Source organism: Solea senegalensis, linkage group LG4 (assembly GCF_019176455.1).
Source record: "Solea senegalensis isolate Sse05_10M linkage group LG4, IFAPA_SoseM_1, whole genome shotgun sequence".
NCBI classification, from domain to species: domain Eukaryota; kingdom Metazoa; phylum Chordata; class Actinopteri; order Pleuronectiformes; family Soleidae; genus Solea; species Solea senegalensis.
In genome coordinates, this window is record NC_058024.1 from 21,754,250 (window position 1) to 21,875,482 (window position 121,233).

The following is a 121,233-nucleotide window of genomic DNA, read 5'->3' on the forward strand; positions in this document are numbered from 1 at the left end:
ACCTTTCCTTTCTTGCATGGGTAAGCTAATTGCAGCTAATTTGAGACTATTGAAGCTTCTCTTTAAGCTGGTTAAAATGTAAAGAATATAAATGGAAAAGAGTTAATCATTAAACCAGGAACCCGGGAAGTTAAAAAAAAACAAAAAAACATTAAAACACATTACAAATTCAATAAATATAGTACCGTCCACATACTTCAATTAACATAATATAATCAATAATCAATGTTATAATTGATGTGTTGGGCATAACATGTAATAAACCATTCAGATTGCCATATCCTTGGCAAATTGTAAAAGTGCATTTGTCAAATTTCTTTATTGATAGTTTACCTTTGCAACAGTAAAATCCTGCAGCATTGACTTCATACCATGTTTTTTGTTGATTCATTGTTACTTTTCACTATACATGCTTACAATGACTACTCTTTAAGACTAACACAACCACAGGCACTCAGTTGCTATTAAAGGGCCATGTCACCCAATTATGTTTACAAACTACCAAGATAAATGTGTTATTCGATCATCAGACAGTGGATCTGAGACACAAGACTCATTAACAACAAGAAGTTGGGATTGGAAAAAAAATAAAGAAAATAAAAGCCCTACGCTGCTCTTTAGTGTGTTTCTGTCAAGGTTCATGAGTAAAATATTTGAAATAATCAAAACTGGTCAAATTGAATCTGACTCTAATAGAATATAAATTAAACGAACAGCAGCATCATAATGATTTTAAGTTTATTTTTCATTTGACCAGGTGGGGGGGCAATGAAACAACATTGTCATTGGGTGGTCAAATAACTCATTTGTGTCACTGAATGTATCATAGGTATCTGTCACTGATCATATATAACATAGTCACAATACAAGGTCAGTCAGCCAGTTATTTTCTGTCGCTGCTCTGTTGATGGTTGGGGGGGGAGATGTTGTTTATCCCAACTGATCCAATAGTACAACATGAACAGGTCGCCAGTCCATCTCAGGGCCAAGATACAGAGACAAACTTCCATTCACACTCATATGCTCACCTACATTTAGAATCTCCAGTTATCCTAAACACCAATGTGCATTTCTTGGACGAGGACATTAGAACTTGAATGGGTGTAGGCCAATGCAATGAACAAATTTACCCATGGATATTTTATAGCGAAAGAACACATCTGAAGCCTGGTAAACCCCCCTAGGTGAAGCACTTATATACTAGATATATAAGGTACTTATATATGGTGTCTCATTTGCAACTCCTGGACAAAGCAATTTATATGTCGATAAATGTTGGTGTTGCCACGTTTACTGGAATCACCTCCCCCTCCCTGCCTTACACTTCTTTTGCCGCGTATACGACCATTGGTGAGGAAAGGAGTCATGTCGCGGGTCATTGGTTATTATTTTCTCTGTCATGGACAGGTGAATTTTACTTTCCTTCGCTCAAATTTGAACTGAGTTACATTAAACTGAACACATACAGTATCACATTACCACATGCTTCACATACAAATTCCAATAAGATGAACTTGACCTTGTCAGTCAAACAAAAATAAGAACAACAACCTCCCCTTGTAGCACTGCATTAACATCTCAAAAGACATGTCCTGTATGTGTCTCCAAACAGGTGACATCAAACTTAATGTCACACTGAAGCATGACTTGATTTTCCGGAGCAACCAATTTCACAGCGTAACCGTAACATTACTGTCTGTCTCTGTGGTCTTTCATTTGTGAAGGAAAAACAAATGCTTCACAGTCATGGATTGTGCTCGTGTGTGTGTGTGTATGTGTGTGTGGTTGCCCTCCGGTAATCCGAGGAGCTCGTCGTGGTCTTTCTTGCATTTCTGAGGACCAGTTTGTGATTGTGCCCCAGTAAATTACCAGAGATCATTGTCGGTTCAAGGTCAGTCAAAGCCTTGAGTGGGGTGAAATGAAAGGGATTCACCCCCTTCTCCACCTTGCCCAGCCCCCTCTGTAGTAGCAGCCACTTTGATTGCAGATAATTACCTCAGCAATGTGTGAGGTGCCTCTGCACCATGAGCCCTGGATTATGTTTTTCACCAGTGCTTCCTGTACTTTCAACAAGCAGCTCATGTGTCACTAGTTAAAATACCAGTATTTGTCTGAAATATAAGACCTATTCTGATCATTTTTGCCACTTCAAGAAAATATGTTCATGTGCAGCATCCGCTGTAGTCTTTTGTCGAAATAGCTGTGTTGTTTTAGGCCAATGCAGATATATGTGACTTGCTATATCAAGTGTTTTGCACAACAAACATCTTCAGCACAGAAAAGCATATTTTATAATTTGTGTCACTGTGTCAGGGTTTGTCAGGCTCTCAGGGATTTCTGTGAGCTGAGGCATAACACAAGAAGAGCTGAAGGCAATGGGTATTTGAAAAGAAAGCTCTGATAGTATCCAGTCTTTTAGCATTTAGGGCAATTTATAGTGCACTGGGCAATGTGGGGTTGGAGGGGGGTGGTTGTAGCTGGAGGAATTAATCCATGGCCCCTTTCATAAAGTTAGTGAATGCCCTGAGTGGTGCAGGGAGAAAAAGAAAAGGCCCAGCAGCTTTGGAAACTGATGATCCATGATGCCTTTATGCTGCGCTGGTCTGCATTACTATGACTTTTTCCCCCTCATCTTCTACTCTAGCTTTATCTGCTGATGGAGAGAGCCAGACTACAGTCCGTGAATACAGAGTTATTAGTTATTATCACAAAGTATGTGCTCAAATACTCTCACAGCTCGTCTTCACACTGACGGATGCATATGGCCTTATGGCATATATGCCTTCAAAGCTTTTCAATTTTCTCTGGATTTCTTGTCATGTCTGATTGCTTCTGCCCTATCCTTTCACATGTTTCTCTATTTCTCTCTTACTCGTGTATGTATCAACACCAGTTTTAATATTTGTATTTAAAAAATGGCTTCAATGTGAAGTAACTCAATGTGCTCATCTAAACAAAGGCATGTTCACCATTTTTAGATCCACTGACCCACTACTGGTGGATTCAGTAAATAATCCAAGGACAGTAACCGTTCCAATGCTGAAAGGCTTGCAGTCACAGGATGACAAGTTGTCTTACACAACAGTACTCTGGCAGTTGTAGCCTCCCTCCAAAAATACACAACAACAAAATGCTTATTTTAACCTTTTAAACCGATGAACTGAATCAAAATGAAAACGGCACTGTGCAGCAAAAGTCAACGGTGGTTCACTCAAGTAAGACAGTCCTCTTTCTAATCTGCAGAACATGGTTTGAGCATGGTGGAATTGTCAGCTGTCATGAGCCATCCCCTTCATTTCAAAGTTCCTCAAATGTCCTGTGCTGTATGTGGGAATGGGGAGAAATGTTCCCAGTTGTTCAAATGAGATCTTGACACAAATGGAAACATTTACCATCGTGTCTGACAACCTTGCATGCTAATGGACGGAGGCGCTGTGATGAATTACAGATACTGCGATAAAAACAAGAGGTCTTACTCAACAATGGCGTGAGCGAAGGCAGCTCCCCTGAAAATGAATTTTCTTTTGCCATCAAGCAAATCAATTAAAAACCTGTTATATTCAATCAACACACATCAGTAAACCCTAGTGATACTAAATAGTTTGGGCCCATGAGGGTTAAATGCAAACAATGATAATTTCATTTTTCCATTTTCACAAAGCACTTTCAAAACTGCCATTTATTTATTTATTTATTTATTTATTTCCAATATGCAATGCAGAGGCATAATCATGAAATCAGTAAATGGGACCTCCCATTGCCTGAGGCTCAGCAAGTCAGATAGCAACACTCTTCATGCTGCAGTTAACTCATTACACTTGTTATTATCTGCAGGCTGTTGTGTGTTCCAGGCTCACAGGACATTTGCTCTAAGTCAGTGTGTAGAAACTAAACTAGTTGGATGCCGAACACATGACGCAAAGTCGATTTGGCACATATTGTAAAATACATATTTTGTCGTTACCCTTTGCTGGTCGGAGCGGATATTATCACACACGATAATGGTAAAAAAAAAAAATGTGAGTCACCAGAGAACTGCAGGACGTCTCTCTTATGGAATGACTTAGGGTCAGACATGTAGTCAGGGGACTAGAGTGTCTCATCAGTTCTGACTCAACAGCATCAACAGCAGACCACACTCTTTTTTCTGCCAGTAAATATATGAGGAGAAGTCCTGGAGTCTTAGTAATATGTAAGTCATGCATACTATGCCGAGATGTCACCTCAGCCTTGAAAGGTACATCATGTAAGGCAAGGCGACCATTCCAGTGAGTACCACGCCTTTCACCCTGCGTCAGCTACGATTGGCTCCAGTGACCTATGACCCTCATGTGACCAATTAAAGGTCCAGTGTCTAAGAATGAGTGAAATCTATTTCTAATAGTGAGGCGACAGTTTTTTAATGAACTGAGGATGTTAATTTCATGGTGACATGGGCTGACACAACATATAATGCAAGAGGTAACAATGTGGAGCAAGTGGGGCAAATAAAAAAAAACAATTAAGCTGTATTGTGTCTTTTTCCATTATAAATGCTATCCTCAAGATTGAACCACATGCCGTATCAATTAAGGGGTCTTTGGCTCCCCCATATTTCCATAAAACAAAGTCTACTTGAAAAAGGGTGGTGCAGAACGTGAACAGTGTTCAAAAGAAAATCAGGAAGTGAGCCCACACTCAGTGAACCAAAAGGGATCATGAAATATAAAAAAAAATGACAGTTCTTGTTTTGCCCTGGGCATCTTCTCAAGACTCAGACTCTGTCTGCGTAGTCACTTCCTGTTTGCTTAGTTTTACCTTTGATTATTCACATGATTAGCTCTCTTGGTTCAGTACTTGGAGTTCCATTTGCTTTCAGATAAAGGACCTACTGATTAGAATACAAACAGTAATTATAAAGATTTTTCTAGAATCAGTGGTTTGAGTCACGTGTAGAATTCAGTGAAATGACGATTGACGATTCAACAGAATGTAAGTGTTGTATGCTTTTTGAAGTTCTAAATATTTGCTGAACCAAGCAGACACAATTTGTTTATGAGAGGAGGAGAGGTGATGAAGAGTGTCGTTCCAGTAAAGCTGCGATGGGGGGAAAAGAGGATTGGATTGGATGAAAATGAAAAACAGAAGATTAAGTCACAAGGGAGGGGTGGCTATGGTGAGTCAGGCTGTAGTGTCACACATATTCCTCTATTTACATAAATTACCCTTATCAGAAGCTGTATAGAGCTGAGCGGATGATGATTATGCATGTTTGTGTGTGCCATAGAATGAAGTAACTAACATTAATAGTGTGTGTAATATGTATGTGTTGTAACTGTAATATTGAAAATACAAATAACTACTTTGGTCGTACTCGGGTCATTTGTTTCAATATCTAACTGATACCAGTTATGGTGTGGCACATTAAACAGGGTCCATAACACTACTTTGACCTTTGCCCTTGACATACCCACTCCAACCCCTTCACCAGCTCACACCCATACTACCCATACTCATCCAGACCCTTAACCCAAGTAATATAGATAAATTATTGCAAACATGTATGGTTTTTTTTGTCATGTATATCTACTGTGTAGAGGTAAGCTTACAGATTTAGATGCCCTTTAACTATGCAGATGACTCTACTATCTGTGAACTGTATTTCTCAAATGAGTCTAAAGGATCTGATTCATTCTCCAGTGGAAGAGAGGATCTGGATTAGCCTGACTGCCTCTGACACAAAGAGAGGGAGAGAGAGAGGGAGAGAGAGAGAGAGAGAGAGAGAGAGAGAGAGCATGACCTCAAGTCTCCCCGCTGCCCATCTCTCACCATTCATCCATCCATTCTTAATGGGACAGGCCTCCTCTAACCTGGCTGTTTAATACACATTAATGTCAGAGCTTCCCTCAGCTGGAAGTTGGGCTTTGGAGGCTTTGGGCAAGCATAGCTTGTTTAGAGAGCATGAAAAATATGTTTGTAAAGTCATTTTGATGATCAGTCACACATGTTAAATATAATGGGCAAATGTGAAATGTTCAGATTTGAAATCAGAGATTTTTCTACTTGCACTCTGTGGCACTTACAGCCTTAAATCTGTGTGCAACAGTATTTATGGCGAAACAAAAGACGTGACTTTTCAAATACAGGTTTAGCAATAAAATGAACAAAGACTGTATACATTTTTGAGTCAACCATGATAAGGGCTCCATGCCAGCTTTGCTATTCAAACAAGCAGGAAGATAAAGCTGAAGACTGCTTCATCACACCAATTGACAACCTTTTCAGTCTGGAAACTGATGAAAATGATGGAAAAAATAAAAGATAATAAGCAATCATTCTATGTGAAATATCTACATTTACAGAATATTCTTTATAAAATGTGTTTCATAAAAGTACATAAAGTTTAATTTTTGTGGTTTGAGAAAATTCCATGTTGGCATCACAGTGAAGAGCTATGATTCAATTACAAAACACTATATAACCCAGAGCAAGCAGTTAAGACAAGTTCCCATGTTTGTTTATCTATTAATGATGAATATCCATTTACTGAGAGCAAAATGAAATGAAGTGGTGCTTGACACTAAAGTTCATTAATCTGAAACGAGAAACAGTAGGAGAGGGTTTATAGAGAACGCGGCTCCCTGCTGGTAAGCAGTTCTGGTTGACAGGCATGATGATGTTAGTTTTACATTAACTCGGTAATATTCTACCCCAGCGGTGCTACGAAATATGCCTCCATCAGAGAGGACTGTGATGAAACAAATTCTTAATGATGTTGACAGAGTGCTCATTAGTAGTAGCATTTCTTTATTTTCTTTCTGCTTTTTTATGGTTTTGATTTAGGATACTTGGTTTGCTGGCTCAAATACAGAACAGCTTGGCCTGAGTGCAACATTACAACCATATAATGGTTGTTCAGCAGCATTGTTAAATATAGAACAAAATTATACTTTCTTTAGAACCTGAATGGTTAGTGAAACAAATTTGTTCAAGCTTATTGTAGACCTTTTCAGTACAGGTGAGGCTAAAATAAGCCATCTACTCTACAACCTTATTATTATGCTTAATATCGCAGGTGCTGCAGTCGTTGTCCATGATCTCTATCTTAGTTTAGCATTTTAGCATGCTACTGCTTGCTGAGCTAGTCATGAGATGTAGCACCATTGTGGTCACTATTTGAAAATCTGAATCTTTCTGAGTAATAGTACATACTGCCACTACGGCAAAAATAAAATCAAATGTATTATGACGATGTGGAAATTGTCGGAAACAAGAGCCGACAATTTCTCATGTTGACCATGAAAGTGCGCGTGTCGTTTATTCCAGCAGCAGAAAATAACTGACACTGAGGAAGCCTTGGGGGGTGGGGTCATTGTTAGCGGTTGACCCCATTGCCACATCTAAGGAAGCTGGCTTGAAATGGTCTACCGAAGCTTGTTGTGATTTTCTGGCAATGTCCACAACCAAATGTTTGTCCCCTCTCTCCAAAACACGGAAAGGGCCCTCATGGGGTGGTCGCAGGGGTACACTGTGGGTAATGTGATGGATGCAATGTAGTCAGTCAACTGAAGCTCAGCGGGTAAGTGAGATTGAGTGCAGGCCATGACTGGAAGTGGGAACAGGTGCAAAAAGCATGGACCACTGATGGGTTGCAGACCAAGGAACCGTGGCGCTGGGGACGAAATCCCGTGGTGTCCGCAGTGGCTGGCCATATACCAGGACAAGGAATTGAGGTCTTCCTTCGTTGCTGTTCTAAAGCCCAGCATAACCCATTGGAGTCTGTCGACCCAGTTGCCGTCGTTGAGGCTGGCATGCAGAGCAGCTTTCATTGACCAATATGGAAACACTTGCAAGTGTTCATTAGCCTGTGGATGATGGGTGGTAGTGCGGTGTAGCTTCACCCCCATGTTCTCTTCAACAACATTCCAGATGTAAACTGTATTCCCCAGTCAGAGGATATATCTGAAGGGGTAGTGAAATGGGCAATAAATGCCCGCATCAACTCCACATATGCCGCCAATGTCAGTGGTAGGGCCTAAGACCAACATGTGGACCTGTTCACCATGGTCCACAGGTACGTGAAGCCGTAAGAGGAGGTCAAAACATCTTTTTGGGACCTGGCACTGCTCCAATGGGGCCTTGGTGTGGTGGTGCACCGTAGCCCATTGGCACGCACCACTCAAAGTATCACAAGGTTGCTTGTTCAAATCACATCAGGGTCAAGAGCAGACAATTTCCCACGTTTACCACGCAAGTGCAGGTCTTGTTTATTCCAGCAATAGAAAACAACTGAGAATCCAGATGGCTCTGTCCATCACAACAAGAAAGCAATGCTGTTACGTTATTTAACATTCTAGTCAATTAAAGGGACTGTGATCACTCGACAACCATATTTGCATCACGACTGTGAGTACGGAACATTAAATCCTTTGAATACAAAACTGATTATAATTCGACCACGCTACCAATTGCTGTATTTATACTCACTTAAACAACACATTCATTATATATACAACGGTCACTTCAAAGAGTCTGTTTGGACATAATTATTTGGCTGTTTATTACAATGAAAGGCAAACGTGTTCACATGAAAATGGAACTGTATCCATGCACCCTGCTCTATGCACTGCTCAGACTTATCTTTCACCTTTAGATTTTGCAGTTTTTGTTTGCATTTCTCAGCTCATGTTTGATTCATTTTTTCAAACTTTGACTTCCACCACCCAGGCATTGGTGCAGATACTCTGGTGTATTCGGGGGTTGAGGAGAAACCAGCCATTAATCTATCACTTTCAAGACGTGTCCTTTGTGTATCAGAGGGGCCAGCGTGTTGCCACAACACACACACTCACTGCAAGCACACACACGTCTACACGTACACACACAAATCCCTGTGGTACTTTAGAGAGGTAACCTTCCATGAGCCCAGCAGTTAGTAATGTGTGTTATTGTTCCAGAGAGAGACAGGGGCTCCCCTGGTACCCCGTCTGAATAGCCTCCTTAGGTTTGCAGCAGGTTGCCGCTCTCCTCTGAGCCTGTATGATTAATGGTTTACCACCATAAATCTAGGTCACCAATGACAGCATTATTATAACATTATGGGAAAAGATTGTCGTCATTTATTCTAAGTAAATGAGCTGTCTGTCAGGGAATATTGAGCATAGAAGTGAATAGTAGTAGACCAATCATGCATTGTCAGGTTATTACAATAGCTCTTTAAGTAATGCTCAATTACGCCATGTGATAAGGTAAAAAAAACAACAACTGAGTACCCTATTTGTCTGTCGGATTATTCAGCTGAGTCTTTCTGTGTTGTCTCACTTTTAGTTAAATATTTTCTTCCACTATAATTCTGCTGCAGTGCTGAGCTTGGAAATATGCTTCTTAATATTGAGATAGCTAACCAATATACATAAACCTTTCCAGTCACCTAAGCTAAACCATTTAAGTACAAAAATAGGCATATGGGCTGATGTCAGTGGTTTGCAAATGCAATCATGAGCCACTGAGACTCTGGATTCTGCTGGTTTCCATTCTTGCCAACATCTAACACTATAGGAGCTGATTTCAAAATGAGTCATGAAGAAAAATAGCTTTCAGTGCAATTTGTGTACATTTTCTGTCCATAAAAATAACTTAAAAATTCCCAGTAGAGAGGATTTAGGGAGGTCTTTTGGTAGAGATGCCATATACATCCACAATTATGTTTTTATCCACATATGAACATCTCAATCTAAGAATTGCTGTTTTCATTGTCTTATGAGCCCCTTATATTTGCATCAGGTGTTGGTCTTCTACCAGAGTTTGCCACGAATGATTTCATGTTTCTACAGCAGGCCAAAAGAGAAACTAACAGTGTATCTACAGGGCCTTTTAGATCTTTATGTTATCCAAAGACTAGCATAAAGGTTCTCCTACACAACAAAAAGCAGAGGCAGGATGTGGCAAGAGGTATTAAGTTGGTTGCATTTATTTGTTCACATGAGAGTCCCAGCTGACATAGGGCAAAAGACGGGGTACACTCTGGACAGGTGACCAGTCCATTGCAGGACAAACACACAGAGACAAATAACCATTCAATGTCATATTCACATCTATGATCAAATCCATTTAACCTAATCTGCATGTTTTTGGACCATGGGATGAAGCCAGAGTACCTGGAGAGAACTCATGCACACACAGAACATGCAAACTACACTCAGAAAGACCCTCCGGCTGTGAGGCAAATAACACTATCCGTTGCTCCACTGTGTATCTCCCATGGGATCTTCATCTTATTTAATATCTTGAACATCTCAGAGAATCAGCCACTGTCAAGCAGTGGAAAATATTAGGGGGTAAGTGAAACTTCAATTCTTGTGTTGGAAGTAAGAAAATAGGGAATTGTAAGGATCTTAGCAACTTTGACAAAGACCAAACTGTGATAATTGAACTGGTGAACCTATAGCTCCTACAAGAGCTACTGACAAATTCCTGAAAAAGTAAACTCTGACTCTGATAGGAAACTGTCACATGCCACAGCTTACACAGCAGCTGCTGATCTATTGATACATGCTCATACGCTTCAGTGCAAGTTTTCAAGACTGTCAAGGCTGACTGTGAGGAACAGGTTCCTACAGATGGGCCAGAAATGGAATATGTAATGCATATAGCCTTCTCATTTTCATATTAATGGAGCCCTGCAGCAGTTACAGCAGCAACAGGCCTATGAAAGTCCCAAGGTGATGTTTAACCCTCCCACAATCCAAAGGGTTCAGGTTGATCATGCGCTGGATAAAGATGTGTGACTTTGTGCATCTGTCTGCCCGTTACAGATAAACAGGCTGGTGCATGAACTATTTTATTCCCTTTTAATGAATGTGGCAAGATACAGCATTGGAATGGATGAAGGTGTGTTGTATTGCTAAGGACAGATGCTTTCAATGAACCATCCATGCTGAATTCCACACACTCACATTTTAGGGTGCTATAACTCACTTTCATCTTGACAGAAAGAACTGTCTCAGAACATAAAGGTCCCTTTATTCCTTATTATTTTTACAACATCACCTCTCTTGCCCCTCCTGCAGTGAAAGATTCATGTGGTCTCTGACCTCAGGCCACACTGACCAACACATTATTTTGGAAGTTAAAAGGTCAGGACATATTTTACCCCTCCTCTCTCTGATCTGCAGGGTGTCTGTCACTTCTGCTCATGTCCTTTTTGAAGGAAATCTGCCCGCAGAAAGCATGTCTCATTGTCCTCTGTTTAAAAATAAAAGCCAGTGACCCAAACGGCCACATTATAAACATGGTTATGTTAAGTTTGAACCAAGGCAGTGGCTCATCACCTGTACATTAATGGGGGAATCCATACGTCTAGTTGTATCAGTATGGACATGCTATTCCAAATGAAGGTCTAGATTCACACTAATTTGAGTGGATCACTAATGTAGGATGTAATGTAATGTATGTTCAAAATCACTTATTAATAATCTCAAATCCATCACCCGCCCCATTGTCATGAGAAACAGTCCACATGGTTAATGTTCAAGCGCTGAGCCAAATAACACTTGGGGGCCGTTTCTGGATGACAGCCACATTGTTCAGGTGAAATAAAGCCATAAATGGTGATAATTTATCTGGGCCACACAACAAAACATTATAAATCAAACTGTCACTCTGTGAAACAAAGACGAATTTGACTGCACAGTCTGGCTCACTGACTCGGAGGAGGTAACAGGAAGAGTGTGTTATGTGTTTGGACAAACATGTCTATTCAGATTTAGAAGCTGAAATATTTTTCCATATGTTGTAAAATGTGTATTTACAACATTTCTTATGTAGGCTGTAAAGATTTTCAGTTCTAATTAGCTTCATCTACAAGCTTCTGAAGATTTTGATGACCGAACATTATCTGATCTGAGGGAGAAGATGAGGTGGATGTTCCTCACCACGAAGCTACTGGGAAAACATACGAACAAATATCATATATATATGGTAAATTCACTCACACATGCATCTATGCGTAAAGCATCCTCCAGCATCTCGATACACAATCATACTCTGCTGGCACAGCCATCAGGGGTAAAGTGTCTTGTCCAGGGCATGTTGACTGGTGGACCCAGGGCTGGAACCTACGACCTACCATTGAGCCACTGCTGCCCCGAATCTGTACAAAGAATGCTGCAAACTGAGCTAAGCAGATTGTGCATAAGCATTTTATACACTTGGTAATTAAAATTCATTCTCATTATCTATAAATTATTGTTAACCATCAGAAGAAAGAGGTTTTTATGAGAGACAATTATAAGACTACCCTCCAAAACGAATGCGTTCACAAAAAAAACGCATGTAAAAGAAAAACAAAGACGGACCATTCGTCTCTCCTCTCTTTGGCAAGTCTTCAAATGTCAATAACATCATTGTGACAATTATCTGCCAATTTACAGCATTTGTCACAGTGCTCTGACAAAATGCCTTCTTTCTTTTTTTTTTGCAAAGAAAAGCAGACACGGAAAATCTAGTTTTCTCCCCTCCCCCTCCCCTTCCTCTCCTTTCCAAACGCCACTGTAATAAATTGGCATGAATGACAAGAAGACAGTGTAGAGAGAAGCCTTTTTCTTGTCTCCATTAGCAGGTCCTGTGTTTCCAGAGAGCATCAAAGAGAGAGGAGCAGAAGAACGGGTTTGGGGGAGCAGGGCTGTAAGCTTCAAGCTGCACACAGAGATAAAGACCAGACATATCTGTGCTAGTGTGTGTGTGTGTGTGTGAGAGGGGGGACTGGCTCTGCTCCATTGTGACAGCAGCTCCTAAGAAGCTGCACACTGCCACATGATGGACAGGGGTAGGAATTGCACAGATAACATCTGCGACACCTACCCCCCTTCTCCCTCTCCCTCTCACTCTCTCTCTCTCTCTCTCTCTCTCTCTCTCTCTCTCTCTATCCCCCTCTCTCTTTCTGTCTCAGAGCATAGTGTCTGTGTGATAATGCATTTTAGCCCCAGGACGCACATGCTTTGCAAATTTGTGTGACTTGAAAACATGCAGTATGTACACTGAAGGTCGCTGGCCCTTAAAATTGTGCAATTATATACATTTGATGCATTCTCTGTGTGGGGGGAGGGTGGAGGGTGTAAAGTTAAACTGTGTGTTGTGGAAAAAATGGAGGACAAAATACAATGCAAAGGGACAAATGGCACAATACAGTGTGAGGAATAATGAAATGACTGGTTGAAGAGGAACAGACATCCATCTTCTACTGCTTTATACTCTACATGAGGGTCGCGGGGGGGCATGACACAAACAACTAGCCACTTAATTCAATTTAGAGTGTCCAATTTTCCTGATCCTCGATCCTGCACGTTTTTGGACTGTGAAAGGAAACCGGAGAACCGGGAGAAAACCCACACACACACGGGGAGTACATGCATCCCCATAATCATCGAAATATAGTTTTCTTAGTGTAGTAGGTTGAAAGTATTTCATTTTATTTATTTATTTATTCATTTATTTATTTAAATGGTAACAGTCAACACTTTCGGCATCTGGAGAACAGTTATCAAAAGTACTGCTGTTGGGTTCCATGGTCGACAGAGGCATATTTAGGAATAACCTTCAATTATTATACCTTGATTGATAATTAAAGACCTGATTGCTAATGTATTACACACCTACCAAAATAAAAAGTCAGTAAAGTATTCCTGGACGATAAGGTTAATGCTGCATGATTACTTTCCCAAATTACAACTATATCTACTAATATCATGCAAGTCAAAAATCATTAACGCCACTATCTCCCAGTGTCATTTCACTGTGCCATCACGCCTGCCCTCATTATGGCTTACACTGCAGAATAACACTGAGCTCAGAACTGCTGACCCTTTGGCTTGAAAACACATTACAGGCTTTCTGCAATCGTGTGCCAGTGACATGCGACCGCTAATATCATCACCAAATCAGGACTTTTTGATTTGATGTTATCATGCACAACAGCACAAAAACATTATTAAATGTATTATTTGAATTGTCTATTGAAAAATAAACTGAATTGTTGATAAAGTAAATATCACTATTTGTTGCTTGAAGTGAGGACAATTTGACTGGTCCTCACTTCTTTAAAGCGCTTTTTCAGGGTTAAGACCTGGTTTTAGGGTGAGGGTTAGAATTGGGTTTAGGTTAGGGTTAGGGTTATGTATTTAGTTGTGATAGTTAAGGTGAGGGTAAGGGGCTAGGAAATGCATTATGTCTCTGAGGGTCCTCACAAACCTGCATGTGTGTGTGTGTAATGGGGCCTGTGGGTTCCTACTGTGTGCATTCATTGGCATGTGTTGGATGAGCAATGTGTGTGAAATGCATGGCTGTGTGAAGTAATTTGTATGCACGCCTGTCCGTGTTTGTGTGTCTTTGTGTGTTCATATGTGTCTGCAAGGGCCAGGCTTTTGTCTGTGTGCAGTGCATTATTCTTCATTAGAAACAGATGAGTGACTCTGTCTATTCCAGGACTGCCCCTGGGTTCAAGTCAATCCACCACCCAGGCACCTTCACCTAGACACACACACACACACACACACACGCACACACACACAGCTCACATAAACACATTCAAATTGTGCCGTGTATGCAGATGACAAACACAAAGTATTGATATTTTGGAGTTGCATCTCAGCGTAACCTGGTGGTTTCATTTCAGAATAATAATAAGGTACATGAATGTTTCACTGATCACTTTCACATAATTCTATCACGTGTCTAATGAATATCGGAATGAACACTTGATGAAATGGCCAAGAAATAGTGTGCATAATAAAATCTATATGAGTAATTAAAGTTTGGCCATTATCTTGGGTTTTGGTCATATTTTAATCTAATCTCCATCACGTGTGGTCTTTTAATTATAGCTTTACTAAAGCAGTGAGATAGGCTATAGAGACGAATTAAATGTAAATACAATACCCTCTCTTTATCTATATACATAAATAAGAATAACATAAATAACCATAAATCCTTGTTTTAATGTTATATACCACAACATTCCAAAACATTAAGTCAGCCACCTTTCATGCAGACAAGATTTTTCAGAGGTGTAATTAGAGGAATATGAACAATGCTTCAGGATGAATAGACTTGCATGATGAGCTTTCCTGGTCTTTAAGGATTTGACTGAATATAGCCTGCCTCCACTTTGCTGGCTATTTGCTGGCATGGAATAATCCAGTATGTTAACACCTCTCTATTTCTGCTTAGTAAGGGAGGATAAAGCTTTTGGTTTGTGTGGGATTTTTTTTTTCCTAGTAAACATTTTTATCGGTAAAAACTATTTTTTTTTTTTACAAATGTTCACCATCACATATCATAAACAAGGATAGTCGTATGTGTCTATAACACAGTCTTTTCAAAACAACAACAGGCCTACTTAACAGAATACAGCTGTGCGCATATAGAAGTCAAGATATGTGTGTATTTTTAAATGGATTTCTACACATGAAGACAACAGTTTCATTTGACTTGTGTAGCCTCCACTCTCTCGTCATATAAGCAGCACTGTGGGTTGAAAGGCAGACAAAGAGTGTACAGCGATAGCAGATTACATAAGTCCTTCACCTCACATGCCTGACTATGTGACTGCAAAAAGCCCAAGAGACTGAGAGATGGAGGAAGGCAGTATGGGAGGAAGGGAGGTGGGGGAACCGAAGGAAATTGGAGAAAATTAAGTGGAAGAGGGGAGAGGAGAGGGATTTGAGAGAGAGAGAGAGAGAGAGAGAGAGGGAGGGAGGATGAGCGAGTGATGAGAGGTTTATAAAAAGGAAAGTGAAGATGATGTAGAGGGCGTATGAAGTGGGCCTGTCATTCTAGTTAATGCCAGTCACCTCGCCTCAATGATGGCAAAAAGACTGCCGCTGGAGAGGACTCTGATATGCGGTCTGACAAAAACTCTTATCAGATGCAGCACATCTTAAAAAACGCTGACAGGCCGACAAAATGTTGAAATCAAGTCCACAGAAAAGAGTGTGTGTTGATACAATGGGGCTTCTACTCCTTTTCAAAACTGCTGCATTCATCCTGAACACTTTAATTAAAAAAACACAATTAAGCAATGTGATGAAATATAGTTTCCACAATACATTTTTATAAATATACTTACTAAGTGCTTCAATGACACGTAAAGGTCCAGTGTGTAAAATCTCAGTGCAATTATTTCTTATTAGTTTGGCAAAAATGTTATATAAAAATTTATTATTTTTACAAGTGTGCAATGTATGACTTGTTTTTCAGCCCTTTTCACATTGACATCAGGAGTGGGTCTTCTCTGTGAAGGTCACTATGTTGGACCAACATGTTTTTTTATATATACTTTCTTTTTATTGTTTTTTTGGCAACATGTAAACAACATAGAAAAGGATAACTTCAGAAAAAGAACACGCTTGATTGTCACGTCTCTATACTTTGTTGCAGAGTTGGTATCTTATGAGTCAACTGTTCCATAATTTATACTTCATTCATGTTGTTCAATCTTGTGTTGGTGGATCAAGATTTTCTGTAAATATCTGTCCTGGTTTAATACAGCATCCCCAGTCATATTTCCAAATTGTAGTAATATATATGACTTAGATATATAATAGTATATATATATAATAACTATAGGTGAAAATCTTCCTGAGATTTTGTGATTTTAGGAAATACCAAAAGAAAAACAAAGATTTATATCCCCACATACTGTGATACAGATGCAAATGTTGTTCCTAATTGTGTGTGTGACAAAGAATCTAATTAAATTCTTGCAACAATATAATCTCCATGCATGTGATGATGTAGTCAACTGTTGTGTTGTGAACAAACTAAACTAAACACATTTTGAGTTTAAATTATAAATGAAAGCTACCATGTTCTCCTACATCCAGAAGCCTATTCAATGATCTCACCGGAAACAATGAGAAAAACTAGACAAACACTTCAAAAACTGTCCCTAAAATATTACTACATACTTTCCTACAGTAGCACTGTAACATGTGTGACAAATATTTATCTTAATTCAGAGAAACTAATGCTGTTGCTAATATTGTGCACCATTTCGACTTTATGCACTTTGAGTTGCACCTGGATTAAATATGACAACTAATATATCTTAAATTGTAAAGAGAAACAACTGTGACGGCTATACAGTGCACATTCTTTTCACAGTTTGTATGCACTTTGAGGTATACAAAGGAAAGAATGAGCAAAATATTTGTATTGCTGCAACTGACGATTATTTTCATAATCGATTAATTTGTCGATTATTAGTTTTTGTCATCTGGAGCAAAGAAACTAGAAAATATTCACATTTAAGAAGCTAAAACAATCAGAATTCTTGTTTTGATCATGAAAAAAGCTTCAAACCGATTAATCGTTATCAAAATAGTTGACGATTAATTTAGTAACCGATTAATCGAGTATGTGTTTCAGCTCTAGCTGCTACTACTTCAGATTCTGTTCAGGGACAGATTTTTTTTATTATCTTTATGCAATATTTTATAGGCCTTTCATACATTTTCGCTGGTTTTGAATGTTAAATTCAGGTTGAAAATGTGGCCCAGCTGAGTTTTCAATTGAATAGCCCACATGCTTGGAAGGAAAGGTGGTGAAAGATATGATTTTTCTTTTTATTTGTTTGTTTTATTTTGATTTGTTTCATTTCTGTGTATTCTTGTTAAAAGATGGCCTCTCTGTATATATCACCCAAGCCGTGGAATATAAATGCAAATGCTGTAGCTAAATATATTACTCTTACATGGTTGTTTAACATAAGCTTGTGAAAAAATAAATCATGAATTAGTTTTACATATAAACAGTTTGGATGATTTGTACTTTGAATTATGACGTGCATGTCACCATGTTCAGATGTTTGAAGAGCCAACCAATTAGTTTAACTTGAATAATCAACTTGTGTTTAAAAAAAAATATACTACAATAACAAAGTCATCAGTTTTTTACGTTACTGTGTGAGCGATGATTGTCTTACAACGATAACATAACATTTAGATATTTATTTTGTAACACGTTTTGTTGTTAATGTATTCAGTAACATTTTCAGTTCTACAATTTTACTTGTGGCAGAGTAGTTTTAAAGTGTGATAACAGTATTCTTCATTGAAGTAAAGAGCTTCCTATCAAGGAGATTAAATATCTCAGAAATATATATTATATGCACTTATATCTCAAATAAAGTGAAAGCCCTTGATAGATGAAGAGCAGCTGTGGTGAAGAAGTGACTACATTTGCAAGTAAAAGAGAGAGTGAGGGAGGAATATAAGTGAAGGACAGAGTGGGAACAGGGAGAACAAGCAGGGATGGGAGGATTGAAGAGGTCAACCACACTTCTCTCAGTAAATATTGTATAATGTAGAGGGCATTCCGTCGTCTGAATGTAATGACTGGCATCCTTCAGTCTCCTTTATCATTACCGTTTGTTTACAGAGGCTGAATGAAAGGTGGCAAAGTCAACTCTGAGCGCTAACAGCAGAGTTAATCCCACATGAGAAGCGAGATAAGCCAGAGATTTTCTCCTCGTCTTATCTTCACAAACACTGATCTACTGGTGAGTGGTGGCCTTCACTTTTTAAAAGGCTTTAGAGAAGGTTGTTCACATTCCAAACACTGAAAGGAGCTGTGATCCTATAAGTAAGACCGTAAATGTCTCACGTACTGCTGCAGGTTTTATTTAATATAGCTCTGTATATTTCAGCATTTACAAACCTGACCAGCAGATGTCACTGTTGACCAGCAAAAGAGAGACATGGCTTTCCATGTGTTGGTTTGGCAAGGAACCACGAAAGAATAATGTAATTCTCTCTAATAGAAAACAATCAGTAGTCGAGCTAATAATATTGATTGATTAATATATAACAACTAACTGTGGCAAAAGAAGGACAAATTGTAAGTGGTTTGTCTCTTTCCCTACAATCTCTAATTTCCGGTAAGTACAGATTGACATTAATTACAGTTACATTACATACAAATCAGAATATATTTAATTTCATTTCACGTGCATATATATATATATATATATATATATATATATATATGTATATATGTACATATATATATAGAGAGAGAGAGAGAGAGATATATGTGGCCCAACTTTTGGCCACAGAGCAGCTTCTCACTCACTTTGATGGTATTTGTTGAAAGCTGGGATTTTCCCAGAGGGATCCAGGTGTCCGATATAAGGACATCTCCTTCTGCTCTTCAAGATAGATTACCATTTCCTCCACATTCTGACCTCTCTGAAACACAGACTTGTGGTCCTTTTCTCCAAACCTTCCTTCAACCTTTTCATCTCATCTTATTATATGTATTCCTTACTGCTATACCTTGCTTCCTCTCTCTATTCCTGTAAAAGGTGTTAGGGCTTTCGCCAGGAAGTGTGTTTTTATATGCCCACGCCATAGGAAATGTCTGATCAGCCTGAAATAACTGAGAACACCTGCGAGGATCACATGTCAAAAAAAAGAAGACGGTGCCAAAGCCATATTATCTTGTTTTCACAGCTAATGCCCATTAATAACCATCACTCTAAATGGGCAGAAGGATAATATTCAAATGATGTCCCTTGGCAAGATTTTAATTTAGTCATGAAAATATCGACAAAAAAAACATGTTCAATTAGCATCAGAGAAAGAAAGCAAAATCACACAAAAAGCTGAGATGGGAGATGGGAAATGCAAATTAGGACATGAAAAGTGAAACCAGTGAAACACTGACGATGTTAAGACACATGTTTGTGGATGTTAGCCCTCAGGACACAGCCAGGTTGTCCAATCAGTCTTTAAATGTATGTCCACTGTCATTATATAATAATTAGGGTGTTCCCTTTAGAACTTGGGTGCAGGGAGTAGAAGGGAGCTTGGGCTTTCAGAAAAGGCCACAAGAGAAGTTCTAGCATTTGACAACACGGGAAGGAAAAATCAGGGCGTCGGGGAGATCTGCAGACCCTGACTAAGGTAAGGACATTGTTGAGGGACACTGTCTTTTGAAGACGTTTGGGGACACTTCCCTGGCAATGGCTGCTGAGGTGGTCCAGAGGGTCCTTGGTGGCAGGAAGCACTGACTGTTGTCATACATGTCTAACAATAATATGAAACAAGTATTGAATCAGTTGCAATAAAGCAGGGGTGTCAAAGTCAGTTTAGTTCAGGGGCCACATTTGATCTCAAGTGAGCCAGACCATAATAGCATAATAACCTTTAAACAACAAGGACTCCAAATCTTTCCATCACTGCACGGCTGCATGAAACTGCCGTGACTTCATTTTACACGCGACACACACAAAGGAGTGACTAGTGACTTGTAAACGGTTGTTTTCAGTGTATCTGAATCACTAGAATCAGTTAATTAAAACCTCAACTTGCAAATTTAGCACAGACTCTGTCTGACACTGAAGGGTTAGTGATGCCACTCGCGATCAGCAGTGCTGTCGCTAAATACATCAGACAGCTCTGTGAAACATTGAGATTATAGACATCTCCCTAGTAATTGTTGGAGATTAATGCACCCCTCTTAGGATTGTTAAGTCTTTTTAACTGATCTGAACTGACGTCTCTGACCAATCAGTGGCCGGCAGTCTGGCGACATTGCGCATAGTATCAAGTGGAAACGCAACCTAACCGTGCCGTGGCGAGACGAGACGGTGGAAACACGCCATAAGTTTACTATGAACACATGTGCATTACAACTTAGATCATAGTGCGTTTGACACCCCTGCAATGAAGCTTTAAAACAAGTGTGATTTTGTATTGTAAAGAGGTTTCCCTACACTTTCAGTGTCTCTGTGCTACTTTAGTGTTGCTATATTATATACTCCAAGTCCACTGGTGATATTTAGTGTATCTTTATTGTGCACAGCATGCAGTGTGATGTAGGTGGGTGTAGCAATAAAGTTCATGAAGACAACCACCGTTTACATACACAATCGGTGAGTCACTGCAAGTCTTCTTCAATACAACTTTTTTTTCCCCACAATAATATTCACATACTATCGGGAGGATACAGGAATCCCACCTACCCGCTCACAATGTGCGTGTGTTCTCGACAGTGAAAACCCACGCACTGAATCACGGCACTGCGAATCATACCGTGTCACTTTAGCGAGGTGAAAATCCATTTTTATGACTGTACTTGTTCACGTGAACTCCAAAGTCTGTGTGCAGCCTGAGGAGGAGGAGGAGGAGGAGGGGAGTGAAGTGGGGAGGCTGGAGGAAGGAAGACCTACAGACCTTTTTCATTCTCATACAAGCTCATGTCCGTGTCTCCCGATTTCTGATTTCTGATTTCCACTCAGGAGACAATTAAGCTGGAATACAATCGGTCTCTCTTGGGAATTCGAGAATTGATGTTCAGTGGTAAGTCAATGTATTTATTTTAAATTGAAGAGACATTTACTTACATTTTTGATCTGATAAAGTATTTACAAAATGCCTTTTAATGTTGATTTACGTAATTATTTGTTTCAAATATGAAATGTGAGGAGCGTGCATAAGCGCTGACAAGATTGTTGTTTCATTTTTATGAGCGAACCTGTCGCAGTACAACAGGTTGCTGACCTGCGCTCACCGCTGCGACGTGACGTTAATACACAGACTCCGTCAGGTTTCAATGGACAGACAGTGGTCGTTAGAGATAATCACATTGACCTATTAGTGTCCTATAAATAAAGATTTCCTGCCCTGGATGTGATAAGAAACCTCATGTGCTTCTCTCACGCATAGAACACGCAACAGGTTAGAGTTTTCTTTTCTCCATTATTCATCATCACCTGGTGATTTGTAACTTTTTGTGAATTTGATGAGTAATAAGGTTCCTAAATATTTATATTAGCACTATAGGCTGTATATAAGGAGAGCGACATCAATATTTGCATCTGCACAAGGCTTCTTTTCATATATGTATATAAATCCCCTAAATGGATGGAAGTGCAACAGCCATACATTATCCACACTATATTTTGTGTTTCCAGACTCCCTTGTTATTGGATTGGTGGAGCCAAGGAGGTGTAAAAATATAGGCTTTCAAGAGCAAAGAAATATTGAATCTTTCATGCAGCATTGATCCATTTTCACATCTAAACCAGGATGACAGTTCAGAGTGAGTCACTTTCTGACTGAACAAAAAAAGAAGCCTTTCAGTCCACTGACTATTTGGCTTTTTTGTTCCTCCTGGGTATTTCATGTGTGAGTAAGCAGACATAGATAGAGCAATAGAGAGATAGATAGAAGTACAGCCTTGTTTTTTGCAATAACACAGTCAGATTTGCCACCTTCCCCTTGTGTGAGTGTTAAAGGAAGCCAGCTGGACAGTGAAAGAGAAAGAGCAGGAGCGATTTAATTAAACATGTCAATTACCCAATGAATGCTGAGCATTATGAACCATCTTTCATGTTAAAAGTTCTCCCTGTTGTAATTAAGGCACTGGTTTGTATTGTTCTTTCTGTTGTCCAGGTGTTTGGCTTTAAATACCAAATGGATGGCAGATCAACACCAAACACGTTACATTTTCAAAGGATTACTTTTTGCCCACCGGCCGTTACGCCACAAGTGGTACGACCTCATCGGCCCAAAAGATTTACGTGATGTGACTGAATTTATGGGCGTCCATCTCAACTATGATGGAATCTGGTCCGTCAGCTACCACAGAGCGTCCTCAGCTCAACACCAGGAGCTACGTCAATAACAGCAACAACAGCTGGAATGGGCTTCTTGATGGCGACACACTGAGGCTCAATGACACCCTGACCCTCCATGACCGTTTTCATACTGCCCTGCTGGGGGTCTCTCTGGGTCTTCTCTCTCTGCTCACCATTTTTATGAACCTGCTCGTCCTCTACGCTGTGAAGAAAGAGAAAAGCCTTCACACTGTGGGAAACCTCTACATTGTCAGCCTGTCTGTGGCAGATCTGATTGTAGGGACCACCGTGATGCCTCTGAACTTGGTGTATTTATTGGACGATGAATGGAAGCTGGGTCGGGCTGTGTGCCAGTTTTGGCTGATTATGGACTACGTGGCAAGCACAGCCTCAATTTTCAGCTTGTTTATACTGTGTTTGGACCGGTATCGCTCTGTCAGGCAGCCGCTGAAGTACCTCAAGTATCGAACGAGAGGAAAAGCCAGTGTGATGATTTCCATAGCTTGGCTGTTGTCAATGATGTGGATAATTCCGATTTTAGGATGGAGGTCCTTCACGCATGTAGACCTCAAACCTGAGGAGGAGAACAAGTGTGACACCGATTTCCGCTTTGTCACGTGGTTTAAGGTTATTACTGCCATCTTCAACTTCTACGTACCCTCAATTTTGATGCTTTGGTTTTACACGCACATCTTTTTGGCTGTGAGACAACATCTGAGAGACAGGGAGAGAATCATCCATCCTACTGATTCATTTGGGGAAAACGAGAATGAACAAAATGTGAACACACCTGAGAATAACGACTCCATATCACCCAAGAGGGAGACTCCACTCAAACACTCCAAAAAACAACACTTGTTAGACCAGAACACTCTTGATCAGACATATTCCCTTGAAGATCCTGATAAAACCAGAACTGCTCCATCTACCTCGCACAGAAAAATTGTTGTAACATGCCAGCAGACAACATTGCTTACCATGTCAACACAACGACTCAGAATGACACGAAAGGCACAAAAATGTGCTCTGATTCCTAAGGACAAGCAACCAGATGCTGCTATTCCTCTGACACAACAACCGGGGCTGCAGGACACAAATTGTACGGAGCGGAATTGTGAGCACAGACTTCAAACGTCTTTAAATGAATGTCACGTGACAAACTCAGTTAGCGGTGTCTGTGATATCAGTCAGGTTTCAGACGTGCAAAGATACACGTCTGTGCTCTATAGCCACTATGACCCCAGTCAGGCTCTGCCCTGGACTGATCAAGAGGTCGACGATGCCAAACTGGACCCAGATAGCGCAGCAACTCTGAGACGGAGTTGGCAAAAGTTTATTGACCAATCACGCCAGCGCATCCAAAGCCTGAGAATCCATAAGGAGCACAAAGCAGCCAAGCAGCTGGGCTTTATAATCGCTGCTTTCTTGTTGTGTTGGATACCGTACTTCATAGCTTTCATGGTAATGGCATTCTGCAGAGAATGTGTGCACCATGACCTTCACATGTTCACCATATGGCTGGGTTACATCAACTCTACCCTCAACCCTTTCATATACCCACTCTGCAATGGGAACTTCAAACGGGTCTTCAAAAACATTCTGAACATTCGTTTGTAATTTGAGCTATGTATTTATGTTAGATTTATACATTGTTTGTTTTTTTCACTTGTTCATGTTGTTTTCTCGTCATAAAACAGGATATGAGATGTTAATAAGTCAGAAAAAAACAAAAATCTTGGCTATTGTCTACTGTGCTTAAAAACTGTATGTCGTAATCAAATGTTCTGTCATTTTACTTGTGGAGGGAAGGTTTTTTTTTTTAACTCATTAAAGCTATGTATCCCATATCTTCTGGTCTGCTTTTTCTTGTTGAATCAGTGAGTGAATCAGCAAATCTAATATGTAAAGAAAAAAGATCTTATAGGCATATAAACAGCAAATCTTATTTCATAATGTTGTGAAAAAGCACTCAAATTTGAGATGCCGGTATTGATTGGTATTGATAACACTGGGGGAAACAAATGCTTTTACAATTTTACCTTTATGACTATCTCTATCTCAATGTCTCCTTTTATGATTTTATGTAGGTGAGCCCAAGGCAAATTTCCATAACAACATTACAGAAGAACACTCAATGTATTCTTATTTATTACATTAGTACAAACGTTATCCTAATCCAATTGTTAAAAACTAATATTGTCCACAACTGGATTTCAGATCTTTAACATTTGAAATAATGTCTGACATGGGGTTGTCATCATTTTAATTGTCAAATGTGGATCAAGAAACCTAATGTTTCCTGTGTATAATGAGCACACGCAGCCTGGTTGTGAGTTACTCGTCAAATAAACAAATCACTGCTGGTGGAACTGAGCTGGAAGAGGTGCTGTGAAGAAGTGTGTGTGTGTGTGTGTGTCTGTGTGATTGCACTGAATACATCTGACAACAACATGGAGCCAGAATCAGAATGGTGTAATGTTTTCAGTACCACAAATCAAAGCTCTGAATACCTGCTAGTATGTGCAACTAACTGCACACTCATTGTAAATTCTGTTCCACTGAGACTGTGCTCATTTCATGTTGGTACTTGCTACATAAAGGTTTAGGGTTTAAGGTTTAACATAAAGGTTTAATGTGCATATAAACTGTTTGGACATTTCTGCACATACGGTTTTTCAATTTCGACAGATTTGCCAATAAATTCCCACTGTAGTCTTGGCCTCCATTAATTCCCCCTGAGTTATTAAAGGTACATGAGAATAAATGCCAGTCTTATTTGGCATTTGAAATCATCTTATTATTATATATTGTGTTCAAATTATGCTCCTTGTAATGACAACCAGGGGGGTTTGCAAAGTCTTACCTGAAATAATGCTGCCAGAGACTTGCAAGCTCCAGTATCCCCAGAGGAGGTTGAAGGTAGAGATGAGCCAGTATGATACTAAGTATCTGTCCGATACTGGGTCACTCGATATATTACATGCTTCGGTGTGACTGTAAAACATTTAAATACAAATCAGCAACAGCATTTTGTCATATTGTGGGCTGCGTTTTGCTTCTTACTGGGAGAAGACATGTAGATATGGGAGAACACAGTTGTAGAATTACAATACTGTGTAACACAATACTTAGCAATGCCATAAGGAGCACACAGTATAATTATTTCTAAATAATTTTATTGGAACAAATGCAGAAAATACCAAACAAACAAACAATGAAACAAGCTGACATTGTATGCAGCAGTTTTGTAACTATATGAGAACGCCAATAAATAAATAGTAGAATGTTTTGATGTGAATCTTGAATGTTTATAGGACATTTTAACCTAATCCACTCTATAAAGAAGGAAGATTTAGATTTTTATAAGTAGTTTTTTTGTTTAAACGTATGACATGTTTTATTCTGGTGTGAAGAAGGCTTTCAGAAAAACAATGCTAGACGCTGGGAATTTAAATAACAGAAAGTGTAAATGTATATATTAAAAAACTATAATTATAATTTACATATACATTGTTTATTTAACTTGGAAAACATACACAATTAATTAAAAGTCAATTAATTCAACTGTTTAATTTTGGTAGCAGAGGATTGTGCTTTTATCCCTCTGCAGTGTAATTTTGAGACGTGCCCTAACTCAACGTAGTAAAACACCATACAGGTGGAGCCAATTTCTCATTTCCCTGTAAACTTCAAACGAAAACGAGCTCGTAATTGCTTTATATCGATCTCATTACGTGGATAAATGAATGTTTGTATATTATATATTGTACATTTGGCCGTAACTTGTCCTGCTGAAGGCGGTGGCATTAACTGATCCCTGACACAGAGTGACTTTACACGCGACAGCTTCACATCCTGGTTCAGCTCGACATGAAAAGAAACGGCGCGTACAGGTTCCTGTCAGTTTTCTCCTGCTTTATCGTCGTCCTTTTCTTATTTTTGTTTTGGTCCTTCATTATCTACTCGATGGTGCTTGCACCTTAAGCCCAGAGAGAGAGATTTCTACCGTGGTTAGCCAGTCGAGGCTAGTTTGACGGGCTACTTACCCACAGTGCATTGCTTTGTTGACAGCGTGTCACATGATCAGCTTCCCCAGGAAGTAAGGATTTGTGGTAAGTCAGTTCGTCTTCATATCATTTTGATAAAGAAAAGCGTGTCTGGTTTCTTTATCATTAACCTGGACAACCTCAGACTTCATCCAGTTTGCCGTATTGATGTGTTTTAGTGTGTGTGTGTGATGTCGATCGCGTGTAAAAACTGTTAGATGATGCATTTTCTTTAACGTGAGTCTGTGTTGACTCACTCCTCACTAACTTAAAGCCTTAAAGTATCAAAGCCTAGACACATTAAATAGGGAACTGGAGCATGCGTTAACGTTTCCCATAAAGCCCCACAATGTTCCTGGCTTAAAGCAGGTCTATACATTGAAAATAAAGAGAGGTCTAGATACAGACAATGTCCAGAACATCAACATATTCAGTTGTAATTAGAGCTACAACTAACAATTATTTTCATAATCGATGAATCTGTCTCTTAATGAAAATGAAAATGTTGATCGATGTTCGTCAAACCTGGAAATGATGATGTTCTCAAATGTCTTGTTTTGTCCACAAACCAAAATGATTCACTTTTGATGAGTTCTTTGTTATCCAGAGCAAAGGATTGAAGAAAATATTCACATTTAAGAAGCTTAAACAATTGGAAATGTTGTTTTAATCATGAAAAAAGCTTCAAATTGATTAATTGATTATCAAAATAGCTGTCGATTAATTTTAGTAATCGATTAATTGTTTCAGCTCTTCTTGTAATCTTAAAGATCTACATTTAAATATGAAATGCTGTGAAAATGGTTTTGCCAGTTTTCAACATTTGGCCAATTCAGGTGTTTATACTAAACATAATTAAATGGTTAATGTTTTCTGTATTTTTTCCTAGGAATTAATTGAGAGGGCAGAAAGGGTGGTAGAAGATGGATGGATGAATAGATTTTTGTTATGTGGAGCAAAGGAACCAGTAAATATCCACATTCAGCTGAAAAATCAAAACGCCAATTAATTGTATTAAAAAAACACCCAAACCATTTAACTGATTATTTGTTGGCAATTAATTTGGTAATGAATTAATTTATTAATCGGTGGAGCCTTACATATCAAAGGCAACAACTCATTTCTGCGTCTGAGTCCTTCTTTCCTTCAGGTTTCTTCTCTTTAAGCTCCAAGATCTTTCACCACAATTTACTGCTAATCTTGTAACATAATCTGTCCTGTTTTACACAATGTACATTTTTTAGCTTTCAGACAGGGTACACAGATGTCAGTCTCTTCCTCAAAGATTCCCATGTTAGATCATGTTGATTTTTTATAGTGGGTACACAAAAAAACAAAAGCCTTGTGGGTCTTGCGATAACACAACTTAAATAGTCACATAGGTTGGTTTTGGTTGAATGCAAATTGTTTGAGGGGCATGTTCCTGGATTTTTCTCTTTCTCAGTGCATTGTGGCAGTGAATTAACAGACATGGAACATTAATTGGACTTGTATTGTTTGTGTAGGAACTTAGAGATGTTTTGTATTGGTTTTGTATTTTAGAACAAATTCAAAAGCCAGGTTTCTTATTTATTTCTTTATTGTGTTTAACGGAAAACAAAGCTAAAGGAACAAAGGCATAAGAGGCAGCCTTGTTTTGTACTTAAAAGGGACTAATTGCTAGAAGCTAATTTCTAATACAAGAAAAAGACAAGAAAGCTATGTGGTCATTGAGTGGAAAGCAGTTCTCCACTTCTCCAAGTGGACTGGTCAGTTAATCAAAGACGGTTTATAATAGTTTTTTCTACATGTTTGTTATGTTTATGGCACATAAACAGAAATTATACAAAGACTTAACAGTCTATAAAATATGTGTTGCAGTGGCCTATTAGTGAAGGTGCGATGGCCTCTGACCCCAGCGGAGCAGCGTCGTCGCCTGCAGAGCTCAAGCTGCAGTTCGCTCCCTTCAGCAGCGCTCTGGAGGCAGGTTTCTGGCACCAGCTTACTCAGAAGAAACTCAATGACTATAGGCTGGACGAGAGCCCCAAATTTATCAAGGGATACTACTACAATGGTGAGCAATGTGGTCAGATGCTATCATAAATAATATAACGACGACAAGGTTTTTCAGTTGATGTTTTTCATGACATGCATTGTTGTGTAGCATGAAACATTAATACAGGCTGTATTTTGAAGGATCAGAACGTTTTAATTAGTTATTAAACTTTTTCATTTTTATCCTACAGGTGACACAGTTGGTTTTCCCACACGTCTGACTTTGGAGTTCAGTGCATTTGATGTGTGAGTATGATGCAACACATTGCCCATTGTCTACATAAACATTAATATTACATCCTGTGTAGATTGGGATTGAACCAAGTTTATGTCAGCCCTCACATTAGACAACAACATGTAACATATACAGTGCATTTATTTAGTTTAGTATAAATGTTTAATTTTCTGTTTTGTTGCTAGGGATGGTCCAACTCCAGCTCATTGTTGTCCAGCTGTTGGAACACTGTATAACACCAACACGCTCGATGCCTTCAAGACCACAGATAAGAAGGCTTTGCTGGAGAAGGAAGCCAAAGAGGTAAAACATGTGCAGTGGACATTTTTTTATAGATGTGAAAATTATACCTTAAAAAAACACATCAGAAAATGTCAAATTGGTGTGCAAAGGAAAATTAGACGATTCAATGTATGTACATTTTCATCTGCTGCTGTCCTCTGTAGATATGGGATGCCATACAATCTGGGGCTGCACTGAAGGACCCATCCATCCTCTGCAGATTCATTCTGCTGACCTTTGCAGTGCGTACGAACTATATATAATAAATGTGCATTTCGTATATTAATGACGTGGTCATTGGTTCTTTTCCTGTTTTTATATCACATTTTGTAAATCCTATTTCATGACCATCTTTTTCTTTTATTTTGCAGGATCTGAAGAAGTACCATTTCTATTACTGGTTCTGCTTCCCTGCACTCTGTTTTCCCGAGGGTATTAAGATTGTCCAGCCACCCTCTGTCCTTGATCAAGTTTTCTCAGCAAAACAGGTGAACTATTATTCAACTATTATAATAAATACAGTTCGCTGTTTCTTTATGGTTTATACGGAATGTTAGATATTTAATATAATCCCTGTTTCCATTTTAATTCCCTCCTGCTTGTGGCCTATTCCTAACCTCTTTCCTATGAAAGAATGTACAGGTTATAAATCAGTATAATGAAGTAATATGGATGCTACTAATAGCATGAGCCCTCCTCCCATTTGTCTCTTAGACACGACCTACATGAATAAACAACATTTGCAATTTTGACCAGGACATAGCTTTTAAACAAATTTTATTTGTATGTAGACAATTCTCATTTAGAGCTAATTCTGTCTTGGATGATGTTTTTATCTGAGGTCCCTCTTCATTTGTATGTGTTTGAAGGGGATCTACACAGAATTGTATTTTTATTAAGGACATATCAGCCAAATGGCATTGATTCTACAATTGCTAAGTAGAAACTGTAAACAAGTGTTGTACCATTTTCAGTTGTTAGTTCAAGTTACAATAAAATATATCTGAATTGCGGATACTATGCCTCAAAGAACCTCATGTGTCTGACACTACCACAAGTTACCATGAAATATATATATATATGTATATATATATATTTCATATACTGTATATGACTGACCTATTCAACACTCTGAGATATACATGATTGATGTGCAGAGCTGTATACACCCACTGAGGCCTCATTCTGTTGCAGATCACAGCCTTACAGGAGGCATATGACGACCTGTGGATCAAAAGAGGAGCAGGTCCTTACTTTCTCATGAAGTACACGGACACAACTGTTCAGCTGGCTCCCCTCGGAGACTGGGATACGTTCTTCACAGATACTAAAAAGGTAGTCATCATCAAAAGCATGACTTTGCTCACAGTTATTTTGTATTATGCATTGTTATTAATACAATAACTATAAAAAAAAATGTTCACAGAATTAGATTGGTTTGAGACATAAGAAGTGAGATCAATATATTTGGATTTAAACATTTGTACTTAAAGTTATCAACTGTTAAATAAATAACTGTGTTTGTCCAACTTATTTTAGAAGAGATCTAGATTTATCTTTGATATGTGAAAGATCTTTGCCATGTTTCATAGATAAACTGTAATAGATGTGGCTCATCTCATCCAGTGCATTGAGTCTGTTGTTTTACACACACACACACAGCCATGTAAAAACACCTTGTTTGGTTTTTCCAGGTTACCGTGGGTTTCTATGATCCGTGCACGCTGGCTCAGCATCCAGGCTGGCCTTTGAGAAATCTACTGATTCTCATAGCTACCCGATGGTAAACCCCAGTTGTGTGTATTGTTGTCCTTGCCACATTATCTTCTGAGCAAAAGCATTAAGCAGAATTTAGGAATGTGTTCCCGTATGTACACAATATATATTCATTTTCAACCGCTGCATCATGCATACATTTCTTTTTTATGACAGTTTACTTTCACTTTATATTGGTATTTAAATAAATTTGAAGCATGCTGTATTTATTATCAATATGTCATTTTCCCATTATAGGTAAAAGAAATGAAAAATGGTTTAGAATACTTTGCAGACTCATACATCAACTCATACATACTCATACATAAACAACATAAACACACATACCAAGAACAGGAGGGGGAACATACAGGCTAAAATGTGTTTTGAGTTTATGTTTAAAAACAGATAGCTAGCTCATGTAAACATCTCTTCAGAAGGATAAACACTCAATACTCTGTTGCCACATTTGGAGTCCGTGAATCATGAGAAGTTAAGGGCAAAGTTGAAAGACACCGCACCTGGAAGTTCACTTTCATTTGCCAGAGAACACATACCTCATTTTATCTAAAAGAAAATTTACACATATGATGACAAGAACTCACGATTACTACAGTAATCTGTGAATGAATGAAAACATTTTCATAGTGCATCATCAGCCAAGAATGTTAATAATTATCTCTGCCTCTGGTGCTGAACACTTCACTTTAATTTTATATATGTATGTATGTATATATATATATATATATATATATATATATATATATATATATATATATATATATATATATACACATACATATGTGTTACAGTTTTTTTCCATAGAGAACTTCTTTTCCTGGCATTTGTGCGGATATTTAAAAGATATTTTATTGCTAATTTTACTGGGTTAGCTCCCATCCCACCTTAATTTAATAGCAGTGTTTTGTGTGATGCCAGTGGCTTGTTTTCAGCAAATGTTGTAAATGTGCTTTTGTAAGTGGCAAACTTTTGTCCAACACAACCAATCAGTCCCTCTGATTTTCAGGGTTAGGGTCGTTTGTGCGCTATTGTCATTGTTTAACTCTCTTGTGTGTGTATGTGTGCCATGTCAGGGGGTCTAAGCTGGACACAGTGGAGGTGCTGTGTTTCCGGGACAGAACTCTGCAGGGCAGCCGCTCCATTCAGCACAGTGTTATGATCCAGGTCAAACTACCTGAACTTTCCAACAACTTGGGTAATCTGGTGTCCTTAATGTGTGTGTGGTTGTGTTTGTGCACATGACATTATGATGTAACATGTACTGTATGTGTTAGTATGCCATCTGTCTTTGTCTGTACATCCGTCTGTACTTGTGTGAATTTATTGTAACCGATATGGAGCTCCAGTCCTGCTTTCCTGAGGCCGGCGTCTTCCTTTTCAAGCCACGACAATCTTGCACAGCTTCGCCATTATTTTGTATCTGTTGAAAATGGGATGAAGGCAATTTAAATGGTAATGGCAGAGTGGATAAGGGGGCTAGATCTGTGATCTGTGAAGGTTTTGTGGAGTTTAGAGTAGGTGTCTCTATTTACCTCAGTCTACCCCTTCAGCACACTGTGGGTTTTAATTAAGTCAGCGACAATGTATTCATGCATTCTGCTTGGATTTACATAAATGTGGTGTTGGTGTTGTTTTGAAAGCAATAAACCAATTCTGATTCAGCTCTGCCACCAATTAAAGGTAAAATAACATAGACTTAAGGTAAAAAAGGAGAGATTTGTGTGTGTTAATATTCAATTTAACCTCCAAATGGAAATGTAATTGTTTTTTAATTTGAAATTTAATTTGACCATTTCAGCTGAATATATCCAACATTTTCCACTCTTTACTGTGTGATGCATTACAAGCTGACTGGTATAAGAAGCTATAGCCCTACAGTGCAGCAGTATACAGCGACTTGTGAGCAATAACCATTGGTATACCTGTGCCAAATACTGAATTTAAAATGTTGCTGTTATTTGACTCATCTGGGTCAGCTGGGTCACCTCACTTTTTCTGGGGCATTTTGAATTCCTAAATTAGACAGATATTGCAATTTATTTCCATTTATTTCAATCCGATCCTAAATGAGTGAGTTTTCTTGTTGCACTGAACCTGTTTTACTGTGGAGTCTCACACAGTAATGCATCATGTTCATTGTACCCCATTAATGTGTGTTTTTCAGCGTGTCCAAAGAGTGTTGGGTGGGAGAAAAACCCAAAGGGTGCCATGGGACCCAGGATGGTGAACCTTAGTGAATGCATGGACCCAAAGAGGTAAAATAAATAAATCATGTTTGTGGATGTGTGACAGTATTCCTGACATTGAACATTGAAGGACAAAACAGTGCAGTTCTCTTAGTTCTTTTGGCTGACCGTTTTCAGGCTTGCAGAGTCCTCAGTGGATCTTAACCTGAAGCTGATGAGATGGAGGTTAGTTCCTTCCTTGGATCTGGACAAGGTTGTCAACACAAAGTGTCTTCTCCTGGGAGCTGGGACTCTGGGCTGCAATGTAGCCAGGACTCTTATGGTAAGGTTGGGAAAAGACAAAGAGATGGTGGACAGAGAGATGAAGGCATACATGAATTTGGCATATCGTTCAAATTGTGTCATGTTTACATGTTTTGACTACTCGTTAAGCAGGAAGCAGAGATTGTCTTTGCACAGAGCTGAGCATCAGCAAATGTAATAAAGGCCATGAAAATAGCACTGGTCTAAGTGAAATGGTCTCAGTGTGTGAAACTCCTCCAGTGTCTCCAGAACCAGCTCATCATACTTAAAATAGACACTTAAGACCACTTATTTCCCCCAGACTCTTACAACTTGAACAAGAGACGTCTCCTAATTTAAGTGGGACTTCATCTCGATTAATAGAATAATTAGTCCTGGAGAGGAGACAAAGATAAGATATACAATTAAATAAATGTCTGCTATGAACACCTGGTGGAGAGCTAAATAAAACAGATAGATAAACAGATCTTTGTTTGCAGAGATGATTACATGTGGCCAACAGGTTCTAAAACAATTAAACACCTGAGAACTTCAACTTGAAACTGTCCATTCTTCATCAAATAAACAAGTGTGATGACTTTTGAAATGCTACCGTCTTAAACATCTATATTTAAAACATTTCTAACAACAATTTCTAACAATTATCTGTATTTGTTGTTGTTATTTTACATGTGGCTACCGTTGATATTCACAGAGTGTTTAGAATTTTAAGCCTATTATTATTGAGCGGCCTGTAAAAGTAAAAGTATGGCTGATTATCACTGAACCTCTGCCAAGTGTCAATTCATTACCGATTGTGGCTCTGCTTGCCTCTCGAGTGGAGGTGCAGTCACAGAAGTTTCTGGCTGATTGATAAATAATAATCAGCTAATGTGTCATTATCCTTATCTGCAGTTTGCTTTGAATTCACAGAGACATCTTAACAGCATTAGAACTGCACTGCAAGTACATTTCGACATACACTGAGGCCACTCACTGAATCTTCTCACACATGCTGCACAAGAAAACACATTGAATTCAAAAATATTAACATGTTTTTCTCTGATTTGTGTCTCCAGGGATGGGGAGTGAGACACATCACATTTGTAGACAATGCCAAGATCTCGTACTCCAATCCAGTTCGGCAGCCTCTTTATGAGTTTGAGGACTGTCTCGACGGGGGGAAGTCAAAAGCGATGGCTGCTGTTGACCGACTCACCAAAATCTTTCCAGGCGTGGTGAGTGCTTAACGTTTAAGTCTATTAAAACTGTAAAGCTGGCGGTGTTTGAAATGTAATTGGCAAAGCATACAGGGAAAAAAGAGTCATGATACTTGCATGTTAATAATAGTAGTGTTTTCTTTAAAAAGAGCGGTCACCAAAGTGTTTGGTCAAATGGTCAAAAGGTGTTTATTAGATGTGACTTTCTGTCAGATGATTCTAAATGAGGAAGAGATTCTAGTGGATTAATTAGTCGAGCATAGGAATTAGTCACCTTGGACACTGGGTTTAGAATCTCATGTGAGATTACAAAATGATGTAGTTTTTTTTTACACATTATTTACATTTTTATGTAATCAAAATAGGATAAAAATGAATGTGTGACTTTTTTGGCCATAGCCTAATAACTCATCAGTCCCGCGTCATTAAGGCGAAGCGTAGTGTGACATGAAACGTTTACCTCCTGTGGTCGTCTAGTCAACATTTGATTTCTGATGAAAATGACCAAGAACAGCACACATCACACACACACATACACACAGCTCTCTTTCACACACACTTTACTTGTCTCCTCGTTGGTTACACAAACTGAGTCACTCCCTGTGTGATCTGCTCGGGCCTTAAATACAGTTTTAATGTTACTGACCTTGCAAAGCCTCCAATCACAACTTGACATGGAAGTTATCGTGTCAGAGACGAGAAGACCTGTGATTTACCCTCTAACACACACACACACACTTGCATAAAATAGAAACAACTCGTCGTGAACTTGATATCCAAAGCTTTGTGTCTGCAAACTTGATGGATGCCCCTGTGGTGGCAAACTGTGTCTGGACACTTTGTCTCTACATTAGCTGCACCCAGACCCTTTATTTTCACCAGTGTGTGTTGAGTGTCTGCTTCTCTTTCCCTCCAGTGCTTGGTGTTTCACTCCGGGGCATCAGGTGTGAAAAGAGAAAAATAAAATTGTGGACAGTGTGAGCAGAGAGCACATAAATGCATTAAGTTGTGAGGACCTGGTACAAACTAGGTCACTGTCTTATTTCGTCTGTGGTCCGAAATGGTTTCACATATCAACAGGGCCACAACCACGTTGTCATGTTAGGACTTTTTGTGTGAGTGTGATTAGTGTGATTACCATCGCTGCAGCCTGAAATCACTCTGAAAGCTTAGCAACGCTTACATCATCGTGAAATGTAAATTCAAGAGTTTAACAACTCCCCCTCTTGAGATGTGGCGAGTGAAGGCAAAAGGTCCACTGATTCAGTAAAAGTGACATTTCTTCTCACACCCTTCGTTTGACTACAAAATTGCTCTTGACATTTGCTTTTGCCTCACAGTCGAGTCGGCTCCACTGGTGATGATTACACTTGTACATTGATGTGATAAAAGGACAGTTTTTGACTTTGCAAAAGCCCAATCACATTTGTCATTTAACCTCACAATGTTTCATTGATCAAGGTTTTTGTTTCTTTTTTTTAAACTGACGTGGTGATTTGAGATCATACTGTCTGAAGTATGAGAACCAGCTGTGGTAATTTCACAGTATACTGAGGCAGTATTTGATTTCATAATACAACGCTGTCACAATGCTCTAGACTTGTGAGTTCCTCAAATGTGCTGCAAGGTTTGGCCTCCATACCGCAGTAGGGCTTCATATTCGGTCACTTTCAAATCAAAATCACAAATTGTAACGATGCATTTTAGCGGTCTTCTTTGCAAATTGAAAAAATTATTCCAAATAGTAGGAATAAAACTAGAAATAAGTACAATCAGAGTTAGCTTCTACCCAGTTCCCATCTGTACTCCGTGGGCAGGTGAAATGCTATCAAGTTGTAATTGGTTTGTTATGTTGAAAGCAAATGATCACATTTTTCTTTCTGCAAAGTCTCAAATACTGCACTGAGTGAAAATGAAAAGAATAAATACAATGTGACGCATTTAGGCTCAAATGCAGTCGATTGCTAATTTAGACACATTTTTGATTTTATAGGACAAAACAAGACACAACAACACTTTTGTGGCAATTTGTTTTCGACACGGTTAATAAGAACTGTCTTTCTTTTTATTTTTTCCATCCTCCTCCAGAATTCCAAAGGATACAATATGAGCATCCCGATGCCGGGTCACCCGGTGAATTTCTCCCAAACAACTCTCTCCCAGGCCCAGAGGGACGTCGAGCAGCTGGAGAAGCTCATTTCAGAGCACGACGTGGTTTTCTTACTCATGGACACAAGAGAGAGCCGCTGGCTGCCTACAGTGATAGCCGCTAGCAAAAGGAAGGTAGGGAAGGAGCCTTGTGCTGTACAATATGTACAGATATTATATGAGGTTACAGGTGTCGGTCGTTAAAACGTCTACTTATCAGAGGTTCTATGTAAACAATGAGTCAGATGATGTGTAAAGTGGAAGTGGGTGCTTCTGGTGATGAACACTCATATGATAATTATATATATATATTATATATATTATAATTAGATTTACTCTTCTCATTTGGTAAAGTGTTAACGCGGTAAAACTTGCCAATAGGCAGAGAGTACACAAAACGAACGACTTGCACAAAAAATGTAAATGTATGCTCATGGTATTTTATATCTTCTAGACATTAAAAGTGGCCATTGTTTTATAACACCAGCCAAAATAGGGACCCAAGAAAATTTGTGGCAAGAAATCGGTCGGACATAAAGTGCTCTTCTCCATTTACCAGCATTTAACCAAGTTTAAGAAACGCTATCAGACATTTTCGTCCACTTGGTGGAATCAAGGATTTACCTGCTAAATTCTCACTACATCATATAGAATTAGCAAGAATAATTATATAAGAATAATAATAACAAGAAGCAAAAATAGCAGGAGTTATATTAAAAAAGAGGTGACTCTGGTCAAAGGATGGACACAGTGCAGCTCAGTGGCAGTGATGCATCTATGACATCCGTCAATTTTACTACTTTGAGCCAAATCATGATATTTAGCTGTTTAATTTCTCTTCCAGGAAATTAAAACGTTATCTCATGGAATCAAATCAGTTGCCGGGTGATCTTAGATTTATTTAGAATATCTTGTCTGGCTGCAGCTTTTACGATGTCTTATTTAGGTAGATAAGTGTTTTTTTAGGCTGCATTATGTTTTCTAATTTGCTTCCTCAGTTGGGCGTGTGTTTGTTGTATACTTTTAGACACAAATGTATGTCCTGTATTGTTTGTTTAATGTTTGTTAGTTTTTGCTTTTGTTTAGTTTCATAATGTCCATCACCATGATTAACCATATTTGTGGTTCTCTTACAGCTCGTGGTGAACGCCGCTTTAGGCTTCGACACTTTTGTCGTGATGCGCCACGGGCTGAAGAAGCCCCCCGTCAGTCAGAATGTTTCTGCAGGAGGAGACTCTTCCTCTTCCGGTTCCTCTGCCTCGTCTTCGTCCTCCACACCAGCCGGCTCTGCATCCTCTTTGCCAGGAGCCTCTCTGTTCTCCAACATCCCAGGGCATAAGCTGGGCTGCTACTTTTGTAATGATGTTGTGGCACCAGGAGATGTAAGCATACAATTCACCCATTCACTAGGTGTGATAAACACATATCAGGTAGAGCCTTTGGACGTTTTCCTCAACGGTCGCAGTCATCAACAGGTTTTATATAATAATTTATTTAATGCACGAGTGGGTGTACTGTAGTACATCCTGTTATGACAGTCTTCCACAGGATTGTCACCCGAATTCCCCTTAACTCTGTGCACCTTTTAATGTTTTGGACGATTGCTTTGGTTTTCTCTCGGCAGCACTGCCCACATAACAACCAACATACAACATTAGCAACTGCTGGTAAACACGGCATCCGTCGGCGAGAGAGACAGATATTTGCTCCGAAAACAGAGCAGTGGATTGGACGTTTAAAAATGAGGACATTTTTTATTGTAATTTAAAAAGATTTTAAAATGTCTGTAAGGATTTTCTTATGCTGGTTATTTTAAAACTGTGTGTTTTAATGGGATTTAAACAGAAATAAGCGATTCCTGACACATTTAGGCGTGTGAGAAAAGCGTTTTCTTGTCATCCACATTCTGCCCGTGTTCATTTTTGTTGTATCCTTGACGCTTTTGTTACAGCTTTGGTTCTATGCCATGACCTTCTAATAAGAGCAGTTTTTGAAAGCTATTCATCAGCTATTGAAGTCATTTGTTGGAAACTGTGCCACCCTGCTGTAAACACCATGTGTCTGCAGCCTGCTGGCAGGTTATAAAAGTATTAACATATGAATTAGAGGCATAGTCTTCTCTAAACTCTAAATGTGAGATATTAATTGGAGTCTGGTGAATGAATAGGACAGTGTTATACTATAATGTAATGATATGATTAGTTTTTGTGTTGTTTTTCTCTGAGCTTCATCGTCTACATCGTCTCATTGTTCAGCTCTCATAATTAAGCTGAGCATTTAAATTTGAGCTGATTTTTGTACAATGTTTTCATGGTTCATGTTTCTGTCATCCTTTCACTTTGGTGTTTTTTTTTAAACAATTATTGGCAGCTGGTTCAAACGTCAGTATTTCTGTTGATCCAGCTCTTTTGTGGAGTGTGATGCAAGATTCAATGGTTCATTGTTCTCTCCTTCAAAGGTAAAACAGGCAACTGGGTGAAAAGGAAATGCAGTTCTTTTTTTCTTTTCTTTTTTTTTTTTTAATAATATCAAAATGCCAACTGATGAGTAGAAAAAAAGCACATCACAGAAAAAAACACCAACTACTGCACTTATTTTTTGTCGAGAAAGTTATTTGACAAAGTGGCATTAGTTTAATTGCCCCAAACCTCTTAAGCTGGTCAGCGTTGTCGTGTTGAAACAAGCAAATATTAATAGCAGTCTTTATAAATCTTTGTAACGCTCTTTCACAAATTCCCTTTCCCTCTGTAGGCTGGTTTAGTTGATCCATAAATCAAGCACCACTATCAACTTTTTAACGACTCTGATTTCTGAAATACTGTAGCATTAACAAAAAAAATAAAAAATCCATTGACTCCCCTTGTTAGGTCACTTTGGACAGGACATAAACAAGGTCATTGCTATTATAATATTACCACTTGTTTATGTGATTGTTATCTCATTGTTTTTATTTGTGTGTAAACAGTCTACTAGGGACCGGACCCTGGATCAGCAGTGCACAGTCAGCAGACCAGGTCTCGCCATGATTGCTGGAGCCCTGGCTGTTGAGATGATGGTGTCCATCCTGCAGCACAGTGAGGGGTAAGTCGTAAGTAGATGTTTAACAACAATGGAGGATAGATTTTAGGAGTCGTAGTCCTGTTATGGTTGTTCTAACGTAGTAAAGAGAAGCAAATCCAACATGATGAAACATACTCTACTCTGTCTTGCAGACAACGGCTCAAATGCATCATAAATCCAGGTCTAAAACTTCTTTTTTGTTTTAGGTTTGCCTTTACATTTGTGGCTTCTAAACTTTAAGTCAACTGCACTTGCTTATTTTTGAAAGAAAGCTCTGCAGCTTTGATCTTACGACTCTGTACGCAGTATTCAGCCCTGTTGGTCGTAGTGGTAGCAAAGTCTTTCTTTAGCCTTTTTACTTTGATAGCTGCATTTCATTTCTTGTCGTCCTGTAGATGCTTAACGTTGTTTATTTAAAATTGTGTTCATGTTGATCCGGCTGACGTTTCCTTCTGAAGGCCCTTATGTTTGCTTTCATGGAGAATTTTACATCCTAACTATGGGGTTTAGAAATCTTTTACATCATGATTCATGTTGTGGCAGTTTGACGACATTTCCTCTGCTTTGCCAAACCATTCCATTGTTAGAAATTATATTTCATACAGTCTTCTAAATCTTACTAGATTTATTTATTTATTTTTTTTCAAACTGCACCTCTGAGTTCTCAGTATATGTTTTTTGACACTTACAATTGTTATTTGGGGACATTTACTGTGTTTTTCTGTCGTTGTCCAACAAACGTTCTAATCGCATTCATCTGAAAAGATAAATAGAAAAAGAATGATATTATTTCGCTCTCAAAAATATTATTTCTCTCTCCATCCAGAGGCTATGCAGTGGCCAGTAGTAGTGATGACAGGATGAATGAACCGCCCACTTCTTTGGGTCTAGTGCCACATCAGGTGAGACACACACACACAGACACCGACACACAAAGGGGATATCCAATATACAGTATGCCTGTGCTAACTTTAGTGTTTGCGACTCATCTTTAATGAGCCTAAAATTCACTAGCCCCCACACATCCTATTCAATGTAGGGAGGGATGTGTTAAGGTAAAACATGGCACTGCCACGATGGTGTTGCGTCACCGCAGAAACATGGTATGCTATTTAAAATCATACATCATTGCGACAATCAAAGGCTGAATAACAAGCAGTGTAAACGTCACTACAGTGGGATCTGAGAATGAAGCGTTTGACTTTATATACTTCTCCCACTCATGGGGTTGCTATAGAAATCTCACTTTAGTTTCACTGAAGTTGCCTCAACCACAAGAAGAAAATATGGTGATTTAGGAACAAAGCTGTGTTGTTCACCAAAGGTTTTTAGTCTTCATGGTGGAAATAAATTCACAAATACTGATCTCTTGTGTATGATTTATATCTGTATTTGGCAACATTATAATGTTTTGTTGTGAAGTGATAGCGGCTGCCGAGTTTCTAAGTTAATCTCTGGTGAATGCTGAAGAAAATGTTGTTGTTTTGCATATTTTGTTAATCATTAAAGCATCGTCAATGATTAGAGTCCTCCGCATGTGAAGCCTTGATTGACAGATCCATGAATTGTTGAGCCAGTTCTTGCTGAAGTGACTCACTGTCGGTAAAATTGTCTTGGTATCAAGTTCAGTTCACCCGACCTGCGTTTTTTGGGATAGAGCAGGGAACAGCGGTAATTAAGAATTGAAGGGAGATGATTTCATGGATGAGTCTCTCAAAAAACGACTGGATTATTATTTCATGTTTCATCCCACAAGTGACACGGTCTGAGTCGGTTACTGTTACTATGGTTTGACGCACACTGAATAGATACACATAAAAATAGCTTGTTTGAGTGAACTGACGTTCAGCAGAATCTATGTATTTCTTTTCCTCATCAGAACCAGAAATGTTTAATGGCTCTGTTTGATTAGACACACTTATTATAATTGTTTGTGCATTATTAGCATGAGCACACATGAATGTAGTTGTGTAATATTAGAATACATTTAAGCAAAGTAGAGATGTGTCCATGATAAAGCCATGTCTGTGGAATGCCAAGTCCTCTTTATAGTTGATTAAATTAAAAAACAGTCAATAAACAAGTGTGATTATTTAGTAATTACTAATAATTACCAAGGAGGTTAGAAATGTGAATTAATATTTTTACTTAGGATGCTTTTATGTTTACAAAACATTTGAGAAGCTTAATAAGCAAAACTGAATTAATGATTGCATATTCTGGACCAAAGTGGTTGCTGGATAGAGAGCGACTGCAGCTGTTTAAACGGTGCACTCTTGCTTACTTAATGTTCTCGCACACTTATCTCGCCACTTCCATTTGCATCATCGTCAGTATTCATCACCCCCGAGACTCTGAATCTCTGCCATTTGCTTGACTCCTCTGCCGCTCGTGGTATTTCAACCACATAATCCGGAGGAAAATGGCATGCAAATAGGGTGGACTGTGTGTGTGTGTGTACGTGTGTGTTTGGTGTGTGCATGAGCTCGTAAAAGTGAGGGAATGAGATAATGACGACGACACAGAAATGCGGAGAACATATTATGCACGAGAGTGTGTGTCCATTTATTCCACCGCCATCATCTTTCATCACATCGCGTAGTCGGCTGAGGCTGCTCACAGTCTTCCGTGGTGTCACAGTGACATCTTGTGTTGATACGTACTTAGTGTATTTTAATTACCGCAAACATATTTACTAACAAATGTCATCCTTTAGCTGTACATGTCATGTGCAGGCTGATTTACTGCTTTCCAAAGTTATAAATATGTCTGTGTCATTTAAAGTTGATGTTACAATTCAGTGCAAGTCAAGCTGCAAAACTGAGGGAGCAGTTAAGTGCTTTTAAAACCTCCACAAAGCAGTGACTGTGTTCCTTGTATTTTTATACAAAGTAAAAAATGTAATAATTGCAGTGAACGGCAGATGACTTCTTTTAGTTATTCTCCTCTAATCGTACCGAGAGTCCTTAACTCTAAGAGTCTCTCCATGAGTTTCTACTCGTCCATCTCACTCTATCACAAACATCCGCTGCTCTGACTCACTCACTGTTTTCGTCTTATGTCCATCTGCAGTTAGTCTCTCAATTCCTCCGTCAATTCCCTTGTTCATCATGAACAAGTTAGAGATTGTCGACTTAACCCAATAGCCCTGTGTGAACAGGGCTATTGGGAGACTGGTGGGGGAAGAAATATCTTGAGGTTTGCACCCAAATATCTCAAAGCCAAAGAAGTGAGACCTTACCGCCGCTGTTCACTCGCTGCACATTTGGTCGTAAGTGGTCTCAAATGTTCGATATTGGCCTGTTTCGCTGCCAGATAATGAGTCGGGAAGTCATGTTATCCTCTTGTGATTCAGTGCCCAGAAAAAGTGGTGTTTCAACTCATGTTGAGTATGTGTGTGAGGACCAAAATACGGGGAGTGAGGACATTTTGTCTGGGCTTTTTGGGGGTTAGATTTGGGTTTAGATCAAGGGTTAGGCATTTAGTTGTGATGGTTGGGGTAAGGGGCTAGGGAATGTAGTATGTCTATGAGTATCCTCAGTACAGATGCTTGTCCTTGTCAGGACCTGTAGTCCTTATGGAGATCAAAACCTTTGTCCTAATGAGGCACAACGCCTAGGGAAGAGCTAAGGGTATTAGGTGAAGTTAGGTTCAGGGTTAGGAATTAACCAGGTTAGGGTTAAGGTTAGTTATAAGACTTTATGGTCATGGATAAAGGTTCTTTGTTGTATCTAACTGCTGGATGGTGAAAGGAGGCTTTTCAGCCTGAGCTCCAAATGTTTATCAGAAGAGTTTTTCTGGTCTTTGTGGCACCAGAGGGCGCTCTCGGCATGGTTTTTAAAATAGGAAAAACAAGAGAACAACTCTTTTTTTTTTAATACTCTGCCACTGTTCCATTTACATTTGTTTTATGAGGATTACATGTTCAAAAAATATACTTCCCCTCACAAATTAGAGACCATCTGTCACAGAGACACGACAAACTTCAAACAAAGAACAAATTATTTCTCTTGTTAATTGACTTGTGGGGTTAGACTCTTTGTCTTCACATAATTAAAATGTGCAGTGTTGTTATTTTTTGTTGTTGTTGATGTTAATGAATGTGGTTTTTGACATGAGTGCACCTCTTTTGATTCCTCTCCACAGATCCGAGGCTTTCTGTCGAGGTTCGACAATGTCCTGCCTGCGAGCCTGGCTTTTGATAAATGCACTGCCTGCTCACCCACTGTAAGTGGCACGACCTGTAGCTGAATCGCTCCTATTATGTGTTTTCTAATCTGTTTTAAGAAAAAAAAAAAACATGTTGATGCTCTTGTTTGAAAGGTGAACGCGTGATTGATTGCAGATCAACAGGATCTCATGTACTCCTAACACATTAGATTCTGTCACTATAGTAAACAAAAAAAGAAAAACTGCAGAAATTTGGGGGATTCCCGTCTCTCCCATGTCCACATTGTTAAGTTAGCGGAGCTGTGTTGAAATGTTCTTCCTCAACAAGTACTGAACACAGACCCACACACACAGATAAGTTGTAAAAAACATATGGTAACAATCAGGCAACAGTTGCTCATTGATGTCAGTGACGTATGAGTAGAATTAGCTTCCACTACTCCAGTTGGATAAGATAAATTGCCTCTGCCTCATTTCTACTACATTGTCATTGACGTCCACAAGCGGCCTATCAGTGCCCCGGGTGGCCCAGGTGCAATTAGCAGCGCCGAGCACCGTGATAGTTCGATGGAAGACAAGGGTGCAGGGATAAGAAAACCACAGTTTAAAGAGGGAGAAAGTAAAAAGCAACTGAATGCTTGGGGGGGGCTGTTTCACTCTCTCTCTCTCTCTCTCTCCTGATCTCAATGCAGTCTTTGTGCTTATAAAGAGGTCATACAGCCCCAGATCTATCACTTTCATGTGCAGACAGAGCAAGAAACCAAGAAGCAGAGGGGGGAGGGAGCCTGTGAGCCCGTGAGCCTGTCCTAAGTTTTCTCCACCTACGCTGCTTCTGAAAAAAAAAAAGTCTGAAGTTCTACCCCAGCTCAAGGTGTCATATTTCTGCTTGTGTGACTGATGAGATTATTCGCTCTGCACAGGGTTTGATATGTACTGGGTAAAGCCTGTACGGTCGAGAACAATGCATCACACATCCTGATTTAGGAAAAACAATCTTTTGCTTAGGCAGTGGTGGGTAATGGCTTATGAAGGGATAATAATGAATATGTTTTAATTCACTTTCTTCCACCCACACATCTTTAACCACTCTGCTTTGCATTTGCTTATCTGCCTTTCACTCTTTTTTTGTCTTCACCAGCCTTCTCCGATTTCACTTCTCCCTCTTCCCCACATCTCTCAGCTCTGACTTACCTTCTCCTCTCCCTTCCTGCTCTCCCTTACACATATTGCTCCTCCCTTTGTATGTCCCTCTGTCCAGCTATTAGTCTGTCCACTGTAATGCATGTGAGTGCCTGTCTTTGTCTTCTGTGCGTGTGTGTGTGTGCGCGTTTCTGTCTGTGTGTACTCCTGCTGCAGTCAGCTGTGTGCTGCCAGGTCACTATGGAAACAAAACAATTCAGCCCCTGTCTGGGATGGAGCAGTTCCTGTAGAGCCGAGGCTTTTCACTCTGCATGTGTGCAGTGTGTGTGTGTGTGTGTGTGTGTGTTTCCTAACTCTTTTTAGGGCTACAAGCCAGAGAGTAAATCACAGCTGACGTGGCATTGTCTAAAACCATGCCAGACACCTTTTACTACAACTCTTGTACTAACACTGCAAAATATGCTAACGTTATTTATAGGGGGGAAAAAATTCATCTGTAATAGAAAAACATATATAAATGTTTCACTCTATTGACCCTTTGAATGATGTTTAAGATTCAAATCTGGTTTCTGGACTGCATTATTGTGTTTTGTATTGTGCCTTTTTTGTAAATTTGCACACACCCTTTGAAAGAAATACGTGATCGTGTCAGATCATTTGTATCATCATTAATTCCACACTTTAAACAGAAGATGCATATATGAATAATGATGAAAACAAAGCATTTAGCGTCTTAAATGTGAGGATTTGCTCTTAAGACTCATCGGTTAAATCAAGCCTACTTAAAGAGCTCACATTGGGCTGTGGGAAACATCAGTACACTGACACGTAGGTACATGGGTATGGTCCTCACAACCACATCACCTTATCTACACATACTTTATGAGCAGTTTACTGTGACTCTAAAATCCAAAAGGAAGTTGAGGTTACTGAATGAATCACGGTAGAGTTAAGTTTGTTGTAAAGATGAAACTTACTGGTCCATATGACCATGCATGTTGAAAAGGGTAAGACCCGCTGAGTCACCTTCTTCACGTCTTTGCAAACCCATTAACTAGCTTAACCATCATAGGTGTGTGGAAAAATTGCATTGAACAGTGTTAAGTGTTACCTGTTGTCTTTTAAAAAAAAATCTCCCTTGCATCCTCACCACCGCTGTCAGTAACACTACATCTGTTTCTACTATTTGTATGTTTACAGCTGCAGTCAAAGCCCTTTTAACCACCAGGACCACCCACATGAATGTTTGATATGTTAAAAGACGCTACACACACACACACACACACACAAGAAAGAAGCACACACTTACACAGCCTGTGGTTTGTGATGCTTCCAGTTAATATCCACAGTATCAATCCACATACAATTTCAATAAGTAAACATTACCACTGTTAAGTAAAGATACCGTGTCTACATCAATGTGGTTTTATAAGGAATTATATATAGGAACAAGTGCCTATACATGTTTACCACAATATACAGATGTTTAAAACACTATGTAAAATCCTGATGTTAATAACTCTGTCAAGGTTGTTGCCACATACCAGTATAGATGCCGAATGTTTAAAAAATGTTAATAATAATAATACAGATATGCAAATGGTGTGATCACTTTCATACTCTTTTTGTGTGATGTTACACTACTCAACACATGAATAGTTCTTGCTTTTTAAAATGGGGTTGTCTGAGGTACTGACACATATCATGTGCGACATGGTTGTGCACCTTCATGGAAAAACGTGACTGTCAGACAAGGAAATGCAAGATTTTTTAGGCTTATCTAATAAATTGTGTGCAATATGTGGGAATTCCTCCTTATATGGACATCCTGGGGGTGTGTGTTTATAGGTCATATATTCAGGCTTTAAAAATTTTTATTTTTTGTAGTGACATGAAGTAGCAATAATTGTCAGAAGTCACAAAATAAACCAAAACGAGCCAAGTGAACTGTGACGTATTTCCAAATTTTAAACCTTTTAAGTAGCTTTTGCTCAAGTATGTTTCTATAGTTGGTGAAAATGAAAGAAACTTTTCATCACCTATAGATTGTGCTGAAAAAATATATATATAAGACACTCTATATTGTACATTCTTATAACCTCTGTGTATATACTGTATGTTTTAACATAGTCATGGAAAAAAAGCAGCTGAAATGCTCTGTGTTCTAAGGGTTAAGTCCTTCTTTCAGATTTAATTAAGTGACACACATTAACCGAATAAGGCAGCAGTCGTCCAAAATGCAGATTCTTCTCCATGGACATACTGTAGGTGTCAGAGAGTGAGCATTTCGGTTTCTAGCCAGAAAAAGGCCGTCTAATGGTGATGTAACGCAGCAAACACATTCTTAAAACATACAACTTTCGACGCATGGTGTGCGTTTCATGTGCGTGTAATTGTGTGTCACTTTATAATGCTATCACAAGGCCATCATCGCAGTCATTAAGGTCTGTGCCATGAACAGCTACATTTCAACAGAGTGGGGGTTTTCGCTGTTGTTGTGTCATGTAACGGAGATGGAAGTGGTGAATGAGAGAAATAAAAGTGAAAGAAAGAAACATGAGGTTGAAAGGATGAAAAACGGACATGTCAGTATGTATTATGTGTGGTGTGTGTCTGGCTCCGACACTAGACGCCAGGTCAGTCTGCGAACACACTGAAGCGGCAGCGGTGCGCTGACGTCTAAGGTGGAGGTAATCTTACACCTGCAGAGGAGGGTCTGTGGGCATCCATGAAAGGCTTGGCCAATTTTTGGAAGGTAGTCAAGAGGGCAGAGGATCTGTGTATGTGTGTGTGTGTGTGTCTGCGTCTTTTGTGTGTTTTGGAGAAGAAATAGTGGGTATTTGAATTTAGCACTGGAAGGAGATCAAAGTGAATACTCGGGCAAGATTGCAGAGGTGTTGAGTTGTGGTTTTGCAGAGTTGCTGCTGAAGGCCAGAGCAACAAAGGTGGATTTTTATTTTATCCTCTTTTCTTTTCTTTTTTAATCCCTCTTTTTATGTACGGCTCTATTCCATTTATCTTGGTGAATTATTAGCACGAGTATACGCGGACTCAGAAAGGAGTCACAGAGCATGTGATTTTTCCTGATGAAATACTTTGGGGGGGGTTTTATTCCTTGTCTGAATTTGAGGTTTGTAGGGCAGTAAATAGAAGAAGCTTCAGAGTATGGCATCACCTCTCTTGCCATAACAAGCTGTATCAGGTTATGTAAAGGAAATGTGTTAGCATTTTTTAAACATACAAATGCCTTTAAAGGAAAGTGCCCTTACATTACATACATGTTTTTGCCATTACTCTGTGCCAACCCCTGAAAATCCTTACAAAAGCAATGGCTGGTCCACCGTTGGAGCCTTAACCTTTATTTAAAAAGTATGTTGGTGAAGCACAGGCTCCACATTATGATATTAAATATCGACCTTGAATTAAGAGAATTAGTATTATAATGGAGAAAGGTTTTTTTTGTTATCTTATCCAAACAATGGACTTCACATCTCCTGTTAAAAATAACCATTTCCTTGTTCTTTTTTTTTCTTTTTTTTTCTGTTCAGGTCCTGGAACACTTTGAGAGAGAAGGTTTCAACTTCCTGTCCAAGGTTTTTAATTCTTCCCACTCTTTCCTGGAAGACCTGACTGGACTAACACTCTTGCACCAGGAGACGCAGGCAGCAGAGGTAAATTCCACCCACATGTTACACCTGCGCGAGCAAGTTACGACACGCTGCAGTAAGAGACACAGGCCTCCATATCAACCCTTGTGTTATATATGGGTTTAAACAGATAAAAACAGATGTGGCAAATAAGACATGAGGACATACAGTATATAAAGCATGAGTCCATGGTTTTATCATCTTGATAAAATCAATAGAAATGCTCCTTTAATTGCATCGTTCAAATATATTCTACATTTGAATGAAAACATTTCTTAACACAGTCCTGTGAGGCCATTTGGAAGGACTAGAACTAGTTGTGACATCCCAAAAACCAGCTCCTTGCCTGTTGAAACAATGTCGTCGAGCTGTGTCAGGAGTTTGACCCCGTGAAATCCATTCCAATTCAAATGTGTTTCTATAGCACATTTAAAAAAACAACAGAGTTGACCAAAGTGCTGTACATCAAATCCATAAAAGTGACTCTGTACTGTTTGAAACCAGCCTCGTCATCTGGAAACCATCGTCAGCGTTTCATTAGCAGTGGTTCTCTAATTGTTTCAGTTGGAAATAAACGGCTTTAATTCAAAGACAGAGATATTTTCGTCTTGAAAACCTTCCTGTGATTATTGTGTTGCCATAGCACCTCATAGTTGATGTCAATGGAACGAGCGTGGCATAAATTTCCAGCGAACATCCAAAATACTTAGCAGAGGAGTATGAGTGGTTTTCCTCAAGCCTCCCCTCTGACATGAGACAGGGAGGGAGGAGGGGCGAGTCAGAAAATGAGTGTGTGGGTGGTGGGGGTTGGGTTCTAGTCCTGCAGAGCTGTGGGAAAATCCCACGTACTTTCTCCCCAAATACTACTCATAACACACAGATGGAGGACGGGAGAAAAGAAAAGCATGGAAGCGAGAGGGCTATGAGGGAAGAGGGGAGTGTAGCTAAGAGAATGATGATGGAGAGAATAAAAATGGAAGATTGAAGGGGAAAAAGGCAGTTAATGAAAAAGAAATGTCAGGGTTTTCTGTCCTTCTACATGTTCTATGGCCCTGTCTTAGGCCCGCTTTTCTTTCCTCTTTGTCTTGTTGTCTTCTGCTATCAGTCCAAATCGTTCTCTCAGTGTTGTTCTTTGGAAAGATTAATAGATTGATGTGGTCCTGATGTTGCTTTGCAGAAGACCCCCAGCAGTTTTCCTAGGCTTTTTGTCTACTGTGTCTTTAAGTGAGACCAGCTTGGTTCTGATGACACACGCAGCAGTCTTCATGGTTTTATTGGTGCTTGCAGCAACAGACTCACACAATATTCCAACCTGTCGACTTGAGTCTTCTCAGGAAGTCGAGCGGTGGCCCTTCTTGATGGTTGCCCGAGTACTTGATGCAGCTATCTGGTTTGCTCCTACTGGTGTGGCCTTTACCTCAGTCCACAATAGAAGTTCAACATGGAGATGTCTAAACCACTGTTCCCTGAGGTGCCCTGATGATGTACACTTCACACAAACATACAGCTCGGCTGCTCGGGCTTTGCTGAAGTTTCTTGAGTGGTAGAAGGTAGAAGGTTGTGGCTGATATGGAAACCACTGAGGTTTAATGAGCTGACACCATTTGCTGAAGGTTTTCTAGGGTCAGACTGTCCTGACTGCAACCTTCATTATGTGAGTGGTTACTGTTACTTGTATTTATTTGGGACTATAACAAATCTTCTTCATAAACCCTTCAACAAGACAAGCTTTCCACAGCACATTATCTCTCCAGAGGAATAACATTGTGTTGAAAAGTGGCTTAACATAGCTGGTCAGGCTTTAAGTAATGGGAGCCAATACTGTCCAATCCAGCAGCTTCGCCCCTGGTGAGGCTCGTCCAACTCTCTCTTCACCTGGATATGAAATTTCAGTCTGGGCAGTGGAGGATTTTGGCAGTGGGTAATCATGGGGGAGTGGGAGATGTGAGTATGATGGCGTGGGTAGGAAGCATCAGTGGGGGTGGGAGGGTTGAGTTGGTTATTCAGCCCCCATTTCTCCCTAATGAAGTGTGTTTTCAGAGTTTGACGTAAGTCCCTTTCTACTCAATCAGAAGACGGAGAGATTGTTTTGATTGCTCAGCCCACCAGCGCCAGACGTCTTAGCGCCTGCTTCCTGCACACAGATGAGCTATTCTTAAAGCTACTCTTGGAGGACATCCCTCCACATTTCTTTTTTTTTTCAAGCTATTCCCTTGCTTGTGAAAGCATATTATTATTTATTTTATGAGTTCCCACTAGAAACAGGCCTGTGGTTCATTGTGGGTCTTGACCCATATTTTAAGTGGCACTGGCCTGAAATAATGATAATTCTCAAAGTAAAAATTACAGGTCTAAAGAGCCCTTGTTGGATACCTTTATGTGAATACATTGGAGTTGTATACAGCTGTGAATCATCATTGCGGGATGATCATTTTCTATTGACTTGCTGCTTTGTTTCAGTTGACCTAATTTGTGCAACGGGAAGACTTTCAGAGACTTTTGTTGTCGGTAACAATATCTTTCCTTTATTTAGAAAGTTAGACATACACAACAATAGGTTGAAAACCTTACGACTGATCTGAAACTCTGCAACATGGTCATTTACTACAAAATGCTCAGGATGGCAGTTGACATAAATGACTTATTTTCATAGTAATTTTATTTTTAAAATGTTGTTTGCGTGGTACTGAATTCATTACAGGCCATGTGTTTCTGTGTGTTTTTGGCCATGAACGTGTGTGTGTGTGTGTGTGTGTGTGTGTGTAACCATTCTAAACTATAATCTACGTCACCAGATAGCAGTACCATGTACTTACAGTCTATTTCGGGCAAGTTTGTAACCTGAGAACTACTTTTTATGCGGTCACTGCAGGGTTTGGGGGGAGTTCAAGTTTGGTAAAAATTTTGACTTTGCGTGCGTGCGCTTGTGTGTGTGTACTTGAGTGTTACATGTACACAATTCACTGTGAATGGCGTCTTTGTGAAGTTAGCCCAGTTGAGGCTTCATATTCTGGTAAGAGCAAGAGTGGAAAATGTAGTATGACTTTGGTGTTATCCGAAGCCTTGTTGTTTTTACGATGCAACATGCTGTATTTTTAGCCTCCTAAGAACACTGTTGCAGTGATTCTTAAATATTAATGTCCTTATCTTTTTTTTTTTCCTCTTCCCTCTTACTGTACTACTCTTTGTTATGACCCTTTTCCCTTGTATTTCTATGTTCACTTGTCTGTTTTATGATGAGCTATTGCACAGATATACTCAAGGTGTTGACATGTCAGAACAGGGTATTGACTGACCAGCCTTAACTTTAATCTCATCTGTAAAGAGCTGTGTCAGACAACTCAGCACACAGGTGCATGTCATACACTCACTCACAAAGACACACGGAGCGTGAAAAGGAAATGATCATCTGTACAGGATGCTGAACCTCTCCCCATGATGCCCACCCACTGTCTATGCCCATGTAACACAATATGTTACATGATATAAAATACTTTATCCATGCAGGCACATAGGGGTTAGGCTAATCCATATTATGTAATATAGTAGGGAACACAGGATATGGACTTTTTCCAGAATTTAAGGCACATATACCATAACACAAATCCAACTCAATGCTTCACTACAAATGTTCTACAAACCTGCTGTTTACTGCTTTTATGTATCTCCAATACAAAAACAAAGAAAAGCCATCTTTGTGGAAGTTAATCGAACTGAATAAACAATAAATGTCTTTGTCAGATGTTTTTGAAGGGGAAACTACATTTGGTCGTGTGCATATTATTTAAGGAGCCCCAGTTCCTGTGGTCATTTACAGTAAGTGTGCGCGTGCATATTGGCGTTCCCATTAATCTTCCTGACTGTAAATGGCCCAAACAGAGGATGTGTGACCCTCTCAGCACAAAGGGTCTCTCTGCAGAGTTTGCGCTTCCCTCCCTTCCCACCTACTCAAACTGGCACAGCCAGTAAGTCACAAGATAAGCGACGTGTGCTTTGAACGGGGGAGAAGAAAGTGTCACTTGTCACTCTCTCCTTTTTCGGTCCGATCTTGTGACTAGAGTTTTTTTTATCAGTCTCATTTGAATACAGTGACGGCTCCTCCGTTTTTCAATGGGCAACGCAGAAAAATCATCCCACACTGGATATGATGTCGTCCCATATTTTAGAGTACAGAGTTAGTTAACATGTTGAGAGCTTATATTGAGGATTTATTGATGCAAAAACACTAATGAAGGGTGTAACCTGTGTTTTTATAACATCATTTTCTCACTTTTGCGTTGTGAAGTGAAATCATTGTAAAACTTGCCTCGATAATATGGAACTTTCTTGGAAATTGAGAGTTGTAGGACTCCTTTGAGTCTGATGCTGATGATTAGAAAACTCTTTAGGGCGACTCATCATGAGTCATTGTCTTGGTCAAGTCCCATTTAAAGATGGAAGAATCAAACATTTGAGAGGAAGTTTAACGAGTGGTTTTACAAGCTTTTGTCTAGATGATAAACCGTGTGCTTAACTGATGACTTGATTCTCGATGTAAATTCAATGTGAGGCTGTGACATTTCTCTTCTGGCGTGATTTCCATCACACCAGTAAAATATAGACACCTGTGTTTGTACAGATGTGCCTTTGGCTTGTGCTTTTCCTCTATCATCAGATGCCACTAATCATCACCTTGAGTCATGCTACTGCCCCGAAGGAGCAGAGGTTACCCAACCGTCCTCGCTCTGCTCTGCTCTGCTCTGTGTTTCTCTACGTAAAACAGTGCACGGATGATAAAGTTGATTTACTTTCGTTGGTCTATGACCCAACAGCTTGGAAAATGTACAAGTGGGAGCATGTACGCACGCAGTTAACGCAACTCTCTCCCCTCTCGTCAGTCACATGGTCTTTGTCTCACACACACACACACACAGACACACACGTTGACTCCCGGAGCGTCAGAGGGGCCCAAGCATGTCAGAGCTTTATCCAAACACAGCTACAGTTGCTACATGCTGCAATTATTACCAGATGGACTTGAGCAAAACATATTAAACCTGCCTTTTCATTAGCACACTGCACACCCGCCTTAGAGGGAGGGAGGGAGGGAGAGAGATAGATTTCCAAATGTTTGCATAATATGAAATTTGAAATTGAAAAGGACTTATTATTCATCCCTGATGCTTTAGGTTGTTCATTTCCTTTTATTTTTCCATGAAATGACAAATACCTTTTCATGTTGCTATGTTGTCAAAACACTTTTGTGTTCATATCAAAGTCCCACCTTATTTATGATCTTACATGGTGAGCTGTAGTCAACGCTCCAAATAAAAGTCTCAAGCACGGCTTTAAGTGAATCGACTGATTTTTATTCTCAGGTGATATATTTTTGTGATTGTTGTATTAAATTATTATAAAGACGTCAAACATCTGGTTCCAGCACCTCAGACATGATATGCATTGGCTCTGTCTTGGTAAAATGAATACCTTTTTAAAATGAAAACCTATTTTTTGAACAAATTAATCAACATGATTCACTCTTATTTATTTTTCCTCAACATTTTTGAACAAAAAAAAAAACGCTAGTCCTGCAATTAATTGTCTGTTTCTCTGTAAATAAAGTTGTGATCTTCTAGGAGAGGGTAAAAACTCATTTTAACATCAATTGATTGCCCATTTCTCAGATCATAACCATATTTAAAACAATTTTCCTGAGCTTGTTTCAAGAAAAAAACAAACCACAGGGAAAAATGAACAACTCAATGCCACGTTTGCGGAGCTTTTAATTGATTTATGGTGTAAGGCCGGGAGAAGAGTAGGTGTTTTGTATTCAGCTTAGCACTGATTAACCAGCAGCTGCTGAAGCTTCTCAGAAAGGAGTGCAATTTGTCTCTGATTTTAGGTAAAGAAGAGACAAAATTCTGAGAAAGTTGTCAGTTACTCTGTTGTTATGTAGTTACCCTAGTCATTAGATTTCCCTGAACAAACCCGAGTAAATTATATTTTTTCAGTATTTTTGGATTTTGCCAGTTTGTTGTCAGTGTAGTGTCTGAGAGAGTTAACCCTTAGAACTCAGAGCATTTCTGCTGCTTTTTCCCATGAATATGTTTAAACGTGTAGTATATACAGAGGCTATAAAAATGTGCGACATGGAGTGTCTTCTATCCTTTTTTTCAGCACAACCAATTCATTTTCACCAACTATATAAACACACCTGAGCAAAAAGTACTCAAAATGTTTAAAATTGGATTGAATTTGTCAAATGTGGAAATATGTCACAGTTCAAAGTTCAATTATTGCTACTTTATGTCAAAAATTGTAACTCAACAACACATAAGAAGATTTTTAAAGTCTGAATATGTGACCTATAAACACACGCATCCCAGGATGTCCATATAAGGAGTTGTGTATTATTCCAATTGCAGTTTACCATGGGGTTAATTCAGTTAATTATAATTATTAATTTGATTGACGTACACAACCACCTTCTTTCCAAAAAGACATTACAGACCCATGAAAGTACTTGAATTTCTACTACGTCTTCTATTCAAGTCACATGATTGTTTACCCTGTCTTATATTAGTAACAGTGGCGTGCACGTACATTGCATGCACATATATACTGTATGCTAGTGTCATCGTGTTTCACCATGCCTAAGCATGTGTATATTTATGTTACGTATGTATGCCAGCCGAGCCCGCTCCACATGCTAATTATAAATATGTGCTCAACTTAAAGCGATGCATAGAGTCGCATCGCACCTCCCGTCCTTCCTTCCCTTACATAGTTACTATTACTCATGTGCACACATGCACATACACGCTCGACACTATACATAGTGAGTCTAAATCTCTCTTCTTTGCAGGCTAAATTCAGAAGCTTTGTGTCAGTGTGTGGCTTGACCTCTAACCCTCCCTTTGAAAACCTTCCTCACCCTCCCCGTAGGGCTTGAAGGTTTTTCTCTGTTGTGTATATTTAGTCGTACACAGTCATGTGCATCATTCTTTACCTGGAAACTGTCATATTGGTTTCTGATGTCTCTGGATTTTAAATAACCTCTTGAAGATGCAGTCACTTCTTTTGGTCTTTAGTTTGGCAACAAAGAACAGGCTATAGTATATCTGTGGTCATTCTGGCAGTTTTCTCCCTCTTTTTCTGATAGTCCGAGGGAAGTTTATGAGTTATATGTGTGTAGGTGTATTTACAGCAGCCCAACTACTCTCCAGGAGTCAGTATTTCATTATCAACTCATGCTACTTGTATACAAAACCTTTCCTGGTGGGCTGACATCACATAATGACAAACAAATGCAGAGGTTTTCTGGCAGTTTCCCAGTCTCTGTGTCAAATTGAAAATCCAATTCAAAAACAAGGAAAACGTTGTGTTTTCTTCACTACTAAATAAGACACTGGGCAGATTTGTTTTTCATCTCTGGCTTAAGGTTCAAAATAATCCCGCTTCACTGCATCCTGTCACTGTGTGAAATACCAGACATTCTGTGTCAAAGCAGCTTCTCAGGACGCGAGTCCAGTGGGACAACGACGTCATCGTCTCTTTAATCACACCGCCCTTTTTTTTGTTTGGTGGCTGCGGCCATGTTTGACTCCTCCCATCTGTTTTCCTTATTATAGGCTGCTATCTTCAGCAAAATACCAGTTACATTTAAATGCCGTACATACAGGACATATTTAAAAAAGTACTAATATTTAAACAGGAGTGTCAAACATATGGCCCGGGGGCCAGAACCGGCCCGCCAGAGGGTCCAATCCGGCCCACAGGATGAATTTGTTAAAATTTCACACTACGATTACAATCGAAACGTAATGTCAAATACATTATTTTGTGCCTTTATAGATCCAGTTTGCTGTGTAAATAGTACATTTAGGCATAATATTGTTGAAATTGCCCTTATATTTCTCAAGAAATTTCATATTTTTCATTAAATGTAAAACAAAGGAAAAAAAAACAAAGGACTTCTTGTTGCTCATAGGTTATTATGTTATTATTTTGCTATTTTTACTGGTCCGGCCCACTTGAGATCAAATTGTGCTGTATGTGGCCCCTGAACAAAAATCAGTTTGACACCCCTGTATTTAAATATCCACTCAAGAGATGCGGCTCGTTCTTTGGTCCCATTTTAGCAATATGATGAACAAAATATCTTTACTTTTCACTGCATATCTTTCTATAAGTTTCTACTACACACCTGTCACTTTATCACTTTTTTTTGTCACTCACCCATTGTCTACCCAATCCCAGGGGTGAAAGGTTGGGTGCAGCTTGGATTCCTCGCCAGTCCATCGCAGGGTTAGGAATTATTAGATATGACATTAATGAGATAGTTTGAAAAACAGCAGGTGCTAGAATGTAAACTGTGGCCATGTACATTACACCACTCAGCTGGGATATTACTTTGGTGGGCTGCATATTAATAATACACTGGTACAAAGGGGCTTGAGCCGGTGAAGACGTGTCTGTATGTGTGTGTGGGGGGGGCAAAGTGGACACATGGTACCAGGATGGCAATCCCAAATCTTGAGTCTAAAATGGGCCTATACATTAATACCAATCATCAATCGTAGTTGTACTGTAAATCATATCCACAAAACCATCTTTTCCATAAGGACAAGGGAAAACTTATAGTGGCCCAGCTCCTATACATGGCTCCTGCTCCCCCCGGCGCCAGTCAGTCCAGAGTGATGCCTTCTTCTGGCCCTGGCAGCTGGCTGTATGCAAGGATAGACCATTAGACGTACGACTGAGACAGACTGGGTAGTAGTCTGTCTATCCCTGTTTAGCTCCCACTCTTCAACTGATGACGACTATTTCTGTACCTGTGTCAGCACGGCACTTTTAGAATAGACTTTCACTTCCGAAAAGCCCCACACACACACACACACACACACGCATCCACTCTCTGTATTTCTTTTAGCTTGGAGATCATGATTTACATATTCTTTTATTATCTTGCATGAATTGGAATTAAGAAAATCCAGGATATAACCTATGCTTCTACGTTCATCGCGGCTTATTAGTCTGTTGCACAAACATCAAACCAGGACAAGGAGGCGTGGCTTAGTTAAGACAGGTGTAACTTATCCAGGTAAGTGCACATTCATGACTCTTTGATGTAGACCCCGAGGTCGATCGCAGAAATGCAGAAGACGTGTGTCGCAGAGTGAAAATAGGTTAAAAAAAAGATGATACAGCTGGTTTTAATTAGATCAAATAAAAATCATGGCAGATAATTAAGAACCGACTGAATGCGTAAGTAGCCCAGTATAAATACTTACAGAGCTCATTTGGGCAAAATACTGGTTTTTATACATCACTGTTGGCATGTTTTGCTTTTCAAGCATTCGGTCCTGCTTCCCTCTTTGGGTTTGTAAACATGTAAACAAGATTATTATATTCTTAGACCACCACTGTCTATACATATACAGCATGTCCAGCCACTGCATGTGCACACATGCTCACTTAAAGTATTTTCAGTCCTATCTAAAGTGCAGGAGTGTTTATTCTTCAGTTCCTGATTCGACTTATCTTTGATACAGAGAAACTCTGTAGTCGCATCAAAGGTTGAGATAAGAGCTCTCCGTGTGTGTGCGTGTGTGTGTGTGTGTGTTGTACCTCTTTAGGACTTTTTCTGGCATAAATATTGACATTGTTGGTCCTCATGGAGACCAAAACCTGGTCCCATTAAGTCATTTGTGAGAAACTGGTAAAGTTAAGGGCTAAGATTTTATCTTCTTTTTCTAGTTTTTAACAAAAAAACAACAACAACACGTACACACACACATGCACACACTCTTACATGTACATCTGGTTACAGTGCCAGTTGTTATCTTTTTCCCCTCATGCTGTTCTGCTCAGCACATGGAGGGCAGTGATATCATCAAGCCTCTGGTTCAGATAAGTTCTCTCTCTCACACACACACACACACACACACACACACACACACACACACACACACACACACACACACACACACACGGTAATAATGCTTGCATGTGTGTGTGTATTTTCTATTGTGTTGTGGATCACTTGCATGTGTGTGCGTCTTTTTGTCTGACCGACTCAAACACTTTTGCTCATGTACACACACACACACACGCGCGTCTTGGCCCGGCATCATTTCCTGTGAGTTGTTTTTCTAATGAAATGAAAAGCACTTAAATGACGCTCTTCAATTAAGGTTAAAAAAAGAAAACCTGACGGTCACCTCATCCTGAATATATGAAAAAGAGTGTTTTACCAGTGTGACTTTAAAACAATTAAAGCCACTATCACTTTACTGTTTAGGAACATCTGTGTGGAACCGATAGAGGCCAAAAGTGTTTTTCTCTCAGATGTTAAAAAATCATTTTGTGCGTTTTTCCAAAATGTGACTGTCACAGTTTATATCTTAAAAAGATAAGAGTTTACATCCCTCTCTGAAGATGTCAGTGATTGATCCACAGAGCAAACAAGGCTTTATAATGAAAGACCTTGACTGTGTGATGATCATAGCATCAGATCAAAAGAGGTGTTTGTTGTGTGCGTGAGAGAGTGTGTGTGTGCGTGCGTGTCCATGGATGACTGAATACATGCTTGTGTATGTGCATTTGCCTCGCGGGGCTCTACTCGTGCTACTTGTGTTTGATTGCTTCTCTGACCACGCGGCACGTAGTTTTGACTCAAAGATCTAATTAAACCAAGGGCAGGTCTCAACTGGCAACACACACACACACACACACACACATGCAGCTATTCTTTTGGGACACTGCATTGTCTTCCATTCATTCGGGCAGCCTAAACAAACATTGCCTTATCCCCAATCTTAACCATAACCGATTAATGCCTAGTCCTAACCAGTTCCCCAGAATTGAGGTTCTGCCTCATTAGGACTAGGTTTTGGCCTCCATGAGGACTGCTGGTCCTGATAAGGTCAATGTTTATGCCAGAAAAGGTCCACACACACACAAACACAAGCTGTTATTGCTATTTGGTGAGTTTGACTGTTAAAAGAGTTCATTTTGCAGTTTATACTTGCATACACACACACACACTGTCTTATATTTTTGTATCTATGTATGTTTAATACATAGACAATAAATAAATAATGTCATTCTCATTAAAAACACAACCTCATAGCATCAAAATAAAATGTCAGTTGTATCTCACTTTATCAATAAAGTGGGTCCAATCCTGTTTTTTTCATTTGATACATTATTGGTTCTTTTATTTGTTCTAATGTTTTAATTATTTTCCTATTGTTTATGTGTGTGTGTGTAGGTGTACATGAAATGTCAAACTTTAGCTAAATGTTACAAAGCGGCATGTTTTACGCAGATGACAAACATTGTGAAACACTTGTATGACTCATAAATTGTGTTGATAACCTTCTCAAATATACAGGAAATGTGTCAGAGGGAAAAGGGAGGCCCATGAGGAGAGACAGAGGGAGAGAGAGGAAAAGGGAGATGGAGACTTACAGATTAAGTGGGAGAAAGAACAGACAAATGGCGCAAGAGACAGAGAAATCGCACTTTAAAAAAAAAGAAGAGCCCAGAGCATTCGCGGTAATGTCATTTGATGAAGAACGTGAGCTGTTCTGTAAAAGATGGCGGGTTTATTCTGAGAAAATCATTTCAGGGAAAAGCAGATTAGAGTCGCTCGTGAAAGGGTAGGGATCCTGAAAAAGTGAATGCCAAAATGACTAAATATTGAAGAAAAAAGTGAAGGACATGGAGGAAGTTGTCCTGAAAACGAGGGCGAGCAGTCCATCAGTGTCTAAGGAGAAAGAACAGGACCCAGCTGTCGCTCCATAGGCCACCACACCCAGCCCTGAGAGACTCTATTTGTTGTTGTAGCTGGCCTTTATGACTCTGTGAAAAGAGAAGGGGAGAGAGGGGTGGTGGTGGTGATGCACTCGGTGCAACTTTTACTAAAGAAAAGAAAAACAGGCAAGAGGATCAAACGTCTGCCCTTTTGTGAGGAAATGGGAAAAGGTGGAGTAAAGAGGGGAGGGTGTGCTTCATCACTTCCTCGTTTGCCATCACTATGTTATGACGTTCCAGGTTTTGCTATCTGAGTGGAGTGGAGTGAGTGCCAGTGCTTTTGTTTGATTACCCCAAGACTCAGGAGTTTATGAAAACAGCCGGGGACGTGACCTCAGCTGGGACCTGCACACGGACTCTGTTCCCACCAGATTTCCTCTAAAACATCTCTGACTCCGTCAAAACCACTTTCACTCCCATCCTTCACTTTGCCTCTGACGTCACTTTTCTCTCTATATCTTTAACCTTTTTGCCTCAGTGTTCCTCCCCCACATTTTACAAAGTACTTCAAGGATTCAAAACATGGGTTTTCTTAGCCACACACGTATAAGGAATAGTGGCGGTCCTTTATTTGCTCGTACAGTACATGTCTGTAGGTTTGTGTCTGAAATTTGAAAATAAGATGCAGTCACAGCATTAGTAGTTACTAATTTACAATGTCCTTCCCCAGAAAGGCCTTTAAAAGAACAAATCGTTGTTAGTCTTGGTACTACGGTATAGCAGGTGTCACATATGATGATCTACTTTCTCTCGTGCAGTCATAATTACTCAGCTCTGAGTAATTAATCACTTGATTTAATAGTGGTGGCTTAGTATCTAGATGTAGGCCCCTCCCCTTCCTGTCTCCAATCATGTCCTCTTCCTGCCTCAAATCTCAATGAATAGAGTGTGTACCCAGCACGCACACACACACACACCCAGTCAGTTCACAGCGTTCCCCCCTGAGAGCTGTAGCCCTGGAACAATGAGGACACCAGAGAGAACACAGAGGATTGCTGCAGGAAATGGAGGAACAGAAAATGCTCAAAACGGGAAGGAGAGGGAGGGAGGGAGGGAGGGGGGGGAGCACCTAAACTCTGTGTGATCTCCGTCCAGACCTACTTTATTCTGAAGTAGACATTTGATGTGGGAAGAGTTTTCCTGAACATGAGGAAAAGACGTGCAACATCAGCGGCTCTGATGTTGTGTTGAGGTTTAGGTCACAGAGACCTGGAGTTGTTATACACTTATTAGTTATTCCACAAAAACCAGTCGGTGGAAGTAAAGACGCAGCATCATCAAGGGTCACTTCGTCCCTTATGGTGCATTTCTACCAAAAATTACAACAGACGAAGAAGAAATTGGCTTTTTCACCTTTTTGTTTTCACAGTCAGCGAAAAGTCTGATTTTAGTCAGACTAAGACAAGAGCTTGGTTTTCTTAATTTCAAGTTAGTCCAACTAAAAATCGAGCTGGTCATAATCGGACTAACATACCTGGACAATGTGATTCATAGTCTGATTACATGTATAAGCGTAGTCGGACTTGAGTCGGACTTGGCATTCCGTGCATGCCCCATGCACGACGGCTGCGACTTACTGGGAATTTGCAAGTTGTCCAGTTGCATGTCTTAGTCCAGGGTGTCAAACATACGGCCCGGGGGCCAGAACCGGCCCACCAGAGGGTCCAATAAAAACAGGATAAATTTGTTAAAATTTCACACTAATCTAAACATAATGTCAAATGCTCCAGATACCCGTGACTAAATGTTTGTGCTTTTATAGAGCCAGTGTGCTGTGTAAATAGTAAATTTAGGCATGATATTGTTGAAATTGCACTTATATTTCTCAAGAAATTACATGTTTTGTAAAATTATCCTTCATTAAATGTAAAACAAAGGAGAAAAAAACAAAGGAGTTCTTGTTGTTCATAGGTTATTATTCTATTATTTTGCTATTTTTACTGGTCCGGCCCCCTTGAGATCAAATTGTACTGTATGTGGCCCCTGAACAAAAATGAGTTTGACACCCCTGTCTTAGTCGGACTATGGCCATAGCTCGATTAAACTGTGATGTTGTGATATTGATGTTGACCGGAGCCGAAGCAGATTAAAACCCACATTCCCAAAACCCCATTTCACCCCACGAGTGAAAAACCTGTTTAAATGCAGGATTTAGTAGGTTGACCAGTGGGAAAATAGTATATAGTTTAGTCCTGTGGGATGTCTAGATGTTATGAAGGTTGAAGCACTTAGAAAGTGTGTTCCCCGTTTACATCGAACACACACACAGTACAGCTTTGAGTCTGGATCACTCAGTTACAACATCTTACATCCATCAAGGCCTGTGTGGAGCTGCTTCTTCAAATGAGCATTTTTACTGCCAAGCAATTTCAGCCAAAGCTCTGTTTATTGAGTGGAATTGTAAATTCCGCCTGGAGACGTGACTTTATTAAACAGAAGGCGTTAGAAGCTCCAGAGTCCTCCTGGCTTTGCGTCGCCTGTACCGCGGTGATGAGTAGTAAACCAAGGTCGGCGTGAAGAGCACAAAGGCTCTCTTCACGTGCTCTGACATGCATCACAGAAGAAAGAGTCACAGAGTGTGTGGGCTTCACTCATATTGGAAGCAGTTAGCATTTTTGGACGAGAGAACACAGCTCGTGCGGTAGATAAGACGCTGGTAAACTCTGAGCATTAAAATGACCACAAGTCTTTTTTTAAAACTCATTTGTTTGAGTCCTTTAAAACACTAGTTGTCAGTGAAATTAGGAGAAAAAAGTGTGATTTGTGAGAGACCATGGCCCCTCAGTGTCTGGTGGTATCTGCTGCTGAAAGCACTTAAATTGGCATCAGGTTATTTTTGTATCTCTTGACTCTGAGCTCCACGACACATCACAGATGTTTACAATGGCCAATATTAATCAAATGTGGTTGTTCTTTTTATTTATTTGAGCATCAATGTGGCCTCCATCTTGACCTCTTATGTCGTGGCCATATCTGGAATATTATTTGGATTTTTTTGAATGCTTTTTCTCCGTGGTTATGCGCACGTTCATCTTGATTGATCTGCTTTCTCAATTTGTTTGGGAGTTAAAAATGTGTGCTTACACATGTTTAAGGGAGAAGCGAGAATCGTGTGCTATTATACGGTTACAATAGAAATTTAAGGAGACTTTGTTTATGTTGGAAAATAGACAAGTTGCTAATTAAAGGGGGGGAAAACCCACATAAAGGGAAAAAGCCACATGACTGAATAACATTCGACTTCAACAGCATTCTCCACTACAAAACACATGAGGCAGCGCCAGTTTTGTTTGTTAACGCCATACTTGGGTTTTTCTGTCGGTTGGTGGTCATTTCACAAAATTCAACGAGTGGGGAAAAGTTTTATGAGCGCACAACAGCTGCACGAGTGCGAGGAGAAGTGCTCAAGCAGAGCCTGCTCCACGTGACGGAGAGGGAAAGCAGGAGAAAATCGAAACGTGAAATGAAGACCAAAGCCATTCGTTTCACATCCGTTTGCCTCTCGCCGTCACTTTGAAGCGCTCGGAGCTCTGGAACACCAAAGATCCAGGTCACAGCCCCGTCATTTCCCTGACTCTGTAATGGCTTTGACCTTTTACCTTCTCACCCCGCATTAAACTGCCTCCGCCGCTGAAATCACCACGCTGCGGATTCCCGCCACTTTGTGCAGGAATGTCTGAGGGGAATTCAGGAATGTAGCTGGGAATGCCGTGTGCAGCAGCAGCAGCAGCAGCAGCAGCAGCTGGAGTTGTGTTGGGATGCATGAGGTCATTCTTCTGTGCTGTCATGCACTTAACAGCTTCTCTGTCTGTGAGCATTTGCTGCAATTACCTGCACGTGTGTGAGTGTGTGTGTGTGTGATTATTTACAGTAAGTGTGTTACTGGAAAAACGACTACAATATAGGGTTTACCACTCTTAACCCTTTTTTACTGGAACGTGACACACTGTCTTCCCAGACCAAGATTAGACGCTGAATGTTTGTTTAGCCAATTACATGTCCAGAAATGTTTCACCCTAAACTGTGCAAGAGTCACAGTAGATGAGAAATGGTAGACAGTTGCCACCCTGCTATGAAACCCACAAATACAAAACAGCCTGTTGAGATTGTCTTTTTAAGTTGTTGTTTTTTATGCACATTTGCCGTCAGCAACACACAAAGATACACAGATACACAGCCCCGCTTGTGCATATACACTGAACCACCTGATGCTATTATTATTATTATTATAGTGCTCTTTGTCATCAGCGAGCGTGAGGATTCCACAACACCACACTAAAGAACTAATGTGACATACACATCAGTGTATTAACCCTCAACCATACTTGTGCCATACTAGTCACAATTCCGGTCAAAATAATCGCAAATTAGATATTTATTCAAAGTCATTCAGCCCCAGCGTGATATTTAATAAATAATTTAAAGTGTAGTACTGTGGTTTTCTGATAGTACTGACTGTTTTGTGTTGTATTTAAGCCTCTGACCACTAATTGACAGCAGGTTTTTTGTCATTAGACTCTCCCCCCCCCTCCTTTCACTCCTCTCATTAGTCAAAGAAAACTGCACACATGTCGAAGGATACATTTCTGATTGGTCACGTCTTAAATCCTATTATTTCACAATTCACTCCAGTTATTAGTAAGGCATTAATGCACTTTACATGGATTTATTTGATTATTTCATATCTAAAACACAATATCTACTTCAGAAATGTCAGCAACAGCATGTAGGACTTTGCAGGAGTTCCACTTCAGGTGCCTCCTGTGTTTTATACAGACTGTGTTGTGTTGTCGGGCAGATGATTGAACGAGGCTGCACAAACTGATACAGGCAGTGATTCTGCATTTTGGAGGAGTTGCATACTCCTCGTACACACACACAGAGTCACTTGGCTAGAAAAAACACCGTTGTAGCTGGTAACATTATAATAGGATCAGAGGAGAGGGCGACACCAGGGCACCATGTGGAAAATACCAAGATATTATGTAAGCCTTACTGAACCTGGAGGATAGAAAGAGAAACAAAGCACATGCAGTAGTTTTACAGGTAACACTAGACTTTATAATATGGTAATTACTCATTTTGATTTTGAAACATTTCCATGTGCATGTATTTCACTGACTGAAGCCTCAGGGTCATTTTCACTATTACACAACACACTATTACTTTGATGTTACTTAAACAAAAGAGTTGTAATTGTATCTCCTTATTACTTTGTAATTGGGATGCTGTTACATGATATCACGCCCCCATTACAGTACTATCACAACTTTCTTACTAATCTGTAAAAGAAAGTGTTACTCAAGCTTCTCCTGTTTTTATCTCCATCAACATAGTTTGAATAAAGTCCAAATGTAGATTTAAAAAAAAAGAAAGAAAGAAAAAGGAATAGCCAGAGGGTTATTTTTTCATCTTTTTTCCCGCAGATGAAAGGCTCATGATCCAGCTAAACCAGATTAGGTTTATTCCCTCAGTTGCACCTCAGGTGATTTTAGACCTTATCACACCTTTGTTCTTCAAAGTGATGCCATTTCACAGCTGAATACTCTTCCATGCCGGAACCTGAATCCCCAGAGCGACGACATGATTTATGAATATTAACTGGCCTGAATCCGCATATAGATGCGATCCACTCCGCTGTGTGTGTCTGTGTGTGTGTGCGCACTATTGTTGTTGTTCAGGTTCTTTCCAAAGAAATGCATGTTGTGGGAGAAAACTTTAAAAACAAAACATGCATATTTACTTCTTGCATTGACTTGCCAGCAAGTGGATTTCTGTTTGATCGTAGAAGAAGCAGCGTGGATGCTCCTCCTCTCCCTCCTCCTCCTCAATATACATCTCGGCCACGTCGTCCAGACGGAAACGGCACGAAGCGTAAACCGTCTTTTTCTTTCCCCATAAAGACGCCTTTTTTTTTTTTTACATTTTAAAAAAAGGACTAGTCGCTTAAAAAAAGCGACTTTCGGTCATAAATCTGTGGACGGCCCCTTAGCCCTGAGGGACTCCTCTGATCCTCTGAGCAGGATGAAAGAGGAAGCATCCATCCCTTCATTAACATGAATCACTGACGGATGTTAAATCATTTTAGAGGAAATAAGACATTTTCACGATGAAGTCTGAACTAACTGCAGTGTATTCAAGTGTTCTACACACTATTAAGATGAATCCTTTTGGTCTTTTAATTGCAAACATTGAATTTCAAACGTCGTAGCCTACGTAAGTGCAATACAGAGATCAGAATGTGTGCATGTCCTGTTATGATATATATGAACTAATGAAAAAACTAGTTGTTGTTTTAAATTAAGATGAATAAAAAAAGTGCTCCACATAAAAGCAGCCAACAACAACTTCTCAGTAAATGTTCTTATTTTCATCTAACTTTGCGCCTGCTTGAATAAAAAAATGATGTAAAACTGTTTTTTAAGGTCAAATGAAGTTTTTAACTTGGCAGCGGGGGCCATTTTTTAAACATTGCGGCTCGTTTTATGAACGTCTTTAACAAACAAAGGGAGTCAGCGTGGTGAGGTTTCCATGAGTCTCTCCGGAGAGCAGCCTGGACGACCGTGCACCTCACACCCATTTTTAATGACTGATATCAGTGGGTCAAAGTCAGTTTTTTTAGCTTTTGGAAAAAAGACTGAAGCCTAGATTCACGTAGGCAGGATTCCTCATTTCTCCTCGGCATACAGTCACCATTGTATCCAGCAGCCATAAACCACGTCACTCTGTGTGGTCCACTAATTGCATATCAGATGGAGCCAGTCTCTGTGATGAAAGCTTGACTCTGCGCTTTGTGCTTTGGTGTCAGTTCTAGTATGTAAAGCAGATGTGCGTTTAATAGCTGAGCTCATCAGTGGTTGTGTACCGCTGCCTGGTTGAGCGGCTTTTAAGGTTGGATTTCCACTGGAGGCCACACACACACACACACACACACACACACACGCAGGCTTGGTGTGTTTTTATCGACAGCCCCTGAGCCGTGTGCCCGGAAACAGGGAAGTGTTCCTGAAATGGCACTAATCTCACTAAACTGTGATGCCGCGCAGCAAGTGCGTTGTACTTTTTGGTATCACTTTTTCCCAGAAGCGGCGCTTTGTCTCCGAGTCTGCAGACCAGTGTGGTAAATATTGCTTCAAACCCTCGTGCTGAGGCTTGTGCCGTGTTTGTAATCAGCAGCAGCAGAGGGTTGGCTGCTGCAGCTTCATCGGCTAAAAACCTTTTATATCTGATCACATCCCCAGCTTTGTGTCAACAACTTAGCCTGGGCTCTACATGTCATATTGGCTGGCGCCCAGCTGATTATGAACACAAACACATTGACACAACGATTACATGCAGCTTAGTCTTGGACTTTATGAAACATCCCAGCGGGAGCTTCTTTTTTTGTTGTTTTTTTTTCCTAACCTGAAGGTCCTGAAGTGATAAGGCTGCTTCAAAGTTAACGATGTGTTGACGATTGTGTTTCTGCCAATCCCTTTGTGATGCTGTCATGGTGTGTGTCTGTGTGTGTGTGTGTGTGTGTGTGTGTAGTGTGAGGGTCAGCCACTCACAATTAACAATTTGTAGTAACTTATTTCCCAACTATGATTTGGAGTCTTTCAAATTCTCTGAGCCCAAACTGACATCTTTAAATGTCCAAACATTTGAAATGTTAAACTAGTTATTGTGTGATGATATGATGTGGAAAAGATGTGCGTTTGTTAAACAAACAACACGTTTAATGTATAAGATGAAGACAAATGTTGCTTGTATAACGTTTTAAGCTGGATTTCTGTGCGTTCAAACGTTTTTAAATCCACTAAATTATTCCTGAACTCTAATGTAATTTGTTTTTTCCTCAAACATAACTTGGACCAATAAAAAAAGTATAATTTCTGCATCTGCCATGCCTGAAATCTCTGTGAGCACATGGACCGTACATGTCGACTGTGCCTCGGTTATTGCTTTCGTCATCAGTGTAGTGTGTGATGAGTTAGTCAGATTGCAGACTTGTCCATACTTTTGGTTTTTGGGATGCAAAACATATTAAAATGTATCACAGATTGTAATTTTAACAAACATTGGCGATTCTGTTGCATCATTCTTCGTGGCTAAATCTGTTTCCTTTGCACTTTTAGCATACAAAGTTTTTTTCCCCCCAAAATTCTATGTTTCTATTCGGGTTTTATTTTCTGCTCAAATTGAATATGCACAGAAGAACAGGTTGATGAAAACCCAGCTTTAGAAACAGCTCTCTATACCCTTTGTATACATACAGTACACATATGTATATGTATATATATATATATATATATATATATATAGATATGTGTATAATTACAATACCATCCAAAAATGTGTAAAAACAATGAGTGTAAATAGTGGCGTAGTGTGACATTCAAGTAGGGGTGAGAATCACAGGGGAACTCACGATACGATACGCGATACCAATAATATCACGATACCAATAATATCACGATACCAATAATATCACAATACCAATAATATCACAATACGCCATTATCCTGCCGTAAACTCCCTCTACGTCACATACTGAAACTGTCAGGGACTGTTTACTTTAGAGCGCCTTAATATTTAAATTTAAACATCGATATTTGCCCTGGCGTATCGATTATCGACGATACATCACGATATCGACATATTGACCCGCCACTACGTTCAAGTTTACAATTTATAATCATATTAAATACAAAAATGGATCATCTTTACATTGGAGTTCACTGATCTAAATATTCTATTATTCCTCATTTGTCTTCTTCATAATAAAAGAAGTTTCTCTAAAAACAGTATTTTACAAATATCTGCACATGCATGAGTGCAACACAAAGTAAATGGTTGAGACACATCCCAGGTATTATGGTCTGTTTGAAAGTAGTGCAGTAAAGTAGTTGGGCTTCAGTTTTGCTGGAGCTCTTCACGTTACATAAGGCCTCTGACCCCCAGCCCCCCCCCCCTCTCTTTTTCTGCCCCCGCTTCTCTTTCATTCGGCACAAAAGATTTCTCAAAACACACACACACGCCATCAGAGCAGCGTGGCAGCCTTCCAGCGAGGGGCTCCAGTGTCGCTTCATTTCAAAGAGCTCTTTGCTCTCCATCCCTTTTGATGCTCGCTCCCCGGCAGCAGTGGAGCGGAAAAGCCCAACGTCCAGCTTTGATATGAAATTTGTCCCTGATTCTCCACACTGCCCCGCGACTCGGAGCAGGAAACGGAAAAAGATCCACTCGCTGCCCGCCGTGAAAACATTAAAATGACTTTTTATTTTTTATTTGCCGTGCATCTGTGGCACAGGTTACCCCACGCCGGGCAACAGGTTGATCAGCTTTTGGCAGAGCTGCACAAATGACTGGTGTTCAGATGTAAAATACAGTCGTGTGTGAGCATCAATGTGCAACACTTACAGCTTAAGTAACCCGCAGTGCTCACACGGCACAGATCTGTGCCGCAGGTGCACCCATGGTAATTTACTGTGGGAATAATGCACAACTCCTTATATGGACATCCTGGGTGTGTGTGTGTGTGTGTGTGTATAGGTCACATACTCAGGCTTAAAAAAAAATGTTGTGTTGTTGAGTCAAAGTTATGATTCATTTATATAGAGTGAAATAAATGAGCAATAATTGTGCAGTTTCATTGTGAACTTTGAACTGTGACGTATTTCACAAATTCAATCCGATTGTAAACATTTTGAGGACTTTTTGCTCACGTGTGTTTATATAGGTGCTGAAAAAAAGGATATAGTCTCTATATATACTGTACGTTTAAACAAAAAGTGCTCTGTGTTCTAAGGGTTTAAAATGTTTCTCGTTACCGAAAAGAAAACGTCAGTCGCAGCAAAGCTACGCCGATGTTTGCACAAAGATGCTTGTATTTCACCACTTTTTCTTCATATCATGGGTCATCATGTGTGTGTGTGTGGTTTTGTGGGCAGTGTCACATTCTATTCCGTTTTCCTTTCAGTCGGAATTCCCATTTCTTGCGAGTGCTGGAGCAGTTTGTTTAAATAATGCTGCAAGTATGTGTGAAAACTCTCTCTTCCTGTGTGTCTGTGTGTGTGTGTGTGTGTGTGTGCGTGTGTGTGTGTGTGTGTGTGTGTGTGTGTGTGTGTGTGTGCGTGCGTGTGTGTGTGTGTGTGTGTGTGTGTGTGTGAAACATTCCAGTGTTAGAGGTATGTGAATTACGTCTTACAGAGCGAGAATGTGAAGAATCTGCAGCCCTGAGAAGGCCACTGTTGTTTACTGACGCAGTACTGTGAAGGAGGTTCCACGTGTGTGTGTGTGTGTTCATGTCTCTCTATAGTTGTGAGGACAGATTCTGATTCTTCAAAAACCCTCATTGTGTGGACGTTTTGGGTAGCAACTCTAGCAGCATCTTTTAAGAGCTTTTTCTGAAGGTCATGACCTGGTTGTAGTGTTAGGGGCCAGTTTCTCTAATGGGAATAATTGTGTTGTTTTTGTTTTGCTTCTGTGTGACACTGATTGGAATATTCTTGGGTTTGTGGGAAAAATCCAGACATTCAAAGACAACAGCATTACGAAATTTGGGGGAACATTTTTCATACTTTCCTCCAAAAAAAAAGGTAATTAACACATGAATCAATGGTGGAAAAATAGAACACGCCCCTTCACCCAACCACTTTCAGATGACATACGGAGGTACGAGTTGTCGGGCATGCTGAGGCCCTTAAATATGTGATTTATTTCGCGGACAAAATAAAAACAATCGGAATAATAATAACTAGGCCTGCTTGTGGGACTCGCGGAAATCTGAGATTAAAGTCAGTATTCTGAGATTAAAGACAGACAGAAATCTGAGATTAAAGTCAGAATTGTCAAAATTCTGAGATTAAAGACAGTCAGAATTCTGAGATTAAAGACAGTCAGAAATCTGAGATTAAAGTCAGAATTATGAGTTTAAAGTCAGAATTCTGAGTTTAAAGTCAGAATTCTGAGATTAAAGACAGTCAGAGATTAAAGTCAGAATCAGTCAGAATTAGATTAAAGAGAATTATGAGATTAAAGTCAGACTTCTGAGTTTAAAGACAGTCAGAATTCTGAGATTAAAGACAGTCAGAATTCTGAGATTAAAGTCAGAATTATGAGATTAAAGTGAGATTTATGAGTTTAAAGTCAGAATTGTGGGTTTAAAGTCAGAATTCTGAGATTAAAGTCAGAATTGTGAGTTTAAAGTCAGATTTATGAGTTTAAAGTCAGAATTGTGAGTTTAAAGTCAGAATTCTGAGCTTAAAGTCAGAATTGTGGGTTTAAAGTCAGTATTCCGAGGTTTGAGTACACACAAGAATGTAAAACAGCTTTGTCACAAGAAAACCTACAGGACCAGATTCTGGACGTTATGACCTTGTTTCACTGACAGAATCTGCAGCTCTTAAAAACACATAAAAGAAATGTGTTTTGATGAGAAATCATCTGAATGAACTGTTAATATCAAAAACATATTTGTGTGTGTCAACAGATTTGGGACATGAGCGATGACGAGAGCATCTGAAGGACGAGAGCAAGAACAAAACCCGGAGCCGCTGAACTTTCCCCCCCGCGGGGGGAAAGCGAGTGAGTCACCGGCGGCTCAGTGGACCACAGTGAATTAAACAGTCATTAAAGTATATTCCCCCAAAAACAAGCTTCATAATAACTATTTCAGACATATTGATTCAGTGGAAGAGTTTAAAAAAAAATGATGAGTGGCAGAATAATGTGATTGAGATGTAACATCGGTTCGTTCACTCTTTGAAACACTCCACATTTCTATTTTGTCTATCTTTAAATATCTACTTCAGTCACAGGTTCACTGTCTCCATCAGTGCATGTAATGGATTTGCTGAAGAGCCTCTTGGCTTTGACCGACGACATCTGCTCACTCGTTCAGTTTGAAGAAGAAAGAAAAAAAGAAGAAAACAAGAGCTTTTGACCATTTTATGAAAAATGCAAAACACACAAAAAAAAAACACCGTCGCCGACATCTCGGCAAATCCCTCCATCTCCCTGTGGTGTTTACTTGTGACTGCGCTATATACAGTAGTTAATACTAAAACCAGCTTTGTTTGTTTCTCTGAGAAATCATGCACAGATGTTAATGTACGATTCCCACAAATCATGTACTGTTACTCGCGGCCACGGCTAAGCACTTTAAGCCGAAAGAAGCAACAATAGAAACAGAAGGTCTTCATTTTCTTTATGCGCTTGTCTGTATATTCTTTATTTTTATTTTTATTCACTCTGTGCCCTGTGTTTGATCTGCTAGCATAATATTTTAAAAAGCAGCTGCTTGGAGACTTAAAGACGGTGATTAGTGCAATTTTGAAATAAGACACTGAGGTCTAAATTGGGAGGAAAATGAAGAATTTACAAATACAATTACACAGTTTACACAGTTCGCCTCCAGATTTATCCTCACGTGGGATTAAACTCAGGATTCAGACTGTTCATAATTATCCGAGGGTTTGTTTTTTTTGGGACCTAATTCTGTTACGTTTTTACCATGGAGCTGAAATAAAGTGTACGTCTTACACCATTTACACCTGGGAGAGTTTTAGCTGTAATCAATCACTTTCCTTTCACTATAACAACACATCCTGCAGTAGATTGGATCCAAATATAACCATCACACAACAACAACAACAACAAAAAAACAGCAGCGCAGTAATGAGACACAGGCCCACACACACAGACTGTGGTTTAAAAGCACTTTATTGTTCATCAAGGCTACTTTACGTACAAAAAAGGTGGCCTGCCAAAACCTTTTTAGTAGAAGGAGACACAGAGCCACAAAATCCACTGTTGTTTTCTTAATACACTTCTCTTTTTTTTTTTTCTTACAGTTCAGAGTATTACTACCACTAAGCACATGCTACTTCCACTTCAAACAGGAACCTGGAGAATGTGGTACTCTTTGATTTATCTGCACAGTTTTCACGTTTTTAAGATGGGAACCGAGTCGTCTCCACCTCGCTGAGAAGCGATGAAGCAAGGTGACCTTGAGCACAAGATATGAAGGACATGTTGGAAGGGGTTTCTCCAGACTCGGTTCCCATCTGTAAACCAAAAATCAGTCATTAAATGACAGATTTGACAATGCAGGGATCCAATGTGCCTGCTCGCCCACGTTCAGTGGAAATGTTTGGATAATAAAATTCACTGGGCTAAAAGGTCAAACTCTTTTCTGCTCACAAGTGAAATCTTTTGTTCAGGTGTCTCGGAACGTCTCACGCAACGGGGGTGGGGAAGAGAAAAACACATTTTAAAACGACTGCAAAACATCGTGGACCAAATGGAAGTAGCGATTGTCACTGACACACCCACCAGTGGCTCTTTTCATGGTTTCATAACGTTTATTACTGTGCTCCTGCACTTGAACCTTTTAACTCTAACATGACAAACTCTATAGAAACAAAAAAGATCAACTTTTTTTTCACAAAAAAAAAAGAAGGAAAATGCAAATGATTACAATATAAGGACAGGGAAAACAACAACAACAACAACAAAAACAATTAAATAGCTACATATCATTAACAAATTAATTGTTCCTCAAAAAATACCTACGATTTTTTTCTCTGTACATTCGTTACGCACAGCGTAATGATGGTCTTATAGTTACCTATTATAAAAAAGTATTTTTTTTTATTAAGTGATTTTCCTACAGTGTGTAGGGAGTGTGTGCCAAAGCAGAAAAGAGAGCCTCCTACTACCTACAGGCTGGTAGTGAAACAATAAATGAATGAGAACAAATTACAATAGAAAAAAACGCTTATGGACACCAAGCCCCCGTTCCCTCATGTTTTTCTACGACGCTACAAACTCTACATCCAATCTTAAATCAGGGTCAACTAAGTCTGAGAAGAGGACGAGTCACACTGCAAAAGACTTTTGAGACATCGCGCCGATCACAGACTGACCGCGCTTACAGGAGCTCAGCTCCTGAAGCTCCACCCCCGTCACCTTCAAACAAACGCAAAACAAAAATAAACCACATCCACCGTCCACAGTTCGCCACACGGCACGACAAAATGAATCCACTGGCAGCTGAGTTATACTGTAATCTGAGTTTCAATCTGTAGAAGATGTACCATCAGTTCTGGATCAGCACAGGGTGGAATGTGTGGACACTTTCGAGATCAGTATTTTACAAAAGTTTGACTGATTTCACTGTCATTTCTGCGACGCCTCGGGTTATTTTGAACAGGACCATTTCACGGGAGAGAGTCTGAATTCACCTGTGGGTCCTGACCCAGTCTGTGGGAATAACCGCTCGACATCACTGATGTTTTCACCAGACAGATGTACTGAAAATAAAATGAATCTTACAACTGTAAACTTCAGACATACAATAACTCTTCCCCCCCCCCACCCCACCCGCTGGCCACAGTTTGTGTTCTCGGCTCTGAATGTCCTGGAAAAATTCTTTTTTTACGGCATCGGTTGTCGCTTCGTCATATGACCGGGACTGTTCGTGGACACCTTGTTATTAGACACGCGCAATATAAAGAGGTCAGCCGGGAACCTTGAAGACACGTGGCCCTGGCTGGTTATTAGCTCAGTCTGTTGATATGGAGAGATGTGGCGTGTGTGTATGTGTGTGTGTGTGTGTAAGGCCTGTACAAAGTTCCCTATAGGAGGAGGAATGTATGCCACAGTGTATGGCGCAGGCGTAAAATAATTGTTTTTTTCAGACTGCAGCAGCAGCAGCAACAATGACGTTCAGAAAACAAAGTAGGGAAAAAAAAAATGTTTTGACACCAAATCTGGACACAAAAAACTCAGAGAGCTTTGACAGCACGTGATAAATCCAGGTAAATTAAAGGGAATCCTTGTGTGATGACTAGACATCGCCTGTGTGCTTGTGTGTCCTCGATATAAACCGTTGTAAAGGCTGGGCGATTTTATGACAGTGCCTAAGTGGACTCGAAACATTTACCAGGTTTTAATATCAGGCTTAAATGTTGTTGTTATCTTGTGGAGAACAAGGCTCTGCAGACTAGTTTGTGCCAGTTTGGTGTCTCAGCTCAGTCACGGGTGAAGGCTGTAGCATCCTGTACCTGATGGATCAACATCTGTAACAGGCAGCAGCGCATCCCAGAGCATCCCAGAGCCAAACTCGACGCACGCGGGGGGAACGAGCAACTCGACTCTGGTGCCGAGGTGAGGTTTACGAAACGCAGTGAGCATCTTTTAACAACAGAGCCTGTCCGGAGGCCGTCCCACTGTAGGTGTTTGTTACCATACTGATATTAATGGAAAACGACAAATACAAAAAAAAAAAAAAGTGTAATAATACCAATAACAACAATAATATGGAGTACAACTGACCCAGCAGTGAGTGTATAGTGTCTATGTCTGTTACTAACGATAAAAGAAGCAACAAATAACGTCCGGATGAAAAACGCTAATAGCAGTTAAGATTGAAATGCTTTAAAAACACTAATAGATACCAGCTATTAAAAACAAAATGGAACAAAAAAACATGCATCTGTAAAAAGAATTAGTTTACCCTTCAAACCTTAGAGAAATCTACCAAACCACAGTGTCTACAGAGGGAGGGAGGGAGGGAGGGTGGGAGGGGAGGGTGTAAGATAATTACAACACCTGTGTTCAAAGAGAGATACAAAACACAAAAAAACAACCAAAGGTGTGTTTGAAGAGATCTGAATAATCTTCTCTCCCCCGGTCAACAAACCAGACTGTTTAGTTCTTTTTCTTCTTCTTCTTTCAACCACAGAGTGAGCGACAGGCAGCGTCGTCACCGTCAGCAGTTAAACCTGCGACAACACATCGACACTGCAGTCTGTACTTCTTTGTTTTCACTCCCTCACATAATGATAATAATGATAATAACAATAATAATAATAACAATAATAATAATGATAACCCGACTGCGCTCGTTAAAAAAAATTAAATAATAATCACCATGCAATTATTTGGCACGTTTACACAGGTGATTTGGGTTACGATTGTGTTGGCGGGACAAAGCTGATACTGATCAACACTGATTCATTCACTAATTGGATGCATGTGACGTTTGTAACGCGTGACTCTGTGACGGTAAAGAAACGACATCTTCACTCACAGCGAGTTGTCAGCAGGAAGTTGAAGGACTTCGTGGTGATGTGCTTCGTACAAAGTGAGCGGACAGCCGAGTGACTAATGCTTGTGTTAGTATCCATGGTGATGATGTGTTTACTCAAAGTGAAGAGTGGCCACTTCCTCCACAGTTTACCTAATTGTTTATGCCACTTTTGTTTTGTTTTGAACATGGAGAGAGCGCTCTCTCTGCACCCCAAAGTGTGATTTAATGTGTTCTGATCTTCAGTTTAGTGCTGCTAAGGAAGGATGCATGGAGTTAACAATAACTAAACATGTTAGATGTTAACAGCTACTGTATGCCAATAGAAATCCTGTACCATCCGACCCTGTGTACAATAAATAGCCTAGAACTAATGTGAGATCATGTCCCCAAATCAGCTTTGTCAGTCCCCCTGTGTCCAGTGCCAGATTGCAATATTAACATGCCAGCATTCACTATCTCCGGCAGTAGTGCAAATCAGACCGAGTATAAACATACAGTGACATCATCGTGTGAACACATACACAGACGGGAGTGATGGGGAGAGAAGGGGGGAGAAGGGGGGAGATGATACTTTGTGATGTTTGCTGTTGCTTGTTTTCTGATGCAGGTGCACTGATGAACATCAAAAAGTTTTCTTTGGTAGCACAGTCAGGTGGATTGAGATTAGTTTTTTTCTTTTTCCTTTTGTCATCATCATTCTCTATCAAATATCTGACATCCCATAATTCAGAAGCGGTCCACAATACTACTGTTAAAAGAAACAAAAACAAAGAAGAAGGAGGAAAAAAAAAACAACAACTAATAATTAAAACACCTCCCTTCCTCTCTCTTTATGTACATATAACTACAGACGCTCGGCTCCAAGCTTGATATGCAAGGATGATGAATGAATAAATGGATGAATGAATGAATGAATGAATGGAAGGAGCAGCTTGATGCTATGGTCAGTCTTTAGGTCAACTCTCATCACTCCTTACTGATTATTGTCTGGCATTAGCATAACAGTGGTCATTGGGCCAGAAAAGCCCAAAAACGGACAATTAAGTTATTGCTGAATCATTCCTCTCTGCGTAGAGAGAGGGGGGTGAGGAGAGAGGGGGAGAGAGGGGGAGAGAGAGAGTGTTGTAGATGTTTTTAGCAGACCAGCAGGCAGGCACTGCCTCTCTGAGATGCTGCTGACAGACCGAGAGTGATGAGAGCGTGGATGCTGGAGCCAGGGTGATTGCTGGGGAACGTCGACAGATCCCTCTTAAACCCCGCCCCCTCCTTCAGGAAACCACAGAGGGGGAGTGGTTGTGATTGATCATGTGACTGTCAGGGGAGGAGTTTGGGCTGCTGCCAGACGATGAGGGGCTCCCCTTGTTTTTGATCTGCAACCAGGTTTCCCCCAACGCCTTGGCGAAGTGGTCGTCCACCGAGCCCGTGATGGACACTGAGTTTGTGGCGGCGGGCTCTGGCTCTTTGTAGTTCTTCCCAAGGCTGCGGCGGAAATGCTCTTCAATCACTGGGTCGCAGGCTGTGTTGGCTGAAACAAAAGAGGGATGGAGAGAGTTTTAGTTCCCATAATGAAATCAGAAATGTCTCTGAAGCTCATTTGGATAATAGGCGGTGGGTTATTCATTGCCCAACATCGGTTTTTCACATTGGCAACGTACATTTTAGGTCAATGGAAAATAAGAACTCCAACATCTACTTCACTTTTTCAAGGCAGTTTTTTTTTATTATTATTATTATTATATCCCTGTTCTAAATTCCATCGTTAACTTGAGATCATAGTGATTTCACTAGGGTCGTAAAAACAGCCAGAGTGAAGTTATCAAACCACAGAAAACATGACTGACACTCACAGAGAGAACGAATGAAACAGACGTTTTATTTGGCCGAGGCCTAAAATGACTCATTTATAGAGATAATAGTCAATAAATGACGCTACTGTTGCTCAATTACAGCTGATGTGCTGCCAACACAGAGACTGAAACCTCGCTGAGAGAAAACTGCACAGATTCTCTTTAAGTCGGTCTGAATGTAGAGAGTATGGGATGATGTTTTATCAGTGAATCCACTGTCAAACATATGTTTTCAACAAGTGCACTGGTTAGGAATAAGAAGAATTAGTACTAAGAGAGAATTAACAAAGTAAAGGCCACCCAGTAACAATCAGGTGATAATAATCCTGATACCAAAGAAAACAACAAACTCTGTGTTTGTGTCACATGTTCATTCAAAACGCACGAGTGCACTCACTGTTGATTCTCCTGTAGTTGTTAGTGAGGCTTGAGCAGCCATTGTGGGAGACAGGACAGTGAGACAGGTTGCAGTTGCGGTTGTTGGCTGGGGCACATGTGATCACTGAAGGACGATTCTGAAAGAGGAGAGAGGTAAAAAAAAAAAAAATCACTGTTGTGTGTAAGAGGAGTAAACAAAAAAATCAGAACTGATGAGGTTCAGCAAGAGGTTTACAGCTTAAAGGAACGATTCAGTGACCAAAAACACTTTTGGCAAACAGTCAGCGTGGTGATGTAAAAGAAAGGGGAAGTGCACAATACCTGCTGGCGCTCCACAGCGCTGACTGTGTGTGGCACCGACTGTGTCAGCGCTGCTGTGCTGCTACGTGCAGACTCCACCATGCTGTTTTTGGTGAGAGCCAGTGGCTGGTCCATAGCGGCTAAGCTGGCAAGGTGGTGATGGTGGCTGTGGCTGTGGCTGTACAGGTGGTTGCTGTGAATTCCCAAGCCACCGGGCACCACCACCCGTTCAATGGAGCTCCGGCTGTGGTCCTTGGAGACAGGAGAGCTGCGATAGTCTCCATTAGGTTTCCTGGGAAGACGGAGGAAGAGAGAGTTACAGAGAAACAAGCTTACATTCATAGACACAGAGCAAGACGAGCAATAACTGTTTTACTTTGAAAAACATTTGATAAGACATCAGTCAGACCTGGAGTTAAGTGTGAGGGATGAGCTTAAAATAAAACAAGATCCAAAGAGGACTGGTGGAAAGTCTTGAGTGGAAGAAGCGAGGAATAAAAAAAAAGAACAGTTCAGGGATAAATAAGGACAGAAGGGTAAAATTTGGTTTGGAAAAATAATGTGATGAGAGGGGGAAAAAAATAAAAAAGCAAACAAAATGACAATAGTGAATGGGTTTCTCTGTCAAACACTGCAGGAGCAGCAGATGCTATGAATACTGATCTCATACATATACACTCTGATTGCTGAGGGAGTTGATAAGACCATTCTGCATGAGCACACGCTCTAACACACTCATATTTGCCAGGCAAAGAAAAAGGAACACTGACATTCAACGTGGATATCTCCCCGCTTAGAGGGGCAAAGGAGCACAACGTGCTGGAGTGTTTTCTTAAGAACAAAAAAACATCCTCATCTCTACAATGAGTCTGCAGCCAAATTACATTGTTGCCGTTTACAAATGCATGTTATTTTATGCTTTATTATTCCCCGACTTTTATCCTGCACTATGTCCACAATGACAAGCACGATTAAAAAAAGATGCAAGAAGAAAAAGCCACAAACCCCAGTAGTAAACATGATGGATTCAAGTTATGACAATTTAATACACAAACATGATGGCTTTTTTTCCAGTCCCCCGTTCTGATGATGACTTTAACTCTAGTGAAGTCACTGCCTGATACTGTGCACACTTGCTTACAGTTAAACAGGTAGTAATTATTTTGCCGTGTGCGTCAAATGTGGTCTGTGTGTGTGTGTGTGTGTTTTTGACTGTGTATTACACCCTTCCTGCAGCTCCAGCTCCACTCCCCTCTTCCAATTTGAGGCCCAGTTACAGGGAGCAAGATTTACTGTACTACCCTCCTGCTATCTCTGCTTTTCTCTCCAGCTCAATGCACCCACATTCTTACACACATCCATTCACAATTCAACACATACCCACGACTTCCTCTGCTCTACACGCTAAACATAGACAATGAAGCCTGTGATGGGAAAAGGTAATTATATTTACTTTAAATAAACAGCAGTCAAACAATGGTGGGCGGAATACGACATAAAAATTCTGCCTTTATTCTTCACCGGATCGTGTGCGGAGGCATTTCCCATCCATGTGAAAAAGTCTTGAGAGAGAGAACATACAGCCGACTCGGAGGGGGGAGAAAAGGCTGCAGTCTCTCCTTAGGGTTTGTTTACATGCAAAACAACATGTCCAGGCAAACAGTTGTAGATGCATGTGACCAGGCAACCTGACTGCTGGGTCAAGCATCTGGAGCCCACAGCACCGTCCTCCACAAATAAATAGTCGCCGCAGAATAAGGGGATGCGGAGAGGTGGGCAGGGAGGCTGCATGTGAATGGTCCAGACCTCTATGATAAAAAAGAGTGAGGTCGGTAGTTTCCTTCGTTTGTGAGACCCCTCTCTTTTTTTTCCCCCTCTTTGTCTTTCTTTCTTCTTTTTCTCTCACAATTGGCAGCAAACTTCCTGAGGGTTAAAGAGGGGGAGACTTGGCAGCACTTGCATACACCCGAGCTGACAGCTCACCAGCAGGCTTTTAATGTTTTCCAAAGTGGTATAATTTTCTGTTTTCTTCTTTTATAGTCGTAAAAGTAAAATGTCCATCACATAACATTTATCTGTGAAGCGATTATGTTGTCAATATTACATCTTAAGCAAACACTACAAGCTGATTTCCTCTTATGTGACTCTTATATGCCATTGCACAAAAACATATCCTACGTACTTTCCATACGTAAAATGTACATAGACATTGTCACCTTCCAGAAGCTGGGTCTTCAGTTAGTTGGTAGAGGTTGTACCAAGTTAAAATCATCGTCAATGAATAGACATGCCCACATCCTCAAACAAGAGGTGCCATCACAGGAGCCAGTGAACGGGAACAACAAATCCAACCAATGAATGGCATAGCTGTTGAATCCATCACTGCCTCCGCCTTTCCCTCTCCTGACTGCCAACCAAACCCCGAAACCACAATTCATGCCAGACATCAGGCATTCAAAACCCACTCGGTCGCCTCTCTTACTCACCTCTCAATTATTGTTAAGGTCGCAGCTGGGGAAAGAGGGAGCGGAGGGAAAGGGCGGGCAGCGAGGGCTATACATGAGACACATGGGCATGAGACAGTGGTAACAATAGCTAGAGCCTAAAGACAGGGTTGCCAGTACTGAGGCTAGAGGAGAGGATGAGAGCTAAAAGTGTCTCAGCATCTACAAGGGGCGACAATCTGATTCTTTTTAGGGGTGGAGAGAAAAAGAACAGGGGAAGTAATTAGGGGTGCAGCTCAAACTCATTTTACAATAAATGTTGAATGGCTTACTAATCACTCATGGAGTCACATAGCAGTGTAAACTCTTGCACTTTCAGGAGCCACAGACAGATTGAATTATCTATGTATCTGCATTTTGATTGCAGATTTCTCATATTGAGGCAAAACTGTTTTTTTGTTTTTGTTGCCTGCTGAAGTGATCGTAACATCCCTCCCATAAGGTCAACCAGAATGAAACATTTGCCTTCGTCAAGCAACAGGATGGAGCTGACAAAACAGATGGTGCAGTGGCCCAAAGCCAGTAAAAGTTTATGCAGGGCAAGTTGACTTGAAAGTGTCTTTTGAAAAGGTTCTTTGGTAAATTCAAGTAAAGACCTACTGTAAAAAATCTCATTATGGTGATCAAACAACGTGTTATTCAGGGTATTTGAAAGCACAGTTTTAAATAAAGAGATTTTTCTGTGAAGAAGAAGGAAGGAGGAGATGGAGAATCAATCTATTCGAGTGTTTTCTACAGTAATCTGGGATATGAGCAGTCTGGCATCAGTAGCAGTCACTGTAGAGGGAACTCAAAGAAAGATCCCTTAATTTAAAACCCTCAATACATAAATAATATAGTCGTACAACTTTAACAATATTAGTCTACTTGAATCTGTCATTAAATACTGCCTTTTAAGTAACCATTCACATCGTGGCCTGTCTTCAAGTTAACCTCAAGTTAAGGATCATAACTGCAATCATGTGTTTAATGAAAAGAGAAAAAACACACACAGCCGAACACAGCTGTGCATCTATTTTTGTAAAGAGTAACAACTAGTAATTTATCCTCGCTCACATAACGATTAGCTTTCTGCAAAACGCCACAATGGAAGGAAAGTGGAATAATATAAATCTGAGCAAATAATCGACATAGTTTTTTCAAAAGTGTGCTGCGAATTTGGTGAGTTAGTTATACTTTACTATGAGGCAAAGATATGGGGGCTATAAAAGTTCTGGGATTTTTCTCACAATTGTGCTCCAGAACCGGCAGGAAAAAAAACCTCACTACAAATCTTTGGTTGGGCACACAGAGAGGGAGAGAGAGAGGGAGAGAGGGAGAGATACACACAGGAAACATCTGGGAAGAATCAGGGTACAGAAAGAAGATGACGAAAAAGAAAAAAAGAGACATGATGAAGGCTCAACCACAGGTTACAACCAGGCCCAAGCTCTGCGAGGTCTGCAGAAACCCACAAAATGTACACAGAGAGAGGGAGAGAGAGAGGGAGAGGGAGAGAGAGAGAGGGGGAGAAAGAGAGCCACAGGGCTTACCCGGACTGTAAAGAAGTATAACGACATCTCAAAAGAGTTTATGCTGATCAGTTCAGGCTGTAGTCATGGGAGTGAACAGATATTAATAATAATCTTTGCATCCTTAGTGCATTCTTTGAATACTTAAAATGCAAAGACAATACAATGAACATACTATGTTACTATGTGTACTACACATATATATTATTGCTATGAATCAAGAGCCTTTTCCCTATACCATAAAATATAACATAAGCTTAATGAAACTGCTCTGGCAAATCCCACGACTTTCGAAAAGCCTGTAAGAAAGACTTCCCACAACATTTCCAAACAGAGCCCGGACACAGCTGTTTTAAATCCTTCATGTTTTCACTCATGCAGAAACGCTGATCAAAATCAAGCACGTTATTTGCCTGTGAAATGACTGCAGAGAAAAAAGGACTGAAGACAATCCTTTGTTATCAAAAGCCGGGAGAGATCGGATATGGGAATAACCACAACAAGAAAGCAAAGAAACACACAGAGAGACACACATTTGCACACAAAAGAAAAAGAACACACACTCCCTCCGTTTTTCTCATGCTCACACACTATATAAATAGTCCTCTGTAAAACAAGAGGCTAACAATGAACATTGAGAGAGGGAGAGAGAGTGTCTCTTATTTTCTCCTCATTTGGCCTCTGGAGAAACTTCCTTGAGAACAACTTTGTGATGATGTTCCCAGTGAGAAGCAGCTGCAGTTTCTTTATACTACAGTCCTAGTACTGCAGTAAAATGATTACTATGGATTCTGCTTTTTAGGTCTTCTGTGAACACCATGAATGTGAGAGAACAATCACATACGACTAAAGACTTCTAGCTTCATTTCAAACCATGCAGCCACTAGTGGTATATCACTCTACTATTGCAACTATATTTATTACAACCTCAGAGTTCATTATACAATGAACTGTACTAATAGATAAAAGACAACGACCTACTACTGATCATTCTTATGACCAGGCCAATGGGTTTACAGCAATGTTCCTGAAATAAATCTGCAAAGACTGACTGACAACATGACCCGGAATCTACACAGTCTCTAAAGGATTCAATGTTTAGTGTTAAAAAAACATCTGAATATCTGAGAACTGTGTACTGTGGCTGGCTCTTCTTTCTAAGGAGAGGAGGGGGTGAAACAGACAGCTGAGCAACAGTACTTTTATACTCGTGGGGTCTACAACTGTAGTGTAGCGGGCAGGCGGGTGAACAGGCTGCAGCAAGCTTCCAGCCCACAGGCTCCAGTGGACAGGATAAGGCTTCTTTGTTTAAGACTCCTCCTCCTACTCCTCAGAGAAAAGGAGAACTTAGCCCCTGCTGCCTGACAAGGAGCCCAGTCACAGCCACACACAAAGATGATCACACATGGACAAGCAAACACACACATGTACAGACAGCACACGGCTACACATGCACAAACCTGCACAAACACATGCAGAGTGCATGCAGACCTACAGTGCTCAGTATCACATCCACATTAGGGGATATCAATAGTGCTCAAATATGATATTTCATGGCATGATGCAATATTGATTTGGAAATGTCCTTAACAGTGGATTACTGTTGCATTTGAGCCTCCGACCACTGGTTGGGAGCATGATTTTGGCCATTATACTTTCTCTAACCTCTCACCACTCCTCTAACAAAATGAACAAAACTGTATGTTGTTAATGCATATAACATTGTTATTTTTTATTATGAGCACTGTATATAAAACAGACCATTTGTGAGGGAGACAAATTGCAGTATATCACCTTGATTATAGTACGTCTATTAGGGTATATATTTCGTTTCACCGGATTCTTGCAAAGCCCTAATCCATATCAACATTCTTACACTAAAGACAGATCTGTTCATTGATCTCTCATGTAACACCGTCCCATATTTTTTTTTTTTTTTTAAATCTCACCCGAGTTGCACCTCCCCCTGATTTCACCTGATTGGACAACAAAAGGAAACCCGAGCTTTCACCTTGGCCCCACCCAGCATCATGGGTGTCAAGTGTTTTTCATCAGTATCAACACTGAAAGTATGACTGAACTTGCAGACAAAAGACACGGCAGCAACAAGCAACTCATTATTTAGCCACAGAGAGAGAGAGAGAGAGCATACATGAAAACTGCCATTCAAGCTAAAAAAAAATATAAAAAACACAAAATGCTTCAAAACATGAAGGACACCGATGACTGTGCAGAGCTATCAGTGCAGACAAAACATGAGCTACATAAGACAGAAGCAGCCAGCAAAATCCAACAGCTAGAACGGTGTCGGATAACCATCTCAGGATATGTGAACTGTGTGTGTGTGTGTGTGCATGACTTTTTCTGGTTTGCTGTCTAACTTTTTCCCAAGGAACTAAGTCCGTCATTTTCAAATTATACTAAATCACTGCTCCTACAATTGGCAAATTGGTGAAATTGTGCAGAGAGCTCATGCATGTTAAATAAAGATAAATTGACAGTGAGGCGCATTGCAGTGTTTTCTTTTACTGGTTATTTTTAGTTTGACTTTTTCCTGTAAAACCAACTGATCATTGTCCACTTTTGTATAATCACTGTTTTTGAACGACAGTTCAAACAAGGTGGAGAACCTTTCATAGGCAGACAGACGGCAGGTTTCACAAGTCACTCACTAACAGTTACCTTTGCCAGGAAAAAAATGCCCTTAGAGAAACCTAAAATTAAATGACTTAAAATAAGACAATTTTAGGATGGCTTTCCAGGAGGAAAAAAAAGTCCTGGGGATGCTTTATAGCCTAGAATGCTCTGAATCTGGATTTATACAATGTATGTACTACTTGACCTTTCTTGAGAAGAATTAACCTTAAACTCTGTCAAAATACTGTAAATAAAGAGATAGAAATAAAAGGAGTGGCTTGTCACAGAATATTCCCAGCAAATAATTGGAACGAACAAAGGGCAACTTGAAGGCATCACAGTGTTGTATAAGATCTGCTTTCACAGGACCTAAAAACTGCAACACCAAGCTGAAAGCTGATATGACAATAAGTCCTATTGTGCTGTGGTACACCAACTTACTAAACAGAATCCAACTTGTGACACATGAGTAGGAGCATTTGCTTATCAGTGCATGCAGAAGTTAACCGCATGGTGTGTGGAAAAAATGTCTCACAGGGATTGAAAAATGACCAACACAACAGACTAATGCAACAAGTGGGAAGATGGGCTTACTGCTCGGTTTGACTGCCGAGTCCAATGTTAATTTTCCCACTACTGATATATTCATACCAGAAAACAAGATGACTCTGCACTAATGTCACAAAAGCACAATCTAACCCTTTGTTATGTGTGCCCAGAGTCACAAGATGAAGGAACAAAGACCCTTCCCCTTGCTCCACGAGAACAATTTGATTTAAGAGAAGTATATTCCTGGCTTGTCACACAGGCAAGGAAACATACAGTCACCACACACTATAATTGTAATGAAATGAAATGACAAAGAAAAGCAGACGTTTAAAAAGCCAGTTTGCATTAAAGAGCAGTGGCTGCCATCCCTGACTCAGTAAAACTGGACAAGAGAGAGAGTGACAGGCACAAGGAGAGATAAACAGATGGATAGAGAAATCTCTGACATGACCACCCCAGGCCCAGCAGTCCTTCACCACCAGTAAGCGCTCTAGAATCTCTGGAATCTCTGGAAGTGGGAATGTGGGAACGTTGACGATGTGAGTCATTTTTCTGTTGTGCAGTCCCTGTTTCCAAGCTTCCAGAGGTCTGTGGCTATAAGGAGAACACTGTGGAGCCAGCTAAACCTGGCATAGCACCCTGGAGTCCAAACTGGGACTTCTGAGAAGGCCTGTCTGTGCAGAGCTTATACCAAGCAAGGTTCCCGCAAACACATGGCCAAGAGAAACACGGGCATCCACAAGTAAAAAGAAAATGACTTCTTTTAAATACAGTGACTATTCTGTGTGTATAAGTGGCTTCTAGGAAGTAGAAAGGCTTCATCACAGGTTAATTTTTGCATGAAAAAGAGAGTCAGAAAAGAGAAGCAATAGGAAATTGAATCCACATTTTTGTCAGGAAATGAATATCTCGAAAACAAATGTATTTTGAGGGCTCAATAATGGTTTTCAATAAATACTCACAGCTGAGCAGCAAACAGTCGGCTCATCTTTGCCACATGCTCATTGTCATCCATGTCGCTGTCCCCCTGGTCCCCATTCAGTTTTCTCTTGGTCGGGCTGATGGGCGGAGGACCTGTCCTGTGGCTGGAGATTGAAGAAGAAGAGGAGGACAATGACGAGGAGGAGGAGGATGTGGACGAGGATAAGGACAAGGACTGCAGTCTGGGGTCCCCTCTCAAAGCTGCCTCGCCTGAGGTTGGAAGAAAACACAGGAATAAGACAAAGGGGAGTTAACTTTTTGTTAAATTTTAAAACACAGCTAAAACTGAAGTGACAGTTTCTGTTGCCTCACGTGCTGACACTTAAAAAAGGGTCCACAGCCATATGTGAAAATTACAGTAATTAGTCAAAATTACAGCGTTTTCAAATAGAAGGTGACTGTTTTATTGCATCTTTAAACAGTGAGACCACAAACTACTTTATGACAGTGTTTTACTGTACAGGCTGTGTTCCAGGTCAAACTTCATTTTTGTTGACATACAGTTTGCTGAGAGAGGCACAAACCTCTGCCATGAGCAGAAATATCTGGTTATGGATGTTTTGGAAGCAATGGTTGTGGATGGGTTCTGCATGTGTGTGTGTGTGTTGTGAACTATTTCTCACAGTGTCTGTCTCCCTCTGGTACAGAGGACCTACAGAGTTGTCAGAGAGTGGGAGTACAAGAAAAAAAGAATCAGGAAAACTACCACTGGCTCCATCTCAGCACTGGGACTTTCCACTGCTTCGGCCTCATGTATCTGTCTGAAATTTTCCCCAAACAAAACACAAAGCCTCGACTAAAGCACACAAGTCCAGCTTTCTCTAACAATACTCATATTATAACTAAAAGCATGCCCATAACAACAATAGTAGCTAATATTAATGGCAAAGTCAAACAGAATATACATCAGTGCTGAGTAGCAGCACAGTAGAGACCTAATTATTGTTATTAGTTTAAATGTGATTTTTCTGCTAGGGTTCTGAAATGCATTACTTACAGCAAAATACTAAAAAGCAAATAATCGTCTGTGCTTCACTTGTTTTTGTTCATACTGCAGATGTATATTTAAAGTGGTTTTTTTCATTAGATGTAAAAAACAAACCAAAAAACACACAGTTGGTACCACCTATTTACTACAAAATGCATCTGAGCTGGCTCAAAAGCAGAGGAAGTTACGTGTGTGTATGTATGTCCAGCTCTGTATTGCAGGGTTAACAATGATGTCATAAAATCGGGCAACACACTAGTTTGAGGTGATCCGAAAATAATTAGATCATTAAGTCATTCAGAGGGCAGTAGTGCATAAACATGCGCACAGACAAGCTTGGTAATGTCATAAAATGTGTGCTGCTCCATTCACCCAAACACCCCTATGTGCCTTTAGTTTGGGCATGGCTGGTGGTTCTTGTCTTGCCTGTCCCTCTAGCATGTTCCTGCTTGCCCCACTGTGTGCCATGGCAACAGGGGTGACATCATTGTTTTCAGCAGGACAGAGGGGTGGCAATAAAAGAAGAGAGAAGGTGACACCACACTGTCCAATCAGGATCTGGGACACATAACTGCTTATCAGAGGTATGGGAGTGACACACTGAACAAGGGTTGAATGTGTGAGCATTTTTTTTTTCACCTGCCAGCTACACAAGACATTTGACCATGTGTGACTGCTGATTACACTTTGTTGCCAGCCAGGTAGATACACCTGTCTAAAATTCATCAATTCACGAACATATTGACGTCCGGTTTACATGCTGAGCAGCAGACACAAGATGCAGCGACATAAAGACAAAGATAGAAAGGAACATTTTCCTAAAAATCAGGAGAGATTGGCATACACTATTTATTGTTCACATGTATTCAGTACACAAAGATACCTGCAGTACTGACATTTTCTCCCAATTTCCACTTGTGAAACAAGCAGTCACTCAGTAGAAGTACATGTAGTGTCGTATCACAAAAGTAAAACTCGCCTCTCCTTCCCCTTCTCTGCTCTCTCAGTTTATTAGGTTCACATGATCAAAGCCTATTTGTCTTGAAAGAACTTCAAACAGCTTGGAGTCAGGATGAGATTGGATTACAAATGGAGGTAAGCCTATCTATGATTCCATTTCCCCCTCTTTTTCTTTCATTCTACCCCTTCAGATACTGGAAAAAGATGAGAGTATGTCCTGTCTTAGCAAAGCAGCAAAATTATTATTTTTGGCAGAGTTTATTTTGGCTGAGTAACATGAACATGGCCCTCTGGTAAGCCTTTATCCTTGTTGTTAGGTTTATAGAGGTTTTGGGCTTGTAACGCCCATGAGGACATGTAAGGAAAAAAAAAGCTCTCTCAAAAAAATAATGTCTGTGTTATTAAATGAGATTTGATATCTCTGGGTGTTAGATTGTTTGAATCTTTCTGAGAGACAAAGGAAAGGAAAGGTAAGCACAACAGACAGACAAAAGAGAGGGCCTGACAAAAGTGCATGGTTTTGAGAAGGTTCTCAATCTTGTTCCATTTTTCCCTGCTTATCAGCAAAAAAGGGACAGTCAGCATTTTACGATGCATTCCTTCACTGCCAGGCCTATTACTGGTGGAGGCTTTACAAGGAGAAAGGGGGTGGGGAAAAAAAAACAATTTCCAATATTAAAATCACAGTTTAACATTATTGAAAAAGAAAGTTGAGAGCAGCCAGACAGTGTAGTATTGCAGAACAGAGTAGTTTAAGGTTAGGATTTGCCTGCAATGCTGACCTTGTAGGCAATTTACACTTTGTATTCATCAGTTTATTAAAATAAGTGTTTATTCTATGTAATCATTTGATCATATGCATGATATTATGATCCCCAAACGTGTCGCTGCTGCTAGGGGAGTTAGATATGCGCTAATATACTATTTTTTATTTATTCAAAAACCAATTTGAACCTACACCATCGTCACATTGTGATACATCCACCTACTACAAAGTGCAACACAGGAAGGCCATGTTACATTTGATTTTTCTTTTCTCTTATATAGGAGGACTATAAAGATGAAGGCAAGAAGAAGAAAGAATAGATGGTCAAGATTAATGTTTCTAACAACCAAATTGTCAAGTTAAAATGCAATAATCACAATTAATATGATGCTTACAATTACGTTATAATTTCTGTTTGTCATTTTGACAGAGTTATAATGTAGGGAACACAAAGGAAGTGCACTGAAGACGTCATAGTGGCGCAATCCCTCTAATTGAAATATATCTGAAGGCCTCAGACTGTGATGTGTCTCATGATATACAGTATATTTAAAAAGTAGGATTTTAGAAATGCAACATATCAACACACATGATACAGGTGTCCACTGCCCAGGCACATATGTGAGACTACTGGCAGCATGGGACATCTACACTTGCTAATAAACACTGATGATGACAGGCGTGTGAGCACTTTAGAGCAGAAATACAGCCTTTGGGACGGTATATCTGATTATGTTTGTCAGGATGAGTTTTGCTGCTCGTGCATAAAACACCAAGTCAGCACAACCACAATATCACACAGCTCCCCCTGCCCCTTCTGAGCTCAGCGTGTTTGAACATGAAGGCCTTTTTTTTCTTCAACACCCTTTACTGATTGGCCCTTGTCCCTGTTATTATAATCTCTGTTTTCTTATCATGAGGCATATGGAGTCAAATTGTAGCTCAGTCAGCAAAAAACAACACACACACACACACACACACACACACACACACACACACACACAAAATCCTGAAAAGAAATATAGAGGTGCTAATCCTACTGAGATGAATCTAGAGACACTCATTCAGTCCCACATGTTTGAGTGAAAGCAGTGTTATCTTCCAGTTCAATGCAAGATATGGGGTGGTGCTAGTAAATATCATGGTTTCTTAGTCTTTTGAGTCTAACTTGCAGGACAAACACTATAGACTCTTAAATAAGATCCATCTGAATTCATTTGTGTCACACTCATGGTGAGTATTTTTCTTATGCAGCCTATTGGAATTTTTTTTTTACATTTAACTTCCAACCCAGAAGATATTTCAAGTGTTAAAAAAAAAACACTAAAGAGCACCCACCACCATACCACTACCCCTTCACTTCTTCTGTAATTATCTTCAATGAGAGACAGGATGAAACCTGAGAAAGGTGAAGCTTTGCAGAGACACAGACACCCCCAAATTTGGCTTAAATCCCAGGCCAGTCTTATCTGCTACTATCACTGCACACAAGAGTGAGCTCAAAGAAAGCTGTCATTGAAATTTCATGAGAATGGCATGTGTTCCCAGAGCAAAACTTTGAGAGAGCATGCCTAAAAGCAACAATCTTACCTGCTGTTTGCCAAACAGGAATGGCAGCAACACAGCACCCCCCAGAAAGCATTAGAGACGGACAAAAATAAATCACCAATGACAGAGGCTTTAATCACATGCTCATCAACAGGGGAGAAAAAAAAACATTATGTGCTTCTGCTGCTAATAGTTTCAGTAGAAGTCAGTTGAGATATGCACATCTGTTTTGCTTTCATCCACTCATTATAAATGAGGCTTAGAGATTTGACCAAAACTTCCTTGCAAGGATTGACAAATTCAGTTGCAACAGGAGTGCTACAAGTTCATTAAAGCAATGAAGGAAAGGGAGAAGAGCCTTGCTGCAGCTCTTCTATTGAGTCCACTTCAAATGGAGATAAGCGAACAACAACAATAATAATAATAACTCTGAGACTGAAATACCTAAAAGCAAGTGTCACAGTAAGTGATTAATCATCAATCCCACACTATAACAATCCCAACATGTTTCTGTCATGTCCTAGTTGAGCTGCAGAGCAGTGCAATGGCAGAAGGAAATGAGATTAATCTCCCTGAAGGACGGTATGATAATATGTGAGCCCTGAAGAGAAAAGCAGACGATTGGGGAGTCAAACTGGTCGAAAAGTCATAGACTTGCAAAGAACTCATCCTCCTGTGTTCAGAACAACAAGAAGTCATCAGAAAATCACTGACTGCGTTTAGGAATTTAACCCAAAGTACAATAAATATTACTTTTATATGTATATATACATATATATATATGTATATATATATATATGTGTGTGTGTGTGTATATATATATATATATACACATATATGTATACTAAATGTACTCAGCTCAGCATCTAATACTGTTACATTATATCAAATACTTTTTAACATTTTTAATAAACTGGGACACTATGCATTTTAAACATTTATGTTCTTGGCACATGTGGTGTGTGAGGTGAGCTCAGTGAGTGATTTATTTTACAGTGACATTAACTCTACTACTGTAAAAGTCTGTTTGTTTTACAAAGTCAACAGCTCCAGATAGATGTTACTTCCTTTAACAGGCCTGGTTTCTGACAGAATATGACTCAACTACATGGCAGACATTTCAGACTTCATACGAATAATCAGACTAACTGAAAGTTAAGTGAGTCACCCGCAGGAGAAAGCCATGCCCTTTTCACATCGCTCACATGCGACTGTTATTCCAGCCTTTAGTCTCAAAGCGGTCATAAACAATGCAGAACATGAACAGAGGTTTAATAAACACACTTCCCACTCTTGTGGACTACAAAACAAATGGCTAGAAGTTGACATGTAGGCTAACGTTGCTAACAGGCATATTATAGAACGTTAACAGCGCTCAAACCGCGTAAAAGTCATAAACAGTTTCACTCGAGGAAATGTTCAATAAACTGATATGATGTTGATGTTAAAAGGACATATTTTCTGGTTAGTTGGAAGCAAGAGTGGAAAACCTGTCTATAAGCTAACGTCCACTCGGTAGCAGCGACCACCAACAACTTTTTTTTTTTGAAAAAACAAGCGTTAAATTTAAAAAACGCCCACAAACGAAGCAGCGGACTGTTTACCTTCGTAGCAGAGGATGCCGATGTTGTTGTTCATTTTGTCCAGGTACTGGTAGTTCAACAGGTCCATTTTCGTTAGTAGCATTTATCGACTTTTTACACACAAAGACCAGCTTCTTTTTCTCTTCTTCTTCTTCTTCTCCGCTCAAGCGACGCTCAGAAAGCTAAAGGCCCAGCCTCCAAGTTTAGTTTTCTACAAAAGCAAACAAAAACAACGCGGAGAGTGTCACGCCTGAATACTCCCGATTGTTCTTATGTGGTTTGGACAGTTTCTGATAACACGGGTAAAGGTATTGCGTGTTGGAGAGCGGAAAAAAAGAACGGGTAGCGTCAGTTCTCCTCACAGCCAGCTGTAAGTCGACTGCACTGACACGCAGGCTATGCTCGGTATGACTGCACCACTGCTCTACGCTGCAGCTGGTGCTGCTCGCGGCGCGGCACTGCGCATGCGCGGCAAATCTCTGGAGCGCCTCAAATATCAGGGATGTTTTTACGCACACACACATACAGAAGAAGAGGAGGAGGAGGAAGAAGGAGGGTGAGAGTGGTGCCCAACATGAGGGATAATAGTACAGTTTTAAAAGTGTCACAACTCCTTGTATTACAGATTTGGGGCTTGTAACTGGAGAGTTGCTGGTTCAGACCCTGGGGAAGCTCAAAGAGCTGGGGTGCCCCTGAGCAAGACCGGTTCCTAAGTGCAGATAAGTGCGGGTTGTGTGTGTGTGTTCACTACTGGCCAAATTCACGATTACTACTTAGTGTGTGTGTGCAAATAAAAACTAATTACAATTGCAATAATACATAGCTTATATCTAATTATTATTATTAGACTAACTGCATCTGTTGTCCTGGGCAGGAGGCAGATAATAACATCTCTGTCGAATATGAGTATGTATCTCTCCTGCAGTTGATTCTTATTATTTTAATTGTTATATTAAATCTTCTATATATTTCTCTGTTTTATGTTTAATTATAAAATCAGCAGTGAAGCTTTTCCTTGAGCATCAACTGCTGTGAGGACAAGTTTTGCTATTTGTCACTTTGTCAATCCTGCCAAGCACATTGTGATTATTATAAGACAGTGCTGCTTCAACACATGCATTTGTCAGTTTTGATATAAAGGGATAAAGTGGGAGGCTAGTCCAGCACAGAATATCTACATTTATGCATTAACTTCATATTCACAGAATATGAAGTGCTAGATGGAGAGATGCTGAAAAGTTATTATGCGATTATTGATCAATATTGAAAAAGGAAATCATGGCTGTACCTTTACATCACTGCAGGAATATTAATAGTGATGGCAAATAGGCTTTAAAACTTGAAAGACTTGAGAGACAGAAACAGAGAAAAGAAGTGGGTAAATTTGTAAATGCAATGTTTTTTAAGAAACATTTTCTTTATAAAGACTAAATTATTAATAATAAAAATAATAGTTAATGCAGCCATGATGGCCTATAATGGAATATCCATTCTAATATGGTATAAGAAAATGCTTATAATTTGGTTTGCCTTGTTATAACATGCATTACTTTGTTGATTTTAATGGTTAGAAAAAGTTATCCCTTTTAGAGTGGGTCTCTTCCGCCCCCTGCTGGTGCCTGGGCAGGCCTACACCCAGGATTAGACCACAAAAAAGGGAGGATGTGGAAAAAGCAGCAGGCAAGTGGGATGAAAGGAGGGGGAAAAAAAGAGTATGGTCATTATGGATGAACAGAATATGACTGTCATCACATTACATGGTTTGTGTGGAAAGAGGAGTGAGCAGCTTCCTCTGGGCATTTGACTGAGGATATAATGAGCAGGGTGTGGCTGCGCTTCAAAGTGTGAGCTTACACACAAACGCACATTTGTCGTGTGTGTGTGTTTTCCTGGGAGACTTAACCCACAAAAACACACAGCCCCGGAAATGAGCGATCTGATGAAAGGCTCAGACAAAAATACTAAATACCTGTGAGCTGTAGACCTTTAAGTGGTATGACCCACTTTTGGAGTCAAAATTAAATTTCCTCGCCCACAGAGACAAAAAAATACACAATACAATATCCTGGACTCCATGCAGGTCAAAGCTATTGTAGACTATCTCATAACTTCCAGCACCACCTCAAACCGGATTAAGACACAGAGGATTTCACCCCGTCTCTCAGCCCTCCCTAAATCATTCATACGCAGCCCCAAAACAAGCAGCATATGCATGTTCAAAATAAATCATTTACACCGACCTGCTAGAAAAAACACACCAGTCTAAATGCCTCCCCCCAAACTCTCCTCTAACCTCCTGACCTCCCCTTCTCACCATGGCTCAGAACTATGGAACATGGTTCTTTTCTCACTGGAAAGCCATTGTTTTCACTTTCACATGCAAGAGTCCACACATAGACTACAGCCAGTGCTTCATATTACAACACTCATGTGTCTGAAAACATAAAAAAACAAAGACAAATTGACATTGATCAGCTTATAATGTATTATTATATGTATTTATTTACATTTTTGAGGACTACTGCCCCCTTATGGCCTTAACTCTCTGGCTAACTTAACTATAGATGACTTAAGGCCCCTTAAAAACTTAAAAATATTAGTTTACAATAGGTACATATTACAAAGTACACCTATACATTATATAAACATATATAAACTATTCATTTAATTATGTTACAATTATAAACAAATGTCTCATTGTTACTATTATAAAAATATTTCTAGTAAATATATATTTTCCTGTATGATATTCTGTCAATGATTATTCTTTCACCTTAAACACTGTGTTTAAAGGGCTGTAACATGATGTTAAGTGGCGGGCCGCATGTGGCCCGTGAGCCACCAGTTTGACATCTCTATACTAGACCGTCATCTGGCAAAATGACGGTCTAGTAGCATAACATTACAATACATCTATCAGTGCAAGTTAGACCGATATTATCCAGACAAAATGTTTGATTTAACCTTTAACTTAATTTAATTGAGTCCATGGGTAAAGTCTTGGCCAGTGCAGCAGTGTAAAAATACACAATACAAAACCTAAATACTAAACAACAAACACTGATAGTAAGGAAAACAAATAATGAAAACATGTCATTAGAAATAAGGCTGTTTTGTTTCCTGGCACTAGGTTTTGTTTAAAACTCCAATCAGCATGTACCTGGCTCGCAGCACAGAAACTCATTTGTTGGCACGTGGTTCTCGTTTCTCTTCTTATTGCTTGTTATCACTGAAGTGACTATGACTTCATCTGTGGTGGTTAGAGAGTTATAAGAGTGGGGATGCCAGTCAGACTGCTGAGTCAGTTTGACTTAGACTCTGATAATTAACTCTTTATTACTTTGCATGTATCTTATCATGTAATATGAACCAACCTAACTTGATGCAACTCCCTGAAGCTTCTGCAGCAATTTAACAACTTAAATGGCTCCTCAGACCGTCGAACACTGAGAGCTTTGGTTCCTCAAACTGCCTAAAATGGACTTAGTGTGTCTCACTACTCTGTGCACAACAATTCACACCTGTTCAATGGTCTCATCGACCAATCACATGGCAGCTACTCAATGTTGTTGGCATAGAGACATGGTCAAGATTACCTACTGAAGTTCAAACTGAGCATCAGAACGGGTTAGAGAGGTGATTTATGATAATGATAATGACTTTGAACATGGCGTGGTTTTTTTCTTTTTATCTACTGGGATTTATACACACAACCATCGCTTACATAGAAAAGAACGGTTCAAAAAGGAGAAACATATAGTTCTCTGTGTGACAATGCTTATGTTAGAGGTCAGAGGAGAATGGCAACTGTGTCTCAATTACCACTTGTTATAACCAATGTAAAGAGAAGACTAACTCTAATAATAATGTGTAATATCTCAAACGTCCAAGCAGATGAGTTACAGCAACAGGAGACCACACTGGGTGCCACTTCTACCACTATATTAGGTGTCCTGTGTACCTAATAAAGTGGCCACCGAATGTAGAACACAAATGAATGGACTCTGAATGATGGCAACCTTTTATCTCTATTAAACTTGCCTATATACACTAATAGATCAAATAAAACTAGCCCTTTAAAATGCTCATGTAGTATGTTATGACTTGTACATCAGACATAAATTCACACTCACATTTCTCTTCTCAGGTCGTTGTAAAAAGCTGAATTTAATTATAAAAGGCAAACATGCTCTGTGACACAGCATCTTTGTCCTGGCCTGGCAGGCTGGAAAAACTGAATAAGTATTCTAAGAAGATTAATGGTTATACAACAAATTAGTATGATTCCACCTCTTTCTTCCACAAGGGACAAGTTCTAACACATAACTTAGCCCACTGTGGAAAAGGCCTTTTCTCCCCAGGTTTGTTTTGTTCAGCGCAGCTCGGGGATTAAGTGTCAAGGTGAAGTGCTCCCTCGTGACAGCTGACGATGACCATTAGTGAGGAAAAAGCCAGGGCGGCGGCAACGACTGTGTTGGTAAAACCACAGCGATGAAAGGCAAACCTTTGTGTAAAAGCAGTCATTCAACTAAATTCCATAACATGAGCCGTGTTTATTGACACAAGTTTGTTTGGTAAAACCTCCATCCTTTAAGAATACACTTAAAATAATGCCCAGTGATTATTTTTACTTTTGCTCTCATGATCGACATTCACTTTGGAACACACTACCCTTAGATATCAGGGAAGCCAGCTCACTTGAAGACTTAAACCTCAAGTAGCCCTTTTTTATTCCACCCTGTGTTGTGTTTTATTTGCATTTATAGTTTATTTTAAAGTTAAAACAGGGGTTTAACCTCTTGAATCAAGCATTTTCCTATTGTATTGTACTGTTTTATTTGCATCTTTTTTTTCATTTCAAAGTTAAAACAGAGTTTTTACATAAAGTTTATTATCATTATTATTACTATTATTATTCACACCCACCGCACCACAGCGATCTTTCACATAGTGGAGCCCGCCTTTTCTTGCTTCCCTCTCACCACTGTTCACACATCCTGTCCTGTTTTATTTATTTGCATAATCTATAAGGACAAGGTGCTGCCAGACTTACTTCATCTCCTGTAGTGTCATATGTCTGTCTCTCTCTCTCTGTCTCTCTCTCTCTCTGAACAGGTCTGGGCTTCTCCGGGGAGTGGGTGTGTCTGGATAACAACAACAACAACGTGCAGGCTAGGTGGTGATTCATCCTAATGCTTTATTAACACGCTCCAGTGTTGTGACACAAACACTGGCTAAACAAAAGTGTGGGAAAAAAAACCAACCATTTCCTGCTTTCTTATTTGACAATTTGAATTATCTTTATGTATTGTTGAAAGAATCTTTCCCCGTAAAATTAAGTCATATTGTGCTCTTCACAAACCAGGGTGGGAGAAAAGCTCCATAGTCAGATCAAAAGTCAAGTTTTTGAATACTTAATGGCACCCTCTGTTGAAATATCAACGTGTTTACACAGTGACATAATGCACAGAAAACGTTTACACCCCACCAAGCTTCAGCTCCGATTTGTTACACATACGTTCCGTTTTCCTTGTTTGTCTCTCTCCATGTTTGGGTATGAGTGTGTGTGTGTGTGTGTGTGTATATCCTGAAAGCTGATTGGTCCTGTAGATCATCCCAGCTGCAGTGAACCACACTCAGACCGACTGCCGTCAGCCAGGTCCTTCGGTAAATCTTTAAAAAGATGTTCTCTGTAATGTGGTTTATTGATAATTGGTAAATAATTGAGCATTGCTACATACCATCAAATGCCATCAAAATAGCAACTACTGTACTCGATTGCAAGGATGAGAATATAATATGTATGGCATTGTTCTATTGTTGAATTGCTATAAAACAATTTTGATTTAATTGCAGCCTTTTCAAATTGCAATTTTGATTATAGCACTATATGTATATACATATATATATACATATACATATATACATACATATATACACTTTTGCAAGGATTAATTTCAATGGAAATGGAATGATGGCACAAAACAGATACTTATTACTATTAATACTAACACAAATACTGTCTATGGGCTATGGGCTGAGATGTGAGAGATCGACACTGTATGTGACCTCAATGATTAAGTAGAAGAAAATATGGGAAAAACATGTATGCAGTTTCAAAATAACACATTTTTCTCACACACACACAAAAACTGCTTCCACAGGTGTCAAGTATTTAGTGTGAACTACTCTTACACTTGAACAACAGTACACAAACATGGCTCTCTTAAGCCTGGAGTGAAGCCCTAATTGATGCTACTGGTAATACCTGACATGCTTAAGCTCTACAAAAACATGCCGTGTGAGTTAAACTCATTGACATGCTGCTAATATGTAATAAAAGACTGACTTTCAGTTACATCACTCCAATGCAAATGCCAATGATCCCAGAATTTGACCGACAAAGCTGGTGGCGCCCTCAGACTTTTGCACAGGATGTTGCGACTATCAACGATCAGTTTACAGTGGCTTTGAGTGGCAAACACCAGCTTAGTTATGTGTCTGAGTGTCGAGTGTAATTGGCTGACTGTTTTATTCCATTGTATTGCTGCCTAATAGTGAACCGCTGGATCACCTGCATGTAATTACCAGCCGTCATCTTATAATTAACTTTATATTATCTGCAGTGACAGAAACAAGATCGGCCAGCGACAGCGCGTTTGAGTGTTCTCTTACAGCAAAGACATCTGACACAGGTGTGACCTCGACTCTGCCAAGTTGTCCTCCCTCTCTTGTTGTGATCATTCCGTTGTTTTCCATTGTGTTTTTCACATATTGTATCAATTTTACATATCATTGTAATGTTAATGTACAGCACTTTGGGCCACTGTGTTGTTTTTAAATGTGCTCTCTATATAAAGTGGATTCTTCTTTTAAATTTGACCTCATATAAATTGTGCTCTTTATCTTGAGATTGTTTTTGTTTCTTATGCTGCCCTAAATTGTTGTCTTATTAAGTTACTAAAGCTCATCCTGAGTCTCTTGTGTCCAGCTCTTCTCCAACTCCACTGATCACCACCAATATCCAGCCACTTTGCTCACAAACTAAACATAAGGCACAATCATAAGGAAAGTGACTGTGTGGCAGAATTGAATGGCAAGAATAGATATTGAAAAACCGTAGTTATACAGTTATAAAGTTAAGCGACTGATCAAAACCAATCCAATCTGGCGATGGGATGCAAATCTGTTAAGAACCCATGTGGCCAAATGAATCAGGTTAATTGACAAATATATCAATACCACGTCTTATTTCCAGTCGTGTAAAAGGATCGCCGTGTCCAGTAACCAGCGGGAGCTTGTATGACAACTTTTTTTTTGTCGTGCTTACAATGAACTGATGGCAAACTGAGCCCAAGGGCTTATTATTTATTGGCTAGGGCTGCTCCAACATGCAGGCTCTGTGCCACTCCATCTGTGCCTGGATTATACAGCCTCAAGTGTGATCACGTCGTCAACACAACATTATCGCTGGACAACAAAGCTGCAGATTACAATACATACTGATCCAAGAAAGGTGAGTTTGTTTGCATGCTATATGCACGTCTCGCGCTTAATCTTTAACTGACTTCTTTCACCGACACTACTCTGCCATCATAGTTACTTTGCATTACAAACACTAATGTTTTTTGTCATGCGATCCCTTTACCCCCCCCTTTCATTCTGTGTAACTATGGTAAGTGCTATCAAAAAGGGAGGAATGTAAAGTATGTGTGGTCAGCACAGCTCTGAGAGAGTTCCCTCGCTGGAACAGCAGAGTGTGGCATTTACTGAGAGTGAAATGTCAAATACTTCATTACTTCATTTTTCCAGTCAGTGGTTAAAAAATGAGCAAAAACACTGATTTGTCCAAAAATACTGACAATACTGTTTAGATGTGATTTATGTGTTTTGTTCTTGTATGTGACATTTGATCTACAAACACTGGGGATGTAGGGTTTTCTGTAATATTATAGTTTCCCTTTTCACTTAAGAAGTAGCTGGTGACAAATCCATCTGCAAATCATGAGGGTTTTGCAGTTGTAATGTCTTGAAGTTACATTTGCCAAACCAGATTTAACAGAGAAACCCCCCCATTATTAGTTTCTGTCAAAACAGATCAGAAATAAACAGCAGCTGAAGTAAAATACCACATAATCTTTAATTTAGACATGAAAGAAGTGTTTGTCCACAAGCAAAAACTTAAAGAAAAAAAGTGTGTAATCTTAAGCACAACTGCAACACATAAATGTTGCCTGGATAGGAAAACAAGTTTTACTTGTCTATAACCATGTGACATGGCCCAGTGACCCACTGACACTTGACATCTAGCCTTGTGACCATGGTGACCTCCTGACCCCCAAGTCTTAACGGCTGCCCGGTGAACCACAATGCTAACAAAGCGGTGTTGGTGACGTAAGAAGCTGTGTGCATGCGTGACTGTGCCGCGGTCAAAGCACAAGTGAGTGAGACCACAGAGGGAAGTGTATAGGGGCATGGAGTGATGAAGTGGGAGGCTGAGACAATAGAAGACAGACTGGTAAGAGTGGGAGGCTTTCACATGACCCACTTTCGTCAAGCACATCATGAATGAATTCCCAAATTTCAAACCCTGCTCTTCTTCAGCATTAGCGATGACCAACAAACAGTATAGTGACAAATTCTGACATCTGACATCAGTGGATGTGACAAGCCACAATTTTAATGTTGAAGAAACCAATGAATTGTGGTTTTAAACGTCTTAACAGCCGGAAAACAACAAACACTGTGTTCTCATTCTGCACAAGTTGCAACAGCATGCCTCCCTATACACAGAGTCTGTATAGGGTATGAGTATCTCCATTTCCTGAATGAATAAAAGGTGTGTTTAAATGCAAACAGGATCAGTCCCAATTTTCTTTCAGTGTGTTACAGGCATCACTATCTGTTTAACAAATAGAGCCAACAGTTTAGGATTTACTTGCATTTTTCTAAAGTGTATCTACTTTTTTGTAAATGAGGTTTGTATATATATATACTGTATATATCTATATATAGATAGATATGCCTGCCTCATGATTTACTACTCTCAAATCATCCAGTGTTTTTTTTTTAAATACAGAAACACATTTGCAAATGTGTTTTTATTACAGGCTATTGACACGTTTGTCAGTGCCTGATTATGATTAGTTAGTGCTTAAGGGAGGTCAATGATAACGGCAAGATTCATACAGAATGACACATACTGTACAGCAGTGAGAGACAGAGAGGTGAAATGAGTGTGAGAGATAACACGACCAGTGAAGTCAATGTTCAAGTGGGATGAGTATTATTGCATATAGTGAGCATTGCTCTGATAAAACCTTTGCTCATAGACGAGATTTATCTCCTGCACCTGCAGATGTTTTGACCACCACTCCCATACACACTGATATGCAGAGATAACTCATCACATAGTTAATGACATCATGGCCATGGTATCCCATTTATCAACGTAAAGAAAAAAACTGCTATACTGTTGTCCCAACACATAAAAATAAAAACCTTTCGTCAGATTACCTAGGTTGTGCTGAAAAAAGGATATAGGGCATTCTATATTGCACAGCCTCTGTATATATACTGTACTGTATATACAGACAGTCTCAATCCATGAGCGTCCACCCATCAGTGTCTTTAAACTCACTAATTACACAGAAAATTCATACAAAATACTGTGCATAAATTGTGATTTTAAAGGTGGTTATGGACCATTTCTTGGCCAGAAGCAGTGATTCAAACCACCCCTTTAACACTATTGAACAGCTGTAGGCTAAATGAAACAACATATATGAGTATTCATGCTCCACTTGCCACAAAAGTGTCACAACCCCATAGCCTGAACATAACAGCTGACCGTGTAAAAGAGAGTTTCAGACTGCTGTTCACGATCCTGTAGAAAAGAATGCCAACACTTTATCAATGCACTCATTCTGTTGTAACAAAGCAAAGAGACAAAGACATGTAAAGTCCAGATTATGTGTTGAAGTTTAAAATAACAAGCCACGCAAGGGAGGATGAATCGAGCGTCGGGAACCTGGACGGACCTAAGGGCAAATCCATTCACTGTTGAAGAAGGTTCTATATACGCACACGCCCAGCGAGCCTGTCCACCCAACCCAGCGGGGGCATTAGTTTTCGGTCAAATTACCTCCCACCTAGAATTATGTTCGCCTCCAGACAGATTACGTCAAAGCGCAATGATACAAGGTCTTACATTTCACTTTCAGTGCTGATCTGACACAGGCTCTGACTAGTCTGGGTTCTGCTAAAGGGTATTACACAGTGTTTTACGCATTAACATGTAAACTAAAATGTTTTATGGTATATATATGACGTTGAGTTGTGTATTTCAAGGTCTGTCAGTGTCATTATTCATTTGTGCGTGCATTAGTATATTATTTTATTTTATTTACTTTTCATATACTGTTTATATCAAGATCTTTTTAACTATATATTTTACCAGTTGAAGGATAGAGGGATGCAATTATTAGTTAGTGATGTAGAGAAAATATTAGTTGCAGTAGTCGGCTACATCATCGCATTATGGCTTCTTATGCTGAGACCGCGAAAACAGACGTCCACCAATTTGTTTGTCACTTTGCCACCTACGGTATACGTAGTAGTACAAATACTTGCAGGTGCTGCTTGTTTGTGTTGCACTGTAGTTCCTGTCAAACACAAAAGGACCTAAACCACTGGCCCCTCTTTAAGAATGACTGTAACATCCACACAAACCATAATATTTGGATTTGTCCTTGCAGCTGCAGTCTGCAGTGCAAGCAAGATTGTTAAAGGATAAACTCAAATACAGGTGTGCTTCCGGGGAGATCTTCCAAGTAAGTTACCAAAATTGCTATGGAGGGGGTAATATTATGCCTTTCTCTCCATTCACTATTAAGTGCAGGGAAGATATGAACTCGCTTCACATCTTTTGTTACAGAACACGTGCCTAAAACAAATTTATTAGTAATAATTTAGGAACTCAATAGAGCCATTGAATAACAGTGTTATTTATTATCTGATGAGTTGATGAATCAGGTCAATAATCAATGCCTAATTGACTATCAAAATAGTCGTTAGTTGCAGGATTTTTTTTTTAACTATCTGAATTCTAGATCTTGAGAAAATGAACTGTGTAAGTATCAGAGGTCATTACTCCCATTGGATCCTGACAGGGACCAAAGACTTTAAAGATAAGACAAGATAAGAAGCTATACATTGATTTGCGTCAGGATTCCTGACTGCGTTGAAGATTTCATTTTCTATTCTCTCACTGCAGCTCTGACGACTTAATCAGTGAAGTCTTCTGTGTGTGTCTGATGTGTATGATGGGTATTATCCAAATTATCCGACAGATTCTCCTCATATCATAAGAAGTACTTTCTCTGAGGTTCTAATACTGATACTGTTCTGCATCTTACGTTATGAAAGCTTTAGAATAAGCATAAAGCGCTGATGTTTGGTCCGCCTCAGTCTCTCCCTGCCTGGCGTGCAAACCTCCTGCAGTTGTAGAAACACTAACACGCTCTTCTCTGTTTTAGTTTGTGTGTTTACGGAGCTAAATAAATAACTGTAGGACAGCATGTTTTGTGTGTAGTCTTCTACTTTATTACCACGTTTAAAACATCCCCTATATAGATACATAAATGTCTTCATTGTTTATAAACTGTATATTGGTATTTAATCTTACTTACTCACTACTTATAAGCTATATTCTCCTCTTGTTTATACTGTGTTTTTTAATCCTCTGATATTTTCCTACTCTCCCACATTTTTACAGAGTTCTTCCTTTGGCGCAAACCCCTCACTAAGAGCTATGAAACAAATGTCCGTGTTTGAACAAACCATGGAAACCATAACAATCAGCGGGGGAGTCTGTGTGCGTCTGTGATTGTGTGCGTTCCTCTCCAAACAAACAAGCAGTATTTCAGTGTACAGAAATGGAGCAGAGGGCACGGCGCAGATCTCAAGTCAACCACCTTCTCTTGGCACTTGTTGCCTCTTTTGTTGTAGTTCCTGTCAAACACAAAAGGACCTAAACCACCGACCCTCCTTTTAGAATGACTGGCTGCTGCGACGACCGTACGAACCAAAATATGTGGATTTGTCCTTGCAGCTGAGTGTGCAGAGCAAAGAAAGATTGTTAAAGGTTAAACGCAAATACAGGTGTGCTTCCAGGAAGGGTGGGGAACACCGCAAGATCTTCCAAGTAGTTACCGAAATTGCTATGGAGTCGGCGATGGCACGTAATATTATACATTTGTCCCCGTTCACTTTTAAATGCAGGAGGCAAGACTTTTGAGTAAAACGCAGGGTCTTTATCTTCCAGGTCTGTGATCGTACAGAAAAGAAAACATACATTTAATTTATAAATTAAACATTTCATTTATATTATATATAATATGTATCTGCCGCACAGTTGGTATAGTGGTTAGCACTCTTTACGTCCTTTTGTGTGCGACAGGAACGACAACAAAAGAGTAGAGGTCCCAGTCGGAACACGGGCCTTTCTGCATGGAGTTTGCATGTTTGCGTGTGTGTGGGTTTTCCTCCCACAGTCCAAAAACATGCAATATGTGGATTAGGTAAATTGGACACTCTTAATTGACCATAGGTGCGAGAGTGAATGGTTGTTTGTCTCTATGTGGCCCTGCAATGGACTGGCGAACTGTCCAGGGCGCGACCCTCATGTGAAGGATAGAGCAGTAGAAGATGGCTGGATAGATATATTGATCGGTACTTTAATTACACATTTGGCTCATATTATATCTCCAGTATTCCTCTTCTCAAAAAGATGTTAAATTTAGAGTCTCCAATTTTGCATGTCTTGTGTCTTTAGAAGTACTCAGAGAGAACCAAATCAACAGGATTATAATAACAGCTTTCAGTCATCTAGTCTAACGCCAACTATTCCATTCCAGGACTGCAGTACATTTTCCATTTTAAAGACCTTGGAGCGATGCACCATTAACGTGCCGTCATTTAATGCCACTCACGGTAGCGTGTGTTTATATTTCTAGTACTAGAACTACAGATATTGCCATCATTATCTGCAGAGCAAAAAAACAACCTTGAACATTTCTCAAGCTCTGAACACTGTGTGCTGCAGCACTGGCCCCGACAAGCCTCGCTCTGTCCCTCTGAGTTCAAGAGGCTGTTGTGAAGACAGGCTTGAGCCTCTCCCTGTTCTGTGGCAAGTGCTCTGGTGTCAAGTGCTGCACAGGCATTACAGAGGCTCGTCCAAAAGACAAACAAGCAGGCAGAGTTTACTGGTTCAGCTGCCTGCTGTTGGCCTGTAGTTACTTTGGCAGACTGGCTGGTTGGTTTGACTAGCTCCGAGGGCGAGAATACTCGCTGGCTGGACCGTCCTTCTTCTGTGCTATTGTGGAAACGGGTCGAGCGAATTGTCTTTTAGACAAAGAGACCATGCATGACCCACAACAAAAAGTGACACCAGCAAGGGGACAAATAAAACAAAAACACCACGGGGGAGCAGGGGAGAAGAGGAGGAGTGGGAGAGCTCCCATGCCCCACCATTTTCACTGACAAGTACAAGAATGGACATATTCAGCTCATTTAAGCTGAGGCACTAGTGGAACAAGCCGGTGACATGGACGACGGTACAGCTCGTTAATAAATCTGTGTCTAATGGTTTACAAGTTTAGAAGTAAAAATTCAAATGCATTTGAATCAGGTGTGCTGGAGCAGGGAAACGTCTAAAACATGCAAAGCAGTGGATTCCCAGGACCAGGGACAGAGAAATCCTGTTATACCGGGTTAAACGTTGTGCGAGCGTTTAAATACCTGACGTACGATATGTAAAGTTGACGCAGAAAATGCTAAAAAACACAACTGAACTCCCAGTCCCGAAACTGAGCACAGGAATTGTGAAACTGTCCTTGTAGGTTTCAGTAGGATCTGAGGCCTGCTGCTTGCAGCGGGGCCTGCTGAGAAGGATTAAAGATTTTTCCCTAATCTTGGGAGGATTTTTTTTTTTTTTTTGTCCTCCAGCAACTCCAGAACGCCTCAGATACGAACAGGAAAAGGAAGGAAGGAGTAAAAGACAGAGAGAAGGTTGGAGAATGTGAGCAAAAATCACGTGCACAAGGAGAATCACCCCACCCTGATTCCAATGAAAGCAGGTTAATACAAGCAAGCAGCTGGTTAAAAAGACAGCGTTGGTGGCAGTTGAGCGCTTATTTGCCTGTCTATCTGCACGTTTGCACAGCACAAAGACACCTATTGTCTGGTGTCAGAAAACAGGACTGGGGGCTTATAGCCGAGCATAATGTTGCACTTCATCAATATGTAACGCAGCGCTAATTATTTTTGTCTCCACAATAATAGCACAGACACACACACAAAAAAACAACACACTCTTCTATGGGTTTGTACCCATAGAAGAGTGAACCACACAGCACTGTGAGAAAACTTACTCTCTTCTTCATTGGCATGAACAAATGATGCTGCTCTTGACAGAACATCCAGCGGTGTCTCCATGCTTCGATGCCTGTGGGGCAGAGGGCAGGAGTGTTGTAAGCAATCACTGTATAGCAGTATATGCAGAAGCTGAAGTGGAATTAATAGACAGAAAGGTTTCAACTTGCAACTAAAGTAATGAACTTTCTGATGAGGGCTAAGGCTGGTATTATATTTACACAAGTTTACACGAGTTGCTGATTGAGTATTCCATTCATATTCCCTCTTTAACTTTTACAGAGCATAGTAAAATAAAAGTTTTATACGAACTTCAGTGGCTGCCGGTTCATTTTAGAATTACTCTTTGCTTTTAAAGCCATTAACAGCCTCACTCCACCTTATTTAGAAGAGATTTTTAACGATACATAAACGGTGGTTTGACGTTGCTGCTCCCAACCTCTGGAACAGGTGATCCCCTGATTTTGTTGGAAGTTTTTAAAACTTCTTAAACTCAAAACATATTGATGCAGAATGGCTTTTAAAATTCAGCAGCACAGTGACACTTCCCCCTCTGTTCTTAATTGTACATTTTCTAATTATATTGATTCCTATTTTATTGGTTTATTGGTTTAATAACTGTTTTATTGTGTCTTTTACACCTGCTAACCTATTGAGTGTGTTTTTTCAATCTTTCTTTTTTATGTGAAGCACTTTGAGTACCTTGCAGGTATTGTATCATGTTATATAAACAAACATGATTGATTGATTGATAATAGAGCTGCAACTAACGATTATTTTTCATATTCGGTTAATCTGTCGATATTGACAGTAATAGTTTGGTCGATAAAAGGTCAGAAAATGTTGGAAAATGTCGATTAATGTTTGTCAAACCTGGAAACCATCACATTCTCAAATTTATTTGACCAAAATTATTGTGTCTTAATGAAAAGAAACCAGAAATATTCACATTTGAGAAGCAGAAACAATCAGAAATCTTGTTTTAATAATGAAAAACGCTTCAAACTGATGAATCGATGATCAAATAGTTGACGATTCATTTAGGAATGGATTAATAATCAATTAAGTGTTTCAGCTCTAAATTATAATCTGTTTAAGACACTAACGTGTACATACTGTCTCATTTTGTTATTGTTTTGTTTTTTCTGAGCATGACCTTAGGGTCATAGGAAAATGCTGACAACGTTTTTCTCTTATTAACCAGATTAAGGCAACAGGATTAATACGTTTATGTATGCTTTCTCCACTGAAGGCCCTTTTCTGAACTTTGTTTAAGCATTTTTTACATTTTTGCACTGTAATGTTGAGCCCTCAGCCTCACTGTGCCATGAAAGGCATTTAAGAATGAAAAAAGCCAGCTTCTCTTCCCTCTTTTCCACATTCCTGAGATGCCTAACTCTCATGTCTGGGAAAAAAAAATGAGAATGTACCGAGTCAAAAAAAAAAACTCCATGTGAAACTAGTTGTGCAGGTTCACGCTGAAGAGTAAAAGTGATCAGGTCCGCGCGCGCACACACACACACACACACACACACACACTGTGTGACAACGCTGGTGCTGCAGTGCGTAAAGGAAATGCGCCAAACTTTGGCTGACCAAAGTGAAACCGATTGGATTATACTGCTACTGTAGTAGCAAGTGCGTCCATGTTTATTCCCAGCAGCCGCGGATAGTATTTATATCAGCCTGACTCAGAGTTTCCTTATCACTCCGATCCAAGAAGCTTTATTGTCGAGAAGCATGTACTTAAAGAGGTTCTCTTTGACATGACAAAGTTTTGGGAACCCGCCAGAGCCCGTGTTTCATTCCACCGCGAGTGAAACTTCCACCTCTCATACCCACAAACACGTCTCCTTGTTCGAACAAGACGATTAAAAACAAGCCGTGACTCAGGCGAGGAGCGCGCTCCCGCATCATGTCTTAACTCACGCACACACCGCAGCGTGTCAGAGAAACACAACTTCCTATTTAAAGCACATACCTCCTCCTTCATGCGCCACTTTAGTCTCTTCCAGTCTGATATTATCCACACAAGAGATCAATAATTCAAAAAAAAAAGAAGTCTGTAAATATCCCACAGACGTACAAACAAAAACAAAACAAACCCCGCGGCTGTCTCACAGTGTGGTGAGACGGAAGACAATAGTATCAGAGCTGTCGGGACTAACTTGGTTGTAAACGAGGAGGAGGAGAAGGAGGAGGAGGGAGGGAGGGGGGGAGGGAAGAAGAGGAGGAGGAGGAAGGAGGGCAGGAATGCCTGGAATGATGGAATTCAGTTCCTAGCAGGTGGTGAAAGTGGAGCGCGCTGATTGGTGGAGGAGTGGAGCAGTGACATCATCAGCATATATTATCAGACTAAAGCCATTGCGTCACTTCCAGGGAAGGTGTTTACCACCCACTCACACACTACAGGTGATGAAGCTATTTTATCAAATAATAGCTAATCTGGATATGCATTACTACTAAGAAAAAAAAAATCTAATCTTTCAAACAAAATTGTAAAATTATGAGTATTAAGTCATGTATAAAGGTGAATTCCGTTTGTGATTTGCCAAATAAACAATGACTAATTTAATAAAATGATTATTTTATATATTTTTTTAAATATTACTAATTTTTATGTCATCTGCAAGTAAATCGTGATATTTTCATAATTCCACTTTGTCTAATAGATGTATTTGGTGTAGATTGCTCTGTGCCCCAGGCTTTACCTCACTTTAACGCATAAAAAACAAAAAAACACATTGTGATGAAAGCTTGCAATGCAGGAGAATAAAAAGATAATTGATTTAAAAAACAAACAAAAGAATAGTATGATATTTATAGTATAACAAGCAATGTGTAACTGTGCTGTGTCATAATGACATCTAACCCCCTCCATAGTGCACTGGAGAATGATGTTACGATACATTGTGTCATCTTGTAAATCACATTCTCTCGGATAATAATATAAATATGAATATAAATAAATATATTTTGTGAACTAAAAAAACCCAAATCATGCTACTGATGTGAGAATAATCACAGATGTTGTTATATGAAAAACTTGACCAAACCCATGTCGTCTTGCTGAACTAAACAATAAGTGACCTGTGGCTGGAAGTGTACCGATTAAACAAAAGATGACACAGACTAGACTTGTGCTACTGTAAGCAGCTTCTCCCAAAAAAAAGTGTGACCCAATTTTTGTTTAGAAATAGTAACAAATGACAGATGCCACCAAAACAAAACAGAATCATTTCTACAGATAAGTAAATAAGTGCATATGTGCGAGTGCATATGTTTAATTTATAAACCTTGTACACTAGTCCATAATTTAATCAATGACTCCCTGTTTTTGATTACTGTGATGAAAGTAGGCAAACAATGATGTAATCTTAGCCATTTTAGAAGCACAGTTCACGTACGAAATACTCACCTACACCTAGTCACTGCATGTGTTTGTGTGTGTGTGCGTGTGTGTGTAACGCGAACAAAGGCCCAATCCGCACAACTCTAAAAAGTCAGCTTTAATTCAGTCTCACTCGTGAAATGTCACCCTTTATTCCACAACTTATTTATGAGTTGCACGATAAAGAGCAGTTATACAGGTATTGGGACATCATTTGTGATCCCATTTGTACAAAATATGGACAGAAGTTAAGGGGAGAATATTAAAGTATGGACATCACATCCACAGGCAGGTTCAGGACATGTGGGACACGGACGGCTTCCTCCTCCTCCAGCCCTTCCACATCTTTAAAAGTTTCTTAGAGCTGTACGACACCGACTTCCAAATACCTGAGGAAGATCAAGAAAAATGGTACACAGCCTTATTAGATTTTTCCCCCACTTGTTCAAGTGAAGAATAAAAGTAAGATTCTTGTGACGCTGCTGTGTTCGTTTAATTCACATTTTCTTAAATTGGTACACACAATTTGACTGGTTTTTAAATGTATTTTCTTTCTGTATTTCGTCCATTAATCTTTATGTTTAAGTTGTGTAAAGCTGAAGGTATATTATTTAAGAAACGTACTGTATTAAGTCACAAAATGACATGACATTCAAACTACTGCTGGCTGTAGCTCTCAAATATTCATTTAAAAAAAAAGGAGGTACGATACAGCCTGATGCCTCCGAGTAATTCCAGGATTTCTCCAAAACAACAACAACAAGTAAACAAAAAAAGAATGAAATGAGTTCTTACCAGCTGTGGCGATTCCTTTGATACTCTGTGTTATGCTGGAGGACTTTACAATAGTTGAGATTCCTGAGAAGGAACAAAATGTGGTTGAAATATGCAAATAAAAACAAATAACACATTTATTCTAACAGAATATCAATCCATATACTAACAAAAGATTTCAACCCGCAGCATTTTTCTGGTCCTGCTTCCTGTCATACACAAGTGACTAATGAAATAATAAGTCAATGCTTGACTTTGTTAGCAACTATTTTTCAGTGGCATGGGATAAAATCCTGTTTGATATGTATCCACTCTCTGCCTGCCTGCGTCCTCCAACCAATCCAGTCCCTTTATCCGTCTTTCCCCTGTACCTTGCTGAACGACAGCTCCACAGTCTGGATCCTGGGCCACCTGCAGCAGGATCTCCTCCACGTCTCGGTTCTTTCCCGGAGGATCCACAAACTTCGTGATCTTCTGCTGGAGGGTGCGTGGCAAAGCCATCAGCTGGATAAATTGTCCCTCGGGGCTTTTGTCTACCTGCAGGCACACGTGATAAATAAACAGTGATACTCTGCATAATGTCCACAGTGATTTACGTGGAACCTCTGTGGTGCCTGAATATCTCACCTCAAGTTTTCCTTGCTGAGGTTTGTAGACGGCTTGAGGGCAGTCTTGCAGGATGTTGTTATAGAGACTCCTGAAGTGCTCAATGTTGTCTTTGACGATATTGGCCACTTTGGATTTGTCTTCTCCGATCACCATCCTGAAATCCCCTTCAAAGAAAAGGCAAATATATTTAATTTATCAAAATATCTTGCTCTCTCTCTCTCATTTGCACACAGGAAATTAATCTATCTGTTTCTATTTTGGTTCAGCATGTTTGGTTAATGTAATAAATGTGCTTTTTTTAAATGTTACTGTGGTTTTATTGGTTATGTACCTGCATAGGAAAGGCCAGCTATCTGCATGAAAAGGTCTTCTTCATTGAAGCTCTCTGGCAGCATGAGGAAGGAGGCCATCACAGCACTCTTCAGGTTGGCCACCAAAGCTGCACGGAGCTTTCCATTCTCATTCTGCACCAGCATTTTCACCTGACACAGAAACGCACACATTGTGTTATACTCTTTGTTTTGTGTATGCACATTAAAGCAAACCCTCATAAGATAAGAATGATAACTAAGAATGTAGATCATGATCAGTCAGACCTGCAATACTTCTCCTTCTGACACTTATAGTAATGAAAACTGAAGATAAAGGAAGAGCAGAGGGGAAGGTGTGTTAGGAGACAGAGGGAAAGGTAGGAGTGTGGAAGTGAGAAACGGGACTATTACTGGTAAAGGGAGAGAGAGCCGACTGAATTGATGGAGAGAAGGAAGGTAGATATATTGTGTGTGTGCAAGACACCAGGTGGAATAGAAGCAATAGAAATCGAAGTGGGGTAGGGGTAATCCTGAAGGAAGAGTTTTTTGAAGATTGTTCTGCAGGTGATGAGAGTGTCAGACAAAATCACGAGTTTGAGGCAAGGTGTGATGTTGAGTGTCGTCTGCCCTTATGCCCCGCGGAGTAATTTGGATGAAGTGGTAGAGAGGAGAGGAGAGGGAGAGAGAGGGAGAGAGAGAGAGAGAGGGAGAGCGGTGATTGGAGCAGACTTCCATGAGCATGTTGTTGAAGAGAACAGAGGTGATCAGTATGCACTAGAGAGAAGAATAATGAAGGTTAGTAGGAGCAAGACAGAATACCTGAGTGTGAATGACTGAGAGACAGGTGGTATGGTGAAGATGCAAGGAGTAGAGGGAGCTACAGTGGATAAGTTTAAATACCTGGGCTCAAACATCTAAAGCAATGGACGACGCACATGGGACGTGAAAAAGAGGGTGGGTGGAGACGAGTGTGACAGAAGGATAAAAGGGAAAGGGAAGGTCTACGAGACAGTAGTGCGAACATATGTGGCTTGGAGACAGTCGCACTATCTAAAAGAGAGGAGGTGGTGCTGGAGGTGGCAGAGCTGAAGATGCTGAGATGGACAGGATTAGAAATGAGCAGATTTGAGGGACAGCTCAGGTTCAATAGTTAGGATAAAGTTAGGGGAGTCAATGCTGACATGGTTTGGTCACGTGCAGAGGAGGGATAGTGATTATATTGGACAAAGGATGTTGAAGATGGAGCTGCCGTGCAAGGAAGAAAAGAGGAAAATGACAGAGAAGTCAATACACATTTTACCCAATCACTAAATGCACAACTGATTCAGGGTCCTAGTCTTTCATCATAATACTGACTGGTTTGTGAAGACGTCCAGCAACGTACATGGTCTTCCAGTGCATCAGGTCCTCGATTAAAGATTCTGTGCTTATCACGCCATATTTGATGATCTGTAAATAAGAAGAGAGCATACAGAATGCAGTTATAAAAGTATAAAAATCTCATTTCTATTTTTTTCTAAATTTGCATCATAGATATACATCTCTTAGAACATCAGTTTCTGATAACACTGATAACCTAAATCTGTAGGTTAGGAAACTGTAGGTCATTTACCCTCCCATCGACAGGCACCAGTGTGTTGTAGTACACTGCAGCCCCATGGTCATTTTGTATGGAGTTGATCTTCGTGGGCCCCAGCAATTTGAGAATGGAGTAGTGTTTGCGGTTTTGCAGCAGATTCATGGTGTGCCACGTCACTGGGTCGTCCACCGCGAAAACAAAATCCATCATGTTTTTCTGTACAAATCACAAGTGAAAACTAAGCAACATCACATTTTCTTAGACGATAAATAAAGATAAATATTCCCTAAAATAGCGTTTTATCACCTGTTTGAATTGAACGAGCAATAATGTAAACAATAACACAATTTGTTGTACATGGTTATTTTCTGTAATGTAATGCATGACAATGCCGGGTAAACAAGTACAATATTTTAAAATTAAGATAAGAACTTGATTATTTAAAAGAAATATATATATATACATTTATTGTTCATACAAGAAGTTGGAACATTGTGATGCACAGTGTATTTATTTTGTTTAACAAAAGTATGACTAACATTATTATTATTTATAGTCATTATTACAATTGACATTTTTGGGTTGCCATGTTGTAGAAAATAATCCTAATTATGTAATTTCATCTCTTTAATTAATCTGAAACAGTATTCTAGATGCTTGTAGTGGACTAATGTGATGATGTTTTATTTACAAATTGAGAAGCCACATTCTCACACACATTCACAGCTTTATTCATAAGGATATTCCACTTATCTACTACTGAGCTACTGAGCTTGGTGAGTTAATGCCCAGTGTCTTTGCATCAAATAAATGAAATCAAGTACAAGAGGGACTGAAACATAAAGTTTTGCTTGATGATTTGTTTGTTTATTTGTTTATTTCCATTAATAGGGACAGTACACATTAATGGACGTTTACAAGAAATTGTAGCATCACATCTGTAGTTCTAGACAGAACACAGGATGAAGATACATATACAGAGTACAGAACAGCTATACATATTTTAGACATAATTGGTATTTGGTTTTATTTTATTTAATTTACTACCTTTAATTGTTTTACATTTGCCATTTCTATACCTCCCTCTTAGAATGATTTTTTTTTTATTCTATCGCAACTTGTGTGACATGTATTCGTGTATTTGAGTTTTTTTTTCCCATTTTATTGTTAGTAGTAGTAGTGATGTTAAAATTAAGATTTTAACACATTTGAGTGCTAACTTATTTCTGTAAAAGAGCTCGTTAATCAGAAAAAAAAGGTCAATAAATATCAGTTACCTTTTACTAATGCCTTATAAGATGCCTGATCAAAAATGTTCAAGTTTGGGAACAGAAGACTGACAGATTATGTTTCTCTCGTCTTACCTCCATTTGACCTTGGCTGGTCCCATGCTGCTTGAAAACGCCAGATCCATAGGCAAAAGCTAAACTAATGTCCTGGGGAAACTGTGACAGAATCCTTCGGTAAACGACGCCGGTGTTGTGCAAAGCAGGAAGAGTCATTTTGAACTCGCCTGGAGGACTTATTATTCAGCAGCAACACCAGCTGGTTTATAGCCGAGATAACGAACAAAATAGTGTATAAATCGAAGTTTCGGATGCATGAATTAAGAGATGCATTTCAGACGAATGGACTCGGTACCACAGAACGCAACCAAAAGCCACTGATCATGAATAAATATGATAGTTTGTGGCGTCCGATCACATCGTGTTTTGGGTCAGCTGTGGGACTTGACAGTCGACTAAAATGTGCGTCACAGATTCCGCGCCGCGCAGGGGCTCATGGGAAATTGAGTGAAAAATTGAGGGTGAACAAAAGTGAGTAAATGACTACTTTACGACGTATTTGGCACCCAATGTTGTTAATTATTAAATGTAGTAATTAATTATGGATACATTTTTCCACACTTTTCATATTTTTTTTACAACTATATCAACGTTAAATGAAGCCAGCAGAGGGCGGCTCTCCACCAGGTTAAGATACATGCCAAAGGGGCTATGATGCTAATCCATGAGGTGAGTTTGAAGCCGAAACATGTCTCTTCTCACGCAGCTGTCTAATTGAATGTGCACGCGAACTAATTATCATGAGGCCACACATATAAATGTACACCAAGCTTAAACTAATGCAGGCTGATACAACAGTCTGTAAACTCAAGACCTACCTCTGTAGCCTAGCTTTTGTTTAAACTTCTTTTATCTAATTATGCTATTTATTATTATCTGCCTGGTGCCCTGCCTTTTTAGTCTGTAGGCTTTACACTATTGTCTATGATACGTTCCATCCTCATTCTACTCTCTTAGTATTTTAATGTATTTGGTTATATGAAGCTGCTTTAGCATTTGCTTTCTTTGGTCTTAGTACTCGTTTGTTTGTAAACTAATTTGTTTTTATTTTCCCTTTCTGTTATTTACTTATCTGGCCATTAGTGTTTCCTCAATGATGATGGAGTTTCCTGACAGTTGAGTCTCCTTTATGTGTCTAGGGGGGTTCTGTTGTTCCATTTGGTTTTATTATGTGACACACTTTGTGCTTCAGTTTTCTGTATGAAAAGTAAATGTAAATGTAAATAAAGTCTGATGGATTGATTGATGATTAATTTAGAGCAGCCATTAATGAATGTGGTGATACATTTGCAGAATCCCCAGAAATGTTATTTTATGCACAAATCCACATTTGTCATGATTTGTATTCTCATAGTTTAAAAAGTGGGTCCCAGTAAAGTGCTTCACAAATAAAGTTGTGACAGAATTCAAACACACCATGTTATTTTTGGTTTGCGTTTTCTGGCAGTAGTCTTCTTTTTCATTAAATGTAGTATCACAAGTTGCATGTAAAGCATAAATCTGAGCAACCAGGTGTATGAAAAGTGAGGATCGATGAATTATAATTAGCTTTTTAACATAAGGTTGATTTCTCTGTGGTGTCTAAATGTAGCAGGACGATGACAATGAATGGACTATTATTATATTAAATTAAATTAAACCATCTAAGAAAAAGCCTTTTAAAAGTCAGTTTAAAAACTGAGACAAAAATTAGGCACAGTTTTCACTTGAAACTCTTCTGCCGCAGTAAAAGCCAACAGGATTGTTCATCTGTATTCACTGCGGCAATAGTCGCAAGTCTTACATGGTCGGCCTTATGTTCACATCGATTTGAATAAATTAATATTGAATGTAGATTCTTGACAGTTAGACATATGTCTGAAGCTCATTATAGGATTGTCATGAGTAAGACAAATATTATTTTCTCAGTAATTGCCGTGAGCTGTCTTTCATCCACATGAATATTGATAAGGACACTGAATGGTGACTAACAAGCTGACTCACTGTGTTAAAGGGCCATGTTAATTCTGGGACAGAGAAGCACCAGTAAGACTAACAAAGTTGAATTGTACATTATCGCTTGTGATCATGTCTTTTGCGGTGCCCATACTTTGTATTCTGCTGGTCTCTGGCTTTTTCTCCCTCCCACTGGTTTCTTAGAATTATGCCTGATTATACTTACTTGTACAGATAATGTCATCCTCATAACATCCATTGTGTTGTGTATTTCCATAGATTATGCATACTTTGTAATAACTGAGGCTTTTATGTGTGAGTGAGCATGAAGCATGTAGCACTGTATTTGGCTCTACAAAGCAGCAACAACGCAGAGTAACTGGATCTGTTATTATGATGCGAAGTATAAAAGAAAGTGGTCTCATTATGAGTATGGCACAACTCTGCAGTCTAGGTAATTAAAACTTGTGCCTGTAATTTGTTTCTAAACCACTTTGTATTTTATTTGTTTAAAACCTATTCATGTCCTCCTGATAACTCTCTCTTTGACAAGAGCAGAGAAAACATTATTTGTTGATATTTCTCATTGTAAAGACCCATCATGTAGGACTATTGTTTATAAGGACACCCGACATATCCTGTTTTTTTAGAGGTGTCATGTGATATCACTGGGTCAAATCAAGTGGAGGGCGTTTCCTTTTCTTGTGAAAATATTATTTTGTTTATTTTGAGCATTTGTGAGACTTACTTACATGTATGGAGCTATTTAGAAATGTGAATTAGCTCTTATAGCTGTTTAAACCTCAGGTGCAATCGGAGTAGCTGTGGATGAAGAAGCACATACATGAGTTTTGTTGATTTATGAGATGAGAGGAAGCAGTGCTGCCACATACATGCTGTTTGTGTGATTTTTCTCAGCCGTTTCCCCCCCCAAGAATTTAACAGTCCACCTATTATCAGACAATCTTACAGCTCAAGAGAGCTGATAAATAATATTCTACTACATGTACTATGCCACTATTTACCATTTTTCGGCTTCAAACCGTTCATGGAGGTTGTCAGACAAAGTGGAATGTTCCAGGACATGAGACGGACTTGTTAATGTAATCTGCAAACTGCAGTGAGAATCGCCTCATCACACCTCCATCTTTCCTCATCATGTTTGTGTGAACACGATTGCAGCGATAAGAATGGAAGCAAAGGATGGCTTTGTCATTATTTTTCGTCTGTACCAAGAACATCTAATTAAACTGGATAATTTTTTTCCCCCCGCGATGATTGCAAGCTGATTTTCTAATTTGAAGGCAAAGCTTTCTTCGATAGAGTGTACTTGCCTCACGATTGCCTCAGGAATAATTCTTTTAGATGTCAAGACCTTTTTAAGGACACAGCTTGGAAAAACCCAGACTGCTGTTCAGCTTGCAGTTCATTGTTACTGTTAAGACACAATTGTCTCCCCATCCTTTGGTTGCAATCTCAGGAACTGCAAGAAGTGGGCAAAAAAATTGCACTCAATGGTGCAAATCCCAAACACTGATACACACATGTACAAAACAAGAGACTCTTTTCAGCCTTTGCACACCTGTTGCCATGGAGATGTCTATTATCCCTGGTGATAGAACATCAAACAAAAAATGCACCATTTACCACACAAACACACTTCCTTCAGTAGACACACAGCTGCTCCAGAGCGCTGCAATAGGAGAAGAACAGAGGCTGCTGCATTTGTCTTACCCCACAGAAAGGTTGCAGTGTCACCAGGCAAGCAGGAAACCTAAAAATATTCATAATAAGGGAGGCACAAGTAAAGGAAAGACCAACTCAACTGCACAGTTAAGCTTAGTTTGAAATAGTTTCATTACCAGTGGCACAAATACTGGAATGGTTATTTAAATTATTTATAAAAATATTTTTAGGCATACAATACATGTGGTATGTGTTAGATAAATTGGCAGAAAATCAGTATGTATGGAATATTCCCATTTTAGTAGCATTATATAGATATATTTTAATTGAATTATAAAGTCCTATTGGAGTTTTAGCAGCAGTGGAGGTAATAATGAGTCTATGCTCTGTAAATATGAGTCAAATACTCAACTGAGATGTCTTGATCGAAAACATTTTTTGTCAGAATTAGACGACTTGCCAGATCAGAAGCCTTTTTTCACGGCAGACATTTTGACGTGTCACTGTTGGAAAAGAGAGTAAGTGTAAATCATCAAATTAATGATGGCACAAATCCATTTGGCAGCCTCGGAGCGTTTCACTGTCGCACTGTCCTTGCTACCCATAATGATATTGGCAACTGCTAAAACATCTCCAAAATACCTGCTGTGAAAATGACCCTTTGGTGACCACGTAAATGTAGTTACTACAAAGCTTATTCATGAACGCCCACTGAGGATACTCTCTCATTACGTGACAATTGCAAATAATGACCATGGGCAATACTATCCACCAGGTTTGTGTTGTGTAAGTGTGTAATCACTTTAAAACCATTGAAAATTGTTGGGTTTTTTTTAAAAGCATTTTATTTAATAATCTTTAGCCAGGGGAATGGTTTTTGACAGAGGCTGCCATCTTGCGTCACCCCAAATGGATGTGCATTTCATGTTTTTAAGTGGAAGCTTACGACACAGTATGACTCTGTCCACATGAACCTGTTGCATAAACAGAGGAATCAGCAGAGAGTGCGGAGAGAGTTGTGTTTACATCCTATCTACAAGCTTGGGAAGGATTATTCTGTTTGTTGCACTCTGCGGTCTCACCATTGGGTGTCTCTAATTCTTCTCCTCTATTGATATCTCGTGACATTTTACACAAGATAATTGATCTAGACATCAAACTACATTGTATTGCCTGGCAGAGCTTGTTAGCCTCAGTCACTTTTGTCAATTGAAATGTTTATGAACCAGCTTCTGTTCTACCTGTTCCCTTGGCAGTTTTAAGTCTTGAAAGTTTATTTTTGCCTTAAATATACTAACAACAGCAGGCTTAGTACAAATACCAACATCAGCCCCTGAAACACTGAGCAACATAAAAAAAACGTTTGTGTTGGTGCACAGAAGCCCAGTTAAAGGGCGTTTGTGGGGGATCTGCTACAGATACCCAAGTTGCACGTGGGTGTTTTAATCTTGTAGCTTTGTCCATCCGTCAATACAGCGCTGATGCACTTTATTCAGAGAGCTATCATTTTTAATGGACTGGCTGACTCAGCGCTTTTCCCTGAAGTAGCTTTGGAGGCTGTTGACTTTAAAATGTATTATTTGCTGTTTCTGATGTATCAGCTGAGGCATGGCATCATATTTATTCACTTTTTTTATTCCTCAGTATTAACAGTGCCATTACATCCTGCTGTTAAAATAATTTATCTATGTAATACAACCTGTACTTTGGAAATTAGTTTTATAATTTGAACAACATTCTATGCTTTACTCAGGTTGTATCAAAACATTTCACGACTGCAAATTGGCCTGTCAAACATTCAAACAGCCTGTATGTTCAGATTTTCCATTTAATATTTAATGATAGATTATACTGTCTTGAATATTAATAATAACAGGTGTGTTTTTATTCTGTCTTTGA

The 121,233-nt window shown here is 39.7% G+C and overlaps 4 protein-coding genes and 1 long non-coding RNA gene across 9 annotated transcripts; 3 read left to right on the forward strand and 2 right to left on the reverse strand.

The window, feature by feature from the left end:
* Nucleotides 1–21,182: 21,182 nt before the first annotated feature.
* hrh1 (histamine receptor H1) lies at nucleotides 21,183–24,465 on the forward strand. Its single transcript, XM_044024654.1, has 2 exons — nucleotides 21,183–21,338; nucleotides 22,434–24,465. Exon 2 carries the CDS (start codon nucleotides 22,598–22,600, stop codon nucleotides 24,233–24,235), a length of 1,638 nt encoding a protein of 545 aa, XP_043880589.1. The 5' UTR covers nucleotides 21,183–21,338; nucleotides 22,434–22,597; the 3' UTR covers nucleotides 24,236–24,465.
* A 1,812-nt stretch (nucleotides 24,466–26,277) lies between these two features.
* atg7 (ATG7 autophagy related 7 homolog (S. cerevisiae)) lies at nucleotides 26,278–73,173 on the forward strand. Of its 2 annotated transcripts, XM_044024224.1 has the most exons (19): nucleotides 26,279–26,730; nucleotides 28,525–28,717; nucleotides 28,890–28,944; nucleotides 29,119–29,236; nucleotides 29,380–29,457; nucleotides 29,587–29,703; nucleotides 30,410–30,550; nucleotides 30,910–30,998; nucleotides 32,065–32,186; nucleotides 33,156–33,246; nucleotides 33,355–33,499; nucleotides 34,539–34,697; nucleotides 36,768–36,962; nucleotides 37,964–38,209; nucleotides 39,793–39,908; nucleotides 40,714–40,789; nucleotides 44,034–44,114; nucleotides 48,746–48,868; nucleotides 72,114–73,173. In XM_044024224.1, exons 2-19 carry the CDS (start codon nucleotides 28,546–28,548, stop codon nucleotides 72,144–72,146), a joined length of 2,157 nt encoding a protein of 718 aa, XP_043880159.1. In that variant the 5' UTR covers nucleotides 26,279–26,730; nucleotides 28,525–28,545; the 3' UTR covers nucleotides 72,147–73,173. The 2 variants fall into 2 exon arrangements, with proteins under 2 accessions (XP_043880160.1, XP_043880159.1); XM_044024225.1 differs by lacking the exons at nucleotides 40,714–40,789; nucleotides 44,034–44,114; nucleotides 48,746–48,868; nucleotides 72,114–73,173 and adding an exon at nucleotides 40,040–40,690 and having other exon boundaries at nucleotides 26,278–26,730.
* A 154-nt stretch (nucleotides 73,174–73,327) lies between these two features.
* vgll4b (vestigial-like family member 4b) lies at nucleotides 73,328–109,883 on the reverse strand. Of its 2 annotated transcripts, XM_044024229.1 has the most exons (6): nucleotides 109,685–109,883; nucleotides 107,703–107,776; nucleotides 87,407–87,635; nucleotides 79,265–79,535; nucleotides 78,963–79,080; nucleotides 73,328–78,243 (listed from the first exon to the last, which is right to left on the reverse strand). In XM_044024229.1, the coding sequence occupies exons 2-6, from the start codon at nucleotides 107,764–107,766 to the stop codon at nucleotides 77,987–77,989; spliced, it is 939 nt and encodes a 312-aa protein (XP_043880164.1). In that variant the 5' UTR covers nucleotides 107,767–107,776; nucleotides 109,685–109,883; the 3' UTR covers nucleotides 73,328–77,986. The 2 variants fall into 2 exon arrangements, with proteins under 2 accessions (XP_043880164.1, XP_043880163.1); XM_044024228.1 differs by lacking the exons at nucleotides 107,703–107,776; nucleotides 109,685–109,883 and adding an exon at nucleotides 93,292–93,669.
* Nucleotides 87,629–98,740, forward strand: LOC122768318. Of its 2 annotated transcripts, none has more exons than XR_006360291.1 (3): nucleotides 87,629–88,997; nucleotides 89,421–89,508; nucleotides 98,386–98,740. It is a non-coding gene; the product is annotated as an uncharacterized LOC122768318 (long non-coding RNA). The 2 variants fall into 2 exon arrangements; XR_006360290.1 differs by lacking the exon at nucleotides 98,386–98,740 and adding an exon at nucleotides 90,421–91,552.
* Nucleotides 109,884–111,197: 1,314 nt separating the features above from the next.
* On the reverse strand, nucleotides 111,198–116,127 carry tamm41 (TAM41 mitochondrial translocator assembly and maintenance homolog). Of its 2 annotated transcripts, XM_044024226.1 has the most exons (8): nucleotides 115,732–116,127; nucleotides 114,401–114,583; nucleotides 114,145–114,237; nucleotides 112,809–112,959; nucleotides 112,496–112,641; nucleotides 112,240–112,405; nucleotides 111,890–111,952; nucleotides 111,198–111,483 (listed from the first exon to the last, which is right to left on the reverse strand). In XM_044024226.1, exons 1-8 carry the CDS (start codon nucleotides 115,867–115,869, stop codon nucleotides 111,389–111,391), a joined length of 1,035 nt encoding a protein of 344 aa, XP_043880161.1. In that variant the 5' UTR covers nucleotides 115,870–116,127; the 3' UTR covers nucleotides 111,198–111,388. The 2 variants fall into 2 exon arrangements, with proteins under 2 accessions (XP_043880161.1, XP_043880162.1); XM_044024227.1 differs by lacking the exons at nucleotides 114,401–114,583; nucleotides 115,732–116,127 and having other exon boundaries at nucleotides 114,173–114,228.
* Nucleotides 116,128–121,233: the final 5,106 nt, after the last annotated feature.

Bases quoted from the DNA above. Each gene is read 5' to 3' on its own strand.
- hrh1 (XM_044024654.1), top strand. From the start codon at position 22,598: ATGATGGAATCTGGTCCGTCAGCTACCACAGAGCGTCCTCAGCTCAAC.
- atg7 (XM_044024224.1), top strand. From the start codon at position 28,546: ATGGCCTCTGACCCCAGCGGAGCAGCGTCGTCGCCTGCAGAGCTCAAG. The intron at 32,187-33,155 runs GTAATCTGGTGT...TGTGTTTTTCAG, and splicing joins TGAACTTTCCAACAACTTGG to CGTGTCCAAAGAGTGTTGGG. The intron at 39,909-40,713 runs GTAAGTCGTAAG...CTCTCCATCCAG, and splicing joins ATCCTGCAGCACAGTGAGGG to AGGCTATGCAGTGGCCAGTA.
- vgll4b (XM_044024228.1), bottom strand. From the start codon at position 93,373: ATGCTACTAACGAAAATGGACCTGTTGAACTACCAGTACCTGGACAAA. The intron at 87,636-93,291 runs GTAAACAGTCCG...TTCCAACCTCAG, and splicing joins CGGCATCCTCTGCTACGAAG to GCGAGGCAGCTTTGAGAGGG. The intron at 78,244-78,962 runs GTGAGTGCACTC...CTTTTGTTTCAG, and splicing joins CAACTACAGGAGAATCAACA to CCAACACAGCCTGCGACCCA.
- tamm41 (XM_044024226.1), bottom strand. From the start codon at position 115,869: ATGACTCTTCCTGCTTTGCACAACACCGGCGTCGTTTACCGAAGGATT. The intron at 112,960-114,144 runs GTCAGTATTATG...TTTCTGTGTCAG, and splicing joins CTGGACGTCTTCACAAACCA to GTGAAAATGCTGGTGCAGAA. The intron at 112,406-112,495 runs GTGAGATATTCA...GTGTGCCTGCAG, and splicing joins CTCAGCAAGGAAAACTTGAG to GTAGACAAAAGCCCCGAGGG.